Genomic DNA, 144,179 nt, shown 5'->3' with positions numbered 1-144,179 from the left:
CAATCTGTGTGCTTAAGTTTGTATTTAGCGTAGTTAGTCATGTAATAGTCATTCCTCCGCATTTATTGGCTGTTAAAAGTTCTTGATCATATAAAAAGAACATTCATATTTAATTTATTGATGAGATAGTCAAATGCTTCTCTGCTCATTCACGTGTATTCGAAGAACTTGTCTCGTGATCTTCGTAGTTGACAATACTTATGAAATTCTCCATGGAGATTCCTCACCTTATGCACAGCATTCCTTTTCGCTTTATTATCTTAAGTAAACCTAATTCTGTTGCCTTACTCTCGAGCTGCAGTATTCTACATGTTAGGGATGCCGTTTTATAGAAACAGCTGGTTGGCTCTAAGCAGCCATCTTGTAGCGCGACATGGTCGCTCTCACACAGGACAGCCAAGGTTTTCGCCTGATGTTGCTGCTTGTCGCTGGAGTATCGAGTATTCAGAAGTCGCTCGCTGTCACTCGCTTCTGTCGCTCGTGTAGGACACTGCCCAAGGGCCTGGGTTCACTTCCCGGCTGGGTCGGAGATTTTCTCCGCTCAGAGAATGGGCGTTATGTTGTCCTAATCATCATTGTTTCATCCCCATCGAGGCGCAAGTGGCGTCAAATCAAAAGACTTTCTACCTGACGGGAGTCCCTAGTCACACTACATTTACATTTCTTTTTATCATTCGTATGCCTCATGATAGTATTTTTAATTACTGAATATGGCTTCTTCCTCATCCAATATCCTCCTCCACCTACATTGTACTTCAAGGTTCAGCGCTGCGTGACTACAAACTCTTCAAGTTGCATTTTGGACGAGCTCCTGCGAGAGTGACTACTCTTCCTTTGTACTAATGGAACGTAAACCGCCGATTCCGGTGCAAATTCTTTGGCGATGAACTCGTCATTCCCCTCAACTCTCGTGCACTACAGAGTAAATTGTTTGATGTTTTTTTTTAAAACCACGTAAAGGTAAAACTTACTGTCTCATAGTCTTGCAGTTTGTTTGTTTCGTTACTCTATTAAATCATCCACAATGATGATTCGTCTTTCAGCGAACAGACATAATGCGCCGGAAATTGAATCTCCAATAGCACTAGCTTTCTCGGTATAAAGGATGCAAAGGATACAGTGCTTAATTTCTAAAATTTTAGGTGTCGAAACGCACCCATTCAAGCATACATTCCTCTCCCCTCCCCACAGCCATATAAATTACAACACTGTTCTGAAATTCAGGTTTTTAAAATATAATTATTTATAATCAAAACAATAAAGCCACAACATTTAATATAAACAACAGCTGCTACTGACTATCCCCATAGCAGTGTGACTTTTCTCCCTAATTCTGCTCGATATATATTTACACAAGCCGGTAGTCTTCGGGATGGTGACGTCATGTTTTCAATTGCTGCCAGCTGCAACGTTCAAACATTTGGATGTAGCTGCTCAGTAAGCGTTTGTCCAGTATTAATTGATAAAGCATTTAGCGATGAATGAGACTTATTCCTGGCACATTGGGGTCGAGTACAATTCTGACTTCCCTAGATTTAGGAAAAACTAAACGCCGATTGACATGAGACACGGAGTTAGATGATCAGTAAATGCTCTAAATGTCATTTGGCTCTACTCATTGTGTAGTACTATTATAACTGGATTGATTTAAGGTTATATTCATTACTAAAAATAAGCAATACATTTGGACATGAACGACCCTCTAATGCGTCTTCATGAAACGTTAATATTGCGTGTCATTTGTATCACCACAGTTGATAGGTACATGTATAATCGCTGAAGTTGCTGTCAGTTGGAAACAAAAACAGTCAACACCAAGGTTACTGATACGTACCGATCACAACTTTGGAATGTAGCTCAAATTATCTTGGGTCTACAGTACACCTACTCCCCACCCCCATCCCTCCTCCACACACACACACACACACACACACACACACACACACACACACACAGTACCTCACCCCATGTCTCTGCCCACCGCAACACGTTGATCATCTATTGTCACGTTTACTAGTGCTGGCGCAGCAGGAAATTGTAGTTACATTACTATTTAATACAAACCTTCAGTGCCGATTTGTTCGAGTTCAAAGAAATTCTATTGGGAAGCGCCGGAACGCCGTTCCGACCTAAACTAAGCTCCTATCCGATAGCGTTAGTGAGTTCGTCCTTCGACTGCACGTCACAATCCTTTACTTCTCATTAGCCCTCTTTTGGCTGTCCTTCTGTAGAAGCACTTGCTTCTTCAATTTCCTTGTACTTATTTACAAGCACTGCACTGACAGCGCGTTATGAACAACTGAAGCTGACGATAAATGCCAACTGCCAACCTGCAGGGCCTGGTAATCCCGTAACGGTCCCTGAGATAGAGGATATGACAAGAGCCGTGGTCACATGTAGGAAATACAAGCAGCAAACGTTATCCAAACATAAGGAATTTCAACTAGGAACCCCAAATAGAATTCACATTTGTAGAAAGTTTGCTATAATGAGTTATTTATTTGGGAAAAAGAAACACACAGAATAGAGGGCGTACCACCAGCATGGTATCCATATACCTCAGGCGCTGCGCTATGCTGACTGTGTTGAAATAAGTGGAACGCTGCGGGTATAGGAGCTACGCATAAAACTACAACACCGATTTTCTCGGAAAATGTGGGCGTCACATGAAAAGCTTCTAGGACAGTTCACTCTACGATGTACATAAGAGTCATCAGAATCTACTATTAACTGGTCTGAAGGGCCCCTCGTAAGTCTAAATGCAAACCGCAACTGATGAACATCAGAATGAAACATTGGCAGCTAGTTGCAAACACATTTAGACGGCCTTCCAGTGCCTCAGTATTCAAATGGACTGCAGTTCAAATCCCAGTCGAGCCATCTGAATTTAAGCTTCCCTTAACCGCTTAAGGTGCAAGACAGGACGATTCATTTCCAGATCCAGGCTTGTGCGATGTCCCTAATGGCATCATCGTCGAAATGATGTTAAATCTCAGATTTCTTTTTCCAGTGTCTCCTCCGCCATGAATAACGTTTCTTCCAAAGTGAAACCTCTAATGTCATTTTGTCTTGATTTCGCTGTTTATAATATTTTCCCCACAACCATGAAGCATTGACAACATTTGTATGGTATCGTACACCTCACACACATGCATTACTGTCACCCACACTGAACAAGTATGCCTTTGGCATGAGCAATGTTTCTTCCAAAGTGAAATCTTTACTGTTATTTTCTCATAATTTCACCTATTTATAATATTTTCGCCACAACCCAGAAGCATTAACAACATTTGTATAGTATGGTACAGTGCACACACACTCATTACGGTCACCTACATTGAACAAGTACACTTACGTATCATATTTCGCAAAGGAAAGTTACCTGCAAAAACGAAGGATAGGGAAAGTATTTCCAAATGGACAACTGAACCTGCCATACATTTTCACTTTAAATACGTTAAAGCATATAGTTCACATATAAAGTTGAAATATTTTTGGAATTGTATACGGTGTAATGAAACACGAAATTCTTTTTATTGTTTATTTTTAACACCAATATTAGAAGAAACCCAATATATTGTATGACTGTGACCCTTTTTGTACTTGTATAAGTGCGACAGGGTAATTGTGTGGACCATGATGTGAACTCTGCTGACAACTTAATAACACACCTGAGTCTAACTGTATCAAGAATGAATGTGAACGTTCAGCCTACTATTGTGAGTCACCAGAACATAGTGACTGAAACGAAATACTGGACACCAGGCATCAGACATTATAACCTAATAACAAATGTCCCTTTTACAAAATAAATTGAATAACCTACTGAAATTAACATAAAACTAAATGAATTTACATTTAGTTAACTAATTGCACGACTTTCATTAGAAATAACTTAATAGATGTATAAAATTTCTGTAAAAATGTTTCTAAATTCAAAGTCAATTTACTTACATACAGGTTGTGTGCTGGAACAGGATGTATTATTAAGTTTTAACTGGTCGAAATTTCACTAAAAATTGTTGCTTGCTGTGGCCATGTAAACGTTGGAAAATTACCTTGGTAGGTCCAGCAGTTTGACTGGTTACACCAGAATGTACTTACCACTGGCCCATCCCCAGAACTGTTCCATCTAGTGCTAATGCAAGCAGTTTATTTCATAACTGACTACCACAGAGCATGCAGAGCATAAATCAACTTAAGACCTTCAAGAGAAAACTGAAAGAACATTTCTTCTCTGGATGTTGATATAAAGTGAAGCAATACTTGCAGGAAAGTTCATAGAACAAAGGTAAATTAAAAACTGCAAACGGTATAAAACACTTCTTCTTCATGTAGAAACCAACTTCCTAGGGAGGGGAAAAAAGGAAGACCAACTACAGTGCTGAAATTACAGAAAGAGAGAATTTACAGCCTTTGTAAGTGGGAAACTGTGTTTTCGATGATGTTTATTTGTGTAAATATGATCTAAAAATAGTTTTTCAGTTTGTATAAATGTCTATATATTTTTATAATGTATGTCAAACTTACATAACTTGTCTCCTTACTTTATGCGTACAAGGTTGTGGGTAAATTAGTGTGGGATTATCATTGTTATGTATTACTAAATAATTTTATTTTCTTTTTGTTTATAGTTGTATCTACAAAACATGGTTTTCAGGGTGCAGCTTTATAGTCATGTTAGATGCCTGTGACCATTGTATGAAATTACGCGTTTTAAATAATAGCAGTGTTTAAAATTTATAATATGAATCTCTGGTTGTTACTGATAATTTACCATCGTTATTATTTGCAAAAATTGTTATCAATGGTAAATTTGTAACCAGTATAGAACTTGCAACCTGACTTGTCTGACATCATTGTAAAATATGACCTATGAACAAAATTATACATGTATGACTCTCGCCTATAATCCTACCATCGTTTAGAAGACACCACTGAAGTTCTGTGCATTATTCATTTTGCATCTCCATATTTGGAGTTGGGTTCGACCCACAATCCAGACTCCATTTTCCTGATATAACTCAAAGTAAGAAAAATGTATGGCGCAGATCAAAGCTAAGCAGCTACACAACAATGACAGTTGCCAATAACAGTACTACTACTACTACGTAACTCTGTTAGTAGTAACTTAGTAGTAGTAGTACTGTTAGTAGCAGTAGCAGTACTGGAGGTAGGATTGTGAGTAGTACTAGCATCTCTACTTTCCCAGGATTAAGTTCTTTTGACACCTCACTCTCCCTTCCTTACATACGATGGAGAAGTTATGACTGCGTTTTCTGGTATCATAGATTTGCAATTTTTCTTCAGCAATGGCAGAGCTCGTAATTTCTTCACAAGGATGTTTGCCCTCTCCCATCTTCATCTGTCATCCTTGGTGTCTTCATACTTTGTAAATACTCGTGTCCTCGAGCAGGTATTAATAAAGTACCGCTAATTTGTGCCCAGCCTCTTTCGCACAGACAAGGCACAGTATTCCATTACTGTCTGACGAACATTGGCTCTGTTTCAAGAGCTATGTAGGGCCTCCTGTAAAGGCCAGTTGCACTACCGCTAAATAAAGCCAATAAAGCCAAGAACAGCCATTTGTGGAACAGGTTAACAACGGTATAAATGAGAGTCGCGTTGCATGGCGCCAGCTTATACCCCGATTTGTTATTCCCAGAATAGCTTCCCTACTCAATTAGGTAGACGATGCAAATCGTATTTCCGGAGTATTTTCACGCGCTAAAATTATGGTATTTAATTCATTTTGCGTCGTTTGAAGAACAGTCAGTTGTAAACATGACTAAGAGCGCTCGAAAAGTCATAATTTCGCTGTTATGGGCGCTGAGACCAGTAGATATCGGTACGTGCTTCAAGCACTTTGTGGAGCGTCAAACCTAATGCAAACAGACATTAATGAGAAACACTTCATAAACCTTGAAAGCAACTTGTACATATAAAACAAAACTTTCCTCTTAAAGTCAGTTAAATAAAGAATCAGATGCATGCTCTTTCACCAGTAGGAAATATACTATCAGATCATAATCATCCAGACATCCCTTGTAACGCAGAATTGACCCCTAGATGTTACTTATAAGGGTTCGCCAGTAAAAAAGGACGCCAGTAGAGGAGCAGTAACAGCAAAGTGGTCGGTGAGGAGAGCTCAGTGACTTCGTATGTGGAATGGTCAGACGATGTTACCTGAGTAACAAATGCATCAGGGACAATTCAGACCATCTAAAGTTGCCCAAGTCGACTGTTAGTAACGTGATTATGAAGTGTAAACACGAAGGAACAACCAGAGCTAAACCGAGACCAGACACATGTTGAGACATGGCCATCGAGCATTGTGGAGAGTGATTGTGAAAAGTCGCTTGACATCAGTGGATGAAACCACTCTTGAGTTTCAAAGTGCTACCATCAGTCCTGACAGCACAATGGCTGTAGATAGAAAGTTAAAAAGAATGGGTTACAATGGCCGGCCGGTGTAGCTGTGCGGTTCTAGGCGCTTCAGTTCCAAAACTTTTGTATGCAGATCAGCGGAATAATTGTGGCAGAAACATGATGTTCTAAATAAAAAGCAAAAAAATATCATGTCTAAGAAAGGCGATAGATATTACAAACTGGTGATGTTTAGTGAATATTATATTTTTAATAGCTTTTACATTCATGAATTAATTATGTTGCCTACTTTTCTTTGTTCACCATATGTCCCAAATCCCTACATGCTAATACTTCGTGTTTGCTTCATAAAATCGTGCTCCATTCACTTTCTTTGCAGTTAATCTGGGAGGGGGGGGGGTGTAATGGAGCATAAACAAGTAGTGTACCGATATGCAGTTACCTTCAATAAGAATTTTACAGCACCACAGGTAAGACAACGTAATACAGTAGTCCATGAGCTGTGGTGGTGGAGATGATCTCATCGAAATTTATTTCTCCCACCACACCAGCTCATAGATTTCCACAGTCTTTATTGATATAGGTCACAAATGAAGAAGATACTTGTACTGCACCAATTGAACCCACAAGAGGCAATTTATTGTACTTGACACAGTATAGTGGAATGTTTACAATTAATGTTCTACTGTAATTTAAATTTCAGCTGTGTTACTTTCAATGAACCACCATTTCATGTTGCACTTTGAAAAACTTCTGCCTTCTCTGACATCCATCATAATTGTCAGATTGATATTAATGGGTCACGTTCAGTTGTCTGGAGGTAATATCATGATATAAACTGCTCTCATAATCTTGTACAAAGATACAGGTTCATCTGAAGGTTATGTTAGTGCTTTTATGAACGCTATAAAAAAAACATGAAACTCACAGGTTGTGTGTGACTATTTTGTTTAATGGCTAATTTCAAATTGTGCATCATCAGATTAATCCCACAATTAATACATAGTACATAATAGTAGTTAACTGACCACTAAGAACAACAGATAAAGAAATCATAGTACAATGTGAAAACATACCAAGGTTAAGGGGAACATGTCATACATAGGTATGGAGTCATTTATCTTATCTGTAAGACAATGTGAAACTGAAACTGCATCATTATGGCGGTTTCGCCATTCAGGAAGACAATTAGGATATTAAGTGGCAATACTGGTGAGTATTAGTAACGAAGACTTAAAGAAAATTATTACAGTCCCATGAAGAATGACAAAGATATGACTTTTAGGTCATGCATAATTACAAAACAAATTTACATCAAATCAAAAACCATATAATAACAACTGTCTTAAACACAAAGGGAAGCCAATAAGGGGTCGAGTTCTATAATTTTTTAAATCATTTGTCAGAAGCAATATGGGGTACACACAAGCAATAACTTTGCTATCATTTATCTATATTCAGATGGGACCAACTTTTTATATGGACATGATTAACCAAATGCGTCATGATCCAGAGTAAGTTTCGTGATTCTTTTCACTGTGAGTTACAGGCTGGTTCTGACAACTCAACGTTTACTAGTAAATGGTGAGTTTTGCTTTTATTGACAACAAGGTGCACCACATGATGAACAAGGTGCTGACTATTTGTTGTTATCATTGGTTTGAAAGGCAAACTAACAGATCTGGGTAAGATACAGACTACTACATCATATCAACCAACATGAAATTCACAGAATATCCACATGTTTGTTACTTATAAAAGGCAAAGTAACTGGCCATCTTGATGGCTCTTACATATTTTTTTAAATACACCTTAACGCATTTTGGCCACAGCCCCTACCAGAATCTGTCAGAACCAATTAGATGTAATATTTCTACAATAATGCTTTTTTGTATGGAAACAGAATGAAGTAATACCACACTTAAAATAGCGTGATACACTTATTTCGTCAGTTACACATACACTTGTACCATGACTAGTTCTGTTCCGTGAGGCAGCCTGCTTTAAAAAACGTTCTGTTGCCATTAGATGATGTTAAAAGCAATAGGACTTGTCAATATTGATTATAGATAAAGCATACAGTAATACCATAAAAGTAAAAAACTAATGATTTAAATTTAACACATTTAAATTCAAAATAATATCAGCAAACTGAGAATACAGCCTCTACATAAAAAATAGTCTACAAAAAATAATGAAAAGGACTTGACACATTAAAAATTCGAATTTTTGTCACATTTTCATCAAGCAGTCATTCCATAAAAATCAAAATGGACCATTATGTTGGTAAAACATATGGCTATAATATTATGCATGGCAGAGCTTAATGTGACTTTATCCATGCTGTAAGATATGTAAGGCTATATTTCAACCTCTTCTTATCTTTGTAAGTTGAGTATATAAAAAGTAATGTATTTATATTAAAAGACACAGCAAGGCGTTAACATATTAACATAGAAAGAACTATAGACTTTGGTACTATCACTGTCTCATGGTTGTCTTTACTTTTGGCACTGACACTGCAAAGATGGACACATCTCCCACGGCCACAGTCAACGCACACACAATGGACAACAGACAAGCAGACTCCTTGGCCCAGCCAGACCCACTCATTGCTCTGTTACACCAGCAGGTGATAGAAAATCTCAAATTATCAATTCAGTCTGAAACAATTTTAAATTGCAGCAACTGAACAAAAAATGCCTTTTGCATGCTGCACATTAAGTTTTATTTTTAGTTAACTTGTGCATCCAGACATGTTTCACGTTATTTATAAGGCAACTTCAGTGGTTACCCTGAAATATTGCACAATTTTTTCGTTTGCTTATATTGGTTTGCAGATTTTAAACACCTCATTGAGGATTTTTGTAATAAAATGGAAAGGTACTTACAAATCAGCGTCTAAGTCACGCCAAACAGCTTTCTCTCTTGTGGCAAACGGTTGGAAATTTTATAGTTTTCTTTGTGGTAACTATTTTCGAAATACAGCACTGTAAATGCCAGTTTCTTTGTCTAGAGTGTTGCGAGCTTTCTTTTTCTTGCTTTCAATAGTTTTTTGTTTGATTCTATTTATGTTGCTGTACGTTGCACGTGTATGTATGTATGTGTGAGTGTGTGTGTGTGTGTGTGTGTGTGTGTGTGTGTGTGTGTGTGTGTGTGTGTGTGTATACTGCTTTTATTTTTTATTTTATTGTTTATTATTACTATTATTATTATTATTATTATTATTATTATTATTATTATCTTCTTTCCTTTCTCAGACGTTATGTCTGGTTAAAAATGGAAAGTGACACGGACCTTGATCAAGCATGACTTCCTTTTAACTGTACGGTATATATTACATTGCATTTAGGCACTTTCGGGTTATTGAACATGTATCCGTAATTACACATTTCTGTAGTAGTATACATACGTTTGGATGTAGCTGTATTGCGTTGATGTACTGGTGGATATTGTGTGGTATGACTCCTGTAGTTGATAGTATAATTGGTATAATGTCAACTTTATCCTGATGCCACATGTCCTTGACTTCCTCAGCCAGTTGGATGTATTTTTCAATTTTTTCTCCTGTTTTCTTCTGTATATTTGTTGTATTTGGTATGGATATTTCGATTAGTTGTGTTAATTTCTTCTTTTTATTGGTGAGTATGATGTCAGGTTTGTTATGTGGTGTTGTTTTATCTGTTATAATGGTTCTGTTCCAGTATAATGTCTATTGATCATTCTCCAGTACATTTTGTGGTGCATACTTGTATGTGGGAATGTGTTGTTTTATTAGTTTATGTTGTAAGGCAAGTTGTTCATGTATTATTTTTGCTACATTCTCATGTCTTTTGGTGTATTCTGTATTTGCTAGTATTGTACGTCCTCTTGTGTTGTGATCTACTGTTTCTATTTGTTGTTTGCAAAGTCTGCATTTATCTGTTGTGGTATTGGGATCTTTAATAATATGCTTGCTGTACTATCTGGTGTTTATTGTTTGATCCTGTATTGCAATCATGAATCCTTCCATCTCACTGTATATATTGCCTTTTCTTTGCCATGTGTTGGATGCGTCTTGATCGATGTGTGGCTGTGTTAGATGATACGGGTGCATGCCATGTAGTGTTTTCTTTTTCCAAATTACTTTCTTCGTATCTGTTGATGTTATGTGATCTAAAGGGTTGTAGAAGTGGTTATGAAATTGCAATTATGTAGCCAATGTATTAATATGAGTGATTGCTTTGTGTATTTTGCTAGTTTCTGCTCGTTCTATAAAGAATTTTCTTAAATTGTCTACCTGTCCATAATGTAGGTTTTTTATGTCGGTAAATCCCCTTCCTCCTTTCTTTCTGCTTAATGTGAATCTTTCTGTTGCTGAATGTATGTGATGTATTCTATATTTGTGGCATTGTGATCGTGTAAGTGTATTGAGTGCTTATAGGTCTGTGTTACTCCATTTCACTACTCCAAATGAGTAGGTCAATATTGGTATAGCATAAGAATTTATAGCTTTTGTCTTGTTTCTTGCTGTCAATTCTGTTTTCAGTATTTTTGTCAGTCTTTGTCTATATTTTTCTTTTAGTTCTTCTTTAATATTTGTATTATCTAATCCTATTTTTTGTCTGTATCCTTGATATTTTTAGGCATCTGTTTTTTCCATCGCTTCTATGCAGTCACTGTGGTTATCCAATATGTAATCTTCTTGTTTAGAGTATTTTCCCTTGACTATGCTATTTTTCTTACATTTGTCTGTTCCGAAAGCCATATTTATATCATTGCTGATTACTTCTGTTATCTTTAGTAATTGGTTGAGTTGTTGATTTGTTGCTGCCAGTAGTTTTAGATCATCCATGTATAGCAAATGTGCGATTTTGTGTTGGTATGTTCCAGTAATATTATATCCATAATTTGTATTATTTAGCATGTTTGATAGTGGGTTCAGAGCAAGGCAGAACCAGAAAGGACTTAATGAGTCTCCTTGGTATATTCCACACTTAATCTGTATTGGCTGTGATGTGATATTTTTTGAATTTGTTTGGATATTAAGTGTGATTATCCAATTTTCATTACTATGTTTAGGAACTGTATCAATTTACGATCTACTTTGTATATTTCCAATATTTGTAGTAACAATGAGTGGGGTACATTATCAAAAGCTTTTTGGTAATCAATGTATGCATAGTGTAGCGACCTTTGTTTAGTTTCAGCTTGATATGTCACCTCTGCATCTATTATCAGTTGCTCTTTATATCCTCGTGCTCTTTTGCAGCAGCCTTTTTGTTCTTCATTTATAATTTTGTTCTGTGTTGTATGTGTCATTAATTTCTATGTAATGACTGAAGTTAATATTTTGTATATTGTGGGTAGGCATGTTATGCGGCGATATTTAGCTGGGTTATTTGTGTCTGCTTGATCTTTAGGTTTCAGATAAGTTATTCCTTCTGTAAGTGTATAAGGGGCTGTGTATGGGTCTGCAATGTAACTGTTAAATAATTTAGTCAGATGTGAATGTGTTGAGGTGAATTTCTTTAGCCAGAAATTTGCTATTTTACCTTTCCAGGGGCTTTCCAATTGTGCGTAGAATTAACTGCTCGGGTGACTTCATGTCGCAAAATTATCACTTCAGGCATTTGTGGTATCATCCTGTATGTGTCTGTTTCTGCTTGTATCCACCATGCATGTCTGTTATGTTGTACCGGGTTTGACCATATGTTGCTCCAGAAGTGTTCCATGTCTGTTATGTTTGGTGGATTCTCTATTTTAATGTGTGTGTTATCTATTGTCTGGTACAAATTCTTTTGGTTTGTGTTGAATGTTTGGTTTTGTTTCCTTCTATTTTCACTTTTTTTGTATCTTCTAAGTCGTTTGGCCAATGCTTGTAATTTCTGCTTCTTTTCATCTAATTGCTCTATCGCTTCTTGTTGTGAGATTTTACCTAACCTTTTTCGTTTTTTGTCTGATATTTCATTTATTATAAATTGTGTTAGCTGTCCGATGTCTTTTCTCAATTTTTCTATTCTGATCTGTAGCCTGTGTTGCCATGCTGGTTTTGTGGGTTTCTTCAGTGTGTTGGTTGGTTCTGATCTCTGCCTAGTGTGAATATTTAGTGTAGTGAGTGCTCCTATATAAACCAGTAGTTGTAACTCTTCCATAGTTGTGTTTTCATTTATTTTGTTGTGTATGATTGTGTTAATAGTTGTTATTGTTGTTTCGACTTGTGGGTTATTAGGTGGTCTATGTAAGAGTGGTCTAATCTCTGTATTTGTGTCTTTGTATTCTATATATGTCAGCTGAAATGTTTCTTCTATATCTAACATGTGTGTCACTTCGTGTTCTATTTGTGCTTGTTCTGGTGGCTGTCTTAAGATTTCGTTTCCTCTGATTGTTTAATTGATGCATGTTGTTCTTTGTTTGTTTGCTCTGGGATGCTTGAGTCCATTACTATATTTCCTTCTTCTTCTGATTGCACATTATTTTGTTCCAGTATTTGTTGTACTTGTTGTTTGATGTTTTCTAATTCTGACTGGGGTATCCTGTTATTTTTTATTGTTACACGAATCTGATCAGCTAGTGATTGTTGTGTTAAAAAATTTAATTCTGGGTATCTAGTAATAAATGTTGTATATACACTCCTGGAAATGGAAAAAAGAACACATTGACACCGGTGTGTCAGACCCACCATACTTGCTCCGGACACTGCGAGAGGGCTGTACAAGCAATGATCACACGCACGGCACAGCGGACACACCAGGAACCGCGGTGTTGGCCGTCGAATGGCGCTAGCTGCGCAGCATTTGTGCACCGCCGCCGTCAGTGTCAGCCAGTTTGCCGTGGCATACGGAGCTCCATCGCAGTCTTTAACACTGGTAGCATGCCGCGACAGCATGGACGTGAACCGTATGTGCAGTTGACGGACTTTGAGCGAGGGCGTATAGTGGGCATGCGGGAGGCCGGGTGGACGTACCGCCGAATTGCTCAACACGTGGGGCGTAAGGTCTCCACAGTACATCGATGTTGTCGCCAGTGGTCGGCGGAAGGTGCACGTGCCCGTCGACCTGGGACCGGACCGCAGCAATGCACGGATGCACGCCAAGACCGTAGGATCCTATGCAGTGCCGTAGGGGACCGCACCGCCACTTCCCAGCAAATTAGGGACACTGTTGCTCCTGGGGTATCGGCGAGGACCATTCGCAACCGTCTCCATGAAGCTGGGCTACGGTCCCGCACACCGTTAGGCCGTCTTCCGCTCACGCCCCAACATCGTGCAGCCCGCCTCCAGTGGTGTCGCGACAGGCGTGAATGGAGGGACGAATGGAGACGTGTCGTCTTCAGCGATGAGAGTCGCTTCTGCCTTGGTGCCAATGATGGTCGTATGCATGTTTGGCGCCGTGCAGGTGAGCGCCACAATCAGGACTGCATACGACCGAGGCACACAGGGCCAACACCCGGCATCATGGTGTGGGGAGCGATCTCCTACACTGGCCGTACACCACTGGTGATCGTCGAGGGGACACTGAATAGTGCACGGTACATAACCGTCATCGAACCCATCGTTCCACCATTCCTAGACCGGCAAGGGAACTTGCTGTTCCAACAGGACAATGCACGTCCGCATGTATCCCGTGCCACCCAACGTGCTCTATAAGGTGTAAGTCAACTACCCTGGCCAGCAAGATCTCCGGATCTGTCCCCCATTGAGCATGTTTGGGACTGGATGAAGCGTCGTCTCACGCGGTCTGCACGTCCAGCACGAACGCTGGTCCAACTGAGGCGCCAGGTGGAAATGGCATGGCAAGCCGTTCCACAGGACTACATCCAGCATCTCTACGATCGTCTCCATGGGAGAATAGCAGCCTGCATTGCTGCGAAAGGTGGATATACACTGTACTAGTGCCGACATTGTGCATGCTCTGTTGCCTGTGTCTATGTGCCTGTGGTTCTGTCAGTGTGATCATGTGATGTATCTGACCCCAGGAATGTGTCAATAAAGTTTCCCCTTCCTGGGACAATGAATTCACGGTGTTCTTATTTCAATTTCCAGGAGTGTATTTGTGATCTGTATCCAGTTGTGTTGGTTCTTAAGTTTGTTGGTTGGTAATAACAGAACATGAGGTGTCGGTTAACTTCATCTGACCATCTCATCCTCTGTCTTTGTTTTCCTTCTAGGGTGGTTGCAGGAAGCATATCCTGCAAAACACCTCTATTTGGATTTAAATCATTTTCCGTGTGGCTAGCAGTGTCGTTACCATTCTGGACGGGCATAGGGTTCAAGTGTCATCCCCGACCATGACAGCGCTTGTCCGAGGCTTCATTAGTTCTGTCCTGAACCAACTAATCACACTAAAAGGGGGGTTAGCCCTATTAGTGGTTTGTTCTTTTCGTCGCCTTTTACGACTGGCAGAACATACTGGAGGCCTATTCTTTTTCTGGGCCTCCATGGGGTTTATTATTATTATTGTTTTTGTTGTTGTTGCTGCTATTGTTGTTTTTCTTTTTCATTATTATATAGTTAGGAGATAAATGGAATTTGTGATCTTCTATTTGTAATTTCTGTCTATTATGTCATCAGTGACTGTAAACAGTTCGTGGTTAGTTGTACACATTGGGTCATTTAGTAGTAACTTCTTCTCAGCCTTTGCTTAGTATACATGATAATTTCCATGTAACATTAGAAGGTGTTTTTCATTATTTATTCTATTTACATGCCTTCCAGTCTTGTAGTAGGTTTGTGAATACTTTCTGTTGAATGTTGTGCAAAAATTGAATGGCTTGGCCTAGATTTACATTGTTTTTGTATTGGGTGTCGAATGTCCTGCTGGTTAGTGCTACATACCTTCCACTATATGTGCTGCATTGTAGTTGGTATATTCCTGCTCTCTGGAAGCTGACTATGGCTTTTGTTATTTTTGGAACGGTACTTTTGGACTCAAGTGTCTTTTTTGAATACATTGTTTATGCATTACCTTTTCAAAATGTTTGTTATTTTACTTGTGGATCTGCCTTTGCACTCCACTGTGTACTATCTTGAACTTCTTCTTTGTTTTCATGTAGTCTTTTGTTGTTGTTCTGTCTCTGTGTGTGCTAGTTTGTGATGTGCTTTGCGTGTTGTCGTTTCTGTCTGTATATCTATTGTGTTTATTGGCTATATTTATTACTTAACTTTTTTATTTAATTTTGTGATTAGACTGTTATTGTACACATTGTTTGTTGGTATTTTTGTGATAACATTTAGTTCTTTCTGGTCGTTTTCTGTGCTGAGTGGTACAGAGTTGAGTCTACAAAGTATGTATTTGATCAGGAAGTGCAAAATGGCTAAGCAGGATTGGCTAGAGGGCAAATGTAAGAATGTAGAAGCATATATCACTAGGAGTAAGGTAGATATAGCCTACAGGAAAATTTGAGAGACCTTAGGAGAAAACAGAACCACCTGCATGAATGTCAAGAGCTCAGATGGAAAAACAGTCCTAAGCAAAGAAGGGAAAGAAGGTGGAAGGAGTGTATAGAGGGTCTATACAATGGAGATGTACTTGAGGGCAATATTATGGTAATGGAAGAGGACATAGATGAAGATGAAATGGGAGATATGATACTGCGTGAAGAGTCCGACAGAGCACTGAAAAAGCTAAGCCAAAACAAGGCCCCAGGAGTAGATAATTTTCCATTAGAACTACTGATAGCCTTGGAAGAGCCAGCCCTGACAAAACTCTACCATCTGGTGAGCAAGATGTATGAGACAGGCGAAACACCCTCAGACTTAAAGAAGAATACACTAATTCCAATCCCAAAGAAAGCAGGTGTTGACATATGTGAAAATTACCGAACTATCAGTTTAATGAGCCACGGCTGCAAAATACTAACTCGAATTCTTCACAGAAGAATGGAGAAACTGGTAGAGGCCAGCCACAGAGAGGATCAGTTTGGATTCCGGAGAAATGTAGGAACATGGAAGGCAATACTGACCCTGCGACTTATATTAGAAGATAGGTTAAGGAAAGGCAAACCTACATTTCTAGCATTTGTATACTTAGAGAAAGCTTTTGACAATGTTGACTGGAATATTCTGTTTCGGATTCTGAAGGTGGCAGGGGTAAAATACAGGGAGTGAAAGGCTATTTACAATTTGTGTAGAAACCAGATGGCAGTTACAAGAGTTTAGGGGTACAAAAGGGAAGCATTGGTTGCGAAGGAAGTGAAATTGGGTTGTAACCTATCTCTGATGTTATTCAATCTGTATATTTAGCAAGCAGTAAAGGAAACAAAAGAAAAATTTGGAGTAAGAATTAAAATCCAAGGAGAAGAAAACTTTGAAGTTTGCCGATGTCATTGTAATTCTGTCGGAGAGAGCAAAGGACCTGGAAGAGCAGTTGAATGGAATGGACAGTGTCTTGAAAGGATATAAGATGAACACCAATAAAAGCAAAATGAGGATAATGGAATGTAGTCGAATTAAATAAGATGATGCTGAGGGAATTAGATTAGGAAATGCGGCACTTAGCAAAATAACTGCATATAGAATTGATCTAAGTGGCAGTAAGACCTTTCCTAAAGTATTTGTGTGGAATGTATGCATGTATGGAAGGGAAACATGGACGATAAACAGTTTAGACAAGGTGAGAATAGAAGCTTTTGAAATTTGGTGCTATAGAAGAATGCTAAAGATTAGATCGATAGGTCGCGTAACTAACGAGGAGATACTGAACTGAATTGGGGATAAGAAAAATTTGTTATACACCCTGAGTAAAAGAACATTAGCAGGACACATTCTGTGGCATCAAGGGATCACCAATTTAGTACTGACAGAAAGCGTGGGGAGGGGGAAAGGGGGCGGGGGTAAAAATCGTAGAGGGAGACCAAGAGAGGAATGCAGTAAGCATATTCTGAGGGATGTAGGTTGCAGTAGTTACTTAGAGATGAAGAGGCTTGCATAGGATAGAGTAGCATGGAGAGCTGCATAAGACCAGTCTTTGGGCTGAAGACCACAGCAACAACATATCAACGAATACAATAAGCTTCTAAAATCTTGAAAGAGTGGCGCGTATACAGATGATATTTATGTGCTAGCTGTTTGTTAGTTTGCCATTGCAAACAGCATTTTCGTCTCTGAGTGCTATTTCTTTTATAAATGTGTTTCTTTCCTTTGTTTTACCTATTTCCGGATCCAGCGTTTGGGTTTTATTTTCCTTGTATTTAACTCTTGTCACAGCTCTAAGGCCATAAGCTAAACTGTAACATTCATATCCACCCATATGATTTCTGTTGACACCATATTGAAAGCTGCACTACTTCGTAGAGTTTGTGGCATCCTGTGTGAACGATAAATCACGATGCCACTACAACAAGTCACAAGCTGTGGCGCCACTTCTGATGTGTGTCTGAACACGGCTGTAGCCTGTGTAAAACTAAATTTAAAACACAGAGGAGGATCTTTGGAATGAAATGCCAATCGCAAAAAGACTATCTTACGTGATGTAGATCTTTGCTTGGAACTGGAACTCGTGGCCACGCTTCAGTGTAATTGTTTATGTTTACATCTTGTTCAGTTGTTACTCAGTAGGATGTAGAGCGGGATACTTATTCAGTTTCATGGATTATATGCTTTACCATGGGATTTGAGCAGCATTTCACACTGATAAAACAAGGGGCAGAGGCCAAACTTTATAGAGGCTCATATCTAGGAAAGCCTACAATAGTGAAGGAACGATTCAAAAAGAGTTACCGCCACCCCGATCTGGATGATTACCTGACAAAGGAAAGAATAAAAGGCGAAGCTCGAGCTAATCTCCGGTGTAAGATGGCAGGTATACAGTTGTGCTTTAAGTTTTTTATATTAAAAAAGACGATTTGCATTCACCTCGTTAAAGCAGTTTCTTTAATTTCAGGTTTACGTACTCCTGCAATTTATTATGTGGATTTTGAAACCAGAAGAATATTCATGGAAGACCTCCATCAATGTGTGACTGCGAAAGATTTCATAACAAATCTACAAGAGAATGGTTCATCTGTCGAACATACTCGTACCGCGCTAGGAAAACGGTTGACTGATTTAGCACATGAGATTGGGAAAACTATAGGTATTATGCACGCCAATAACATAATACACGGCGACCTAACTACCTCGAATATTCTTTTAAATAACGAAGAGACTACTGTGAACAGTTTGGTTTTAATAGACTTTGGTCTTAGTTACATAGAGTCAAATGCAGAGGATAAAGGTGTTGACTTATACGTGCTTGAAAGAGCAATAATCAGCACGCATCAAAACGCAGATTTATTTTTTCAAGAAGTAGTGAATGCATATAAAAAGCAGAACAAGAAGCAATCTGCTGACGTTTTGAAGAAACTCGAAGATGTGCGAGCAAGAGGACGAAAACGGACAATGGTTGGATAAATTCTGATTGATGGTTACAGCAAATTACAGAACCTAAGAACAAGTAATGAGACTATGGTGGCCCTGTGTTGCGTTCCCAGTACTATACTAAGAAATACAACTTGACATTGATGTAGGCCTGTATGGAAAACTGTGCTTCAAATATAAAGAACTGCAGTTGCAATTTGAAGTATTGTAATATTTATGTGACTTATTACATTCCTCTGATTGAGTACCTGTAGCAGTTCCATTCCATATTCATATTCCATATCTATTGCCTGGACAAGCACCGTGATTAATCACTCCAACTAATGAAGTGACTCAGTGATTAAGACACTGAACTCACATTTAGAAGTCATTTAGAATTGAAAACTAAAAGCTTCAGGCAATCCAGATTTAGGAATTTTGTGGCTTTCTGAAATATTTTCAGGCAGCTGCTGTGATATTTATATTGAAAAAGGCATATCCAATTTCCTTTCTCATCAGTGTTCAGTCTAAGGTTGTGCACCATCTTTATTGACCTTTGCTGATACTTTCAATTGTAACCATTGAGCATTTCCACCTCCCCCCCCCCCCCCCCCCCCACACACAGTAGCTTTAAATTTGTTGCTATATAGTGCCTAAATTGCATTTAGGGCTGAATTTAAATGTATTATAACTTGTCATGGACCCATTCTCATTGTTGATTATCTACTGATGATATCTTAATGGTCTTCTCCTGTGCTGCTAAGTACTTCAACTTTATTTTATCTTATCATCACTCGTGTAAATGCAAACTATCTCACAAAAGCATACTTACAAAGTTTCACATTTCCAGCGTTAAGTATTCCAGGCTGCAATGTATTGTTCCTGTAGGGAGTGCAGAGACACAGGTACAGCATTTACAGAGGCTTTTCAACAGTCATTCTTCCCATGCTTCATATTCAGTTGAAATGGGAAAAAACATTAACATGTGGTACATTACTAAGACCCTCTTTTGAGCAGCTTACAGTTGTTTGCATGGTGTATATATGTAGGTATAGGTGTAAACTGCCACTACCTTGCTTGGGCCTTGTGAGCTGTTCTTAATCATGTTGTCTCATCATCCTCACTCGCCTGTTACTTCCATATTTTCTTTTCTGCAACTAACAATTCTGAGGCTACGACTTACAGCTGTCAAGCCACACTGACAAGAGAGAGAATAAGTGTGAAAGTGCTGCAAATGTGTGTGCTGATTATGTATTAGCGTTCAAAAGCTTAAAGTACAATATTCAACACTGTTTGCCTATCTTACACCTAACACTTCTTGTGTGTTATATATGGTCATTGACTCCTCACTCCATAGATTATCAAATGAATTTAATATACCAATAGCACATGTTTACAGGAAAATAAATTTGATGCTGAAATAATAATTTTGACAAACATAAAAAAATTGTATACAATTTTGTTGTCATACCATCCACTACTGAATGATATAGTTTGTTGGCTGATTTTATTGACATTATAATTATTGACCACCTCACAGACACCTTGCATAGCCCGTGAAATAGGGAGGTGAAATAATATGCAATTAAAATGATGTTGCAGATGAGCAAACATTGATGTCATCTTCCAGCCAATGCAGATGTAGGTTTGCATCCGAGAAGTTCTGGCTGTCACTGAAATAAAAAAGGTGTTTATATTTTATTTCCTTATTTTTTTATGGTGTCAGTTTGCGGGACTAGTGCAGCAGCAGATACAACCCGTCGGCTTTGGACAATGACGTCACAAGTGGCCAATCGAGAAGCGATTCTTCTTAGTGTTGTAGCTCCCTTCAGTGGCTGATAAGTGTTTTTTGGCTTTTTTAAAAAAAAAAATCTCACGAGATAGAATAAACAGATCCACTTTATTAAGCAATCAGTAAAAAAACGAAATTGAAACATAACAGCAAAAGCGAAAATGGTAAACTGCTCTCTGGCGGCTTGTGACGTCCTTGTCCAAAGCCGACGGGTTGTATCCCCTGCTGCACTAGACCCCAGTTTGCCTATCTCTTTAGCTGGCAGTTCTGTTTCTCCTCATTTTGTAACTATATTGTTCCTGCCATACTTAACATGTAGGTGGCAAAAAAAGTATGTAATGTGTATTTCTGAAGAAAAAAAAATAAAAAAAAAAATTATTGCCTGTGAACTCCTAAGGACAAGTTTAATCTAATACTGAAAATCATTTTGTTCGAGATATCCTCGGAAACATTCATCTACAAAGCTGGAAAAATGTGCAGTTTAAAACTCTCATGGCACAAAAATGGTGTATAAAAGCTAAATCAGACAAGTGCTTGGCATTTTTGTTGAGAATATTGTGAGACTGCACTTTTAAAGATAAACCAATGTTACAGGAAGGAACAGTATAACTGATCTGAAGCAAAGCAAAGTCAGTAAATGTTTTGCTTTTAGGGCAAGTAATACAAGAAAATATTGAAGAAGTGGAGGAAAAAAGTAAAATGAGGAGAGGATAAAGCCACTCGGGATCGAAAATAACAGAGGCACATACAATGTGAAGGAAGCAGCATTAATTTCTTCTTATTTCGGTACCACTAAAACTATTAATCAGGACTGATGTGTTGTTTCCTACATTATTTTCACCACCACCTCATTTTTTTTTCTTTTTTTCCCTTTGCACTGAAATTAGCTGTCACAAACTGGAATTAATGGTGTTTTAATTATTTTATTATTAATTTCATCTGTGCTGCAGCTGATTCTGATGGCCATAATGGAGGTAAAGCAGTCTGTGTTCATAACATTCTGTAAGCTATACATGCCTCTTGGTGGTGCTAAATGGCAAGTACCTTGGGGAGCTTGGTCTTTAGTGACTTAAGGTTTGCCAACCCTTGAGGGGCTGGTCAATGCTAGCAGTCATCTTTAACCCTAATCTCTGATAATGGAACATTGTGTACATCAAGGGCCAGGTGCGTTGGCATAGCCAACTAGGTGCTGAGAATGGCACAAACCTACACGAAAAATTAAAAAGAGTATAACTGAAGGTGGTTACAGAATGGTTGGCTAGTAAGCCAACATACACTAGTCATACTACCTTTGTGAAATACAGTGACTGCCTTTTAAAACATTTTATTATATATTTCAGCCTCAGGTCATACAAGACGTATCATTAACAGTTCTGAGTTATTACAAAGTCATTGTCATATGATATACTAAAAAGAATAAAAGCTTTCTTTTCAAATATCATCTTATAATTTGATAGTAAGTCAAAACAAATAATACCACTTGTGTGACCTGAGGCTGAAATATTTTGTAAAAAAGAGGCAAAATTATTATTGGCCAATCACTGGAGCATCTTCCCATACTTCAGTGTGTGTTAGACTTGACCAGATAGCACTTTCTGGGTTGACATTTATTTATCTATCTTCTCTGAATACAATGGTTTCCAGTTTCTCAAATAAAAACACTACAGATAAGATGAGTGTCTGTGTAGGAGCAACAACATCCACTCGACTAGGAGTCCTTTTGATATTCCACCAAGAGCTTCAGCTCGGAAAATAGTCTCTGGCTATAACAGAGCACAAAGTGTTTCAGAATTTTTGTTGTTGTTAGATGAGGGGTCATTTTAAAAAGTATGTGTGTGTTATAGTCTCCAGTGTGTTATAGGCATAAAATTATAAAATTGTCCTCAAAGTGGATCACTTGTAGTAGAAAGAGCTACCAATTTTCAAGCTAGGCAAATACAAAATGCTAAAATAATTGCCGAGTATCTCATAGCTACAATGTTTCACCAAACTCATAGCTGCAGTTAAAGTGAAAGTCATTGTACCGTGCAGAGAACTAATGCACATTGTCATCAAATAATATAAGATTCATATGGAATGAAAATAGTAATGAAGGTGTGGAACACACATAAGAGGATCAGCAGTGAGCTTGAGAATATCGTTGCATTCAATTCACCATCTTTGCCACACCACTTAATGGTTGGTTTCATACACCTTGGTTAGGCTTTATATTCCCATTCCCTTGTGCCGTTCCAAGTGTCAGCATAATGAACACATTACCAGTGCAGGCAGTGACAGGCTGCGTGTAGTAAGTGTGGCCAAGCTGCAGATGAGATAAGAAAGTTCTGCACTGTGCCAAGCAAGTGTGTAAACTTGGGGGTGGTTTAAGGCCCAAGGGATAAAACCTACTGCTTGGGGCACAAGGCTGAGAGGGCTGCAACGACTGTAAGATTTCTATACAAGGCAAAGCACAATTAGTAGCAGCCACTTGGGGCACCAAGCTGAGAAGGGTGCAAGCATCCCAGTGGGAGATTTGTATGTGGAGTGTATCAATATTAGTAGTGAAAACGCATATGAAAGTGTACAAGGAAAAAGGGAGCACCAAATCATAAGCTGCTTGTGGGGAAAAAATGTTAATGATTCGATGCTGGCTTTCATTGAAAGCTGAGAAGGGTGCAAGCATTCCAGTGGGAGATTTGTATGCGGAGTGTATCAATATTAGTAGTGAAAATGCATATGAAAGTGTATAAGGAAGAAGGGAGCACCAAATCATAAGCTGCTTGTGGGGAAAAATTTTAATGGATCAATGCTGGCTTTCATTGAAAGTGAATTTTAGACTGCAAAGCAATTTTAAAAAATGAAAATATTGTTGCTACAAAGGAATTTCGTATTTTGAGCTGAGGAATTTTATAAGGCATATATATAATACCTTTGTGTGCAGAAAAAAAATTGAAGAGTAAATTCCTTAACACAAGCCCCATCGACAAAAGCTGCTATGAATGCATCTGTATGCAAATTTTCATGCAAAGATGTGCCTCTAATCATCCCAGCACCATCAAAGAACCCAAGGGTAAAGTCTGCTCAAGGGAACCCAAAGTCTGTCTACCATCTTCCTAATCATTACAGTGTACTCAACTTAACAGGAAGATATTAGGGAGATGAATAACAAAAACTGTTGCTGGGAAAATAGGTCTCGCACTGCGGTTAAACTAAGGTATATTCAGGGTATATAGGAAGGAGCAGAAGCAACTAGCACAAAGTAAGCCTTTGTGTTTGATATTAAAAACAGTCATAGGCTACACAATGTTGTTTAATAACTCAAGAATGACGCATTTCGCCTGAGTAGGACATCATCAGGTTGTCTCCAGATAACCTGAGGTGAGAACCAGAAGTATTTTGTAAATAAAGCTTATAAATACATTCTTTTGAACCTAAATTTATTTTTAGAAGGAAGAGCATTTCTTCAGCTATTTTTCTGCGTACTTGTCCCATTGTTCAAACAGTTGTCATAGAGGGAAAACAACTTTCTGTACCTTTTTGATAGAAAGTTGTCAGTGAAAACAGCTACTGGTGAACACCGTTTTTTGTGTAATCATCACTGTCGAAGCACCTTCCTCCAAAATCATGCTTCTAGTTCAATAACAAGTGGCAGCCAGAAGATGCAACTTCAAGGATGTACGGTGGGTGATCGAACTACTTCAAACCGAAATGTAGAATAAGGTTTTGCATGACACCAGCAGAATGGGGGTGTGCATTGTCGTATTTTTTTCACTAAACTACATTCCGGAACATTAACTGCCCAAGATCAATGAACATGGCGTCAACTTGAGCACCATTTTTGACAGCGCTATGGTACTGATGGAGGAACTGAGTGAGTTGAGTTTCACAAGATCTCTGTTTGTGGAATTCTTTTTGATTTTTTGTAGAGAAGATTTTTGTTCTCCAAGAATGTCATAACACATGACCATTAGCATGTTCCATAATTCTACAATATATTGACATAATTGGTTATGCCTATAATTATATGCATGTGTCTGACAGTGATATATGCTTTTTTCACAATTTTAGGTATCGTGTTTGCTCCACCAACATACAATAAACCACTGCTAGAAAGGGTTTAAGTTCTTTCATGTAATCTATTTAGAATCTTATAAGTATCTCATCTGGTCCAGATGCCTTTTTTACTGTTAAGTGACTGCAGATGCTTTCTTCTTTTGTAATCATTTATCTCTATATCTTCTTTTTCTGTGTTTGTGCAATAACAAAGGAGGAACTGTATTAGGATCTTCTGTGGTAGAACAGTTTTGGGCTGAATTCAGTATTTCTGCCCTCCTACTGTCACCTTTTGTTTTGGTACCAGTATAATCACTGAGCAGCTGAATAGATGATTTTGATCTACTTACAGATTTTACACAAGACCGAAACTTGTTATGGGTTATTCAGATAAGTTATCAAAATTTTACTTTCAGATTCATTGAATACTTCTTCATTGTTACCATGTGCTCATTTTCACTTCATTTAGTCCGTGTTTGTCAGTTAGATTTTGACTTCACTAAAATCTGTGATGAAGCTCTATCTGCTTCAATAGCAACTATCTAACATTCCTATTAAACCATTATAGCTCTGTTCCAGACCTTAAAATCCCATGGAACATACTTGTCTATGGCATATTGAATTATGCTTTTGAATTTTATGCAACTGTGCTCCACATATTTGTCCTCAGAACTGAATATTGATGTTGACTACTCTGATACTGGAAAGTCTAGGTCAGAATATCAACAATATTATGAAAGAGATACATTGCTACTCACCACAAAGATGACATGTTGAGTTGCATATATGTAAATTAACAAAACTTCGAAATGCATTTGCAAAAAGTGATTAATGGAGTTTTGGATAAGAATGATACTGATCCAGATTATGAGATGGAAAGTGATGATGGCACAAACTTAGAACAGGAAGTGGATGATGATGATCATCATTATCATCATCATGGTGATGATGATGATGGTGTGGAGGACAGAGAAACAATTGAAGATGATATAAGTACAGAACAATTATATCAGCATATTCCTACTTTTAGGGTAGCAGAAACTGCTTCAAATGGAGAAAAGCACAACCACCAACTACTGTCTGAACAAGACAACATAACATTGTTCCATAAAATTTTGCATTAAGTGCTGGATGTCTGAACTTGTTGCCATGATATTTCAGCACAGAGTATTCTGGCCATCATTGGGTGAATACCTGCACATGGCCAGAAGTCTCTGCACCAAAACATTATGGCAGCAAGTTGCAGACATCCAGCAGTTGGGCCAAAATTTCGTGGAACAATCTTTTTGGCAGTGAAGTTTTAAATTTCACAATGTTACACTGTGTTGCAGATTCCCTGTTTGCATTGCAGGACTAATATCCTGGGTACAGATCCAGAGGTTCAACACATATAGGATCTACCTTTTGCTCAAGATATTTTAGATGAGATTTTACAATACTCTTGAAAGAACCTATCTTTCACACATGATACTGGTGTTCTTGAACTGAAAGCTTTTATAGGCTTACTTATGTTCCCAGTAATCTTCAGATTCCCCCACAAATTGATAGATAATCTTTTCTCAGTGGATGGAACTGGACATGACAGTTTTTGCAGTGCTATGACTAACAAAAAGTTTTTGTTTATATTGGCAGTTTCTCAGTTTGACAGCCAAGATGACACAAAAGAAAGGAAAAGAGAAGAAGCAACTGTCGTAATGTCAAACATGTTTTATCAGCTTTATTGAGAACTGACGCCAGTGTTATTCTTCAGGATGCACTGAGTTTGTTGTTGAAATGCTTATGCCTTTCTGTAGTTGCTGCGGATTTCAGACGTACATGCCAAGAAAATTTGTGAGGTATCAATTAAAGATTACGTACTTGACAGGTACTAGAACCCTGCACATTTATATTGCCTATGTTTCTTCAGGGAAAGACAGTGCGAACAAAATCTCTCCCAACAGTAACAGAGATTGAGTATCCCTGTACAATATGTTCTATGTTCTGAAGCTTTCCAGGCCAGTCCACAAGTTATGCCAAAATATCACTGCAGGTAATTGGTTCAGCTCCCTGAACTTGTCAACAAGCTTCAGAGAATAGATCTCACATATGCAGGTATTATTAGGAAAATAAAAGAGAGGTGCTGCCACTGTTTCAACCAAGAAAGATACATGCAGAAAAGTCTTATATTTATGGCTTCACAGGAAACATAACATTACTTTCTTGCATACAAAAGTAGTGATTTTGCATCTTCCATGCACCACTACACGACAGATGGTCCAAATACTTGTGAGTCAGGGATAATTTCTTTTTGTAATTCAACAAATGGTGGTGTTATCAGGTTAGATCTGAAGAGTGCAAGCTACACTTCCAGCAAAACAACTCCTAAATGGCTAAACACCATTTTTTTTACCATTGTTGATGTCAAACACAATGTAAGCACTTTCATTCTTTGTAAAGCCTACTTTCATGTTCAGAAGATGACAGGGCTCTATTTTATGAGAACGCTTGCAAAGTTGGTGGTGTATGCACAAAGGCATCTACACCTACATCAACAAGCCACTGTACGGTACGTGGTGGAGGGTACCATGTACCACTACTAGTCATTTCCTTTCCTGTTCCACTCGCAAACAGAATGAGGGAAAAACAACTGTGTTGTGACTCGCCAATCTTTCAAAGTGCCACCGCGCAGTTACGCACGTCCTCTACATGCGGTGCTGTCTGCCAGCCATGCAGCAGCAGCGCCACCTAAGTGGCCAGGCAGCCAGCGGCTGCTAGACTTAGACTCAGTTATTATTGGACTGTTAAAGTGTTCACACGTCTTACTCTGTTTACTTGATCTGTGACTCTCATGTATTGCGTCTTCCTTGAAACATATTTGTTCAACTTGAAGTTATTACAATTGGCGACGAAGTAGTGATTTTTCTTTTCCATCGTTGACCCACGTTTCCATGGCTACTTTGGAGCAACTATTGGAAGGTCTCATAGAACAGCAAACACTTCTCACAAATGCGATTCGTGATTTCGTCGCGGCATCAAATGCGGGGCGTCTCTCGTTGTTGTCTCTACCTACTTTTCCTCCTTATGACGAGACGGCGGAAGACTGGTCTGACTACGAAAACGTCTTCAACAGCACTTCTTGGCATTTCATGTCGCGGACGAACAAACATGTAAGTCTCTGTATCGGTTGTTGTCACAATTGGCTCCCTTGAAAGATCCTGCGTCTTTGTCCTTTGCTGAAATGTGCTCACTTCTGTCCGTCTATTTTCAAAAGCAAACGCGTGTGGTAGCCTTTCGTGTTGCCTTTTATCGTTGTCAAAAACAACCGAATCAATCCTATCGCGCTTGGGTTGCTGAACTTCACGGCCTCAGTAGAAAGTGTCAATTTGTTACTGATGTTCAGAAAGAATCCTACGCTGATTCCATGGTACTGGATGCTATTATCCGATCGGCGCCCGACAAAGAAGTTAGGCAACGTGCCCTTCAGTCGGCAAATCCGACTCTAGATGAAGTCCTATCCGTCGCTCAGTCTTTTGAAATTTCTCGCGCCGCTGGGGCAACGTCGGGGAAATACAACCTCTGTGCGATGTTGACGAAGCGTGTGGCGGGTCCCCGCTGGCCAACATGGCCGCAGTACGCTCCCAAGCGCAGCCTAGGCCTAACCGTAAACAAACCTCTAAGAAACTGCAGCAAAACCCACGGCAACTTCCTTCATGTCCGCGGTGTTTTACGAAACATTCACGAGAAGATTGTCCACAACAATGGGCCGTGTGTCACAAATGCAAAAAAAAAGGGTCATGTGTCATCCATTTGCAAATCCGACCGCATGCATGATGTTCATGAACATGACGCTGATTCTGATTCTGTGTTGTCTGTCAACTGTACTTCTTCCCTTTCAGGGAAGTTATTCCTCACTGTCCAAATACTTGGTCGAGATGTTCGCATGCAGGTGGATACTGGTTCTGTTGCCACTATCATCAATTCTCAGATGTATCTTCAGTTGGTTTCTCCAATCCTGTCACCTGTCACTAGGCAATTACGGACTTACAATAAACAGAAGATTTCTCTCTTGGGACAATTTGATGCTGAGGTATCTTACAAATCTGTTGTTCGCACTGTTCCCATATTTGTGGTCTACCATAGTAATGCGGAGAATCTTTTTGGTTTCGATGCCTTTCGCATTTTTGGGTTCTCCATAGATGACTCTGTCAATATCGTCTCTGATGCTATTCCTTATTCCTTGTCGACGACATTTTCGTCCCTTTTTCTCCTGAGTTATGCCATGCAAACGACTTTGAAGGTCATATCACACTCAAACCCACTGCTGGGCCTAAGTTTTTTCCGGCTTGGCCCATTCCTGTGGCCCTTCGTGATCAGGTCAAACGGGAGCTGGATCATCTCACTGCTTCAGGAGTCTTGCTTCCTGTCACTTCCAGTGAGTGGTCCTCTCCTGTCATTGTCGTTGCTAAGCCAAATGGTGATATTCGTCTCTGTGGCTATTTCAAAGCCACTGTAAATGCTCAATGCCTTATCGACACTTACCCTATGCCTCGACCTGAAGAATTGTTCACTAAATTTGCTGGAGGCCAGTATTTTTGTAAACTTGTCCTGTCAGACGCTTATCATAAACTTCCTCTCGACACTGCTTCCTGGCAGTTTCTGGTCCTTAACACGCCTTTTGGCCTCTATCAATACCAACGATTGGCATTCGGGATTGCCAGCACCCATGCTCTCTTTCAGCGATTCTTGGAACAATTATTGCTCACTGTCTCTGGGTGTATAAAGTACCAGGATGACATTGTTGTCACTGGCTCCACCACTGACGAACATCTTCAAAATCTCTGCACACTTTTTCATGTCTTACAGACTGCCAGTCTTAAGTGTAATCTTCAGAAATCAAAATTTTTTCAGGCATCTATCACGTACTTGGGGTTTCAACTCTCTTGGGATGGTATTCGTCCGCTTCAGCAAACTGTCGCTGCGATCAATGCCCTTCCTCGCCCTACATCTGTTAAGGAACTGCAGGCTTTCTTGGGGAAAATAGCATACTACCACAAGTTTTTACCGTCTGCTGCATCGCCTGTTGCATAAAAATGTGCCTTTTCACTGGTCCGCGTCATGCGATGCGGCTTTCCAGAAATTGAAGACTATGCTCAAACAGGCCCCGTGCCTGGTTACTTATCGACCTGGCCAACATCTTGTTCTTGCCACGAACGCTTCTCAATATGGGGTCAGTGCAGTCCTTGCGCACCGTTTTTCTGACGGTTCTGAACAACCCATTGCTTATGCCTCCAAAACGCTCACGGATGCCCAACAAATGTATTCTCAAATGGAAAAAGCTTTGGCCATTATTTATGCTCTTCATAAGTTTGCTGTTTTTCTCTATGGATCCAAATTTCATCTTGTTACGGATCACAAACCACTTGTTTCCTTGTTTCATCCATCAACGTCACTTCCTGACAAGGCTGCACACCGCCTCCAGCGTTGGGCTCTTTACTTGTCTCGTTTCAATTATGAGATTCATTTCCGGCCAACTGCTCAACATGCGAATGCTGATGCACTGTCTTGCCTTCCCATGGGTCCTGATCTGGCATTTGATAGGAACGAACTTTAGTGTTTCCACCTGGATGTTGCCGAGCAGCGGGTTGTGGGCGGGTTCCCCATCACCGGGGAACGGCTGGCGGCTGCTACGGGTTCTGACCCTACCCTCTCCCAGGTTTTACGCTGTATTCAGAAGGGTTGGCCAGATTGTCCGTCCGCTAAGACTTCTGATCCGTTGCGGAACTACTACACTTTGCATTACCGCCTCACGGCTAGGGATGGTGTTATCCTCCTTTCCACCGTGGCCAATGCCTGTATGAAATCCAGACTGACATGGGTGTTGCAGTGCATCATTCGGACCAGCTTTGGCCTCATGTGCCGTCAACGCAATGCCGCTACACCACCTTCGGCTCTACCTGACGCTCGCGATACTGGAATCTCTCATTACTCAGAGTGCAGTCTTCTCACCATCATATCGGTGCCAGCACAAGAACTGACACCACCAGGAGACATGCCCATGCAGGAACCAGACGACCATCATCTGTCGGAGCAACTCTACTTGCCTCCTTCTCCTACGGACGCGGCCACGTCATGCATGTCTCCTGTTATAACAACCGGATTTGCCGCAACGGGCAGTTTGGTGCACGGGGCCCCAGCAGATTCGACCCCCACGTCTCCTGTCATCTCAACCCATTATCATCGGGGACACTTCCGTCCGTACGGGAAGCCTCCTCCTCGAGACTTTACGGCCAGTCAAACAATACCTATGGACATTAGCAATCTACAGGCCACCTCCATCAAGACCTGTGCAAAAGATTCAAAGGGGGGAAAAATGTTGTGACTCCCTTATCTTTCAAAGTGCCGCCGCGCAGTTACGTGCGTCCTCTACATGCGGCACTGTCTGCCAGCCATGCAGCAGCAGCGCTACGTAAGCGGCCAGCCAGCCAGCGGCTGCTAGACTTGGACTCAGTTATGATTTGACTGTTAAAGTGTACACACATCTTACTCTGTTTACTTGATCTGTGACTTTCATGTATTGTGTCTTCCTTGAAATATATTTGTTCAACTTGAAGTTATGATAAACTGTTTATGTGTCTCCATATGAGCTCTAATTTCTTGTATCTTATCTTCTTGGCCCTTGTGTGCAGTGTGTGTTGGAGGCAATATAATTGTTTTGCAGTCAGCTTCAAATGCCAGTTCTCTAAATTTTCTCTATAATGTTCCTCAAAAAGAATGTTGCCTTTTCTCCAGGGATTCTGATTTGTTTTCCCGAAGGTTCTCCGTAACACTTGCATATTGTTTGAACCTACCAGTAATAGATCTAGCAGCTCTCCTCTGAATTGCTTCGATGTCTTCCTTTAATCCGACCTGGTACAGATCCTGAACACTCGAGCAGTACTAAGAATAGGTCGCACTAGTGTTCTATACGCAGTATCCTTTACAGATGAACTACACTTCCCTAGAATTCTCCCAAGAAACTGAAGTTGACAATTGGCCTGTCCTACCACAATCCTCACATGCTCATTCCATTCTCTATCACTTTGAAACGTTATGCCCAGGTATTTAAATGATATGACTGTGTTGAGCAGGACACTACTAATGCTGTATCCAAAAATCCTTATTAACTTACATTTTTCTACATTTAAAGCTAGCTGCTATTCTTCACACCAGCTAGAAATTTTGTGTAAGTCATCTTGTATCATCCTATAGTCACTCACCTTCGACACCTTACCATAGACCACAGCTTCATCAGCAAACAACCACAGACTGCTGCCCACACTGTCTACCAAATCATTTATGTATATAGAGAATAACAGCAGCCCTATCACATTTCCCTGGGGCACTCCTGAAAACACCCTTGTCTCTGACAAACATTCACCATTGAGGACAATATACTGGGTTCTATAACTTAAGAAGTCTCCAAACCATTCACATATCTGTGAACATATTCCATATGATCACACCTTTAACAGTTGTGTCAAATTCTTTCCAGACATCTAGATATATGGAATCTGCCTGTTGCCCTTCATCCATAGTTTGCAGTATACCATATGAGAAAAGGGCAAGCTGCATCTCGCACAAGTGATGCTTTCTAATAACATGCTGATATGTGGACATAAGCATATCAGTCTCAAGAAAATTTGTTATATTCACGTTAGAGACCTGAACATCCTGTGTTTTTTGAGAGTAGTAAAATGTGGTACTTTTGTGACCATTAACCAAAGAAAAGAACAAAGTACCCATGCCAAAACCAATCTGCTTAGAGTGCACAAAACAAATTTATGGAATGTGTTTTGCTAATAAATGACAAACATAATACATGTGTATTTCATAAATTTGTAATATGCATCACACATTATTGTATTTTGGAATCGTTGTTCCATTCAGCATTCAAGTACTTAAGGAAGAAACAATGGTATATTATGTAACAAGGAAAATTGCTGCCTCTAATGAACTTTTGAAAATTAACATCAATATGTGAATTTACCCTTGAATTTTTTCAACAATCTGGTTTCTATTTCTCATTCTTGGTTGTTTATGAATGAATTGCAAAGCATATGATAAGTAATTAAAAGTCTTATTTCTAGATTTTTCAGAAATGCAGTCAAGTCAAATTCTGCTGAACTTGTGTATTCTCTGTATTTTTTCTTAGTTATTAACATTTTACTCTGTGTGTATTCTTTTGGTATCATATGTTTGAAAATATAAGATGTAAATATCGAGTTCAGTAAACAACATAAAAGGTAAGACAATATTGTATAATTCAACAGTAAACTTATAGAGTCTGACAGATACCATGATACCGATTAAAGATTAAGAATCACTCTCCAGCCCAAATTCTGTCTCACCTTTGCTCATTATTTATACAGGGGTTAAAACCGATCAACACACCTTTTCCCCCATGTTAAATATGTTTTTAAAGTAATCTTTCTCAATGGGGTATAACAACATTTGTTGACAGATTTTATTTTCTCTCTCTGTACTTCTCCATTTATGGGAATGTTGCTGTTATGGCTAGGTGAGATCTACCTCTTCATCTACATTTACATCTATACTGTGCAAACCATCATGAGGTTCATGGCAGAGGGTACGTCCCATTGTATCCTGTTACATTCATGTATGAAGTGTGGAAAGAGTGATTGTTTGAATGCCTCTGTGTGTGCAGTAATTATCCTAATCTTATCCTCACAATCCCTATGTGACCTATACATAGGGGGTTGTAGTATATTCCTAGAGTAATCATTTAGAGCCGGTTCTTGAAACTTCGTTAACAGACTTCGTTGGGATAGTTTATGCCTACCTTCAAGAGTCTTCCAGTTCAGTTCCTTCAGTGTCACTGTGACATTCTCCCATGGGTTAAACAAACCTGTGACCACTCATGCTGCCCTTCTCTGTATACATTCAATATTCCCTGCTAGTCCTTTGTGGTACGGATCCCACATACTTGAGCGATATTCTAGAACTGGTCACACGAGCGATTTGTTAGCAATCTCCTTTGCAGATTGATTGCACTTCCCCAGTATTTCATCAATAAACCAAAGTCTGCCAGCCACTTTACCCATGACTGAACCTATGTGATTATTCCATTTCATATCCAAACAAAATGTTACACCCAGGTATTTGTATGAGTTGGTCAATTCCAACAGTGACTCACTGATGTTGTAGTCACAGGATAGTATGGTTTTTTTTTTTTTTTTTTTGTTTTTTTGGGAAAGTTCAAAGTTTTCCATTTTTGGACATTTAGTTCAAGTTGCCAATCTCTCAATCTCTGCACCACGTTGAAATCTTATCAAGATATGACTGAATATTTATGCAGCTTCTTTCAGATAGTACTTCATTATAGATAACTGAATCATCTGGAAAAAGCCTGATTTTACTATCAATATTGTATAGTTATGTCTACATCTGACGAGGACTCTCCATCCAAGATAACATGCTGTGTCCTCCCTGCCAAAAAGTCCTCAATCCAGTCACAAATTTCACTTGATACCCCATATGGTCATACAAGTGACAATAATCACAGGTTTGGTACTGAGTCAAATGCTTTTCTGAAATCAAGAAATCCTGCATCCAGTCACAAATTTCACTTGATACCCCATATGGTCATACAAGTGACAATAATCACAGGTTTGGTACTGAGTCAAATGCTTTTCTGAAATCAAGAAATCCTGCATCTAGACAGTTGCCTTCATCCAAAGCTTTCAGTATGTCGTGTGAGAAAAGTGCGAGTTGGGTTTCACTTGATCAACGTTATTGAAATCCATGCTGGTTGGCACTGAGAAGGTCATTCTGTTCAAGACATCTCATTATGTTTGAGCTCAGAATATGTTCTAAGATTCGACAACAAATTGATGTCAAGGATATTGGATGCTAGTTTTGTAGGTCACTTCTACTGCCCTTCCTATAGACAGATGTGACCTCTGTCTTTTTCCAGGAATTGGGCACAGTCTTTTGTTTGAGGGATCTACGACAGATTATAGTTAGAAGAGGGACTAACTCAATCACAAATTCAGTATAGGATCTGACAGGGATTCCATCGGGGCTTGGAGCTCTGTTCAATTTTAATAATTTCAAGTTTCCTCGCCATCACTGACACTAATTCTTATTTCATTCATTTTTCAGTGGTACTAGGATTAAATGGGGCATTTCTCCTGGGTTTTCCTTTGTAAATGAACATTTGAAAACAGTTAAGCATTTCATCTTTTGCTTTGCTACCCTCAATTTCAGTTCCTGTCTCATTCGCTAGGAACTGGACACTTACTTTGGTGCCACTAACAGCCTCTACATATAACCAGAATTTCTTTGGGTTCTACAAAAGTGCTACTACAGTAATCACTGACAACAGCATGCATCACTCTCTTGCATCTCTCTATCTATAGCCCTATGCTTTGTTTTATACCTATTATACAGTAATCTCTGCTTCCTTAAGGTTTCTTTACAGTGACTGTATACCATGGAAGGCCCCTCCCATTGTGAACTGTTCTACTATGTGCATATCTGTCCAGTGTATGGTGAGCTATTCTTTTAAACCTGAGCCAGAGTTCCTCTACATACTCCTGCCCTTTGCTGAAAATTTCAAGTTCCTCATTGAGAAATGACACTACTGATTTATTATCTAGTTTACCGAACATGTATATCTTTCTGCTCGTTTTACTTGTTCCTTGTACAGTCACATTCATTTCAGTTTTGGAGGAGAGTTTAATGAAAGCTGCATCTTCACACAGCAACTGAAAGCACGTCATTAGTTGGAGTTACATCTGGTGGCTCTTGTATTTCATGCAGCAATTAGTAAGGTAATGATGCGTGTAGGTAACTTAAAACACCTTTCTAGGATTTTTGTTTAGTTTTCTTTGATATTTACAGTTCTTCAAGATACTCTCTGCTCCAAACAGAGTACTTCCCTGTGAATTTCACTGAAACCTAAGATTAACAATTTTGTAACAGGCTAGCTGCATTGTCCACAAACACCAAGATTATTAAGAGCTTGTTCAGCTTGTTGTATAAAGTACACCTTGAGGAAATGAATCTTGATTTGAGATTGTCTGTTAACAATGATAAAAATAAATGTCTTTCTTATGGGAGATAGTTCTTGTTTGTGTTGTTGTTGTTGTTATTGTCATCATCAGTCTGACATCTGATTTGCTGCAGCTCTCCACTCTATTTTGTGTAACTTTTCTAGTCTGCGCAGCTACTGCACCCTACCTCCATTTCAACTTGCTTCCTATTTTCAAGTTTCAGTCTCCCTCTACAATTTTTATCTCCCTCCTCCTTCCACACTACCTTCAGCAACTAACAAACTATTCCTTGGTACCTCAGGATGTGTCCTATCAACTTACTTTTAGTTAAGTTGTGCCATAAAGCACTTTTCAGTTCAGTCCCTCTTCATTAGTCATTAGATTTACTCATAATATCTTCAACACTCTTCTGTAACAAAACATCTCAAAAGATTGTAAAAGTTTGTTGTCTATCCTGTTTGTCGCCCAAATTCACTTCAATATAAGCCACACTCATAACAAGTCCAATCCATATTGACCCACTATGTTTCCTTCTCTCCCTTTTCCTACTCTCAAATTCCAGTCACCCATGACTATTAAATTTTCGTCTCCCTTCACTACCTGAATAATTTCTTTTATCTCATCATACATTTCATCAATTTCTTCATCATCTGCAGAGCTATTTGGCATATAAACTTTTACTATTGTAGTAGGCAGAAGTCAGCATTTTAATAAATTACTGGGTACAGACAAACTGCTATGTACACAGTGTCTTTCTATTACAAATTGGTAAAAATATAGGATGATCACATTTTAATAATTAACATAAAAGACAAAAACAATAAAAGATACAATAGGCAGTGAAGCAAGTTCATTTAATTAAAAGCTGCGTAACTACAAACTGACAAAATAGAGAGTGAAGTTTTAATGAGGACAGGGATTCCTTAATGTCACTAGGAGTTTTCAAGAACTGGATGTCTTCCCATTGAATATTTAACAAACTAACAGGTTATTTAAACAGAAGTAAAAATTGTTTAAAACAGAAAAATCAGGGCTACAAAACTCACTTTAAAACTGGAATATTATGGAACACAAAAATGTTAAAAACAAATAACGTTTGAAATATTAAGGTTTCAACAAAAGTAATACATTTGCTTGAAGTAGCTGAATGAGAGTTTTCAAATAAGCTACTTCAATCTAGGAACAAAAAGTTTTCTGTGTTATTGAATCTTGACATTCACGCAGTTTGCATTTATAATTAACCATGAATATTTCTTTAAATAACATGCTTCTGTAATAACTAAATATACTATTGTCACCAGCAACTGAAAAATTATATTCTGAATCATAAAATTTCGTGAAATAGTGATTGAATAAGAAATTAGTTATTTCACATAACTATCATATTAATGATATAATATTATATATACGTAATGATACAATGTCTGCTTGTGTCTGTGTATGTGCGGATGGATATTTGTGTGTGTGCGAGTCCCTTTTTCCCCCTAAGGTAAGTCTTTCCGCTCCCGGGATTGGAATGACTCCTTACCCTCTCCCTTAAAACCCACATCCTTTCATCTTTTCCTCTCCTTCCCTCTTTCCTCATGAAGCAACCGTTGGTTGCAAAAGCTTGAATTTTGTGTGTATGTTTGTGTTTGTTTGTGTGTCTATCGACCTGCCAGCACTTTTGTTTGGTAAGTCACATCATCTTTTTAGATATAATGATATAATATTATATATGATATAACAATTAAATATACTATTATTGAAACCAGAAAAGAAAAAAGAAATATTGATATCAGGAGTAGAATAATTCCACCTTGCTCTATTACAAGCCATCTTATCTTCAGCAGTCTTCTGTAGCACCACATTTAAGGAGGTTCTGTTCTCATCTGTACTGTGTATCATCCATGTTTCACTGTCATAAGAGGTTATACTTTTAACAATAACTTCAGAAAAGACTTTGAGGGTGAAGTTCGGGTTGGTTACACCAAACAACACCCATTTAGCAGTAGTTCTTTTATTCACCTAAACATATGCAAGGCTCACAAAGAACTGAACATGGCGGAACAGCCCAAAGACAATGCTCAGAGTCCAAAGACGAACACATATCGATGCTGGTGTTGACCTCATCGGCACCACATAGAACCCCCCCCCCCCCCCCCCACAGTACGGAGTACTCTAGAGAGCCCAGGAGGGGGGGGGGGGGGGAGGGACTGAGGCGTCAGCAGGGGTGGTCGGCGGGGAGTCGGACCACGGTCAGCTCGACAGCGTCATTGGGGAGCTGTGTGGGTAGATGTCATGAAGGAAGGTTCAGCCACCGAACCTGGAAGTCGTTGAAGCGAGTTGGGCATCATACTGGGCATGCTGGTCGTTTGGCGACAGGTAGGCCGGCGGTTTGCAGGTGGAACGGAGCAACGACGACGACAATGTTTCTGGTGGGCGTAGCAAACACACGAAGCATGTCCAGGTCGACTTCAGGTGGGAGGGGAACGCATTTCACCACGTGGCAGAGAATGAAGGAGCTTGTGTCATGAGCACTGGATGAAGAGAAACACACTACGAACAGTGTATAATCGCACAGTATTATTGAGATGTCATGGATTATGTCCAGGGGGACAGGCACAAACACCTCGAGCGAGGGCATGTTCAAGATAGGGGGGCCGTGAGAAATCTCGACAGTGCGAGGCAGGAGACGGTGGAGAGGTTGAAGGGCCCACCGGTGAGGGCGTGATCGTAGGTAAGCTCGATGTGGGGAGCATGTGGCCACTCGACGTAGTGCATGAGACTGGAGTAGAGGGCGATGTCAGAGGAGAGCTCGACAATTGGAAGTGGAAGTCACTCGATGGAGTGTGTGAGACCAACGTAGAGGGTGAGGTCAGAGGAGAGCTCAACGACTGGAGCTGGAAGTCACTCAATCGAGTTCATAAGTCCGATGTGGAGGGAGTGGTCGGAGCGTCGTGAGCCACGACAGTGAGTGGCGTGGTCATGGCCTGAAGGGAGGTAGAAGAAGGCTCAACATGAGCGGGCTTAAGTCTATTGAGAGAGACTGTAACAGCTGAATCTTTCATCTGGATGTCATAGGTATTGGCTGAGCGCCGGAGAACTCGGTATGGGCCGGTATATGGGGGTTGGAGGGGAGCACGGACAGTGTCGTCTCGGAGCATGACGTACTCGCAACTGTCCAGAGATTTCGGGACGTGGACCTTAGGGAGGGAATGGCTGGCGGGTGGAGGGATATGGAGGTTGATGAAGTGGTGTCTAACGCGGTCAACGAAGGAAGGTAAGTCATATTGAGGGAGAGAAGCAGAAGGGCTCACAAGTTCACCAGGGAGAACAATGTTCTGGCCGTATACGAACTCGGCTATTGTGCCTTTGAGGTCTTCCTTATGGATCGTATGAATGCTGAGTAGCACAAATGGAATGGCCTCCGTCCATAGAGAGTCATGGCATTGAAGAGACACCTTGAGAGTGCGGTGCCAGCGCTCAACTAGCCCTTTACTTTGCGGATGATATGCTGTGGTATGGATGAACTGGATGCCGCAAATGTTACAAATCCCTTTGAACAGGGCCGACTCAAATTGTCTGCCCTGGTCAGTCGTGATATAGCTGGACATCCAAAACGCGATACCCATGACTCGACGAAAGCTCGAGCAACAATTTCTGCCTTAATATTGGGGAGGGGGACAGTCTCGATCCAGCAAGTTGTTTGGTCCATAGACGAGAGAACATAATGAAAGCCCTTAGAGGGGGAGAGAGGGCCGACAATGTCAATATGAATATGCTGGAAACGCCCAGGAGGGATCGAAAAGGAGCCGAGGAGGGGTGAAGTGTGCTTGTTTGTGTACTTTGCAGCGTTGGCACTTGAAGCAGGAACGTGCCCATTGCTGGCAGTCCTAGTTGACATTTCTCCACACAAAGTGCTGTGCTACAAGGTGGGCGGACGCACGAACACCGGGGTTGGCTAAAATATGTAATGCGTTGAAGACAGCTTGACAGAGCATGGTTGGGATGAGGGGGCATAACGTGCCCATACTGTCATCACACTAGATCTCACCAGAAATGCCAGGGAAGGTGGTGTGGATGAAGTGTAGTGAAGAAGTAGAGTCTGATATCAGGTTTTGTATTTCCTCATCGGCGGGTTGGAGGTTAGGCAGTTCAGAGAAGTCTAACAGCGAATGGACGGCATCGACTCATGAAAGGAAATCAGCAACTATATTGTCAGCACCCTTTATGTGTCTGACATCAGTGGTGAACTGAGATATGAAGTCCATGTATCTGAAGCGGCGAGGAGGCGGGTCAACTGGCGGGTTTGTAATGGCCCCAGCCAGGGGTTTGTGGTCCGTTAAAACATAGAAAGGATGTTCCTCAACGTCAGTCTTAAAATGCTTGATTGCTTTGTAGACCCCGAGCAACTCCCTATCAAATGTGGAATATTTCCGTTGTGCACTGGTGAGCATGCGTGAAAAGAACTACAGAGGCGAAGTTTGGCCGTCGATTGTCTGGCTGAGGACAGCTCCAATGGCAGTATCGCTCGCATCTGTGGTGATGAAAAGCTGCACATTGGGATGAGGATGCACGATGGTGCAGGCCTCGGCAAGAAGATTTTTGAGGGCACTGAAAGAGTCAGTCATAACAGGGGCCCGTGGAACGGGCCAAGATGCAGAAATGTTGGAGCCTGAATCTCTGCAGCCTGAGGTAGATGTCAGCGATAATAATTAACTGTCCCCAGAAAGCGCCAGATCTCTTTGAATGATGAAGGTCTGGGTAGGTTTAGTATTGTTTGTACTTTCTCAGGGGGCAGTGAAATGCCGTCGGCAGAGACCCGAAAACCAAGAAAAGTGACAGCGGGTTGATGTAGCTGCAATTTGTCCTGGTTGGTCTCGATGCCTGCTGCCACAAGAGTGTTCATAACAGTTGGCACATGTCGAATGTTGTCCTCAACGGAGGAGCTGAACACAAGAATGTCATCAAGATATGCAAAGCAGAATTTTAGTTCGAATAGCACTTCGTTGATGAAGTGTTGCCAGGTCTGGGTTGCGTTTTTCAGACCGAAGGGCATGAATCGAAACTGAAATAACCCAATCGGGGTGGTGATTGCTGTCTTCTCAATGTCTTCACGTGCCATGGGGATCTGGTGGTAGGCCCATTTGCAATCAATGACAGAGAACGTGATCGCACCTGTGAGGGAACTGGTAAACTCGGCAATGTTGGATATGGGGTACGTGTCCATAATTGTTCATGCGTTTAGTCGATGGCAGTTTCCGCACATGCGCCAGGACCCGTCTTTCGTGGGTGTCATATGTATGGGTGTAGACCAGCTACTGGCAGAGGGTTCAATGACGCCGGAGCTTAGTAGTTTAGAAATCTGATTTTTAATGTCGGAGAGGCACTCGGGACAAAGTTGACATGATTTACAGGAGATTTGGGGGGGCCTGGCATGAGGCAAAGCTTGTGAACCGTGCCACTGGTGTCAACGGAAATGTTGCCGGCGGCACGGGAGGCGGTTTGTTTACAATGTGTGGCGTGTGGGGCAGGTGAGGTGTGGTCGTGGTGTTCGGAGCCACTCGGTGGATCCGACGGGAGCCGAGGCGGCGAAGTGCCCCAGGAGTCAGCGTGACAAGATGGCTGCCAGCCCAAAGCAGTGGCACTGTGGTCGGGTGAGCTCGGTAGAGCTCGTGAGCCGTTAGTGAGTCCATTGTATGAGGGCGCGGCCTGTGGCAGCACGGTTGCAGGCGAAAAGCTTGGCGCGAGTGCACTGTTTATGTTGTCAGTGGCGGTCACACGGCGGCGGGCAGGAGCCGAAGTTGCATAGTTTGAGGTGCTGTCCATCAGGAGCGGGGTAGGAGCCGTAAGTTCGGGAACACGTGATGCTCGTCACGCATGCGTACTTGTGTCCGGCTGAGTGTCAAACACTGCCATGTTATGTGGCCCTGCGGAACTGTCAGTACACGTTATGGCAGTCTTGATAGCACAGTTGCGAGGGGTAGTGGGAGGTAAACACATGGACACTCGATTGCTGGGATTGCAAGCAGATTTGACGCACTTACTGATCTTGCTTTGTCCTTGTTGTAGTGTCTGTAATTCCTTTGCTGCATCGGAGAGCTGGAGCTGTGTTTCGTGGAGCAGGAGGGAAAGCTCGAAGTTTTCCTTGAGTAGGCGAGCGACGTGTTCAAGCTCGCCAAGGCACTTGTGCATGGTTTCTTGTAACGTTGTCGACAGAGACGAGCGTGTACCGATGAGATGAGCTTGGACCGATGTGTCACGGGGGGGGGGGGGGGGGGGGCATTGCTCGATGGAGCACAGAGGAAGTGAGTCTTGGATGGATGATGAAACACAGTGTTTGGCACTAGGTCCGGTGATAGTTCGTGGTCTCGCAAGAAGTCAATGCCTAGTATAGGTTTGTCAATTTCGCACACTAAAAAAGTCCACTCAAGAATGAAATTTTCACTCTGCAGCGGAAGCGGAGTGTGCGCTGATATGAAACTTCCTGGCAGATTAAAACTGTGTGCCCGACCGAGACTCAAACTCGGGACCTTTGCCTTTTGCTGTAAAGCTGTGAGGACCGGGCGTGAGTCGTGCTTCAGTAGCTCAGATGGTAGAGCACTTGCCTGCGAAAGGCAAAGGTCCCGAGTTCGAGTCTCGGTCGGGCACACAGTTTTAATCTGCCAGGAAGTTTCAAGTCCACTCAAGTTTGCAATTTGCGGAGAGTGAGACGACGTGGGATGTTGAGCCCAAGCATTGTAGTTTAGTTAAATTCACTGCTTGCAGTGAAGTATGATGAGGGCGGATGTTTTTTTTTTATCATCAGTCTACTGACTGGTTTGATGCGGCCCACCACAAATTCCTTTCCTGTGCTAACCTCTTCATCTCAGAGTAGCACTTGCAACCTACGTCCTCAATTATTTGCTAGACGTACTCCAATCTCTGTCTGCCTCTACAGTTTTTGCCCTCTACAGCTCCCTCTAGTACCATGGAAGTCATTCCCTCATGTCTTAGCAGATGCCCTATCATCCTGTCCCTTCTCCTTATCAGTGTTTTCCACATATTCCATTCCTCTCTGATTCTGCGTAGAACCTCCTCTTCCTTACCTTATCAGTCCACCTAATTTTCAACATTCGTCTATAGCACCACGTCTCAAATGCTTCGATTCTCTTCTGTTCCGGTTTTCCCACAGTCCATGTTTCACTACCATACAATGCTGTACTCCAGACATACATCCTCAGAAATTTCTTCCTCAAATTAAGGCCGGTATTTGATATTAGTAGACTTCTCTTGGCCAGAAATGCCTTTTTTGCCATAGCGAGTCTGCTTTTGATGTCCTCCTTCCTCCGTCCGTCATTGGTTATTTTACTGGCTAGGTAGCAGAATTCCTTAACTCCATTGACTTCGTGACCATCAATCCTGATGTTAAGTTTCTCGCTGTGCTCATTTCTACTACTTCTCATTACCTTCGTCTTTCTCCAATTTACTCTCAAACCATACTGTGTGCTCATTAGACTCTTCATTCCGTTCAGCAGATCATTTAATTCTTCTTCACTTTCACTCAGGATAGCAATGTCATCAGCGAATCGTATCATTGATATCCTTTCACCTTGTATTTTAATTCCACGCCTGAACCTTTCTTTTATTTCCATCATTGCTTCCTCGATGTACAGATTGAAGAGTAGGGGCGAAAGGCTACACCCTTGTCTTACACCCTTCTTAATATGAGCACTTCGTTCTTGATCATCCACTCTTATTATTCCCTCTTGGTTATTGTACATATTGTATATGACCCGTCTCTCCCTATAGCTTACCCCTACTTTTTTCAGAATCTCGAACAGCTTGCACCTTTTTATATTGGCGAACGCTTTTTCAAGGTTGACAAATCTATGAAAGTGTCTTGATTTTTCTTTAGCCTTGCTTCCATTATTAGCCGTAACGTCAGAATTGCCTCTCTCGTCCCTTTACTTTTCCTAAAGCCAAACTGATCGTCACCTAGCGCATTCTCAATTTTCTTTTCCATTCTTCTGTATATTATTCTTGTAAGCAGCTACGATGCATGAGCTGTTAAGCTGATTGTGCGATAATTCTCGCACTTGTCAGCTCTTGCCGTCTTCGGAATTGTGTGGATGATGCTTTTCCAAAAGTCAGATGGTATGTCACCAGACTCATATATTCTGCACACCAACGTAAATAGTCATTTTGTTGCCACTTCCCCCAATGATTTTAGAAATTCTGATGGAATGTTATCTATCCCTTCTGCCTTATTTGACTGTAAGTCCTCCAAAGCTCTTTCAAATTCCGATTCTAATACTGGATCCCCCATCTCTTCTAAATCGACTCCTGTTTCTTCTTCTATCACATCAGACAAATCTTCACCCTCATAGAGGCTTTCAATGTATTCACCGAGCGAGGTGGCGCAGTGGTTAGCACATTGGACTCGCATTCGGGAGGACGACGGTTCAATCCCGTCTCCGGCCATCCTGATTTAGGTTTTCCGTGATTTCCCTAAATCGCTTCAGGCAAATGCCGGGATGGTTCCTTTGAAAGGGCACGGCTGATTTCCTTCCCCATCCTTCCCTCACCCGAGCTTGCGCTCCGTCTCTAATGACCTCGTTGTCGACGGGACGTTAAACACTAATCTCCTCCTCCTCCTCCTCAATGTATTCTTTCCACCTATCTGCTCTCTCCTCTGCGTTTAACAGTGGAATTCCCATTGCACTCTTAATGTTACCACCGTTGCTTTTAATGTCACCAAAGGTTGTTTTGACTTTCCTGTATGCTGAGTCTGTCCTTCCGACAATCATATCTTTTTCGATGTCTTCACATTTTTCCTACAGCCATTTCGTCTTAGCTTCCCTGCACTTCCTATTTATTTCATTCCTCAGCGACTTGTATTTCTGTATTCCTGATTTTCCCAGAACATGTTTGTACTTCCTCCTTTCATCAATCAACTGAAGTATTTCTTCTGTTACCCATGGTTTCTTCGCAGCTACCTTCTTTGTACCTATGTTTTCCTTCCATGGGTCTTACAAGGGCGGATGTACAACGATGCTAAGGATGTTGGCAGCAGCGAAACATCGGCGCCTGTGTCCACTAGGAAAAGGTATACCGACGAAATGTCTTTAATGTAGAGTCATCCACAATTATCTGGCCGTTCCTGGACAGAATGGAGCACTGGGGGGTGCCTGTGATGTTGTGCGCAGGAGGCAGCACCCAGACCTACCTGCGATTGGCGTTTTGGAAGTAGCAGGGTGGTCTGCAGTTCCGTGCCGCCTCACCAAACCATGTGTGGAGGTAACAGTATGGGTAGTGCGGTTGTATTTCCTGCGGAAAGTTCATTGCCAGTGGTAGTGGCCAAGGTTCGGTGGCTGCAGCAGGCTTGGCTGCAGGAGGGGGCGTGACTGTGGGCAGAGCCGGTGACATCCCAGTTGCTTGTTTACTGCTTCCCAGAGTGAGTGGAACGGTTGGCACAGTGCTGCCCCAGCTGCGTCCGGCCACAGGGCAATGAGCCTGAACCTGAGACTTGTCAGGTAGGCAGTGGCTGGTGAAAAAGAGCAGTGATGCATCGTGTAGCTTATCAGCAATTGTCATTCTTTGCTCAACAGGTTCAGGAGACCTTTGAGCCAGAGCAAAGCGGATGTGGGGAGACAGTTTATCTGACCACATGGTGAGGAGAGCTGTGTCAGAGAATAGATCGGCACTGACCAGGGCATGTAGCCATCTCCAGAGCTGGGAAGGTTTGTTGTTGCCTAGTTGCTCAACGTGGAGCGCTTGCTGTATTGCTGCCTCAGTTGAGCGTGCAAGCTGACATAGAACTGTCTTTTTGGCTAGAGTGTACTAGGTAGATGAGTCCGGGGTGTCGATCAGGTTAGCAATCAAGTCCTCCTGGTCGTGCAGGTGAGTGATGAGGCTCAGAAACCTGGTTGACTCATCGAGTTTGTAATGGTCGAACACTTTGTCCACAATTTTGAACCAGGTTGTTGCTCTGTCGGGATTAAATGGTGACAGTGTCAGTAAGCATTGTAGAATGTTCAGGAGAACAGGTTGAGTTGAGTTCGTTGGGGCACTGCCTGAATTGAGCTGTTCTTGCTGTAGTGCCTCGAGGGGATGTGACAATGACAGCTGTTTGGGTGGCAGCGTGAAGGTGACACAATGTGGTTGAGCACGATCCTTCATGACGCGGAAGGCTGACGCGGGTGAGACATGTAATGTGTCGATTGCGGTTGAGGAAGCTCAACACATTGTGGGTGTGTTCGGATTGACACGTCGCAGAAGACCAAAGCGGATGAGGCACTGAGATATGCTGAGAACGGTAGCGGAAGCTCGGCTGGAGCCGGCACGGGGGCAACAGGTGAGAAAAAGTTCCAAGTTTGAGAACGCATGTTAGTCCGCGGAAAGCTCGACATATGATCAGAGCCAGGGCCACCTGTGTTGCAGGGAGGCTGCGGAGGTGCGGGCTGTCCAGAAGCACATTGTGGGAAATGATGTCGAATGTGGGACGGAATGTGTGAATGTTCACTGTTCGTAGTCACCCCACTCAAAACGGTGTGCAGATAAGGTGAATGTCGTGGCACAAAACACTGAGGCGTAGGAGTGGGACGGAGGTGGAGGTCAGGAACAGATAACAAGTTATTGTTCCTGTTGCAGGCCGAGGTATCAAAGTAGGAAGGCATGTGCTGATGCTGAACCGAGGCAGGCGCGGGCATGGTTGGACGAGGTAGACCTGTGAAAGAAGCAGTTCCGGCCACATGGCAGGTATCCGCGTGCTACTGCAGGGATTGCGGCGTGGCAAATCGTTGTCCTGGCGGTAGCAGGTTGTCCAACGAAGCATTTTCAGAAATCGGCATTGGTCCCACACTGCACAGCGTTTGATAGCCGGAGTCGTGCGCACTCCTAACCTCACTTATTGTTGCAAGCTCGAAATCAGCGGAATCATCGAGTGAGAGGCATTGTATTGCAGTCCTCGCGGGTGTACATCGCTCACAACGTGATGCATGTCAATCACAAAATCAGGTGCTGGGCCGAAGTCATTGTTCGAATGCTGTGTCGATGTAATACACGCAAAAATAACCGATGCGGAGGTCGCGGACACAGTTAAATGGTGAAAACGGAAGACGTTACAACTCGGGGTCACCAGTGAGGGAGAAGTTCGGGTTAGTTACACCAAACAACACCCATTTAGCAGTAGTTCATTTATTCACCCAAACACATGCAAGGCTCACAAAGAACAGCCCAAAGACAATGCTCAGAGTCCAAAGACGATGCTCAGAGCCCAAAGACGAATGCATATCGATGCTGGTGTCGACCTCATCGGCGCCACAACTTCATATCAAATTTATGTTTGATGTTTACAAATTTCTCTTCTTCAGAAACACTTTTCTTGCTGTTGCCGGTCTGAATTTTATATTGTCTCTACTTTGTCCAGTGTCATTTATGTTCCTGATCAAAAAGCTCATCTACTACTTTCTGTGCCTCATTTCCTAATCCAATAATCTTAGCATCTCTTAAACTAATTTGACTACATTCCGTTACCCTCATTTTGCCTTTGTTGATGTTCATCTTAGATCCTTCTTTCAAGAAACTGTTCAAGATGTTCAACTGCTCTTCTAAGTCCTTTCCTGTCTCTGACTGAATAACACTGTCGTCAGCAAACTTCATAGATTTATTTGTTCTTTCTTAACTTCAATTCCTTACCAAATTTCTTCTTAGCTTCCTTTAACATTTGCTCGAGGCACATATTGAACCTAATTGAGGATAAGCTACAAACCTGTCTCATTCCCTTCTTAACTATTACTTACGATTCATTTCAGTAACTCTTGTAGAAGCGGTTTAGTTTCTGTAGTTGTTGATAACCATTCAGTCCATTATTTCACCCCTTTTTATCTTTGGAATTTCAGATCATGTATTCCAATCACCATTGTCAGAAGCTTTCTCTAAATCTATAGATGTGAAAAATGTAGTTTTGCCCTTCTTCAACCTATGTTCTAGGATAAGTTTTACGGTCAGCATTGCCTTGCATCTTCCTACATTTCTCCAAAATCGAGACTGATCTTCCTCACAATCAGCTTCCACCAGTTTTCCATTCTTTTATAAATAATTCACACCAATATTTTATAACCATGACTAATCAAACTGATAGTTCAGTAATATTCACATTTCTTTTTTTTTTTTTAATTGCATTTATCACATGCTTCCTGAATTCTGGGGGTATTTTACCTGTAACATATACACTGCCTGAGAAGAAAAGTGAATCATCAGGAAGGGGAGGAGGGAATGAAATGAAACTTCATAGGGCAAGAGGGTATGTGAAGTTGTTTGAGCAATTACAAAATCAAGTCAAATTTACAAAGAACTTGGAAGAATGAGTCCACTTATCAGTATGGCATTGCATACTCTCTGATCTGGATGCAGGCTAACTCATTTGGGAAGCATGTCAAAACTGTTGCATCCTCTCATGAGGCAAAATGGCACACAACTATTGTAACAGGTATTGATATCCTGGAGACTGGTACTGGAATGGTCCCACACATGTTCTATCAGGGTAGATCTGTGGATCTTGTTGTCTACAAGAGTACCTCAACATGACAGGGGGAGTTCATACAGACACGTACCATTTGTGAACAATTCAACACACAACACTGTTAACAGCCTTTATATACCCTTTGACGCCTGATAACAACACCAAAAACTCAATGACTGTTCTATCTGTCAGAGAGAATTGCAGCTCTAATCATTTACATACCCATCAATGGTGTGCATTTGTACGAAGTTACATTGACATCTGATTATGTCTTCTTGGTGTTTCAGTTTTTTGTCAGTCATTGTATCTCCACATCAGGCAGAATAATTTTGTCATGGCTGGCTCTTCCAGGGATCTCAGTAATTCTGAGGGAATGTCATCTACTCCAGGATCCTTGTTTCCAATCTCTCTGTCAAATTCATCTCGTAGTGTAGTATCTTCCATTTCATTTTCACCTGCTTCCCCTTCTGTTTTTATAAACTTCTCTTCAAGTTTTTTGTTTATCTTACACAGACACACTATATATTCCTTTCAGCTTTCCCATCTTTGCTTAATACTGGCTTGCCATCTGAGCTCTTGATATTCATACAGCTCCTTTTCTTAACTCCAAGGGTCTCTTCAATTTTCCTAAAGGTGGCATTTATCTTTTCTGTAGTTATACAGGTTTCTACACCCTTGAGCCATTCCTGCTTAGCCATTTTCATTTCCTGTCAAACTCATTTTCTAGGAGTCTTTGTTCCCTTTCATCTGCTTGATTTGGTACATTTTTATTTTTTCTCCTTTCATCAATTAAATTCAATATCTCCTGTCTTATCCAGGGATTTCTATTAGACATTATCTTTTTGCCTATGTCATCATCTGATGCCCTTACTGTTTCATTTCTCAAACCCCCCTATTTTGGCCTCTATTGTAATCCATTCCACCATTTCAACAATTGCTACTTAATGCTCCCTCTGAAACTGCCTGCAACCTCTTGGTTCCTTCAATATATCCATGCCCCATCTCCTTTAATTCCCTACCTTTTTATAATTTCTTACGTTTTAAGCTGCAGTTCATAACCAATAAATTATGTTTGGAGTCCACATCTGCCCCTGGAAATGTTTTGCTGTTTAAATTCTGGTTTGAAAATCCCACTCTTATGATAACCAATCTGAAGCCTCCCAGTGTATTCCACATTTACAACCTCCTCTCAGAGTCTTAAGCCAGGTGCTACCACTGATTAAATTATGCTCTGTGCAAAAGTCTACCTGATGGTATCCATTTTCATTGCTTTCCCCAATTCATATTCTCCTACTATTTATCCTTCTCTCCCATTTCTTACTATCAAACTCCAACTGTCCATAGAATCAAGTTTTTCATCATCCTTAACTATCTAAATCATGCATTCTTTCAATGTCTTCATCATCTCTGGAGCTAGCTGACATATCAGTTTGCACTACTGTGGTGACTGTGGGCTTCTTATCTATCTTGGCTACAGTAATGCATTCACAATGCTGCTGAAAATACCATGTGCAGCTACTCGCGAAGGTCCAGTGTGGACTGCAATTACTGTATTGCAACAAAACTTGGTAGATGTGTTAATGCATTAATGAGGATTCGATTTACACTGGAAAAAACATCAGTTCTAATTGTGCCATGTGGAATTCTAGCACTGTATGCTATTTGATTAATGGAAAATCTCATATAAAGATGTGAAACAAATACTAACAAAGAGATAGAGGGGCTGGCCAGTACTTACCTCAGCTCAGTACAGCCGATAGATACACAAAAAACAGAACCAAAAATTTACGTTCCTAGCTTTCGGAACAAATGTTCCTTCATCAGGGAGGAGAGAGGGGAAAGAAAGGGAAGAAGGGAAAGTAGATTCAGTTACTCACAACCCAGGTTATGAAGTAACAGGGAAAGAAAAACGGGGGGGGGGGGGGGGGGGTAGCTAGGATGGAGGCATGGTTGTCAGAGGGAAGCCAAAGAAGATATTCTACTGTAAGTACTGTGCCAGCTTCAAACCAAAGAGGATGCATACAGAAGTAAAGAGGTATATAGTATAAAGATAAACACAACTATGTAGGATGAAAAGATGCGTCAATGGCTAAAGAGGAAAGGGAAAGAGGAGAAGACTGAAGAGTAAATGGGAGTGAGGTGGTTTAACGTAGGTTCAGTCCAGGGGGATGGCAGGATGAAAGGATGTGTTGGAGTGCAAGTTCCCATCTCCGCAGTTCAGAGGGACTGGTGTTGGGTGGGAGAAGCCAAATGGCACATACAGTGTAGCAGGTTCCTAGGTCCCTAGAATTATGCTGGAAGGCATGCTCCGCTACTGGGTATTGGACATCTCCTAGGCGGACAGTTTGTCTGTGTCCGTTCATGCGCTCAGCCAGTTTAGTTGTTGTCATACCGATGTAAAAGGCTGTGCAGTGCAGGCATGTCAGTTGATAAATGACATGTGTAGTTTCACATGTGGCCCTGCCTTGAATTGTGTATGTTTTACCAGTAGCGGGGCTGGAGTAGATGGTTGTGGGGGGATGCATGGGGCGGGTTTTGCAGCGGGGTCGGTTACATGGGTAGGAACCGCTGGGTAGAGAAGGTAGTCTGGGAATATTGTAGGGTTTAACAAGGATGTTACGGAGGTTAGGGGGGCAACGAAAGGCAACTCTGGGTGGTGTGGGGAGAATTTTGTCAAGGGATGATCTCATTTCAGGGGTTGACTTGAGAAAGTCATATCCCTGGCGGAGTAATTTGTTGATGTTTTCGAGGCCAGGGTAATATTGGGTGACAAGGGGGATGCTTCTGTGTGGTCTGGGGATAGGAACATTGTTGTTGGACAGGGAGGAATGTATTGTGGACAAGGTCTGCAGGATAGTTGCGGGAGAGGAAAGCACTGGTTAGGTTATTGGTGTAGTTGTTGAGGGATTCGTCACTGGAGCAGATACGTTTGCCACGAATACCTAGGCTGTAGGGAAGGGAGCGTTTGATGTGGAATGGATGGCAGCTATCAAAGTGAAGGTACTGTTGTTTGTTTGTGTGTTTGATATGGACAGAGGTGTGGATGTGAGCTTCAACAAGATGAAGGTCAACATCCAGGAAGGTGGCTTGGGTTTTGGAGAAGGACCAGGTGAAATTCAGATTCGAAAAGGAGTTGAGGTTATGGAGGAAATTAAGGAGTGTTTCTTCACCATGAGTCCAGACCACAAAGATGTCATCTATAAACCTATACCAGGCCAGGGGAAGCAGCTGTTGGGTCTTCAGGAAAGCCTCCTCTATGCGGCCCATGAAGAGGTTGGCATAGGACGGAGCCATCCTGGTTCCCATGGCCGTTCCCCTGATTTGTTTGTAGGTCTGGCCTTCAAAAATGAAATGAGATCATCCCTTGACAAAATTCTCTCCACACCACCCAGAGTTGCTTTTCGTCGCCCCCCTAACCTCCGTAACATCCTTGTTAAACCCTACAATATTCCCAGACTACCTTCTCTACCCAGCAGTTCCTACCCCTGTAACCGACCCCGCTGCAAAACCTGCCCCATGCATCCCCTCACAACCACCTACTCCAGCCCCGCTACTGGTAAAACATACACAATTCAAGGCAGGGCCACATGTGAAACTACACATGTCATTTATCAACTGACATGCCTGCACTGCACAGCCTTTTACATCGGTATGACAACAACTAAACTGGCTGAGCGCATGAACGGACACAGACGAACTGTCTGCCTAGGAGATGTCCAATACCCAGTAGCGGAGCATGCCTTCCGGCATAATTCTAGGGACCTAGGAACCTGCTACACTGTATGTGCCATTTGGCTTCTCCCACCCAACACCAGTCCCTCTGAACTGCGGAGATGGGAACTTGCACTCCAACACGTCCTTTCATCCTGCCATCCCCCTGGACTGAACCTACGTTAAACCACCTCACTCCCATTTACTCTTCAGTCTTCTCCTCTTTCCCTTTCCTCTTTAGCCATTGACGCATCTTTTCATCCTACATAGTTGTGTTTATCTTTATACTATATACCTCTTTACTTCTGTATGCATCCTCTTTGGTTTGAAGCTGGCACAGTACTTACAGTAGAATATCTTCTTTGGCTTCCCTCTGACAACCATGCCTCCATCCTTGCTACCCCCCCCCCCCCCCCCCCCCCCCCCCGTTTTTCTTTCCCTGTTACTTCATAACCTGGGTTGTGAGTAACTGAATCTACTTTCCCTTCTTCCCTTTCTTTCCCCTCTCTCCTCCCTGATGAAGGAACATTTGTTCCGAAAGCTAGGAACGTAAATTTTTGGTTCTGTTTTTTGTGTATCTATCGGCTGTACTGAGCTGAGGTAAGTACTGGCCAGCCCCTCTATCTCTTTGTTAGTAACTGTATGCTATTTGTATGACAGTGTGACATCCATGCTGTCATTTGACAAGTCATAATGATACTGAACATCATGGCTATCAAGAAGAGAGAGTATATGCTGTTAGTGAAACTGTCTTATGTGAATGAAGCAGTTACATTGCTGCACTGAAAGATTATCACCAACTGAAAGGTCTGAGGTGAGGCCTGATGTAATTAAATGTTTTACAGAAGGTGGTAATGAAGTTTGAAAACACAGGTGAGCTTGGTGTGGCACCTGGAAGAGGATCGCATCCTGTCCCAGTGGAAGTTATCAATGAGTTTGCTGTCGGTGTAACTGATCATGCAGCACATGCCCCAAGTGCAGCTAGAGCTTGTGCAGTGCAACAAGAATTGTTCATCCATGGCCAACAGTATGGCAAGATTTGCAGTCTATTTCACACTGGTACCAGTACAATGTCCAGATGCTGCAGCAATTGAAGCCTCACAATCTGCAGCAACATTGTGGTTTCTGGCACAGATCTAAGTGGATGACATGTGGCCTGGCAATATTCTATGGAGTGAAAAGGGGCATTTTACACTACAGGGTACAGTGAACATACAGAACTGCCAAATTTGGGGTACTGTTAAACTGCGTGTTGTGTATGACGAGCCATTGCACTTGCAATATTAGACTGTGTGATGTGGATTCACAACCACTTTTATTCTCAGTCCATTCTTCTTTGAAGAGAATATACCCAGAGGACCTGTCAGGTGAACTGTGATGTCTGCATGTTATTGAGGCCTCCTTGTACAGCAAGTGATATCTGCTTTGGAGTAGCACAACTGTGTGGAAACCACTGTTTTCATGCAAGATAGGGCAACTCCTTATGTTGCTCACCCAGTGAAACATCTGCTTAATGCAACCTTCCACTAATGTCTTATCTAGAGGTTTTCCAGGTGCAAGATAACCTGATACGAATCCATATGACTTTTGGTTCTGGGGATATCTAAAAGAACGCATTTACCAGGGACACATTAGGTCTCTAGCTGATCTGAAGGGCAGTATAAAAGAAGTTGCTCAACTTCCACTGGAATTGCTACAAGTAACTGTTGATCACATTGTTTTATGCATTTAGCTTCTTGTCAATATCTCCAGTGCTCATACTGAACAAATTGTATAAACTTCGCTGATACACGTCTCAAGCCAAAAGCATCCAAAAAAATCACATGACATGAGCCGACCGATATGGCAACATCCTCAGTAAATTCTCTTATGGTAATTTGATGATTTTCCAAACCAATTTTCTTCACAGCTTCAATGTTATCATCTGTTGTTGATGTGCTGGGGCGTTAAGAGCGAGGTTCATCATTGGCATCTTCTTAGCCGTCTTGGAAGAGCTTGCATCACTTGTAAACTTTTTTTTTTACTTACAGCAGAATCACCGTATGCCAATGTCACACAAAATTTTATGCAAATTCTTTGCTCCATTTCCTATAATAATCAGAAATCGCCGAGCACAGTAAAACACATCTAACCTTTCTATCTGTCAAAAATAAATGAAGTATGCTGTACACTTGAAACTGTGAACATATGTTCAGGACATGTGTACCAACATAGCAAAAGAAAGATCAATAACTGAATGTACATTTCCAGAATGAAATTTTCACTCTGCAGCAGAGTGTGCGCTGATATGAAACTTCCTGGCAAATTAAAACTGTGTGCTGGACTGAGACTCGAACTCGGGACCTTTACCTATTGCGAGCAAGTGCTCTACCAATGTACATTGCCCACGCATTTTGAAAAGTCACCTTACTTTTTGAACAGCCCTCGTACAAGTGAGCATCTGCTCTCAAAGGCATAAAAAACCAGAATGAGTGACTTAAAGATATCACATTCATCACTGTTCTTTTCTTTTACTATCCTAAATTGTCTACATTGATACTTTTAATTGTTCCATTGCCTCTTGCTGGATGGTAGTCCCCACAGAGACACCTCCCCCCCCCCCTTCCTGCAGGGCAGAGCATTGGGGAAGGTGTCACCAATGATAGGTATGCAAATAGCGTTAGGAAATGAGGTACCTTGCAAAAAGTACATATGCTAAACTAGAAAACACATAGCAAAATGATAACTGAAAAGGTGAAAATGTCCATAACGCATATAAGTAGTACAGTTCATACATATTGAAACAGAATTAAAAAAAATATATATACAGGGTGTCCCATTTATCTTGACTACCCTAAATAATTGTTTGTCCAGATGCAAATTACAAAATGTTTCAAGTAAATGTTCTTTAGCCATCAGGGTGACATCTATCAGCGTGATTGCCTTCGTTGTAGCTTTGTTTTTTATAAAGATATGATGAGTGGTATGACTTTTTTAAATGGCACCCTGAATTTTTATCTTGTAATTCATTTCCTTTCCTAAAAACCTATTCAGAAATGTATCACAGTGTACCATTCACTGAAACACAATGTTATTAATTACATAATACAACACTGACGTTGACACTCCCAGTGCTTAGTGCAGATACTCGGGGTAATGGATCACATCCACGTGCCGACACTGATAGAGGACAAATGTAAACATAAGTTGAATGCACACACATCATTCCTTCAACCATCATCAGTTGAACAGTTGCAGGAGTAGAATGCACACCAACGAAGAGAATGTAGAAATGCTACTCATCTATGGGGAATGTAAGTTAGCAGAACAGTAATTGCAATACTGTTTTCATATGTATGGGTACATTTAGTATAGTAGTTTAGTCCTTTTAAATACTGTTGTGTAGAGTAGGCATAAAGTAAAGGCTGTCCTTCCTACAAACTGCATTGATATAACATTTCTTTTATTGTTGTTGTTGTTGTTGAAAGTAGGCAAAATGCTACGCAGGCAGCGGAACTGTACAGAGAGCAATTTCCTGACAAGAACCCACCTACCCAGTGGATATTTTCTCATCTTGTTGTGATGCTTCAGGAAACGGGAAGTTTCAACCCACGACACAAGCAATCATCAAAGCACTCACACAGAAGAAACTGCATAAGTTACTGTTCTCACTTCCGTTGCTATGAATCCACATGTGAGCACACAACAGCTTGAACATGAGATTGGCATTCCTAAAACCAGTGTATATCATATTCTTACACGTTACCAGTTCCATCCTTACCATGTACACCTACATCAAGAATTGCATGGGAATGATTTCCATTATCATGTACAGTTCTGTCAGTGGGCACAGCAGCAAATCTTCACCAACCCAAACTTCTTCTCCAATGTTCTATTTACCAATGAATGTTCCTTCTCAAACAAAGGACAGGTAAATACAAGGAACCTGCATTATTGGTCCAGCAACAACCCACGATGGCCTAGGTGGAACATCAGCATCAGTGGACAGTTAACGTTTGGTGTGAGATGCTTGATACTACAGTTATTGCCCCTTATTTCATCAATGGTAGTCTAAGCAGCACAGTGTATGCCAACTTCCTCAGATGAATTCTAGCTCGTGTGCACATCGTGTCCTGAACCGAAGGTATCCTGCCAGATGGATTGGTCGAGGAGGAACAGTTACTTGGTCTGCTAGGTTTCCTGATTTAAATCCTCTGGACTTTTTTCTTTGGGGATGCATTAAAGACGTTGTCTTTCACGATACTCCAACAACTCCAGAGGACATGCAGGGATGTATTGTACTTGCTTGTAATTCTCTTCAGCAGGCAACACTGGAAGCAGTAAATAATTCTTTCATTCAGTGAGTGTATCAGTGTCCAGGCTTACGACTTTGAGCACCTTTGAATGTTCTACTTCTGGAGAGTCAAAGTCAATTTTGTGTTATGTTTTTACTTGGTTTTCATTTGTTTTGTGACAACTCCAGCAAGTTATTGAGTTTGTGATCCCGGGCTTGAAGTCAATGTTGTGTTATGAAATTAATAATGGTGTGTTTCACTGAATGGTACACTGTGATACATTTTTGACCGGGTCTTTAGAAGAGGGAATGAATTACCAAATAAAAATTACAGGGTACCATTTAAAAAAGTCATACCACTGTTCATATCTTTGTAAAAAACAAAGCTACAGTGAAGGCAATCATGCTGATTGACGTCCCCCTGACAGCTAAAGAAAATTTGTTTGAAACATTTTGTAATTTGCATCTGGACAAAGTTATTTAGGCTGGTTAAGGTAAATGGGATGCCCTGTATAGAATGCTGTAGGATATGTACGTAGTTCTCACAAGTACTAACTGCATATGTGGCAGCACACATGAGAAACGATTGGACTGTAAAGCAAATAATTAAGTTACATGTGAAAAAAGGAAGATTAACTGAAGAACAGGACCATCACATTTGGTAGGAAAGAACATTATATGTCTTAGACTCATCACAGGTGCTTATGCTAATCTGCATGAAAGAAATATTGTACGATGAGTAACATTAAACTGAACATTACAGTTAGTGGTCAAAATTTTAAGGATTGAAGTTAACCAGAAACCAATATGTTACAATTAACACTGGACAATCCACTGGAAAACCCACAATTACTTCTCCTCCGAAGGCATTACCTACAAACAAATCCGGGGTATGGCTATGCACACACACATGGGACCATCCTATGCCAACCTATTCATGGACCATCTAGAGGAATCTTTTCTGAACATCCAGAATTCTAATCCCCTCACTGGGTTCAAATTCGCAGATAAAATCTTTTGCGATCTAGATGAGGACACCCTATCCACATTCCTCCAGAACCTCAACAACTTCTCCGCTATTTGCTTCACCTGGTTCTACTCAATCCAACAAGCCACCTTCCTAGACGTTGATCTCCACCTCAAAGATGGCTACATCAGTACCTCCATTCATATCAGACCTGCTAACCACCAGCTATACCTCCACTTCGACAGCTGCCACCCGTCCCATACCAAGAAGACCCTTACATACAGCCTAGCCACCCGTGGTCATCACATATGCAGCGATGAGCGGGCCCTCTTGAAATATGACAAGAGTCTCACTGAAGCCTTTATAGACCATAATTATCCTCCCAACATTCTACAAAAACAAATCTCCTGTGCCTTATCTTTCCAGTCTCCCACCACCTCCCTAAGTCCCATTGTCTGGCCACAGAGGAGCATTTCTTCATACCGCAGTACCACCCAGGACTGGAGCAACTGAATTACATTCTCTGCCAGGGTTTCAACTACCTCTCATTGTGCCCTGAAATGAGAAATGTCCTGTCCACTATCCTCCCCACCCCTGCCACAGCAGTATTCCGCTGTCCACCGAATCTACACAATATACTCCTCCATCCCTATACGACCCTGCTTCCAACCTCTTAACTCATAGCTTATACCCTTGTAATAGACCTAGATGCAAGAATGTCCCATACATCCGCCCACCACCACCTACTCCAGTCCAGTCACAAACATCACCTATCCCATCAAAGGGAGGACTACCTGTGAAACCAGACATGTGATCTACAATCTAAGCTGCAACCACTGTGCTGCATTCTATGTGGGCATGACAATCAACAAGTTTCTTGTTCTCATGAATGGCCACTGACAAACTGTGGCCAAGAAACAGGTGGACCACCCTCTTGTGAGCATGCTGCCAAACATGACATCCTTCATTTCAATGACTGCTTCACAGCCTGTGCCATATGGATCCTTCCCACCAACACCAGCTTTTCTGAATTGCACAGGTGGGAACTTTCCCTGCAATACATCCTACGTTTCCATAACCCTCCTGGTCTCAGCCTTTGTTAGTTACAGTCCTCACCCATCCAGCCCCTTCCCTGTTCCCATTCCAGCACTACACAGCCCTCATTCCACCATCGCACGCAGTCTTTCTACTTCTCTCCTTTTCTGCTACTCCCCTCTCCCCACCTCTCCCCTGCCCTCCATCTAACCTGCAGCACTTCACTGTCCATTACCCCTACCCTACTATCCCTCTCCCTCCCCACCCCAGCCTCCATTTTACCCCCACTCAGTCGCCGCTCCCATCATACACTGAGTCTTTTTGTTGCGCCTATCTGCAACTCAGCACCTCTGCTATATGGAGAGTGGCAACTTTACTTTTCACAATTTTGTTACAGTTAACACTGTCATTATAAGAAAATAAAAACACTGCATATACTGTAAGCAATGCTAAAAAAATTATGTGAAAAATGCGGAAAACACTGCCTTATCTGTGAAGAAATCTTTGAGTTGTGGAAGTAAGCAAAGTGGCCAGCCGATATGCGACAGCGGGAATGTAGACAGGGAGTTGGCCTGGAAGAGGGTTGGGTGGCTGCCTCGGTTGTCTCCATATGTCGTGTCGGGCTGGAGCACAGGTTCAGCTGTGGATCAGCAGTGCTGCAAGGTAGGATATTGTTGAAACAGTTGAGCTCTAAATGCAACACTCCTGCAGGTTTGATTTTGTTTATTTAAGCTGTAGTGCATTTGTTGCGGAGAAGTATATCGAATGTACGTGGTTGAAGTGACCCTCTTATAGTGTTGTCTCGTAACATTACATACTTGCACATCAATAAGTCCTTGTGTACAAAATCTTTCAGTATTCCATGACACTGTGGAGGCAGCCTTTCAGTGCAACAGATGTGCTGTGTGACTTGTTGGGCCATTTCTGGAGTTCAGTTGTACAAGGTAAAGCCAAGGGTCAATAAAGACCAATGGAAGTGTCAATTTTTCAACATATAGGATCTCTGCCAGTGAAGCTTGCAGATCTTTCTTAAAGGCACTGTGGACACCAAGAAGTACCTATGGAAGGGCGTCTGACCTCTGTCCGCCATGACAAATCAGCGATGCTTTGAGTGTGCGGTGCCACTGCTCCACCAAACCATTGCTCTGTGGTTAGCAAGCGGTGGTGCGAAAGTGTTTAATTTCACAGAGGATGCACAATTCCTTGAATAGTGCTGCCCAAAGTTGCTTGCCTTAGTTCATCATTACTGTTGCAGGGCTACAGAATCGTGTGATCTGTAACTGCACAAAGGCCATAGCTTTTGTATCAGCTGTGGTGTCCAGTACTGGCATTATCTTAACCCTTCGTGTGACTCTGTCAACAATTGACAGAATGTAGTTGTAACTGCCAGAATCTGGACGGGGCTCTACTGATTCCAAATATACATGCTGCAACCTACCTGCCGGAACATTGTAATGGTTAATCTCCAGGCTAGCATGCTACCCAGTTTGCAGTGTTGGCATGCAGTCTATATGCAAGTTCAGCACTTAAACTAATGTTTAATGTCTATCCAAACAAAACATTCTGTTTGTTTATTTTAGTGGGGCGGGGGATACCCAGATGAGACAAACTGTGAGGATTATCAAATACAAGTCTTCTCATTTGAGGCAGAAAGAACAGCCAGACTTTTCCTGTTGATATGTTGCACCAAACTTCTTTGAGTGAACTGGAAAGGAGACGGTGCTCAGACTTCAGGTTTGTCAAGGAGACCTTTTAACGAAATTGTCGAAATGAATGGGATTGATTTGAAATTTCGTTAAAGAAGAATAATAAATTTTATCTTTTGCTTTTAAGTTAATTTTCCTTCGTGCGAACTTTGTTGTAGAACCACTCTCTTATTTTCGTGTGGTAATAAAAATTTTTACTTTCTTAAGAATTACGTACATTTAAAGAAAAAATAATATTTACGTGAACTCTAATGAACTGGTTAAGAATATTAGGTTGAGGATTGAGTCCTTTAAATCTTTTGGCCTTGGCATACACTTTCCAGATGCAGCGGGTTTTTTGTTAAATATTTTTACTGAATTTTATCCCGGCACTAGCCATAGAACACAAGATTACCTCTATTAGCAGAAAATGTTTTAATTATTGCCAAGCCGACATTTATCACTGATCAAACCTACTTCACTATGCACTTGAGTTATTTTAAAGAACCAAACTGTTTAAATTTCAATGTTAACTAACATTAACTATCCGCCTACGAATGCACAAACATATAATTAATTCAAATTTTATCAGCCACAGGATCACTGAAAAAGAAGAACAATTTCTTAATTCACTATTGATTTTTATGCATCTGTTCCCGATTTACGGGTTTGATAATTTTTTAAATGTGCCGCCTCTACTATTGTTGGTCGCGGCACAGCCCAGCAACACCGCTAAAAAATGCTGAAAAATTCTTAAAGAAATTTTATAGATGACGTGGGCAAGCTAATTTACATAAATAATTCACACTTTTGATAAACTCTAATATATTTAGATCAAACAACAATACAACTCACATTAATTCGTAACGCATCGTCTAATGGCGGCTAAGTCCAGACAGAGACAAAAGAAGTCTACACATTCGTAAAAAACTCTTTCACAGTGTCCTACCGCAATGACTTCTGAACAGAGAAGACCAAAGAATACATAATGCATTGTGCTTAAATAGTATTGCTGACTATTAACATTTCTTTGCAAATTGACGATATTATTCTCTTCTGGCAACATTTTATATCTCTGCTATCGCAAATACTGACACATTTTACAATCACATAATAAATACAGAAACATTCCTATCCTAAATACAGAGAAATATTACAACAAAAAATATAAGGAGAATAACAAATGTCTTTTACACCACATTCAGTAATATTTTTGTTCAATAATTACGACATATACAACTTGCCCAGAGCGGCGTATATGGTACAAATAAACTCTTGTTCTTTAATAACGTGAGTTTGCCAGGGAACGTTACATTGCCCCCTGGCAGCATTTGGCAAAGAGTTTTTAGACTTTGACACAATGGTTCCAGTAACGTTCTTTACACTTGTATATTTTACGGAATGGCTCTTTTATTTAGTCCCAGGGTTGTATAAGTTCATGGCTCCCCCATTTGGGCGTAGGCAAACAGGAAACCTGGGCAAAACTGTGCCGGAGCCCAGCCATCCCAGTTGGTTCATGGTCAATATTGTCTCTTTAGCAGTTATTCATTTGAATTAAATTAGCAGTTCGTCACAAACGGTTACACAATTACACAATATCACGGTCACATACAGTTCAACGGAAGTTTTTGTGCGTGATTCTATTATTCTTGTGATACACTACAAGGTCACTTGTCCTAGGATATATCACTTACAGACATACATAGTAAATGTTCAATGTTTATCGAAATGAAGTCATTGACATGTTATTCAGTTTATGTGAACATAAAAAAAATCAATAATGCTGTATTTGGTGAGCGGTGCGGAGTGATTGTTGAGCGGCGCTCGGCGCGGCGCGCTGACTCCGTGTAGGTCACCGCCCCCGGCGTTGACAGCTACGGCGCGGAGGGGCGTGGCTGTCTGTCTGGTCTGCTACGGGCCTGCTGCGGACGCTGCATTGCTGATGTAGCCGGATGCGCGTTGGATATCCGCTCGCCCGTGCGACGTCTTCTTGCAGTGCTCCAGGAAACATGCAACAAGTTCAGAAACAGTGTACTATCCTTATAGGCATTTTTCCTGCTGTGGGAAAGAACGCACACAGTTAGTGGCAGTTATTACTCAGTAGGCCTTCACTAGTCTGGTTTGCACAATGTTTCGTTGTCACAGTAACACGTTTTATGGGCATACAATATTTTTCACCATGTCATGACTTGTCATTAGTCACACGCAAGTTTTCACCTTTGGACAAAATGTATCTCTGTAGTCAATGCGCTTTCCTAGCGTCCCTTGACACACAAAGAGTTAAAGTTTGACATTAACTTGATCCACCGTCCGTTATCGGTTCACTGTTCGTGTCGTACTAGTTCCTTGTCCATTTGCACACACGGCGATGATACAGTTTTTTATCACTTATACACAACTACTCCGTGACGTATTGCTGCAGGTTTAACAGTCACTGTCTGTCTCTGCCGCACAATACTGCACTTTTGTTAAAGTTCCTTTATTTTTATTTTATTTACAATGTCCGCTGTGCAATTTTTTTTTTTGTAACAGCACATTCGTAACTCTTTACCAAGGTGTGATATTTGCGTACATGGTAACAAAATATTAAAATTTGGTATTAGTTTGCCCAAAAGTCATCTATATTCGTGTTCGAGTAGATTTTATTTGTGCATTCCAGCCGGATTCAGGCATATTGTTTTACTGTAGGAATGCTTTTACATCCTTACGCGGATACAGTCCCCGTACTCTCCCTGAGTGGGGATCTGCTAAGAGATAGCTACACTCATGTGGCACACTTACTACTCTAAAAGGTCCATTGTACACCAATTGCCACTTGCTATTCTGTTTCAAGGATGCCGAGGACTTAGGATGATTGCGTAAGAGTACCAAGTCCCCAACACTAAATTTTTGGTTATTCGTCACATGTCGATTATATTTTTCTTTCCTTTTCTGAGCGCACCTGGTAAGGTTGCACCCTGCTTTTCTTATCTTCTCTTCCTTAGGCTCAGGAATGACTGGGACCTTAGGCAAAGGTGCCAGCCACTCATTCAAAACTCTATTATTATTCATTATAATCTCGTTTGGTGGATACCCCGTAGAAGCATGCGGGGTTGCGTTGTGAACTTCTACAAACTTAGGTATCAGATCTGGCCATCTTGTGTGTTTATATGCAATGTATAACCTGAAAAATTTATTTAACTCTCCAAATGTTCTCTCTACTAAACTTGCTTGTGGGTGAAAACGGGAAATTAGTATATGCTTTATATCTTGTTCATGTAAATAGTTTTTCCAGGTATGGCCTGTAAAATAGGAAGCATTATCCGATATTATTGCTTCAGGCTTACCCACTTGTGTAAAATATTCCTTCCCTAACCATTTAACTATTCCACGAGCAGTGGCTGATTTAAGGCAGTATATTTTTAAATATTTAGAGAAAAGGTCATACACCGCTAAAATGTACTTCAATCCACCCCTGGCTCGTGGGTAGGGTCCTGCTATGTCTATAGATACTAACTGAAGTGGTCGATGAGGCACTATAGGATGCAGTTCAAACCTTGTGGACTTATTTTGAAACTTAGCTTTTTGGCACAGAGGACAAGTCCTGATAATGGTGCGAGTCTGCTGGCTTATCCCCTTAAAATAACAGAATTTGGACAAAATCCTTATTGTCTTGCCTATCCCAGCGTGACCCCATGCTAAATGCGTGTGCCACACTACAGCCGGGATAGCCTGTTGTGGTATACACACGACTCCATGGTCATTTGACACACCTGTTTTATAATACAGAATATTATCTACTATTTTGAAATTCTGAACACTTTTAAGATTGGTTCCTTCTTTAATTTTACTAATGATATCTCGCCAGATCGGATCAGTTTCCTGCAATATAGACATATTTTTACACATATGTAAAAAGTCCCTCCTATGTACCTTATCTTGTACTAATAGTATTCGATATTCCTCCGATTGTTCCAAAATATTTGACATTGAGGATTGCCCTAGTGGAAGCCTCGACAAGGCGTCTGCTACAACATTATCTTGTCCTTTTAGGTACATGATTTTAATTTTATATTCCTGTAATGCTAACCTCCATCTTAGCAAGCGGGTATGGTATAATTTGCAAGTCATTAAATAGCTCAGAGCCTGGTGGTCACTGAATACTTTGACTTCTTTACCATAGATGTAATAGTTAAATTTCTTTACCGCCCAAACCACTGCAAGAGCCTCTAATTCGGTAGCGGAATATGCTCTCTCGCAGCTGTTTAGTGTGCGGCTGGCAAATCCGTTTACATTGATTGTTGTGGGGTCGTTGCTCCTGTCCCACTGAAATAAACACGCGCCCAGACCGTATGAACACGAATCTGTCGCTATACAAAAATCTTTTGTCATGTCTGGGTGTCGCAGTATGTTTGCGTTCACCAAGGCATTTTAGATAGCGTCAAATGCGCGTTGACATTCTTCTGTCCACACCCAGTGCGCATTTCTACGCAACAGGCTCAATAAAGATTCGTTATTCATTAATTGGCTGGGAACAAACCGTCTAAAAAAAGATGCTAGACCTATAAATGCTTTGAGCTGTTTCTTAGTTCTCGGACTAGGAAACCCACGAATTACATCAAGTTTTTTGCTGTCAGGCTTGATGCCTTGTGGTGTTATTATGTGACCTAGAAATTTAATCTGATTACGTCCGAATTTGGATTTATCAAGATTCGCTGTTACTCCCGCTTGCTTAAACCTTTCTAAGACTTTACTCAGTAGTTCTACGTGCTCCTCCCAGGTGGCAGTGGCAATCACTAGATCGTCTACATACACTGTTACCCTTTGCAGCAAATCCGGACCTAAAACCGCGTCGAGGGCTGTTATGAAAACTCCTGCACTTACATTTAAGCCGAAAGGTAGGACCCTAAATTGGTAGCTCCTTCCCCCAAATATAAATGCAGTATATTTCCTCGACTCGGGTGTGAGCAGGATTTGCCAGAATGAACTTCTCATATCAACAGACGTCAAATATTGCACTCCATGAAATTTTTGAATTTGCTCATCAAGATTTTCCGGATGAGTCCTAACGGGTACAATAATTTCATTTATGTCTCTCGCATCTAGTACTAACCGTACCTGTCCGTCTGCTTTTGCTACCGCCACCAAAGGACTACTATAAGGGGACAAAGACGGTTCTATTATTCCCCACTCGATCAGTTTTCTTATTTCTTTAGCTACTATTTCCTTCTTGGACCAAGGAATGGAGTATGAGGCTCGACAGTAAGTTTTGTGAGGCTTCACCTCGATATTGTACTGATATCCCTTAACAATTCCTGGTCGTTCCGAAAATACGTCTGCATAATTAGATAATAACTGTACCAAATCCTGCTGTTGCATAGAGTTCAAATTTTCGGACTGTGATACTTTGTTCACAAGTGCGTCCACATTTGCTTTTAATTGATCACCTTGTACGTCAGGATAATAGAGATTCTGTCCTAGACCATGATTGTCTAAATGTAGTATCGACTGATTCCTACACTTTATGTTAATAGCATTACAATTAGGTACAGGTACCTCTTCAGATCTGAGCATGGACAATTCTATTCTCCTACCAGCATTCATCAAACTTAATTTTCCCCGAGAAAGGTCGATTATTGCGTCCCTTTCTCTCAAATAATCTACCCCCAAAATGCAGGCTACTTTTAAACCCTTTACTACCAGGAATGAGCACGCTATGGCTTCATCCCCTAAATACATCTCTACCCGCACTTGGAGTTTAATTATTTGTCGCTGTGCACTTATGGCTCCAGTGACTTTACAATTATTCACGCGAAAAGTCAGCATACGCCTTTCCTTCCCCAGTACTTTGAATAAGTCCATACTCATAACACTGACAGTAGCACCTGTATCTACGACCGCTTGCACATCAATATTGTTAATTTTGATCTCTATTATCGCTTGTACTTTGTCTTTGTGCTCCTTTACGAACGTGGATGGTTCAGTTATTAATTCATCTCCCATCTGTACCCCGTCATTATACCTAAGGATACAGATGTTGTTCGGTGTTTTGTTCTGTGCCGGGCTGCGCTCTCACTCCAAACCTCAGCCGACGATGGAGAGCGTATCTCGGCTGCATCTAGTTTGTTGAATTATTGCTAGTGGATGGGCGTGGCTGCTCTGTGTCACTGACCTCCACTATGTGCACGTTGTGTTGCGTCGGCCGCCACGGTTGCGCAATTGGCGCATTTTGTGGTGGCGGTCGGTTATTGTCATATCTATCACTGTTTTGCCGGTCCGGACTGGGCCTCTGGTTCTGTGGCCAAGTTCGGTTTGCATCATTATAAGTATTAGTATTGCTCGGCCCCCTGGCATTTTTCCATCTATTATTGCTTGGTGGGCCTGTCTCATACCGGTCATCGAACCTCCTTTTCCGGTCATTATTCACCGGCGGACTATTGCCGTTCCGGTCTCTACCTCTATTTCCGTTTTGTGCATAATCTTGTCTCCTATTATTACCTCCGCCGTTTCCATTACTTGGTGGAGGCGTGTTATTTCTACCATTTCTATAACCATTTCCGTTACTTCTAGCCTGTTCAGTAGCTGCCTTAACGTCCTCCTGAATCAGGTCAATTGAGTCCAGAACAGACAAGAAATGTTCCATATCATTTTCAGGCACGTGTATAAGCTTTTCCTTTACATGTATCGGCAAGTGTGATTTCAAAAGTCTGATCAAATCCCGGGATGAAATCTGTTCGTCCCAGTAACGGGTCTTATTAATGTACTTCTCGAAATATTTTCGCAAATTGCCTAGTCGTGGAGAATACGGCTCTGGATTATATACCTCCTTCCGTAATCTCTCCTGAATACATGTTGACCAATATTTGGCCAAGAATGCCTTCTCAAATTGCTCATATGTATCGCAACTATCAGCTGCTTCGGTTGCCCATAATGCAGCATCTCCTTGTATGTAAGACATAACGAACTGTATTTTCTGGGTATGACTCCAAACGCTAGGCAAAATGTTTCTAAATCCCTTGATAAACACTACAGGGTGAACAGATTTCTTCTCCGTTGTAAAGATCTGAAACTGTCGGTTAATCAAGATTTCTTCAATCACTACTTTGGAATGATATTTATTTGTTTCGCTTACATTGGTTGCCTGTTCTGTCTCGCAGTCGCAATTTTTTACTGCAGTATTTATATGCCTATCATTGTTGGACCTGGCTGGCGTGACATACGCCCGTGCCTCGTCATGCCGCAAGCTAAGCTCCATCTCGGCAAGACGACGGTCCACACTCCGCTGCCACAGCGAAATGTCTTTGTGCACTATCCTTTTTAGATCCTGCACATCCGCACTTGAGCCCACATTTCTGGCCTCAACTGCGGCGTGCACTTTCTGATCTATCTCTTTTATGACTTCATGTTCTACTTTGTGCACTTGTTCGATCACTTTGTCCTCAATTACTTGAGTGGTGTCAATTTCCACGATATTGGCGTTAGCCACTTGAATATTGTCTACTCTTTCGCTTAATTCATGCACTGTTTTGGGTATGGTTTCATATTTTTGTTTCAAACTAACAAGCTCACTTTGCATAACTTCTAAAGTTTGCATCAACTGCAAGTCCCTCTCATGCAGGCGTCGGTCACGCTCTGCTTGTTTAGCATCACGTTCTTTATCACGCTCTGCTTGTTTAGCATCACGTTCTTTATCGCGTTCTGCTTGTTTGCATGCAAATTCAGCTACCAATCTCTGGTCACGCTCTGCTTGCATATGTACAAATTCAGCTTGGAAATTGAGCATGCGCTCGAACATAACTCTTAATGATTGCACTTCGGACATCACACCACTCTCTGGTCCGTGTCCAGTGCTTGCGGATGGCACAGTATTTCCGCTATCAACTGAATCACTGGGTGGCAGTGGCAACATTTCTTGTCCTTCTGCCCCCAGATTCTCACATTGTACTTCCTGAACTACGTCACTAACATTACTTTGTGTCCCACTTTCCAACTCGGTATCACTACTTACTGACTGTTGCTCATTATCCATGTTGATATCTTTCTGACTACGCAATCTAACCATAGTAAACAAAAGAAATAAAATCTGAACTAAATATCCTAACACTCAGGTTTCACTGACATAATCACACAAGAAATGGACATTAACTAATACACACTTACTATATACTACAATGACTAACTACCTAAATGTCCTGTTATTTTAAAACAAAGTACTAACAACAAGCACACCACTAATGATCCGAGAACACTGCACTGAGGCTACTTTACTACCCACAGGACAATTACACTGTAGTGTAGTGTAGTGTTTGTGCTCAGACTTCAGGTTTGTCAAGGAGACCTGCAGAAGGTCTTTGATTTGAGCATCCATCTCCTGTGCTGAAGCAAGTTCACTGTAATCAATACACACTAAAAGAGAGTGGATTTTCAGGAAAAAGTCTGCCACTTTGTTGTTGGCCCCTTAAATATGGTGCACATCTGTTGTAAATTGACGTGCATAGTCAAAATTGAGAAAATCATGTGGTGGGCAGCCTTTCCCAGGATTCTGTATGGTCTCTGTTAGTGATCTGTGAAAATAATGAGGGGCCTACCTCCCACTTCCAATTTGAAATGATGTACTGCCTCATTCACTGCTAGCAGCTCTCTGTTAAATATGGACCATTTCTGCTGTGACTCTTCCAGTTTCTGAAAAGAAAACCATAATGATTGTTGGACCCTATCTGCTAGCTATTGCAACACCATGCCTATGACTGACTGACTCACTCACATCGGTGGTAATAGATAATGGGGCATCAGTTACAGGGTGCACTAAAGTCACAGCTTGTCGGAGGGACAGTTTGATGTTATTGAAGGGCTTAAGCATTTCCGAAGCCCGCATCAGCAGTTTCCTACCATGTTAGTTTCTCCCACCAGTGTGTCCGTCAGTGGTACTTTGATAGCTGCCTGCAACAAGTGTTGCCCATAGAAGCTGATGGTTCCCAAGAACCGACTCAATTCTTTGTACGTTTGTGGCTGGAGAAGAGATTGAAACAGTGCTGTTATCTCTGATGTTGGGCAAATCCCTGATGCAGTGACTGTGTGCCCTAGGAATATGATTTTGTCCTGGTGTAGCTGGCATTTGTCCATACTGATTTCCATGCTGTGGTGATCCAGGTTATCTAACATAGAAAGCAGGTGTACCTCGTGATCTGCTGGATTTGACAAAAAGCAAAACATCATCAAAGTATGAATAACAAAAAGCAAAAGTCTTAAAATTCTATCAATAAAACACAGCCATGTTTGTGTGTTTGTGCGGCAGTTTTGAGTCCATAGGGTGCGAAATAATAAGTATCTTAGGCACGTTCTCTGGTAAACCTTCTTGCAACTGATTATACTGAAGACACACGCTCCTGCCAATGCACTGAAAATTCAGGATGTTCAGAATAGGGTGCCTGTCTGAAACCATTTGTGCATTTAGTGAACAATAGTCCACACACATTCCATGAGATCTGTCCTTTTTAAGAACCAAACATATGGGCAAAGCCCATGTACCATTTGATGGTGTCACAATCTCTGCACTGGGTAATTTGTCGACAATTTTCTTTGCTTGCGTCAAGCCTTATAATGAACAGAATACTCAGCATCATAATGATGCACTGTCTCATCATTCACACTGCATTTGGTCAAATGTTCACACTTTTCAGTAGTGTCACTTGTCACATGACATGTACTAATTCAACCAAGTAGGCAACTTGTAGCTGGAGTGGAGCCTGATGTGCCTAGTGCAAGCTGCCTCCTCAGTCTGGTAATAACAAGGATGTGAGCAACTGCATGCATTATTTCCAAAGTGTGTGTGGTATATGCACGATTGGGGTTGTGTTGAAGCCATGTCACGTGAAGTGCTGCAGTCATCTTAGGGAGCAGCTGATTTAGGCTGAAGTTCAGTGTTCTGCTTTGTGTGTCCTTGGAAGTGTTTGTGGCTGTCTTGACAGCAGGTCCGTGTGGTGCTGCAGTAGCCCCCTCTTATCTGGGAGCAACAAGTGTTGAAACATTGTGCGAAATGAATGTAGCACTCTGGCTATACTGTGGTATTCTGCGTACCCTGCCAGCCAAAAATGACCTCTTCTCTGCATTTTCATTTTCTCACACAAGTAATGGTGATTGACTGAGTGGTGGAAGTTTAAGCCTCCAAATTGCCCACAAAGTGTTGTCCAACATACTGTCCCACAAGACAGATTCTCATAGTTGACGCCATAATTGTGAGGGCATGTTGGTATCGATTTTCTCACCAAATAAGACTTGTCAGATTGTTGTTCTGGTGTCTTTGTTAAGTGTTGTAGCAGTGCAATCTTTGCTGTTTGAAATTTTCCGGTAGTCAGATGGTGTCTGTAGAATGTTATTGATGATGTGAGCATGACTGGAGAGGTTACACAGCAAGATTACAAATTTCTGCACATTGTCTTCAATAGCATAACACTACATTGTGAGTTCAACTGTCTGAAACCAAGCCCATGGGTGACCTGATTGAAAATCAGGAGGTTTAACAGTATGACCCAGATGGAACAATGAGCACAGAAACTGCACCCATTCTGTATGTGTAAAGTCTGTCCAGCCATGATGGTTAATTCATTGACACATTCACAGCACAGAAGGGAGCCAGGCGTATGCAACACGGGGTTTAGCCAGGCTTGTGGCATGAACAGGTCCATCTGCAATGACACTGACACGGAGATACACTTACGCAATAGTTGTACAGATCATGATATGTTGGCGGAGTAAAACTCCGATGGTCCACAGCACTCACTCCAGTGTACTAGCGGTTGTTGGGTGAGGTTTTCTGAGCATGTATAGTTCTCACACACAACTGCCATTATTGGCATAGTCTGTACCTTGCATTGTGATGCCACTATTGTGTTTTAGTTCCATTTGATTGTGATCGCCAGGCAGGAGAATGTCCAGCAACGCAATAGTCAGTCCATATTTTTACATAAGTTGCTGAAAAAATGGGTGGTCAGGAATGGTCACCATTGTTGCGGTAGCACTTGAGTGGTGTACAACTCCAAATGGGAAGAACAAATTGCTGCACTAAGGGGTCACAACTGTACATAACCCATTATAGGGCTTGTATTGAATGAAGTGCTAGCTGTTATAAACAGTAAATAATGATTTTATTGCACTTATGTCTAGCCAATATACACATGAGCATCTGCTCTCAAAGTCATACAAAACCAGAACGAATGACTATTAAAGATATCACGTCATCACTGTTCTTTCGTTTTATTACCCTAAACTATATTGTTCTGTTGCTTCTTGCTGGAGGGGGGGGGGGGGGGGGGGAGGGAGGGTAGTGGAAGACCCACATTAGTATGGTACTCTTGTGTTTATCACATACAACTAGACTACTTTAAAGGCGGCATAAAAAATTATTCCACACATTAAGTTTGCACTAAACATATATTGCTACACAGCAAAATTCCATTGATATTGTGGGAAGTGCTGATTTTGGACAGTGATCAAGAATGCATATATTATTCTTTAATGACTGGCTGGGTTTGTCTTGTTACATTCACTCTTATTTCCAGTTTAACAGTTCTCTATTTGCTGTTGGTTGTTCAGCTGCATTCTGATTAATCAAGTGAATAAATCTTGTTAACTGGAGTTAATGCATGTCTCTGTATATTTATGGCTGAAATTAAGGAAGCTACCTACATATTAGTGGCCCAAAAATTACAAGAAGAAGCAGAAGCCTCAAGCTACACACAGAGTGAAACACTGACTTAAGGACAGCTTGTACACCTAAAAGAGACCTACAAAAGCAGACAAGGGATCTGCAATATCGAATTTCGACATGAGACAACATGAGTTTATACCAACATATGTTGAATATGACAGACAGTTTGCTCACTTTGAGTCTAACATGGTTTCCACTTCAGAGAAAAAAAAAACACACACACACACAAATACCCAAGTTCCAGCTGGAGAAGCCTGAAATGTGGTTCATAATGCTAGATTCGGCATTTATGCAAAACAGTATTACTAGTAATTATACTGAGTTATCTGTGGGACTTAACAGCTTAGGTGCCTAGGTCCTCAAAACTGTGGGACTTTACTTTGAAACCACCCTCATAACAATGGTTCCTACAATTGAAGGACACTATGGCGAAACAGATATGTAAATCGTAGGAACGGTGAATGCAACCAGTGCTTCATTTGGGCAGATCGGTGACAGAATGCCATACGAATTCTGGTGACATCTGAGGAGCATTGTGGAAGAGGAAGCAATGTTAGATGAAACACCACAGCAAGTATGGCTGACACAACTTTTGCTTTCAGTGAAAATGATGGTGTTGATGTGTGGGGAGACCGAGATTAATTCTGTGCTTGCTAAAGGAGACAAAATGTACTCTATAATAAGCCAGGAAATAACTCGGCAGTGAGAGGTAGTTAGCAACTTCAACACTGGGGAGGCCGCAGCTACATGGCGGGAGCAACAGATGGACATCAATGAGTAGATCCGAAGTATGAAATACCAAATGGATGCAATTCAGAAACAGTTGTTGGCACTGGCAATAAATAAGGGGATGTGCACAAGAAAAGGTAAAGAAGAGGGGTATGCATCTGGTCAGCAGAATCAGACAGCCACATTGTACAAGGAGGACAAAATCACCAGATTTGTTGGTATCACAAGTGTTTTGGTGTTTTGGCGATCAGGCCACAAGATGCACATCATGCTGCACATTCTTGAACGGTCTCAGTGGCCTGCAGTAGATCTCACAATTCTACGACAGCACCAAAATGTATATGCCAGAGTTGCCACTGCTTTCGCATACACAGTTGGTGATTTAATCAGAAGTAGCCAAGACCCAGCACTCAAGATTGGTCCCAGTTATTCGTGACAAACTGACTGCATCCACACAAACAGTGAAGAAAGCACACTTTCTCACATTATCACATCATTTGTATGGGAAAGACAGGGAGGCACACTGTTGCTACTTTATTGATTCGGGTTGAGGTGTAAGTGTGCTGCCATTGAGTAAAGTAAGTCCACAGAGACAGGTGCATGTTGTTAAATCCTGCCTAGTCATCAAATGTGTGGTGTCTAGGAAACCTGGTTTCTCGGATTGCTAGACAACATTCAAACAAATTGTATTAATGAGTTTTATTATAAAATGAAAAAAATACAATACTTAAATCTGTGTTACACAGCTGTCTCACAGGCAAAGAGCAACAGAAAAAATATGAAATCTCTTCAGTATAACAATTCCCTAAGCCCGTGTTACATAGACACTACAAGCGAGTGGTTACAGTTGATGCATCTGTCCAAGTTGCTAGTCTTGAAGCTGCTGTAGAACTGGGCCGCAAGCAGTTAGGCGTGGCACTTACGTCCTCTTTGCATAGGGGCCGCTACTGTCGTGTTGTCATCTTGGAGAGGGGTCGGTCAGCGTGCAATTGGCTGACGTCTTCTCACAGCCCTCGCTGCTCTATCGGTCCTGACTGGTGTGCCGGCACTTGACTTTGTGCCAAAACACAACTCTCAGCCTTATGGCAGTCCTCAAACTTATGGTGAGTGTGAAGCAAAAGTGGACATTGGCTTGAGTAAAATGTTCAAGTGGAGGTTCATACTGGCAGATCTTAGTGAACCAATATTAGATGCATACTTCATACACCACCAGGGACTGGAAATAAAGCTAAGTATGGCATGAACTAAGATGGATAATGAACTGGTAACAAGTACTATATGCAGAAGTGCTAACAATGCTATCATCTCACCCTAGTTTGATTAGTCCAGAAGCTAGACATGAGGTTGACGGCCAAGTACAGGAAGTATTGCATATCACAGTGCTTCCTTCACCTTAAGGTGACACGTAGGCAACTGGTCTCTCGAGAGCTATGGAGCCTAGCACCCAACCATTTCTTCAGCAAGATGGACTGCAACAAAGCCTGTAAAACCAGGTTCCGATCACAGAAGAAGATATTCCCAAAACTGATATGCTAATGCCTTTTGATCTCTTCAAATATCTATGCATGCCATTTGGTTTAAGGAACACAGCTCAGACATGGCAGAGTTTGCAGACAAAGTACTAAGGGGCTTGGACGTCTGCTTTGCCCACCTTGGCGATGTATTCATACACTCCTGGAAATTGAAATAAGAACACCGTGAATTCATTGTCCCAGGAAGGGGAAACTTTATTGACACATTCCTGGGGTCAGATACATCACATGATCACACTGACAGAACCACAGGCACATAGACACAGGCAACAGAGCATGCACAATGTCGGCACTAGTACAGTGTATATCCACCTTTCGCAGCAATGCAGGCTGCTATTCTCCCATGGAGACGATCGTAGAGATGCTGGATGTAGTCCTGTGGAACGGCTTGCCATGCCATTTCCACCTGGCGCCTCAGTTGGACCAGCGTTCGTGCTGGACGTGCAGACCGCGTGAGACGACGCTTCATCCAGTCCCAAACATGCTCAATGGGGGACAGATCCGGAGATCTTGCTGGCCAGGGTAGTTGACTTACACCTTCTAGAGCACGTTGGGTGGCACGGGATACATGCGGACGTGCATTGTCCTGTTGGAACAGCAAGTTCCCTTGCCGGTCTAGGAATGGTAGAACGATGGGTTCGATGACGGTTTGGATGTACCGTGCACTATTTAGTGTCCCCTCGACGATCACCAGTGGTGTACGGCCAGTGTAGGAGATCGCTCCCCACACCATGATGCCGGGTGTTGGCCCTGTGTGCCTCGGTCGTATGCAGTCCTGATTGTGGCGCTCGCCTGCACGGCGCCAAACACGCATACGACCATCATTGGCACCAAGGCAGAAGCGACTCTCATCGCTGAAGACGACACGTCTCCATTCGTCCCTCCATTCACGCCTGTCGCGACACCACTGGAGGCGGGCTGCACGATGTTGGGGCGTGAGCGGAAGACGGCCTAACGGTGTGCGGGACCGTAGCCCAGCTTCATGGAGACGGTTGCGAATGGTCCTCCCCGATACCCCAGGAGCAACAGTGTCCCTAATTTGCTGGGAAGTGGCGGTGCGGTCCCCTACGGCACTGCGTAGGATCCTACGGTCTTGGCGTGCATCCGTGCGTCGCTGCGGTCCGGTCCCAGGTCGACGGGCACGTGCACCTTCCGCCGACCACTGGCGACAACATCGATGTACTGTGGAGACCTCACGCCCCACGTGTTGAGCAATTCGGCGGTACGTCCACCCGGCCTCCCGCATGCCCACTATACGCCCTCGCTCAAAGTCCGTCAACTGCACATACGGTTCACGTCCACGCTGTCGCGGCATGCTACCTGTGCTAAAGACTGCGATGGAGCTCTGTATGCCACGGCAAACTGGCTGACACTGACGGCGGCGGTGCACAAATGCTGCGCAGCTAGCGCCATTTGACGGCCAACACCGCGGTTCCTGGTGTGTCCGCTGTGCCGTGCGTGTGATCATTGCTTGTACAGCCCTCTCGCAGTGTCCGGAGCAAGTATGGTGGGCCTGACACACCGGTGTCAATGTGTTCTTTTTTCCATTTCCAGGAGTGTATTTTCAGCAACAACTGAATTACACGAGAAACACCTTAAGGCAGTGTCCAACAGGATACATAAATATGGTATGGTGATAAATGAGGCAAAACATGTTCTGCATCAGAAACAGGTGACAGTTCTCAATCATACAGTCTCACCTGCCTGTATTTATCCCCTTAAAGAAAAGGTAGAGCTCATTATGAATATTCCTTGGCTGACAGATTCTCAGCAATTAAGAAGATTCTTAGGAATGGTCAACTCTTACTGATGGTATCTACCCGGAGCAGCAAAGATGCAGGTGCCGCTGGCAGAAACACTGGCAGATAACGACTGCCATGATGACTACAACGCAACACGGCTTTGAAAAGGTAAGGCTTAGTTTGTGAAAACAATCCTCTTACCCCCACCCAGTCCATAATGCACCATTACAAACAATGGTAAATCCCAGGCAACAGGCTTTTGGGGCAGCTCTCCATGAGTACGTCACAAATAGTTGATTTAGGGGTAGTGTTTCTGACTATCAATCAAAATATCCTCGGTTCCAGGTTCGAACCCATCCACTGCTTAAATTTTGAATAAAAGTAATCAGCAATGGATACTGAAGACTTCCAGCTAAGAAGTCACTCTCATTCTGGTAACAGCTTGTGACGACGTCACATGCTTTGTTTCTTCGTTTGTTGTTCTCGGTGTCGACTTACTGGCTGAAAAAATAGGGGGGGGTTAGTAGTAGTGCAGTACTGTCTACTGTAAATGATGTAGCCGATACATGCACATTTGTGTTTCACAGTCTTTTACTTCCACTTTTCACGACCCCTCATATACACATTTAATGTGGGCACTGCACTACTGTTTAACTTTTGATTAGCCTCTTTAATAGTTTTCAGGTGAACATCCACATACTGCTACAATAGTTTCCTGTTGAATATCCATGAGCAGTAAAAATAAACCACATAATTTAGAGTTCTTTCAGAATAATCAGGTATGTATGGAGCAGACACTGTCATTGTCTTCACACATGGACTAATTGTGTAACACTTATTTCACAGTTAAGGCGAAGCATTGTTGTTGTTCTATCCAACACAGGTTTCTCATCTGAAACTCGGGTGTGGACTGACTATCTTGTGACCAAAAATTGGGCCCTGATATATCCTCACAATAATAGGTACTGAAACTACACATCGTTTGAAGTTAAATTTACAGAAATTACAATTAAAACTTAACTCAAATGATTAACTGTATACATTGAAAAAGTGGTTCTTAATAATAGTTTCTTCTACTGCAAGAGTTAGGCCAAATTATTTGTTTAAATCATGAAATTAACAAATTTCATTATGCAAACAATATTTTTTACAAAACTGTTACCTACTTCGGAATTAATTAAGAACTGGCTTTGCTAACATGTTTTTGAACAGAGCCAAATAGATCCTTTAAGAATACTATTAGTTGTTCCTCCAAATGTTTATATTTAGTACAGAATTTACATTTGTTTATAAGTCAACAATAGAATTTAAGTTATGAAACAATTACCGATTTCACCCTATAATGGCAGATACTAACGAGGAACAGTCAAAATAAATTGGAAAATCGATTACATACATAAAACTGAGCACAAATCAGATCTGGTGTTATATTCTTTAAAACTGAGAGCCAACCTCTCTCTTTTCTGAAAATCCAGATTATACTCATATATGTTAATGCTAATTAGTTAAAAGTGAAAAAAATGAAATTTAGGGGGGCAGATGGCAAAACAAGAGGGAAAGTAAAATTATCCCAGCTTGCTTCATCACAAGCTTTGTCAAAGAGGAACTGACAGAGCTTCAGGGCACTCTCTTGCCACTAGGGTTGGAAACTGCCCCTAAAAGGCAAAAGAATCAGCAATGATCAATGGTGTGAGGATGCAGAAGGCAATGGAAACCACTGCATTACAGACACACAACTTGTATCCACAGGACATGCAGCCTGTAATTGAAAAAGTGTCATAATGATCTTTCCATTGGCAAGAGATTCCAGATTAGCCCCTACTTGGATCTCTGAGAAGTGAATGCCAAGGTGGAGGTGACCATGAGAAAAAGATTGAATAACCAATGATGGGCATAACATTCTATGATTTAGAGTACAGAATGTCAGAACTCTGAACATAGTAGAAATAGCAAAAGCTCAATATAGATGTAGTGGGGGTTGGTGAAGTGAAATGGAATGAAGATAAGAATTTACGACCAGACAAATATATGACAATATCAACATCAGCAGAAAATGATGCGATGGGAGTAGGACTTGTTATGAATACGAAAGTAGGGCAGAGAGTGAGCCACTGTGAACATTTCATTGAGCAACAATGACAATAATAGTTAAGTTGTACATATCAGTGTCACAGCAGCATGTAAAAGACTACAGAGATTATATAAGAGTATAGAACACTTAATTCAGAATGTAAAGGGAAATGAAAACTTAATAGTCATGGAGGGCTGCAAGGCAGTTGTAGGGGAAAGAATGGGAGAAAGAGTTACTGGAGAATATTGGTTTGGCAGTAGGAATGAGTAAGGTGAAAGACTAATTGAGTTCTGCAATAAATTTCATGTGGTAATAGTGAATATTCTGTTCATGAATAACAAGAAAAGGAGATATACTTCCAAAAGACGGGGTGATACGGGAAGGTTCCAACTGGATTACATCATTGTCACACAAAGATTCCAAAATCAGATATTGGGTCGTAAGGCATACCCAGGGGCAGGTACAGATTCAGATACGATTTAGTAATGATGAAGAGTAGACTGAAGTTCAATAGAATTGTCTGAAACAATTAGTGTGGAAGGAAGTGGGATACTGAAGTATTGAGGAATGACAAAACATAGTCGAAATTCACTGTGGATGTGGATAATGCGATACAGAACAATAGAGTAGAGAGCTCAGTTGAAGATGATTGGACAGTTCTAAAGAGGCCAATCACAGATGTTGGATAGACACACATGGGTACAAGGAAGGTAAATCTGAGGAAACCTTGGGTAACAGATGAAACACATCATGTAATCAACAAAAGAAGGAAATACAAAAATGTTAAGGAAAAAACAGGAATAAAGCAATGTGAATCCCTTAGGAATGAAATAAATAGCAAACTCTGTTCAGCCAAGGCAAAATGGCTGCGGGAAAGTGTGAAGTAATCAAAAAGGAAATGATCCTCAGGAGACTGACTCAGCATATAGAAAGCTCAAAACAAGTTTCAGTGAAATTAACAGCAAGGCTGGTAACATTAAGAGTTCCAAAGGAATTCCACAGTTAAACACAGTTAGGTGGAAAGAGTAGACTGAAGACCTCTATTAGTGGGAGGATTTCTCTGATGATGTATTCAAAGAATAAATTGGAGATGGTGGGGATGACATTGGGAATCAAGTATTAGAGTCAGAATTTAAAAGAGCTCTGGATGACTTGAGTTCAAATGAGGCAAAAAGGATAGATAAGATAACATTCCACTGGAAGATCTAAAATCATTGCTGAAAGTAGCAACCAAACAACGGTTCAGGTTGGTGTGCAGAACCTATGAGACTGGCGATGTACCGTCAGACTTTTGGAAAAGTATCATCTACACAATTCCAAAGATAGCAAGGCAGAAAAGAGTGAAAACTATCACACAATCAAGTTAACAGCTCTTGTATCCAAGCTGCTGACAACAATAATTTAGAGAAGAATGGGAGAGAAAATTGAGGATTTGTTAGATGACAGTCAGTTTGGCTTTATGAAAGGTAAAGGCACCAGAGAGACAGTTCTCACATGGTGCTTCATAATAAAAGCAAGGTTGAAGAAAAATCAAGACGGGCTATGTACAAGAACCAAGAGGCAACAATAAGATTGGAGGACAAACAATGAAGTGCTCAGATTGAAAAGGGTGTAAGACAGAGATGCAGTCTTTCACCCCTACTGTTCAATTTATACACCAAAGAAGCAATGACGGAAATAAATGAGAGGTACAAGAGTGGGATTAAAATTCAGGATGAAAGGATTTCAAAAGTAAGATTCGCTGATGACATTGCTATCCTCAGATAATGTGAAGAAGAATTACAGGATCTGTTGGATGGAAGGAACAATCTAATGAGTACAAAATATGGATTGAGAGTAAACTGCAAAAGTCAAAGTTGATAATATGTAGCAGATACGAGAATAGTGAGAAGCTTAACATCAAAAAGTCTACTGATCTCAAACATTAAATAATAATTTGAGAATGGAGTTTCTGAGAATGTGCAGTTGGAGCACAGCATTGCATGGTAGTGGATCAGGAGAACGTTAAATATCAGATGGACAGGTTCTCTGCAGAATTTGCAAAGGAAGAAGCATAGGGAAAACACTGACAAGAAGAAGGGGCAGTATGATCGCACAGGTTGTGAGGCATCAGGGAATAACCTCCATGGTACTACAGGGAGACTTTCAGAAGGTAAAAGGAGGTGGAGGGTAAAAATGTAGGGAAAGGCAGAGATTTCAATACATTCAGCAAATAATTGAGGACATAAGGTGCTAGTGCTACTCTGACATGAAGAGGTTAGTAGTGCAGGAGAGTAATTCGTGGTGGACCACATCAAATCAATCAGACGACTAAAGACAAAAGACAGAAGCTGACAGAGGCCGAGACTAATTGGTGTGCACATGATCAAGGGCTACTGCTGATTTATGAAGTTGTAAGAAACTTTCACCCTTATCTTGAAGCTATACCATTTACAGTCTACAAAGTTCATAAACCAATCACTTTCCCTTCACCCCAGCAGTTCTGCCATCTACAGTTTATTGGCCAATTCACAACAAACATAAGACAATTAAGAGGGACAGAAAATGTAGTGGCCAATTTTTATTTATTTTTTATTTATTCCCTCCCCCCCCCCCCCCCCAAAAAAAAAGGTCAGTGCAATTTCTTTACTTATAAATTACAATCAACTTACAGGTGATATTTGGGACACTTCAACAGCTCTTTAGTTCAAACAAATGTGGTTGCTAAGCATGGACCTGGTTTGGTGCGACATGTCTGGACCCCCACCTAGACCATTCATGCCCAAAACACTATAAACAGCAATCTTTCACATGGTTCACAATTTCTCCCATCCCAGAGCAAAAGCCACTATTAAACTGATGACACAGAAAAATGTGTGGCCTGCTATTTAAAAAGATGGCTGCCAGTGGTCAACAGTGCAAAGTTGGCTGACAAGTCAACAAGCCAGAGAGTGAATTATTATCCTTTTGTTGGTCTGCATATCGTGGTTATAGGAGGGCCTCTGACTACTACTCGCATATGCTGCATTCTGGTGACTACACCAACAGAGGGAGCTAGTGACTTACTTTTGTTTATTTATTTGGCCACTTTCCACAGTTATTTTATCAATCCTGTTATTTGGTTAACTTGTTCTTGTCTGCATTATATTTTTTATCTAAAATCACTGCAAAAGTATCTCAGAACCATAGTGTCACTTTTCCATTATAACAATTTTAAAATTTAATTTATTCATGTTTTAATTTTTTACATTTTATCATGGTAGGAACCTCATGAGCCCACTTCAGATTTAACCTATTGTATTTTTATTTTATAGCATTTTGCACAATTTAAAATTAACAAATATGAATAAGCTTATAATAGTGACATCTAACATGCCTATGACACAAATGTATTTTGTGGTTACTGTACCTCAGTTTAATTTCAACAGTAGCACTGTTAACAGAATAACTCTGCTGGCACTGTGGCCTAGTTCACTCCACATTTTAAATATGTGTGATGAAGCTCACATGATTTTGCATTTATTTCATGATGATGTCACTATGACTTATTCATATTAGAACACGTTACCTTATCATACTTTAAGCAAGTTTCCAGTCTATGAAAATAACACATTTCATTATGGCATATTTTATTATTTTGAGATATAAACTGTCCACTAGTTGTATTTCTTTTCTCATGTTTTGCTGCAAATCTGAAGACGGTCACTGCTGACTGAACCCAATAGTCTGAGGACCAAAAAGTTTTGTGATCATCGGAAATCAAAGAAATTTATTCTACATCTCCTCTGTGTGGTGAGTACCAATCTATCTTTTTTATATTACATCCTGGATTTTCCACTATTTTAAGTCCACTTTTCTTTTACATAAGGTAAGAAAATAGATCCCTGGAAGAGCAAAAAAAGACTAAAACTTTTTGATATCAAGAAGAAATACAGATGTATGTACATACCAAATAAAATTACAGGACCTCATAGGTAATTCATTACATTCAGATCTCATGTGTGTGTCAATTTTCCACCAGTTTTCAAGTTAAGGATAGTACTGCCATAAATGTTTTAGTTGAAAATTAGTCTTTAATACAATTATAATGGCAAGATCTGTTTATTTAATTCAATGTTTCACTATACTGTCATGGTTACATATATACATTACCAATACATATATCCAATTCCATACACCCAGTTTCTAAAATTTACAAAATAATCACTGCTTCACATACACCCACAATTTAAAAAAAATATTGCACTGAGACATTTTTATAAACATTAACCCTGACTGACACAAACTCCTTTATATCCTCAAAAAATGGAGATTTTAATGTACCATTCACCCTCAATAATATCATATAGTTGTAAAGTACAGTCTTTCACATTGTATGTTATAATCTTGATGGCATTCCACCAGAAGCAATTATAGTTTCTCCTGTTATGTAAGAGGCATCCTCAGAGCACAGAAATGATACAATTCCAGATATCTCATCAGGATGTGCAAGTCTGAAACAAAAGATCAAAATGTTTTGTAATTTATTTTTAAAAACAGTGTTACAAAGGTGAATATGGCTTAATGATTTTTTCCAGTGAATGCAATACAGTTCACTGTGTAGTGCCCTTGCAAATAACAATTCCCGGTTCTTGTTATGACTGTTGTCTCAATAATGCAGCAATTGGGATGTTTTAAATGACTCCATTATCCACTGATTGCACTCAGCTGTTTTATAAATAATTTTGTATGACAAACTTGCACATTTAAAAATAGGGATGAGTCAAAACAGATGCCAGGTTAGGTGATGTTCAGAAGCAAACTGAATAATTTACATTTAATAAAGTTCTGTGTTATTTTTCCTTAGCACTGTTCTATTATTTATTTTGTGCTTGACAAAAACTCTGTTTCTATAATTAAAAAAAAGATAAATATTAAATTAGTACATCTGTAGTTCTAATTTTTTTGTATGTAAAATGAAGAATAAGTTGTTGTCAAGTTTGTCACATTGTTTACTTTCTCAGACATTCATGAAATTTCAAGGTCTACAATTCCCTATTGGTGGTCCTAAACACACACTAAAAGTGTTGCATTCAACAATAATAACCAAATTAAGAATGGTTCCCAGTTTGGTTCAGCCCTAACATTGGTTGCCACATTGGCAGCTTTAGTATAAATTTTGACACTTATTTTCTCGAGCTGCTCCTAAACTAATGACATGTCCCTTGTTGAACAACACAATTTCCCATGCTTTCATTACTGGGAACCAAATCTAGTCTCTGAATAATTAATGACAATAGCTATCACCTATGGAAGTATTCATTCTATTGAGTACAATTCTTTCATCTTCATATCAGCTGAATGATCAATTTTTTGTCCCTTATGTGTTGTCTAGTTGACATTCTAACAGCTAGCAAACAGAAAGCTAAACCAACTCCCTATGACCATCAACATCTCCAGATCTGTCCCCAATAGCACATACAGGGGACCAGATCAAATGTCAACTCTGCCCCAGTGCAAATATCAAGGGTATCAAGAGACAGTTACAACCAGTTGTGGGCCAGCTTTCCTCACAAAAACATACTGCAGCTTCACGACACCCTACCCACCCAAATCAATCCATGTGTTCTGGCCAGAGAGGGTGCAACGTCACATTGATAAAGTGAGCTTATACTGCCAAATTGTTTGTAAATTTGACTTGATTTTGTAATTGCTGGAATAACTCGAATTCTCTCCACCCATGAAGTATCATTCCATTTCCTCCTACCCTACTGGGTACATATTTCTTGTCAGGCATTATATATTAATATATCTAGATTCCAAAATTGTAGTATTGTCAAACATACCTCCTCATTGGGATCTGTGAAAGTGTAATTTCATTGGTTTCTTCACTTTCATAAAGCTGCAACAAATTCACAAAACAATTGTCAAAGTCATCGTTCTTGTTACATTACATAAATTCTAGAATATGATACAAAGCAATGAAAGTAAATACAACCAAGAACATATAAAACATACATTTAAAATACACTAGTACACTTGTGTGCAAAATTTAAGGTCAAAAGTAACTTTTGAATGATGTTTCACTGCCAAGTAACATACCTTGAGGAAAATTGGACCATACATAAAAAGAATTGCTACAGTATAGTACAAAAGGTAACTGAAAGCAGTACACAAAAGATGAACAGAAATGACATTTATATTGAAAGACAATAATTACGCTGAAGTCACGGTGGTCCATGATGGTGGGGCATCACTCTCAATAGGGTGCTTGATCACCGCATACTGCAGTGCATGCTCTGCAATGTGCTTCCATGTTTACCATAAGGTTGGTAAAGTTCTTGTGATGGGGCATTCCACTCCTCCAACAGCATGTCTGAGAACTTATTGATGGTTATTGTCATATGTGTACATGCTGCAATACATCTCCCCAACACATACCACACAAGTGACATGGGATTTAAGTTGAGGAATGGGTGGCAGGCAGTCCAGTCCATTCGCTAAACATCCTCTACTTCTAAGAGATCCTCCATCTATGCTGTTTGATATGGTCATGCATTGTCATCCATAAAAATTAAGTTAGGGACAAACGCACTCCTGCAAAGATGCACATAGGGAAAGAGTACAGTGTCACAATAAAGTTGATCAATCAACGTACCATGGGGGTCAATATTCTCAAGCAACATTATGCCTTAAACTTTCTGGCAGATTACAACTGTGTGCCAGCCCGAGACTTGAAATTGGGACCTTTGCCTTTTGTGGGCAAGTGCTCTACAGAAGAGCTTCTGTGGAGTTTGGAAGGTAGGTGACGAGGTACTGGTGGAAATAAAGCTGTGAGGCCGGGTCAGGAGTCATGCTTGGGTAGCTCAGTCGGTAGAGCACTTGCCCACGAAAGGCAAAGGTCCCGAGTTCGAGTCTCGGTCCAGCAGACAGTTTTAATCAGCCAGGAAGTTTTGTATCAGTGCATACTTCACTGTAGAGTGAAAATCTCATTCTGGAAACATTATGCCTTCTCATATCGTAACACCTGGGCCACGAAACTGCTCATGTTTGACAATGCTGAATGTACTTTCATTTGGCGAAAGCACATCCACATGTAGCAATGACCATCTAGCAGTTGTCAACCACACTGGTGGAGGAATGGAACACCCTACCACAAGAACTCGTCGACCTTGTGACCAGCATGGGAGCGTGTTGCAGGGCATACACTGTAGTCTGTGGTGATCATACACCCTATTACAAGTTATGTCCCATCTTTTGTAATGTCCAGGGGACCTCCATGAATCGCGGTGAGTGCTATGTAATTATCATTTTTTAATAAAAGTGTCATTTCTGTTCATCTCACTGCATGTTTCTTCCAATCACCTTCTGCAGTATGCTGCAGCAAGTGTCATCAAGGTATGTGAAGATGTGTGTACACTAGCAAGAAACTTCTGCAAGCAGCTGGTGATGTGTTTACATTAGAACAAAAACTTACTCAAGTTTACTTCTGCAAGTTGCTTCGGCAAGTTAGTTACAGGAACTTGCTGCAAGTACAACCAGAAGTGTTTCCAGTAGAGTTGCATTGCGAGCTTGCAAGTAGAAGTCTACAGCGTTGAGGTCAAAAACAAAGCAGCTGCCCCCATTGTTGTTTATTATTATTATTATTATTATTGGAGAAAAATCATTATGAAAAACATAATTAAGAAACAAAATAAATATTTGGGTAAAGAAATTTATACAGAGGCATACATATTTAATTTATCAAGAAACACTGTCGAATGAAATAAAATCAGATGACTTTGCTCAGATTATCAACTTTCTGAGAATGTCGTACGCTAGTTTCGGGCATCTCTTGTCTACTTTACAATTAAATATTTGAAAGCTGGCTACAAAAATGTGGCAAGCTGTACAACCAAGAGATGGCCTTTTAATTACTCTTTTCTCAAACATTATTTATTAATTTTATTACGAATGTAATGTATTTATGTTTAAGGTACTATAAAACAAAGTCTTTAAATTTTAGCTATCTGAGCTGCTATTCTACATCTCCTTCTGGCGAAACAAAGTAATCTGTAAATTAATTTCGTACTTGTTGGCTGTGGTGGCCAATTATATATGTTTAGGGGTTTCCAAGGGTACATTTGTTTTGGATCATCTGTCTTTGCGCCATTATCCTTCCCAGCACTGATATTTTAAGTTTCATCAACTTGCAGAGGTCGACTTGCTGGTGGTATTTTTCGTGTCAAACAAATTTCAGAAGTAGCTTCTGCAAGTGACTTGCAAAAAGTTTACTTATATTGGACACAAGCCTTTACTCAGCAGTGACAAATCAGTGTACATTTTTAAACATTTAACTGTCTTGCTATATATGAATGTTTAAGTACCACTACATCTACTTCTAGGTTTGAAGAAAACACTAAGATTCAGTTCACTTGAGTGTAATGTCAACATAATGGTAGTTGTGTGGTGAGTGGATAGAATGCTATGGTGCATGGACTAAATTAAGCAGTTTCTACCAAGAACAAAGTTTAAAGTCATGAAAAGTTACTTTTTTTTCATCTGTAACGCCCTTAGTGTAACGGAAATTGCAAAGCGACACCTGCAGTTATACAGGCAATGTGAAAGCTCATAATATGCAGTTTCAACTGAAAGTGTGGCATTTGTGTAGCAAATATCAGGTGACAGCAGTTACTGCTCTGCTTGCAGTTGTTTGGAGCAGAATACACTTTCTCCCGGGTGAGGACACACTCTTTCTGTGTTAAGTGACAGTATAATCTTAATCGGCACTGTAAAACTCATCAATCCTTTGAATGTTTATGGTTTTATATATTGGAGTAGAATTTCCTGGCACTTTAGAAAACGAAACTCAGAGGGGAGAAACACGTTTTGAAACACCTTTGATGTGCAGCAACATGTACGCTACATTTTTTCGTATTACGAAGGTATAAATTCGAATTCACCAAACACTGCATGTCACTTTCCGAAGCATTGAAATCGAGATTGCGATGCGCTTTTGTAAGCCCATCATAGCTAATGTCACATGTTCTCGCCAGCTGATGACAGCATAGGACACGTGATGTAGTCAGCAAATAGCAAGATCACTCTTAAGTAGCGCGAACACACAAATAAGAAAAGTTAATGATTTAAATTAATATACATAGCATTCACATACAATATTGGTCTCTAAGATTAATAAGCTGGAAGAGAAGCTAAGTTTCTACATATAATGTCGATCTTTTTTGCGCTTGTTACACTTTAAGATACATCACACAAATGTGCCACTAAAATTTTTAATAACGACATAAATGTCTGATCTTCTGGGCTCGAAATTCTTCTAAATGGTCTTCCTCAAAGAGTTGATTTTTAAATGAGAGTCAAACGCTTTGTGATTTAAGAAATTCATCGTACATTTTCACACATAGCTCATCTTAAGTAAAAGGAAATCTGCTTTGAATGTAACGCTTTTCAAACGATCATTCGTAATATTTTCCCGCGACTTGTTAGAAATAGGTTCATTTCTGCAGTTGCAAGAGAGCGCCAGATAACAAGCATCACCGCGCTTGCGCACCTACGATGACACAGGAAGCCCATATGTTCGTACGTGTAAAACATTAAAAGATCTTACATTATGTCATAAAAGAAACAAGACACCAGAGGATACTTCAAGAGTGTCGGAATTTCGTGAACCATACTACAACACATACGCCAGCTTAAAATGCACATTCGTATGTAAATTTTCTTGGAGTACCAGTACTGCATTATCTCATTTTGGTTCTTTATTATGGCATAATGCCATACGTGCACTTGACATGCAGTGAACAGTTGAAACTAGCCAATAGTGTGAAATTAAAAACTTAGTTTCAAATAAATAGACTGCCTCAACAGAAAAGATTAATAAAAGCCAAATCTCTTTAGCAAACCGGCAAAAATAACTTCATTGTTCTGTAAGGCGATTAATGTTTGACTGTCAGAAAGGTGGAAATAAAATCTAAAACTAATAACATATTTTAGTCTTCCGTAATAACGCGAACGTATTTTAATTCAGTTGATTGCTCCCAGCCACAAAAATCCGTTTTGTTATCATTTAACGTGAGAGCAATAAACAAATACAAAACAACAAAATCACTAAATGTAAACACAGGTCATGTAGAGACGACCCATCTCCCCACCACAAGTCAGACTGCTCTGTGCATCAGCCCCAGATTTACTAATTTCCGAACTGGGGCAATATTAAGTAGTGGCGCTCAGCCACACTTCTGTAACCAGAAGCGGGAGAAGGTACTACTCATACGCGACTCAACTACGCATGCGGAAGAACCCGGTCGCAACTGCTGAAACGAATCTAATTTAAACAGCTGTCACGCCACGCTCATTGGAGGCAATTTCCATGTTTTGTTGCTGCAGTATTATTCTGCAGTAGTGGGATACAGTGATATCCTTTGTTAGAGTATTGGTTATTACCAGTCAAAATCACAAAAATTTAACTGAAAACTAAAACGATGAAAACTCCCTGGAATTTTAAACAATTCCCGGGTTTTTCCCGGTTTTCTCCCGGATCTCCCGGTTCGTGTACACCCTGTAATAGCATACTGTGAAGACATGTAATTGTGTTGTAGTCACTTGGTAGTGAATTAATGAATGTCCAGAAAGTTACTGCACTTTGCTCACCATTAATTTCGTTACATGCGTTTTGCTCATCATTAATTCTGTTATTCACAGATTGTAAAAACCTCTTCCACTCAGGAATTGCTGGCACTTGTAGAGTGGGTTGCAATGTCAATGAGTGGATCCACTTTCAATGGCAGTGGTGGGGCGGATACACTGGTTCCCATTAAGTCATAGAAGTTAAGAACCACTGGGCATGGCCAGTCCTTGGATGGTGACAGTCAAGGTATGCTACACAATGCTGGTCATTTTCCCTTCGCCTTTACAGAAGAAGGGACAGGATGTGGTGGCCGAAAGTCCTGGATCTACAGTCTTTGTATCAATGTCTTGGATTTTATTCCAAACCTCTCTGCAGTATCTCATGAAGTGAGGGCATGCAACACTACTGATGGTGATAAATCTGTTGGACGGTGACATCAAAACTCGGTAAGCCCCTTGGTGCTCCAATACGAACATGACATTTCACTACACAACACCATTACAGTCATCTACACTTAACAGACATACTTATCACACACAGCTCTCATACATCACAAAGGAAAGGTAGGTGTGGGTGCGAAGATAGGAAAAACCTTTCCAGTTAGGTGGCTGAACCTGCCTTTTTGGGGGTCTCCTGATCAGTCATACTATAAGACTTAATTTTAGTGGTGCCACTGTAGTAACCTGCTGGTTACTACACCTAACACCCACAGCAGACCTAAGTTGGATGACTACAAGTGTAGCGCATGCCGACATTCAAATGGTGCACCCACAACTACCAAGGCGACCGCCAGATGCAGCCTGGTCACCCACCACTGCCACAAGGTCTGCTGTGCATGTGCTGCACCACACCAGTGACATCTAACGTGGATAGTGTCCTCATAAGGACATTCACTGGCTCCGGGGCCCTTGGTTGTTAAATGTGTTTGAGACATGTAAACTACTTTCACTGTTAGCTAACTAGTTGTTATTTAGTTAGTTACCTGGTCCACAGATCATTTGAACAATTATTTTATTGAAATGATGTGGAATGAATCAGCATTCTTGTTGATATTGCTCTGTGAACAAATAAATTGTACCTCTGTGGGTTTCCTTGTGTTACCAGTTAGAACACAGGTGGTGACAATGCACATCAAATTTTCACGTATTTCAGCTTTTGTGGTTTCTCTGCCACTTGTCTCTCATTGGAGGCTTTACACTGGTCATTTCTGCAACAATGACATGCACATACAGCTGTGGTGGAATGATTGTTGACTATGTTCACCCAGGTTCAGCTGTACCCCCAATAATGAATCCACAGAAGATTGGAACACTTACAACAAGCAGTGTTACCAACATTCCATGGCATTCCAGGTGGTGGACACAAAGACCTGTAAGGCTCTTTCTTCATCGTGGAGACCACTTAGTATGTATCACTTACTGTGCAAGTTAGTTCCTCTGCAAGAACCAGAGTCACTTTCTTTTGATGATATGTGTCACTTGCTGTCCTCCTGTCAACACAAGCATATGCACATGGCCACTGAACATGTTGAATTCTACCAATGTCGCTAACAGCTGCAACAGCTTGGGCTGCCAAGCTTCATGGTCTCAGTCTTACGGGACATGGCTAAGTCTCAGGAATCTTATGCAGAACCTACGGTCAGACATGCAATTATTTGTTCAGCCCCAGATAAGTAGGTGTGCCAACATGTCTTTCAGTTTAAAGACCTTACGTTGAATCAGGTTTCAAATATTCCACTTTTGTTACATGTCCCCATGCCGCACGTCACCAATTGGAGGCATTTTTCGGTAATGGGAACAGCGAATGCCACTTCCTTTGTGGCCCTCTTGTTTCGTATAGCACAAGCGGAGGGTCCACCACAAGCACTGGGCATCTTGCCATGAATGTAAAAGGAGAGGTCACATAGCAGCATTATTTCAATCTTAACCCCCCCCCCCCCCCCCTCCTTTCCCACTGCAAGAATCTATGGACATCGACACTCAGCTGTTTCGCCATAATGTTCATTGTTGTCTGCAGACCAGAACAAACTTTTCACTCAAATGAGAGTGATGGATAAGCCACTAATCCTACAAGGCAACATGGGGGCCACTGTGTCCCTGTTCAACTCATAGACGTAAGCCAGCCCCCCCCCCCTCCCCTCTTCCCATCATTGGTATACCTCAAGCAACACTTGGTAAGCTATAACAAACAGCAGATTCCTAATCTTCACTGACTCACATGCACACTGTTTCATCAACGTGTTCATTGTTGTCTGCAGGCCAGAACAATTTTTCACTGAAATGCTGGGGATGGATAAGCCATTAATCCTACAAGCCATCAATGGCTAATATCATAGGGAGTGATCAGACTGATTTCCTTAACTGATCATAAAGAAGCTGTTCTGTAAGCTTCAGTTCTGTTATGACTTCAATATCTCTATTAATTCATGATTTACGGTTGACTTACTTTAAAAATCAGTTGTCCATTCTGTTACATATCAGGTGGTTAATGATGCAAGTACTGAAAATTAATTTGGGTCAGATGCCTTTGCATATTTTGGTTTCTTATTGTGGACGCAGCACATCTGATGTCACATCAAGTGCCTTATCATGAAATGGATTCCTTACATGCTGAGTTTTCGGATCTGTTTTCCCCAGGGCTAGGCTGTGCAAACAATTTCACAACAGCATACATCATCCTCAAGCCCACGACCCATCCTCACTTTCTCTCCCCCCCCCCCCCCACCCCTCCAGCTGGTGACCAGTAGCTATTGCTTCATATCATTTGGAGTGATCAGACCAATTTCCTCAAGTGAGTGGCCACGCCTTAGTGATCATAAACAAGCTAAGCTGGCTGGGGGTCAATTCTTTTCAAAAATCGACATGGCCAAAAACCTCATTCAGATTCCGTTGGATGAAGCATCAAAACAGTTGCTTGTGGCTAACATGCCTTTCAGCCTCCATCAGTATCAATGGCTAATGTTTGGGGTCCCTAGTGTGCCTGCCATATTCTACATTTTTTTAGAACAAGGGATGACAATTGTCCTTTATTGCATCATCTATATTCAAGGTATGGTTGTGACAGATGCTACCATGGATGATCACCTACGTAACCTCCATTCTCTGTTTACTGTTCAGCTAACATGCTGGATCAAGTACACAACCTCCGTTCTTTGTTTACTATTCTACAGGCCATGTGCCTTAAATGCAATCTCACTGTCACACTTTTTCCAGCCTTCCTGCATTTTTCTGGATCATGAAATTTCCCAGCAGGGCACGTGACTAATAGAGCATGTCATTGCCATTATAGGTTTGCCCGATCTGTCTAATCTATGAGAATCTCAGCAAAGTGGTGTGCTATTGCAAGTTTAATTCCAGAGTGCCTACTATCATCTATCCCTTGTATCTGTTGCTTCAGAAAGTGCTCCTTTTGTTTGGTCTGCAGCCTGTGAGCATGCTTTTATGTGGCTTAATGATAGCCTTTGCTCCGTGTCATGTCTTGCAACATTTCAACCCGGCAAGCATCTGCTTCTCACTATGTATGTGTCACAGTATTCAGTGGGGGCAGCCTTATGCCTTTGTATCAAAAACACTCATCTTGGCTTGGAAACCTTATTCTCCAGAGGAAAAACAAACTCTTGCTATTGTCGATGCCTTAAAAAATTTTACGTGTTCTTGTATGGTGCAAAATTTTATTTGATCACCCACCGTAAGAGATCATGCACATGATAAAACACAGTAGGCCCGATCATCCGTCAGGCCTGGCATCAGACCCACTAGGAATTTTTACGCAATGGGCCACTGCCCTCTGCCTCTTGGATGGCATCATTCTCCTACCAACAGACAGGTTTACTCACCGCATTATATTTACAGCAGCTTTGCAGCAGGAGGTCCTCCACTTACATCAGGGTCACTGGAGGATCTCTTGCACAAAACTGTTGGGTGTGCAGCCATGTGCTTTGGCCGGGCATCAATCGGGAGGTGAAACACAAGTGTTCAGGCCAGCAGGAAGCACCGTGCACTGATTTTTTGCCATGGCCAGCCCCTACACACTCTTGAGAAAGAGTCCACACTGATTTCACTGATCCTTTTTTAGACTTGTTGGCAACTGATGATCTTTCTAATTTTCGTTATGTCATTTGTTGTCCGTCTGCGACAGCTGACATGACTGTCAAGGCCCTGTCAAAGAAATTCTCCATAGAAGGCTTGCCTTGCGCTCTGGTTTTGGACAAATGGTCCTCAGTCTGTGGCACAATTTTTTAAGGACTTCTCTGCAGACAATGGCATTCACCATATCACGATGCCTACTTACATCCACAATTGAACAGCAAGGTGGACTGGCTTGTTCAAATGTTTGAAACACAAATGTGCAAGTATGTAAATTTCCTGGCCGAGGAGGCTCTCACATTTTTTTTAAGCTGTTACAGAATGCTGCCAACTGGGGCCAAGAGTCCCACTGAGCTCCTGCACACCATTAGCTGTGGATGCTGCTCAACTTCTTGCTGCCAGGCATGTGCCACCAACAGTGCCGGTTTTGTCAACATTCAGGCCCAGCACGGCAGGCTGAGCCAGGGCACTTGGATGGCACTGTCACTGGATTCCAAATATAGTCTGCAGCCAGTGTGATCCCCTGGTGGCCACGTCTTCATGGTTCACACCAAAGCTCAACTAGTGGCACTTCACCAAAACCAGTTGCATCCCAGAATGAGTGCAGAGCTCCTCCATTACGCTCTGGGTCCAATGTCTCATTTTTCATTGGCCCTGACCACTCTGAGGGGTCAAGCAGGCCTGATTGTGCCCACCTACCCAGTGGTTAGGGTTCTGTCAACACCAATGGTAAGTTTGCTTCCTGCAGCCGGTGCTGGCACCTCCTACTGTGCTCAGCAGGTGCTGCTGTCAGCGGGGACGGGGACGGAATCAGATCTTCATCGCCAGAGCTCCTCTCCAGTCTGGTGTAATCTGCCCGTATCAATGCTCCTTGTCATGGACTCTGTTGTCCGGATAGCTCTCACCTGCCAGTGGCCCTGTCCACCAGACACCCTGGGGTCTGCATGCGTGGCCTTGATCCACTCAATTTTGCCTGTATGCAGCAGTCCAGTCTCATACTTTTGGTTGCCTCTCCTGGCACCGTCAAGGATGTTACAGACATCTCTCCAGTCACAGTATTGTGTACAGCAATGCATAGTCTTTCCCCCTGCAAGAAAGGAGTATAGTAACCCATTGGTTACTGCCTGCAGCAGACATAAATCATGTGACTATGTCAAGCACAGTGCATGACAAGATTAAAACTGCAAAGGTGTCTGCTCACCAACTGCTGTTGTCAGCTTTTCAATGCACAAGCAGCAGCACACCAGTGACACCTGATGTGGATAGTGCCTTTTATAAGAGCATCCTCAGGCCTCCAGACCCTCAGTTGTTAAATGGGTTTGAGATGTGCAAAATACTTTCACTGGATTCTTGTTGATGCTGTGTTTCATTGTGTTCCTTGTTAGCACACATATCACACATCAAAAATGTATCTCTCACTGTGGTTGAGTAAATATGTCTGATGAACAGTAATTTGCTGTAATGATTTTCTTGACTGATGTTGAAATATTTGAAGGCCCATAACTCCTACTTGATATTCTTATGCTGCAATGGGAGACAATTCAAGCCTCTGGACCTCTTCAGAGGTCGGGTGAGCTAAGGCATTTGAGCCATCTCATGCTGTGAAACGTATTCCAGTCAGTGTTACTTTTGGGACAGGCTCCACAGTGTGGTAAGCAGTTGACAGCTCCAGATGCTGAACATTTTTACATAAAGCTCACACAACAGCTTCAAATAAGTACTCACTTAATAAACTGAAAATAACTCCAATGTATAAACATGAGCTCAATGAAGTAATTTGGTCTGCTCACATAAGAGAACAGGGCAGGAAATGCTGGGAAGGTATAGTCTGTCTGTAACCTGAAAAGCAAGCAGCACTCATGCTGGAGAAGGTAGCCTTTCCCTGAAGAACACTACAGATGCCAACAGGATGACTAGGAATCAGTTTCCCCTATAGCAGGGCTTCCCAACGTGTGGTCCGCGGACCCCCTATGGGTCCGCCGGCTCTTTCTAGGGGGTCTGCGGCCACCCTTCACCAAATCGTGTAAAATAATGAGTAAAATTATTGAATAAAAATGTGAAAATGAAATTCATCACTTTTTTTTCCATGTGAAAAAAATGTGTACTTTTACTTCAGGTCGTATTCCCAAGCAGCCTTTGTGGCTCCTTAGTGAGAACGCATGCACAGTTAAGTGCTGGTGAATGCGGCTTCTCTGATCGACTGTTTCGCAACAATACGGGGGTCGTTTGTGCGCCGGCTCACAGCGGTAGATGTGCTGAAACCTTTCACGCATGCGCGGAGCGAGCTTTGTCAACCAATCACATCACTCGCTGGCACGTATGCGACCCCAGGCATCTCTAAATGTTAAACTTGCTTTGTCAGTGCACTACCTATTTAATAAGTTGATTTTAGACCTTCAAGTTGTTTTCATTTGTCTCTAAACCAAAGACTATTGATACTTCGGGGGGGGGGGGGGGGGGTCATTGGGAACAGACTAATGGTCCGCCATGGATTTTAGAGATTTACTTAGCTTCTATGCATGTGCGTTTCTTGCAATATTAATTCATAATTGTATTAAATGTAGTGTTAATCCTTTTTGTGGAAAGTAAACACCCCCCTGGATTGCCTGTGCACTGCGTCGCCAGTGATTCATAAGGCACAATGCGGAGAGTTGGTGGAAGTTTATGAAAACCCTGCAGTTGCTTCTTGTGATGTGGTAGAATGTAATGAGGGGGGAATCATCTGTTCTCTCTCCAGTCAGCAGACCTATGAAGGCGGGAACTGCATGACCACATTCATATGGACTGCCTTCCCCTGCACTCCTACCCTCCACCCTTTTCACCTGAAGATGACAATTTAAGGGATTTGGCTCACAGCACTTAGATGTGGTAATACATTTGATATTTGTTCTTAAACCACTTCATTTAATAATAAACATTAATTTTATATAATTAAGACACTATTTTTAATAATCTGTGATTTTTCTATCCCCTGCAACGCAGAAACTATTAGTCCTAGACAAAAAACGAACAGGACCTTTTTTTTGTAGGAAACTTCATGTAGTTTAATTCTGTACTGGGAAACATTTTTGCTAGAAACTTTGGTCTTTGAGTTATTTGGGACGAATATATAAAAGTGCCTTTAAATGCAACCTCTCCCACCCCAACACCCACACCCCAAAGGAGGGGATTTTTAGTATTTTGTTCATAACACCCTCCCCCCTACCACTGTACAAAAACTTGCAATTACATGAATTTTTTGCTGATTTTCCTTCCTTGGCTGCACTGTAGTATATCACATGTTTGTGCTTTTCCAACAATACAGCAAAATAATTTATCCAACTTTTATCTTGAAAACATAATAATTCTGTTGTCGTTCCAATGGAATTTGTAACCCAGTGCACTGTTAAACAAACTAATCATGACAAAACAGATTAAAACTTGTGAATATAGTTCTTGTTGGTATAAAAATAAGTATGTAATTTCTTCCTGATACTACAGTTTTCATACACTGAAAAAATAATGCTATAGTGGTACCCTATATTGTTTGAAAAATCTCTGCCAGTGACAAGTGTGTATTTGTTGCTTAGTTTTGTATTATTTCCTATTCTGTAATTAAACTATAAACTAAACTACTTTAAAGTAAATGATGTCAATACAAGAAGTTACAAATGGCTTCTGTTTTTCAGTATCAAAAAAGAAAGAAAATTCAGCTTGTTCACGCCTTTATTTAAGTTTTAGCAATAGCTGTATGACGGCTGTTTAAAAAATTCCGGTACATTGTCCACAAAAATTTTCTACGCTTACCTTTTACTTATTGTGCATGGTTCCCTTTGCAATACTTTCCTCCACAATTGATACACTGCTCCCAACACTGTTTCCACTTAAGGAAGCAGTCTTGGTACGTCTCCTCCTGGATCGCGGGAAGTGCCATCTGCGAATTTTGTTTTATTTCGTCTAACGTTGCAAATCTTTGTCCTTTCAACGGGGTTTACAACTTTTTTTATTTACAAAGTCCACAGGGACCAATCAGAAGAGTATGGAGGATGAGGCTGCACAGTGATTTCATGGCTTGTGCAATAGTCTCACACCAACTAGGATGAATGTGCAGGTGCATTATTGTGATGCAAGAGCCATGAATTGTATCGCCACATTTCAGGTCATTTCCTTCTCACATTTTCTCATAGGCATCACAAACATGTCCCGTTAGTACCACCAATTAATAGTTTGTCCCTGTGGCACAAATTCATGAAGAACTAATCCTTCAAAGTCAAAGAAAACTATCAGCATGGTTTTGACATTTGACCTGACCCAATGAGCTTCTTTTTGGTCTTGTAGAACCTTTCCCAGGCCATTGTGACGATTGAACCTTGGTCTCAACATCCTAACCATAGACCCACCTCTTATCACCAGTTAGGATTCTCTTAAGGAACATCTCATATTCATTTGTATGATCCAAAAGCTCTTCACAGATTGCAAGGTGAAGGCCTTTCTGGTCTTGACTCATGAGCCATGGGGCAAAACTGGCAGCAACAAGATACATTTCAAGACATTGTGTCAGGATTTCATGACATGATCCAACTGAAATGTCACATTATTGTGCAATCTTCCAGTCAGTCAGTCTTTGATTGGCACGCACAATTTCACTGGCATTCCTGATGCAAGTGTCGAAGGGCGTCCTGAACTACAGTCATCCGTCCAGCCATTTCTAAACCTTTTGAACCATTCGTAATGCCAAGTACACCTTAAGCACTCGTCACCGCAGGCTTCCTGCATCATTTGGTGTGTCTCTGTAAAGGTTTTCTTGAGTTTCATGGCAAATTTAATGCAGATGCATTAGATTAGATCTCTGCCATCTCGAAATTCGCAAACTGTACGACACAACATTCTACTCAATACCACACTGGACAATAACTAACAGACATACAACAATGAGGTTTCCGGTAGTTACACATTAAACACAGGCGTGTGTAGGGGTGCCAACTGCATTTCGCTCCAAAACACCATTGGCTCTACATTACAAATACTCCAGAATTTTTTGATCAGACCTCATATTCAAATTTATTAAATTAGCTTTTCTGCCTAGGAGTTAACACAATTTTAACAGTAACAAAATTAGACTGTCGATGACAGACTCCTAAATAAAATAAATACAACTATTAATGTGATGCAAACTTAAACTGTGAATGTAACTGACTTTATATACTGTAACTGAAAGAGTAGTGCAAGACGCAGTAATAACCTCACATTGGAACATGGTATGCACATTCTAAGGACATTAGGCAGAGGTTGTGGCAGAGGGCATTGAGGCACACTACAGCAGGTAGTGACACCCAATAGTGTGTGTTAGGGTTTTGATGCACCTTGTATGCAAAAATAATTTGAGAAGTTGGATGATTAGGAAATTGCTTGGTGAGTGCGTAAGTGAACAAAAGTTGGTACTATTGGAAATGAAGAAGGAAGATCCCTACTTTGACAAGGAGACCATCTATGGGCCTAGTCCAGAAAGTGCTAGTGGGCAGCCTTACTCTATGACGACTGATTGAGTCCAACAATTTCAAAGCTGAAGATTTCACTGAGCAATAAGCTTGGCTAACTACGTACAATCAGGATGAGACCAGTGCCTTGTAAATATGAAGAAGAGTTGCATGAAACAGAGAGTGGTAAGCCTTCACATACAGTTAGTCCTTAGATGATGAACAGGCAGCATCCACAGCAGCTTTTCATCAGAGAGGTGTTGCAAAAATCAAGACAGTTCAACAGTATCTAACCACTGGGTACCCAAGTAAGTCCTGGGTCAGGATGGACTGTGGTATGACAAAAGTAATGCATGAATTATGTTTTTGTGAGGAAGAACTGAAAGCCATGGTAATGGTTCCAAGGGAAAGCCCTTAGGTGGTCCCTTGGAGCTGGTGTTAAGCCAAGGCTACAGAGTGAAAGCTATATTAAATACAAAAGTCATTGACACATAGAGCGGGTGTGACCAGCGGTCCTATGGTTGTCACTAGCCCATTAATGACAATGAGGAAGAGTGTGACACATACCATGGCACTGTACATGATGCTTTTGTCTCGGGCCCATGGGGAGCTGAGTGATGTACCAACTCTAACCTGAAACAACTGGTGGGATAAAGGCTGATGAATAAAAATCAGTATGGAGCCTTGAAAGCTCATCATGAAGGGTAAGTAAAATTTGATAGTGCCAGGCAACATAGTATGCCTCATGTACATTAAAGACGACAGCAACTTGGTGCTTAGAAAGAGCATCTCAGAGCGATGTCTCCAACCTAATCAAACGGCCAACTGTACATCGTCCCTTCCTGAAACCAAAATGCCCCTGTTATTTGAAAAACAGCCTAACCATCCTTTCAAGCACTTTGCAGAATACAATGGTGAGGTTAAGCGGTTGGAAGCTGTCAATGAACATAGGGTTTTTTACTGGTTTATGGACTGGGACGAGTACTATTTCACTATTGTGAATGGAAAGCACTTTTTATGCTAATACAGTAGAAGATCACGAGTAGATGACTTTGAATAATACACAGTTGTTGGATCATCTGATTATAAATTGTACCAGAGCCTGATGCCCTATAGTATGACAGGTCAAGAGCCTGAAGCAGGTCCAATTTCAGTGAGAAGTTCATTATATAATTTTGCATAACGGGGGTGAAGGATAGAGAGATTTCTTCAACTGTGTTTGAAAGGTAGACAGGTAACCAAAGGGACACTGACATTGTCACAAAGTGTGTTGCTGAGTGTTCAGCAAGAATCGATGCATTGGTTCAAATACTACCATGAAGAAAGAGATCCAGAACAGTTGTTGATCTTTGGTGGCCCAAAATACTATGGAGTTTGGCCCTTACTTGGGATGAAGAGGCATATGTTTCCTTGGAGGAAACATAGGACTCCCAGAATTGCTTCTTACCATGTATAATTAGACAGCAAGCCTTACAAGAAGCCAAGAAGTGAGGAGGAGGTTGTGCATAGAGGCCATTTGACAATCCTTAATACCTGTGGTAATGTTTTTAGTCCACCATGGCACCAGCCAGTGGTCGAGCAGACCTGTAGAAAGAGGAACAGCTGTTCCAGCACCACAGATGATCACATCATAGATATATCCCACTACCTTACTGGTGCAATCTGACACAGAGAGAGTGCAGGTGACAGCAGGGATATACAACTGCCAATTGTTTCTCAAAGATCCCAACATGGCAAATGGTCCAGTGTGCACTGACAAGGAAGTGATATAATCACCAGAAAGTGATCACAGTCACAAGGATCACCACTGTAGCAAAGCAATGAGATTTGGGGGATAAGATCGTAAAGCTACAAAGTGGGTAGTATGTACACTTGAAAGACAAATGCCTGAAATGCTGTCATTTAAGATACAGATTGGGGGTAAGAAATACTGCTTCACATTGCAGCAGTCACACATGATTTTGACATTTCCTGGAAGCAAATTCCACTCAAAAGTGAAGGTCAATGTGTCGGTGTTTACCCTGTTATCTGTCGGACCTTGAAGTGGGTCCCTCACTTCTCCAAGTGTTTCATAGTTGTTTTGCCGATCTGCAGCATTAGATCTTGGAGGAAAGTTAATCCCTGTATTGTGTTGAGGTTCTTTTGGGGCATTATGGGAACAGGTGTGTCACCAAGTTGTTAACAACTGTATGACACTGACCCCCCCCCCCCCCCCCCCCCCCCGGACAGGCTGCCTTGATGGGTATTAGGTGATGTTTTCTGTTTTCTGCACAGCCCACATGGTAATCAAAATATGTGGTATAAAATAAGAGAACACAGCGGGAGAAGTCACAATCAATGTCCTATGAGCAAGCTAGGTTGTCATCAGAATACGTATCCTAAACAGTAAGTATGAGAAAATAAATAGTGAGAGAGTAAAGGACGATGCACTGCAATGGCTTGCGGTCCATAATCATCACACACATACTCTTCAACAGTTGCGAGCCCCACAATTATTGGAAAGCCCATGACTGTATGAATATGTTTATTTTTCATGATGGCTCCACATTTTCCACTACCAGTCAATTTTAACCGCTGTTTTGTTGTGCTAAGCATAACGCATTTTAAGACTTACTTTGTTTCCAAGCTTTTAATACTTATATTTTCATATTAAGCTGGTAACGTATGTGTTTCTCATGATCAAAATACTCTATTATCATTATGCTTAGCCTTTGTTTCAAACATATCAGATTTTTGGACTTCAAGAATTCACTCACTCACACCATCAGCAAGCAACGTAAGTAAAATGTCTACTCAGAACAAATGTATACACTGTAGATGAAACAATAAAAAAAAAAAAGATAAAAATGAATCCCTCGAAAAAAAGTGCAATTTCACACACTCTCCATCCAGCCACAAAAAGAATTTTGCTTTGTTAGATGCATTTAGTATGCAGTGAAGAATAACCTTAAATTCAACAATATAAGTACGCAATAATTACAATTTTCACCACATACTTCTAGAAAGGTTACTTAATATTGAAGCATCACAAAAAAGTATGCCCAATGTTGAGAAAACAGCATATCATTATCAAGATGGGGTGTCAGACTGTAAGATACGGGGGAAAAAAGTTAAAATCACATATTATGGATCTTAAAAAATCTCATACTGCAAAACATAACTTTTCCTTTTTCTTATTGTATGCTTATACATGTTTCACCCACTGTGTGTTGTCTTCGGTGGGTCTCAATTGTATATCTGAAAAGTTTGGATTTTACATGGTCACCTGCTGTTATGCACTTTATGAATTGACAACATATGTTTTTTCTCATACTGTGCAACCTTTGCTTTCTTCGTGGAATTTATTTTTTGCCTCTTCATTGTTACCTCATATCACAAATTAAATACATTAATGATGGCACATTAACAAAAAAAACCACTTTTGGAAACTGATATAACTTTGCTTCACTGACATACAATTATTTTCATAGAGGTACAGCACATAACATAAAAATCCTTAGTACTTAGCTTTCTCCCACCACACAGCTACCACAACACCTAGCGAATGCATGAATTCCAGTTTGCAGGCTATTGTGGTATTGGGAATGTACAGAAATGCATCACAGATGGCTGTAGCTGAAAACAGCTATTATAAAGGAATGCCTTCCACTTCTCGGGCTCTTATTATATTATATTTATCTGAAACTTCCCCTCTCTGTTAGTTTATCCTAACCTGATTTTATTTGACTATATTTACAGCATTAGAGTCATAAAATAATTTGAAACTTCCAACATCCTGGATACATAAACATGACATTTATTTGTTCAGCTACTGATAATACTTTGTGTAAGACCTACAATATTATAAACAAGAAACAGACCAATCATATCAATGTTAAAGTAGAGAGAGGACATGATATGAATGGAGTAAGAAAGCATGAACATTACACATATAAGAAAAATCAAACAATGGAAAACCCAGGATGGAATAACGACAATGTTATGAAAAGGATATGAGGGAATATGGTATAGTTGTAGGTAAACAACTAGAATTCTCTCATATACAGATTTATTCACACTTAGCGTCTACACAGATAAAAGTCCGGAGGCTAACTGCCGTTAGCGTCCAACATGCTCTCCAAAGCCCCTCTCCTCAAAGATAGCACACTTACGCACAGAACAAATATCGATTTTTATGGCGCTCTACGCCACATAGCCCAGCCCCCCACCCCCCACCCCCCCGCGCGCAGTATGGAGTACGTCCCTGTGAATGGGGGGGGGGGGGGGGGGGTGAGAAGTTAGGAAGGTAACGCACAGTTCTTCTGCGTCAGGCGGAAGCGGTCGACTGGTAGGAGACCGGGGGGTGAAGCCCGGTACGTCAACGGTCAAGTCAGCAAGCGCAGCAAGCGACACCGGCGGCTGAAGACGACGTCCCGTCCTGGAGTGAAGGTGTAGCACTTCGTCAGCCGGCAGGCGGAGAATCACCTTGTCAGAAGGCCTAGCAAAGGCACGCAAATTGCCACACGCAGCACTTCTGCTCAATTTAAAGCGGCGCACCACACGAGATTCTGCACTTCCTCCCTCAATATTGTCACACGCGAGCACCACACACACTGTATCGCCGTCTACGACAACAGATAATTTATGTATGTCATCAGGGTGCACATGTGTTGTGAATTCTTGGATGGCACCTGTACGAGCAATGGTAGGGAGGCAGGGAGGTGTGGGAAAGCCATGGCAGGGGGAAGCATCTGCTAAGAGGGGGGTGGCAGGTGCACTAGACTGTGCAGGAAACAACCTCGGGCGATCAGCTGACAGACGAGGGAGCGTGACCGAAGGCAACGAGGAGCCAGCGTGGGTTGAACGGCGTGACAAAGAGCTGTCACACGAAGATGGTAACACAATGGTAGAATCCGAGTGGTTGGCAGTTCGACTGCGAGGGCTGTGAGGAGTGAAGCCCCGAAAAGATTGGCCACTCGAATTAGATGAACGTGGAGAAGGAGCAGTGCTCGGCAGAGAAACATGCTGTGGAAAATCAATACCCAAATGCATGGTGTGGGAAGATGGATGGCCGCTCGAAGCAGGAGTGGGAGAAATAGGGGCAGAATCAGGGAGGTTCACCTGACGCTCAATGAAAGCTGGTTTCACTCGGTTGAGTGAGACCGTGGTTACAGAGTCTTTTATGAGGAGATCCATGTTATTCTCAGAGCGTTTGACGACCTTGTAAGGACCTGTGTAGGGTGACTGAAGCGGGGGGCTTTGACTGACTCGTCTCTGAGAAACACGTACTCACAAGAGTCTAGCGTGCGTGCTACGTACACGCGCGGAGGTGTATGAGCAGCCGGAGGTGGCGGCTGAATTTTGCTGCAGTGCAAGCGCACCCGCTCGAGAAGTGAAGGGAGTTCAGAGGGCTGTGGAAGTGGGGTCGGAGTGACTAACTCTCCAGGCAAAACCAGAGGTTGGCCATATACAAACTCGGCTACGAACCCCTTGACGTCTTCCTTGAAAGTCGCACGAAGGCCAAGAAGCACGAAGGGCAGTGCCTCTGTCCATAGTGAGTCATGGCAACGCAGGGCGGACTTCAGGGTGCGGTGCCATCGCTCGACAAGCCCATTGCTTTGGGGGTGGTATGCAGAAGTATGAATTTTGACAATACCTCACATTTTACATAAGTCAGAGAAAACTGAAGATTCAAATTGTCGCCCCTGGTCAGTGGTGAGGTAAACAGGTGAGCCAAATCTAGAGATCCACGAATCTAAGAATGCTCGACTTACTGTCTCAGAGGTAATGTTCGGAATAGGCACATCCTCAGCCCACCGAGTCATCCTGTCAATAGCTGTAAACAAGTAACGGAAACCCTCGGAGGGGGGCAAAGGGCCTACGAGGTCGACATGAACATGGTGAAACCGGCCTGGAGGTTGGGCAAAACAGCCAAGGGGTGGAGAAGTGTGCCTGGAAACTTTGTTCTGTTGACACACCATGCATGCCCTTGCCCAAGACTGACAGTCACGGCGCATGTTTCTCCAGACAAACCGTTCAGCTACCAGACGGGTGGAGGCTTTGACACCGGGGTGTGCTAATGTGTGTAGTTTGTCAAAGACCTGGTGTTGAAGGGGCTTAGGAATGAATGGCCGCAACGTACCAGTCGATTCATCACACCACACTAAGTCAGATATGCCAGGGAAAGTAGAACGTACCGGTTGGAGAGAGGAGCTGTGGTCTGAAATTAACTGCATGGTATCGGGGTCTGCCGATTGCAACCGAGGTAGGTCCGTTAAGTCAATTAAGGTTGTGACCGCACCAACATGCGAGAGAAAATCAGCGACCACATTGTCCGCTCCTCGGATGTAGCGAATGTCATTTGTAAATTGCAAGATGTAATCGATGTGACGAAAGCGTCGTGGGGGCGGATCAGCCGCAGGATTTTTTATGGCAGGAACCAACGGCTTGTGATCAGTGAGCACATAGAAATCTCGTCCCTCAACATCAGTTCTGAAGTGTCTTATGGCCTCGTAAACTGCAAGTAGTTCTCTGTGGAATGCTGAGTATTTCTTCTGCGCGTTGTTTAGCTTTTTTGAGAAAAACTGCAGGGGGGTCGTAACATCGTTGTATGTCTGACTCAGTACTGCACCGATAGCATTGTCACTAGCGTCAGTAGTGATAAACATTGTGGCGTCCGCCCGTGGGTAGTGACAGCGGAGACCAACAGCTGTTTGAGTTTATTAAATGCCTTGTCCATGTCTGGTGTCCATGGTACCTGGCGGGTGCCAGAAGCTTGTGGGCCAGCGAGAGCATCTGTGAGAGGAGCCTGCACCGCAGAAGCGGCTGGCAAATGTTTCCGGTAATAATTAACTGTTCCGATGAACCTGCGTAATTCCCTGTAGGTCTGAGGGCGTAGCATCTCGAGAACAGGCTTGATCTTGTTCTGTGGTGGTGTCAGACCGTCCGATGACACAACATAACTTAGGAATGTGACGGATGACTGGTGCAATTGTCTTTTTATTGTTCAGTTCAATACCAGCGGCTGCTAAAATATCTGTCACGACTTGAACACGCTCCTCACTCTGTTCTAAAGTAGAAGCAAAAACCAATATGTCGTCCATATATACGAAACAAAAGTCTAGATGGGATAAAGTTTGATTGATGAAACGCTGCCACGTTTGGGGTGCATTTTTCAACTCAAAAGGCAAAAATTTGTATTGGAACAGCCCGAAGGGAGTGGTTATGGCAGTCTTTTCAATGTCCTCCGGAGCCATAGGAATCTGATGAAATGCGTGCTTACAGCCCAAAAGAGAGAAGTACTTTGCACCTGCAAGCCCATGATTGAAGTCTGCGATTTGTGGGACCGGATATTTATCAATGATGGTGCGGGCATTTAAACGCCTATAGTCTCCGACTATACGCCAAGTACCATCTTTCTTTTGGTCAAACAGGATAGGACTAGCCCAGCAACCGGAAGAAGGTTCAATTATTCCCTTTTGTAACAGATCGTCCAATTGTTCTTTTGCAATTTTCATAAATTCCGGCTTGAGGCGGCGTGGACGTTGCGATATGGGCGGCCCGTCGGTTAGACGTAACCGATGAACTGTGCCGTTAGTGACTACTGCAATACATGGCGCGGCACGATAGTCAGATGTCCGTGAAGCGGAGTAGGCAGTGGCAGACGGGCCAAGCTGTGGCGCTGAGGGCACGGAAGTACATGTGTGCCACCCGCTCGTAGGCTGCGTAAATGCCGCACACGTGTTAACATGGGCTAGGTTGGTACACTGGTTCTTGGTAGCGGGCCGTGCCACTACGAGCGCTGTAGGCACGAGTGGGCGTGGCCGGACAGCAGATGGCCGTAGTTCATTGCCACAAGCTTGGCAAGTTAATTTTCCATTCGGAACGCAAGGAGCATGAGCACTCGGGCATACCCTATCATTACAAAAGGGGGTGCTGACACAGTTTACAGAGTTCACAACATTGTCGTTAACATGCGCGGGCACGGGAACACCAGATTGGCACGGACTGACCTTGTCTGTAGCCGACGAGTCGTCTGCTTGTAGTGCCGTGAGGCGTTGTTGTGTGGAGGCCAACTCGTGGTATATGTCGCGGAGATGCAGCAGCATTTCCATACGTTCCATCCGCAACTTAGAAGACTTGGCGCACTCCACTAGCCACTTGTTTGTCCAAGATTGCAGCTCCAAGGATAGGTTTACACACTTCTTAACACAGCACACATGTTTGGTGTTAGCCGAACTGTCACTCGGCGAAGCGAAAGGAATATGTTTGTTAAGGGAAGGGTAAAACACAGTATTTTGCACAAAATCTAGTGACAACTGATAGTGCTTGAGGAAATCAATTCCGAGAATAGGTTCTTCAATTGTTGACACTAGAAACGTCCACTCCAGCTTGCACTCGGGCGAAAGTTTCACTGTATACAAAGTGGAACCCGAACACTGTAGGGTAGACAAGTTCACTGCACGAAGTACTGTTTTGTGTGGTTGCACTTTATTGGTTGCTAGGCGAACCGGCAGCAAAGAGACGTCTGCGCCACTGTCTACCAGAAAACATACACCTGATCATAAATCGCGAACATAGACTCGACCACACTTACTGTTATTGTCCGAAACGGAGTGCAACGTGGAATGGTGCCCGTTGTTTACATCGCAGGAGGTGGCACCATAGCCTACCTGCGGTCGGAGTTTGGGTAAGAACACGGTGACTGGCATTTGCGAGCTTGCTCCCAGAATCTCGCGTGGAAGAAACAGTAAGTTTGGGCAGGCCTGTGCCCTTGTGGGTAGTTGCTAGGTGACTGAGTATGTGCCCCAGAGTCTTCCACAGAGGCCGATGCACTGTCGTTGCGAGGAGTTGAAGGTGCAGGCAGGGCGGCTAGTTTAAAAAACTTGTTATCAGCAGCACCAGACAAGGGCATGGCGTCAGAAAGCGTCTTAGTGCGGTCACGTCCAAAATGCAGTGCACGGAGCTCATGTTGCCTGGCGGAGTATGCTCTGTTGGCGGCACGTAAATTTCATTTACTGGCCTATCTTCATACGCAGAGATTGCAATCTGGACAGGCAAAGGCAGCTTTTCAGTCCAGATTTCTGCGAGCGTGTCATCAGGCACAACTTGCTCATCGACGAGAAGATGGATGCACCGCCACAGCTGGGACGGAGACCTGTCGCCGAGACGCTCTTCGTAGATGAGCTGTCGCACATTTTCTCTCCTGGTTTTAGAGACGCGCTCCAGTATCGTTTGTTTCGCCACAGCATACTTCCCTGCTAGGGGGGGTGCTTTGACCAGATCATAAATTAAATCGACGCGGTCGTGAAGATGGTTCATGAGGCAGGCGAAGCGTGCGTCATCGTCCAAAGCACAGACATTGAATGTTTGCTCAACCAGGTTAAACCAGAACTCCGGGTGAGCGGGTTTGAAGTCTGGTAATTTCGGCAGATTCGGCACTGCAGTCACTGCGGAGGTGCGCCTATTACTTCGGACGGAAGTAGAGCATGCAGAAGATTGCGAGTCCGGATTATTGGCGTCCCGTAATGCGGGAATCGCAAAACTCACTTGACGCCGGGGGGGGGGCGGGGGGGGGGGGGCTGAGAAGCGACGGACGCTCGAACGGTGTGAGGATCGTAGTCAAAATGTGCATTCTCATTGACGTGGTAGCTCGGAGAGAAGCCACAAGTGCTTAAGTACGCCGGTGAATGTCCGTTATGCACACAGTATTCACTCGACCGTGAGTGGTGGGGCTGGTTGTAGATGTCGGAGTAATTACTATCCAGCACAGAATTGTTGACCTGATTAGAAGTAACACAAGGATCCCACACACGTCCACTAGGATGCACACTCGGTGTGATATTTGCTGTTTGGCGAGCATTGAACACCTGTTGACTAGCCGGCGCGGAAGGATACACACGTGGCGGGAACTGATTCGAGTTTGAATTTACTACTGGATTTTCCAAAGTAGCAAAACCTCGCTCGACGCCACGAACTGTATTGAATTGTGTGTTCGACACAGGAGTAGAAATGTTCCGACCAACACTCTGTGGAGAACACGTGGGAAAGTCCAGGCTAACAAAGCCAGAGTCCGCGACCGTTGGTGGTTGGAAGAAACTGGCGGCACTCGATGAATTCCATTGCACGTTCTGGCTGAAGGATTCCGAAGATTCTTGCGGCATGTCCACTACGATGGCAGGAGTGCTGGAGAAATGTTGCTGGAATCCGGGCGGCGGTGAATGCTGAAAGGCCATTGTCTGGAGCTGAACAAAGGCCCTTGCGATCGCGGAGAAACCCGACGCGGTAGGCGCGTAAATAACCTTCAGGCGGTAACTCGGACGCGTATTACACAAAAACGGGGTCACCAGTGAGGGAATATGGTATAGTTGTAGGTAAACAACTAAAATTCTCTCATATACAGATTTATTCACACTTAGCGTCTACACAGATACAAGTCCGGAGGCTAACTGCCGTTAGCGTCCAACATGCTCTCCAAAGCCCCTCTCCTCAAAGATAGCACACTTACGCACAGAACAAATATCGATTTTTATGGCGCTCTATGCCACAGATACATTGCTATTCACCGTATAGAGGAGACACTGAGCTGCAGGCAGGCACAACAAAAAGGCCTTCTCCTAATGCAGAAAAAACACACACACATACACACACACACACACACACACACACACACACACACACACACACAAACCACTGTTACTGGACACTGGGGCTGGACTGCATATACCAACTCTGCCTCGTGGAAAAGCAATTAGTGGGTTGTGGGGGTAAGGAGGATGCTGGGGCACAGTGAGGAAGGGATAGCAGAAATGGGGTGGGGGAAGTTTTAGTGCTGCAATATATCCTATTTTCCTGTAACCCTCTCTGGCTCCAACCTTCATCAGATCCTGTCCTTCATCCACCTATCCCCTTCCCTGCCCCCCCTCCAGCCCCACACAGTTTTCTATTCCAACAATGCACCCACCAGTCTTTTTTTTTCCCCTCCTCTCCTCTCTCTGTCTGCTCTTCTGCCCCCCCCCCCCCTCCCCCGTCCACACCCACCTGAAAACTCCCAACTGCACCGAGCAGCTGTATCATGTCTCTACCATGTCCCTACATGTTCCCATAAGCAGCAGTACACCTTCTCCCATGCTTACTCTGCTATCCTTCCCCCCTCTCTGTCGGACTCTCCTCCTTACCCCTACCACCCACAGATTGTTTTCCATCAGGTAAAACTGTATATGGCCAAAGACAATGTGTGTGTGTGTGTGTGTGTGTGTGTGTGTGTGTGTGTGTGTGTGCGCGCGCGCATGCGTGCGCGCTTGTGCATGTGTGTTTTCTACTTTTAGAGGAAGACCTTTCGGCTGAATGCTCAAATGTACAGCGGTCTTCTTTTTGTGCCTGTTTGTAACTCAACTTCTGTTCTATATGGTGAGTAGCAGACATTCTTTTCATAATATTGCACTTATATGGAATTTTTATATTATTAAGAGATGTATATATAAGGAATCTTTATATTATTAAGATACATAACTTAAAAAAAGATGCATTTTCAGATAATGACAACTATCATATTTGCACATAGACCTTTCGCAAATACTTACAGCACTTGAAAATCTTGTTTTAACAATTCCTGGTGCAACACAATTCACTCTGATATTATCTTTTGCCAAATCTACTGAAGCAGCCTTTGTCAGACCCAGAAGAGCAGTTTTGCTAACGGAGTATGCTCCCAGCAACTGAAATGAAATGCAATTCGTAACCCGACACAAGCCACATTTATCACTTTATAATTTCAAACAAAATTAAAACAGTTCAAAATTTTTCAGTCTTAAATGTTTCTCCATTCCTTCCCCAAAATTTAAATTTTCCTATATTTTACACAGTTCATATTCTGTATCTACTAAAGTCAACCTCAAACCTGAAGTCAATTTTATTGTTCAAGGGTATACACAGAGCTTAAAAAACAGGTTGAGTTTTTGCGTTATTATAATTATTTGGTATTAACTGTTTTGGCTTGTCTGCAAAAGACTGAACATAACTTTAACATGAGTATTATACAGCAAATACGAAGCATGATGAAGTGAGACTGTGAACTTGTAAATATACAGACCTTAACAATCACTATTCAGTTACTGAACTACTTTTACTTACACCTAAAGGTTGATATCCAGCAATGGATGATATATAAATTATTGATCCTCCACCTCTCTTTCTTAAGTAAGGTAATGCTTCTTTTGATAGTAGAAATGCAGCTTTCACATTAACCTCAAATATTTTGTCCCATACTTCCTCAGGGCACTGAAATAATGGTAGAGAATTTTTAAATAACAGTTACATAAAACCATAACAGTATAAAGTCATATACACATTACTATGCATGGAAGCTGTGAAGGAAAAAAAAAACATTACACACAAATAATAATTTGAATAATCATCATAATACTTATGCTATAGGATCAGCAAGTGAAAGAAAAAAAAACTGAAAATTCTTACATTAAGTCATACCCATTTTTTCCCTCAGACTGATAACTGGGCCATGGTCTGTGCTTTCTAAAAAAAACTGTTTTTTTCTAATTCCTTCAGAGAGAACAATTGATTAAGATGATTATTGTCTTGGTTTTTCTTCACTTTCTGTGGTGCTTCAGGAATAGCAATTTGTACCAGGCAGATTTCAATGAATTCTGCATCTTTATTTGGGCATTAATAGTTAATACTGTGACTTTCCTCGAACCACCTTATCTTATCCCAAATATTATTTTGTGGGCTAGCCTTGTTGATGGAGATGCAGAATTCTCTCCATTTCTCTCTCTTCTTCCCTTCAGCACTTTTTTCATCCTTGTTTGTGCCTTCATGAGGAGGACATAATCTGTGGTCATGTTTTATATATCCATAATGCTTCTTTACACTGCTGTACAACTTCTGCACATTCATTGTCACGCTACTTCTGTGACATTTTCATAGGCTGGTGGAATGTCTTATGTCAGTGAACATTATTTTCTGCAGCTTCATTTACACAATTCATCAAGTTACCATAGCCTTTTACAGTGTCACTATTTGTCTAAGTTGTTCACTTTCTGTGTAATTTCTCATTTAGTCTTTTACCCATCTGTCTTCTCTGTATTCCATCTTTGCCTTGGAATTATCATTTGTATCTAAGGTATTCCTAAAGTATTTAATGCAGGCATGTAATCCAAGCCTGGGGTACGACAATTTCTTTCTGTCTTGCTTCAATACAATTAGTTGGTTAGCCATCATTATGTCTATTACTGACAATGTTTTTGTCATTCTTTGTACATTTGGTGGACAACCACCATCATGTATAATCATTGTTTGTTTTTCCAATAATGTTTTGATAACTTTGGCTACCCTGTCTTCCTTTCTATAACTGCATATTGTAAAGATGACTATAAAAATGACAGCTTCCTCTACTACAATCATGAGGTGATACTTATTTAGTAGTGTCAACTCTTTTCGTTGTGTTTTGTTGGTATTTACACCATCTGTATGTTAATGACCACAAACAAGAGATGGACATTATGCCCAGATATAACTAATAATCAACGCAAATATCTTATATTATGTTGATGCATATGTTCATGGCACTTTCGCTTCACATGTCGGTATTCCAGTTACTATGGGTTTATTTACTGATTGTCATTTTTTGTTTGTAGTTCACTGTTGTTATGTGAGTTCATATACTGTCATTTGTGCATAGTGAATGGAGCTACGGTTGCTAAAAAATGGAGTGCCAAGTGAAGAAATTGGAGCATTTCTGACATATTCTTCTGTTTGATTTCAATAGAGGGGTGACAGCAGTGGAGGCAGCCAGAAACATTTTCCCTGCATATGGGGATAATGCCATTAGACAGAGCAAATCAAGAAAATGATATTCTCATTTTAAGGAGGATTGTTTTCCCTTAATAACTCTCCACATCCAGGAAGACCTTCAGGGTTTGATGAAGATTGTTTAAACGCATTAATCCACAACAATCTACAACATTGTACTCAAAAACTGGCAAATGTGATGAACTGTGATCATTCCACTATCATTGGCACGCAATGGGGAAGGCTCAAAAATCAAGTGTATGGATACCGCATGCTCTAAGTAAAAAATCACGGAAATCGGCATGTGCACCTCTGCTTGTTTTTCACCAACTGGCTTGTGAACAACACTGACCATTCCTATCCTGTATTTTACTGGTGATGAGAAATGGTGTCTTTAACCTAAAATAAGGAAAAGAAAGGAATGGTGAAGCCATAATAAAGCAGTTAACTCCCTGTACAAAGACCAGCACACATCCACAAAAGATAATGTTATGCATCTGTTGGAACAGTACCATAAATTACTTGTAACCATCACTGCTGACATTTGTCGTTAACAATGCAGATGTCTTGCACAAGCAATCCAAGAACAATGACCGGATTTGGGGTTGGGAAGTCATTCTGCATCCACCTTATTTGCCTCATCCCTGCCTCAGATTTTCACCTTTTCCGCCCTCTATTGAACAACCTTCAAAGAACTTTCTTCACAGACAAAAATGCACTCCAAACATGGCTCGACAAGTTCTTCATCTAAAAACAATGTGATTTCGGAAAGTTAACCCACTGTTGGCAGCCTGCTGCAAATTGTGAAGGAAAATATGTACTTTCTGTTACGGGTATCTGTGGTGTTTATTAAATTTAGGGAAAAACACTACAAACTTAAGCAACAAACTAATACAAAGAAAAAAGAGGTCCAAAAAATTCCCTACCTCAATAGTAATACTTAAGTTCGTGCACACATGTTTTAAGAAACATCTACACAGGGTAAATTTGTAACCCACTGCAGTGTGCCAATAAAGTGAAAAAGAAAAAACTGTGAATCAATCATTCCTCCATCATCCAGGGCAAAAATTGTTAAAGAGTCAATGAAAAGTTATTAACACCTACTTATAAGAGCTCTATAGAAGAGCATGTAGAAGAACTGTGGCTCAACTTTAAACGAGTAGTTTACCAGGCACTTCAAAGACATGTACGAGAAGTTCATGCTACGGGGGACCCTCCATGTCATACAACCACCATAAAGAAATAGGGACCAGTATATCCGCAGCTCGTGGTCTCGCGGTAGCGTTCTCGCTTCCCGAGCACGGGGTCCCGGGTTCGATTCCCGGCGGGGTCAGGGATTTTCACCTGCCTCCAGATGACTGGGTGTTGTGTCTTCAACATCATCATTCATCCCCATTACGGTCGGAGGAAGGCAATGGCAAACCACCTCCACTAGGACCTTGCCTAGTACGGCGGTGCAGGTCTCCTGCATCGTCCCCTACGCTCTGTTACGGAGTATGGGACTTCGTCATCATCATCATCATACAATAGGTGTAGAACAAAGCATAGATCTATAGATAAGAGATGCTAAATGAGACTAGTTTGGTATCAAGTGGGCAATGGGTGAAGCCTTCAATGACTACCACAGCAGAATGCTATCAAAAGAACTCTCACAAAGCCTGGAGGAATTCTGTTAATATGCAAATAGTGTCAGTGGCACAAAAATTAGGGTCCAACAACTCATTGACAAGATGGGAAGTGAAATTGTAGGTAGCATATCAAAATCACAAATGCTGAACTCCATTTTTAAATGTCCCTTTGCAAAGGAAAAGCCAAGAATATTGCCCTTGTTTAACTCTCTCAGAACTGTGAAGCTGGGTGAACTAGACATCAGTGTCACAGGCATTGAGAAACAGCTGAAACTGCTAAAATTAAACAAAACTCCAGGGCATGATGGAATCCCTATCTGATTCTATACTGAATTTATGGCTGAGTTAGCCCCTCTTTTAACCACAAATAAGGAAGATTGGAGCAGGCTGTTACACAGGTTGGGTTCACCTGTCTCAGTTGCTGCTGCTTCCTAGCAGTCTAAACTCAAATCACACTACGATCACAATATTTTGGGCAGAGAATACACAGTTTCTAGTTTCTGCTGACGGTTTCCTGGATTTTATTGGTGTTTTTCTGTTGTTGAAACTATAGATATTCTTTTTTTATATAATTAAGTCTCATTATTCCCTATTTATACAATGAAGTATACAGGGTGTTACAAAAAGGTACAGCCAAACTTTCAGGAAACATTCCTCACACGCAAAGAAAGAAAATATGTTATGTGGACATGTGTCGGGAAACGCTTACTTTCCATGTTAGAGCTCATTTTATTACATCTCTTCAAATCACATTTATCATGGAATGGAAACACACAGCAACAGAACGTACCAGTGTGACTTCAAACACTTTGTTACAGGAAATGTTCAAAATGTCCTCCGTTAGCGAGGATACATGCATCCACCCTCCGTCGCATGGAATCCCTGATGTGCTGATGCAGCCCTGGAGAATGGCGTATTGTATCACAGCCGTCCACAATACGAGCACGAAGAGTCTCTACATTTTGTACCGGGGTTGCGTAGACGAGAGCTTTCAAATGCCTCCATAAATGAAAGTCAAGAGGATTGAGGTCAGGAGAGCGTGGAGGCCATGGAATTGGTCTGCCTCTACCAATCCATCGGTCACAGAATCTAATGTTGAGAAGCGTACGAACACTTCAACTGAAATGTGCAGGAGCTCCATCATGCATGAACCACATGTTGTGTCATACTTGTAAAGGCACATGTTCTAGCAGCACAGGTAGAGTATCCCATATGAAATCATGATAACGTGCTCCATTGAGTGTATGTGGAAGAACATGGGGCCCAATCAAGACATCACCAACAATGCCTGCCCAAACGTTCACATAAAATCTGTGTTGATGACGTGATTGCACAATTGCGTGCGGATTCTTGTCAGCCCACACATGTTGATTGTGAAAATTTACAATTTGATCACGTTGTAATGAAGCCTCATCCGTAAAGAGAACATTTACATTGAATTGAGGATTGACATATTGTTGGATGAACCATTCGCAGAAGTGTACCCGTGGAGGCCAATCAGCTGCTGATAGTGCCTGCACACGCTGTACATGGTACGGAAACAACTGGTTCTCCCGTAGCACTCTCCATACAGTGACGTGGTCAACGTTACCTTGTACAGCAGTAACTTCTCTGATACTGACATTAGGGTTATCGTCAACTGCACGAAGAATTGCCTTGTCCATTGCAGGTGTCCTCGTCGTTCTAGGTCTTCCCCAGTAGGGAGTCACAGGCTGGAATGTTCCGTGCTCCCTAAGACACCGATCAATTGCTTCAAATGTCTTCCTGTTGGGACACCTTCGTTCTGGAAATCTGTCTCGATACAAACGTACCATGCCACGGCTACTGCCCCGTGCTAATCCATACATCAAAAGTGTATCTGTCAACTCCACATTTGTAAACATTGCACTGACTGCAAAACCACGTTCGTGATGAACACTAACCTGATGATGCTACGTACTGATGTGGTTGATGCTAGTACTGTAGAGCAATGAGTCGCATGTCAACACAAGCACCGAAGTCAACATTACCTTCCTTCAATTGGGCCAACTGGCAGTGAATCGAGGAAGTACAGTACATACTGACGAAATTAAAATGAGCTCTAACTTGGAAATTAAGCGTTTCCGGACACATGTCCACATAACATCTTTTCTTTATTTGTGTGTGAGGAATGTTTCCTGAAAGTTTGGCCGTACCTTTTTGGAACACCCTGTATATACAAATTATATTCCATTATTGTACAAAGGTTGCACAACATTATTCTGTATTAACATTGAGGCCTGTTTTCTCAGCTCATTTTTTGTCTGAATTGTCTGTTCACGTTTAGTTGTTAAAAAAGTTTCTGGTTGGCTGCCACGTGTGACAATCCAGGCAGGCTTTTTTATTACTTTTTTCAGTTGTTTCAGGTTAAGATATTGAAAATCAATAAAAAAAGGACAGACTAAGGAGAATTTCTTCCATACATCATACTTGCAACAGTGACAAAGGTAAAAAGGGAGGGATTATCAACTTATAAAGCTGCAGCTAATCAAATCAATTATCAAAATTTAACAAGAACTGCAAGACAATTCCTCAAAATGAGATTGTCAATGAAAAGATAGGTCAGCCTTGAATCACCATTTGCTAATTTCCAAACAGAGAAAGTTTTTTTCCGATGCTAATGAGAAAGAACCAACATGTTTTTCAACCAGCCAATGTTTACTACAGATTAACTCCAAAATAAATAAAAACTCTGGATTATGATCTGTCCGCGGCAAATTCTATTAAACTTCCTAAATCTTGGTAGGATAATGGGTGGGCTGGAGATCCATAGTTCACTGACTTTTGGACATGGCTCCCCACTAAAGATTACTAGCTCAACAGGAGCTTCTGGCTTCAGCTGAACAAATTTCAAACATTTTTTTCAGTAATTTGACAACAGTTCTTAGGCAACATAGTTTCAATCTCACAAAATTTACGACATGGACAAAGTGAGTGTCACATCAGTGTAGAGGCCAGTTAGAGCAGTTGCTAATGGCAAAGCTAAGGATAAATGATTCCATTGTATAGAATGCAAAATGTGGGTTTATGAGTTATGTACCCCATGACCAGACATCTTTAATACAAGTGAAAATAATGGGGATGCACTTGAAAGTGACTAGACTTACCATGTAGGTTATTTTCTTAAGTATTTACTTAAATTACTATTTTGGTGTCTACACTGGTCTCAATTATGTATTAGTGCTTTATGACTATCATTGTTTGATTTTTCTATTCTTCATATAATTTTTCTTAAATAAATACTTTGGTTTTGCGCATCTAAATAACACATGGCAACCAAATGCAACATTTGTGGCAAGCAACTTTGAGTCTGGGCAGGCTGTCACAAAAATTTACTCCAAGAGAACTGTTTTTTTGTGAAATACTACATGTTGCTATAGCCTCGAGTAAGAAATTACAGCCAAGGATACACTAATGATACAAAATAAACTATAAACACTCCCCCTTCAAAAACTGAAAATCATGAATTGTGAGACCTTGCTCTGTGCTCCCGTTCCAATGATCCTTCAAACAAGAAGCTACGTCCAGTTGTTGGAAGAAAGCACAGGTCACACTTGTCTATAAAAAGGTTTGCATGAGTGATCCACCAAATTACCATTCAGTACACTTGACACCTATAACATAACCTGAGCTCTACTGGAATGAGTTACCTCAAACAGAATGACCATCCATGACAACCAGTATGGATTACTTGCAATGAATTACCACCTGAAAAAAGTTCCACAAACATTCTATCGGATTTCAATACAATTTCAAAGTGATGCAAAGAGTGGAACTTTGCTTTCAGTGTTCAAAAATGTAAAATTGTGCACTTCACAAAATGAAAAATAAAATATTATTCTATGACTACAACATAAATGAGTCACATTGGAATTGATCAATTCATAAGAATATTTGATTGTAGCAATTTTTAGGGATATGAAATGAACAATCACATAGACTCAGTCACAGATAAAACAGGTGGCAAAAGTTGATTCATTGGTAGAATACTATTGCAATGTAATCAGTTTACAAAGGAGATTGCTTACAAAATACTCTCACAACACATCCTATAGTACTGCTAAAGTGTGTGTAACACATACCACACAGGACTAACAGGGGACTGAACATATACAAAGAAAGACAGCACGAATGGTCATGGGTTTGTTTGACCCACCAAAGGGTCTCATGGAGATCCTGAAAAACCTGAACTGGCAGGTGCTTTAAGACAGATGCAAACCATCCCGTAAAAACCTGACCTGCATACAAAGCTTCAAGAATCAACTTTAAGTGATTAATCCAGGAATATACTACAAACCCCTATGTATTGCTCTCATAGGGATATGAAAGAAAAGTTTAGATTATTGGTGTGTGTGTGTGTGTGTGTGTGTGTGTGTGTGTGTGTGTTTGTTGCACACAGTAAGGAGGAAATCTATAAAATGACACTCGTGCACTCACTCCCACCTCACTCAAATTGACCACACAATTACTCTATTTCAAATGTGCTAAGACAACAGAGAAAAAGTAAAAGGTGCTATACATGAGATTAAAACACAAATACGACGACAAAGGAGTCGAAAGAAAGGCACAGGGAAATATCACTCGTTGACCACTTACAAAAAAACAAGAGTGAGCCAGTCACCATGTTAACACATTAAAACCATCTCCCTAAAATCTTGGGAAAAATGTTGGACAATTCACAAAACTTTAAAATGCTAACCACATTTGTTTCAACGTTATCTAAAATAGAGGGCAGATCTGTCGGCATATCTTCCATGGAATATAAAACAATCCAATCTAGGACTAATTAAAGTTTGTATAAGAGGTGCTTCAGCACTCATTCTCCTAGAATGACTTTTTCACTCTGTAGCAGAGTGTGTGCTGACCTTTAACTTCCTGCCATATTAAAACTGTAGAGCACTTGTCCACCAAAGGTGATGTTCCCAGGTTCAAGTCCCAGTCCGTCACACAGATTTAATATCTCAGGAAGTTTCAGTCATCCTTTATGTGCTCCATATGAGAACAGAATGAGAAGCTGCTCTAACAACTCATACAATACCTGGCATCCCCTGGTAACAGTGTCATTAGTCTGGCCGAGCTTCTCACTACAATGACAACCAGTAAGGTAGGTCATTGACATGCTAAGATGAAGACTGGTACAATGGGCAGTACCCTCTGCCATACACTTCTTAATTGTTTGCAAAGTATGGGTGTAGTTGTACAGTCACAACAGGGATATTTGGAACAAAACTACTGTACAAATTTCTCAGGGAAACAGAAATATCTTACCATCCTCAAATTGCTTTTTCATGTAGAACAGAATAAGTTTCCTTTAATCACTGAAGTACAATTATTGTATGTATAATTTTGCATTGTGGTAGTGAGGTCTAGCTAAAACATAATGTCCTAAAAACCAGAGATTCTGTACTTAAACCTTCAAAGATGATTTAATAAATGTTGTTGCCATTGTCATCACAGAATGCAACTCACAAATGATGAAAGTAATATTATTATATGGTGGTAATAGTCATAAATTTTAACTGACATACTGGTAGTTTAGGTAGCATTACAAATGATCATATCCGAAAGAGCAGAGTTATTATACTAAGCATTAGCTGTATGTATTGGCGTTATTTTTAAATGCAATCATTTCAAAGATAGACAGTTTTTTCTTCATGTGCCTTCTTGTGATTAACAAATCAAGTGAGATATGCAAACTTGTACTGACCTATACAAACTGGGCTACAACCTCTGTGGATAGAGCTGCTAATGTCCTTGTGCTTTCTGCCAATATGCAAGACAGAAACGAAGAAAGGTAGTTCACAAATGTATGTATAAAAAAAAAATTGTATGTGGCTGTCTTGGTACACTCCCCATGTTAATAAACAAATATTTGTTGGTGTGAGTGGCCAATGTCATCTAATGGTATTACATGAATTTATGGCACTGACACTGTTGCTGCAGATGGTTTGATTATTGTCAAAGCATCAAGATTGTTCCTGAATTCAATCACTGCAATTTTTTTTGAGAATGCTTTCTTCTTGTGAACATTATTCATCTGAGTAACTGGCATTAGATCAGATCAAAGCCTGTTGCGAGTGCCTTGACTTTTACTTTTACCATCCAAACCCCCTTCTTAACATCTGCCCAGTATCATTTTGGATGAAGAACCAGATATGAAAATAGCTCACTCTTTCAGGTGTACCCATGATATCCCTCCCAATTTTATTACATTGGCTTTTAACTTTTGTGATTATAATTACTACTAGCTTTACATTTTAAGATAACTGTAATCAGAATGGAAAATGAGCATACAGAAACAATTGTGTGTCATAGCATTCCTTTTTTTAATGACAATCTCAGACAGCTCTCACAGATATAACAAGTATGAGTCATACATAATTAAATCTGAAATAAAAGTAATATGGTAGTCAAGTGGTAGGGTCTACTATACACAGTTCGATTTGGCATATTATATGTGAATCATTATAGCAACAGTGTTTTCAGTGTCAGCTCTAGAAGTACTCTCTTACTGCAAACACAAAAACTGAAAAAGAACATTGTTCATTTATTTACTTTTTAACATATATGTGTAGCAAACCATACTTGTATATTACACAATGTCTAAAATTCCTTTACCTCTAGGACTTGGCTCACAGTTGGATTTACAGCTGCATTTGAGACGATTATATCAATTCCACCAAAATTTGAATCTGCCACTTTCAGCAAGTTCTGCCTGTCACTTGCTTTCGAGACATGACAAGTAACACCTGTAACTGTATGTCCCTCAGCTTTGAGTTTTGCAACTGCATTATCAACATTGTTTTGCTTTCTACTGCTTACAACCACTTTGGCTCCCTCTCTTGCCAGACGCTTGGCGATGGCAAATCCAATGCTAAACACGATAAAGAAATTGTCAGATGCTGAATGAACGAAGAAATTGGGTACCTATGACATCGTGTAATTAAATGATGGATTTCGTAACAAACAAAATTTTATGAGTGATTTTTCGTGACAAACGGCTCTCACTGTATGTGAACCGAAAGAAACAGATAGTTCCTTGTAATGGTATTAAATTTCTTACCCGTCTGTCGAAGCCGTAACAACTGCAACTTTTCCCTTTAATTTACCATCAGAATGGCCCATTGCTGCGGTACGGTTGAAATGTACAGTCGGACTGTATACGTTTCGGAGGGAATTACAGCTACGAAATGCCGACCTCCACATTACTTCACACTTTCATTCAGATTAGGTTACCTACGCGACAATTACGTGCAGGGTCCATGGATCAACTTTACGTCTATCAGCAATTTGTTAGTACTGCTGCAGACAGATAAAGCAGAGAACTTAGCTACCCATGATGTGTTTTGAAGCCGGGAGCTAAAATTTGTTTACATATACCGAGAAACAGTAGTTCATGTGCTTATTACGTCACAATACGGTGTCTGAACTCTGAAGAGAGGTGTTAATTCCGCGAACATGAAAGCAATGACCATCGATGAAGAACAAAGTAGTGGTTCTAAAACAAATGGAAAAGGAAATGGACTTTTGTTGTACTATCACCATTACTCATTTTATTCCCAAAAGGTATGTTCTTATCTTCCGTTGATGTTTTGATATTGATGTTTTAATGAGACAGGTTTCTGTAGGTTGTTTGCCTACCATGCACCATACATAAAAGTTATCTGATTTCTGTGTCTCGGTTTTTTAATGTTACTATGAATATAGGTTCTAATGGCACTGTATGAGAAGAAATTACCGTTCAAATCCAGCATCGTCAACATTACCAAAGGAGAACAGTTCGAGCCATGGTTTTTGCACATTAATCCAAGAGGGGAAATACCAGTATTGCAAGACGGCGTGAAAATAATTCCTGATTCAGGAAGAATATTAGACTATTTGGAGGACAACTTTAGTAACGGCAAGTTTGTACGACAAGAAAACTACAACGAACACAAAATCACCAGTTTTCGTAACGCTTATTTTCATTTCTAGGTGATACACGACGACTTATACCATTGGATCAAGGACCCGAAGTTCGTCAGAAGGTTATTCATTTTAGGTCAGTTATAGACCAATTACCATCAGGGGCAATTACCTTGGGATCATTTTTTCATCCTCAGTATTCTCAGAAACCAAAACTACCATTCATACAGCCAGTAAGAAGAATGTTACAATGTAAGATAGTCATTAAGTTAAATTGAAACAAGACAAGTGAGAAGAACAACAGTAATTGTCATTGTATTACTGCTATTTCAGCTGCAGAGAAGAACAGCTGTATGACTCTTAGATATCATGCAGAGAAGAATCCTGAGTCTCGTGATGTCCTATTGCAGAAAGCAAAGGCTCAAGAAATTAAACACGAGAAATTACTTGTCCAGGATGAGTATCAGAAGCTCCTCGATCAAGTAGACTCAGTGTTGTCTGAAGTGGAAAACGAACTCGCATCACATGCAGATAGTAAGTGTTTCACTTTATTTACATATACTTCACCATGTTCTGCTCTCTGACAGACTGCTTCTTTATGGGATATAAGAACACACAGCGTTCGTAGAATACTTTAGCATTATGAGTGCTTTGTACCCACTTAGACAAAGTAGTAATATTTGTGGCTGTCACAGCATGTCATCACTCTAAAACATACATATTTTTGTGCATTATTCTAATTGATAATGGAAATGAGTTTGCACAAAAAGTTACATTACTTTAAATCCTACAGAATATATTAAATAGTTTATATTTGCTTATACTTGCAAGAAAGCTGTGTGCTTTTTGTGCAGTGCTTACAGTGGCAATATTGGTTATGCCCTCCCTCATCTCATGAAATCATGGTTATGATGACAGACTGATCTGTATAACAGCTCAAGGTGTAGGTTAGGTTGGAAGTTGACAATTTGGTTAAGAGTTGACAAAGCCAATGAATGTGAAAGCAGAAAATCTTGTTGAGGTAAAAAATTGACTGGTAGCTACGCTTAATGTTTACACACGCACCACATTGAAAATTGTGATGTAGGTCCAATATGTAATTTTTACCAAGCACAGCTGTGTGTGTTGCAGCAACTCGTCTGATTGCAACAGTACTTTGTTGACTTCATACTCAGTTGAAATTGTCTTCATATAATCACACTTCACTTGTAAAGAAAATCCTCACCACATGGTAATCATTCTCTGCAGACCAAAGTTTATGGAATACCTTGCAATCATAAGAAAGTCATCTCACCTGTGTCTTGTCATTAATAAGTGCTTAATAGGCTACTCATGGTAGAGAATATAAATTTCTGTTTTAGAATCTTTTGTGCAGTAGCCACAACTGTTATGTAAATCCCAAGTTGTTTGATTTAGAAACTTCTGCACTAGTAGTTTGTTTTCATACCGTTTTTGTATATTAAAGCTACATTCAATTGTGAATAAGTTAATTAACAGATACTGTAGTTAAGATAGTGCTTAGTTCTTGTTGTAAGTGGAAATTATTAACTTTTTACATTATATCATAACCTGAAGTGCTAATCGCTAGGCCTAATTTTTGTGGCTGGCAAATAACGAAAGTTCATGTAATGTGTGTTAAGTGATTTAATTCTGTGTTCAAGTGTGTAAAAGGTGTTACAATGCATGGCTGTTGCCACAGGACAGTCAGAGAGGGAACAATGTGGGTTGACTGTGGGTTGGGATTTCACTTGGGTGACTGTAATGGGGAACTTAATGGGGCTCTCCCATGGAAATGTAGGCTCCACAAACAAGAGAGTCACTGAACGGAAGGCAAAGATTTGTGCCCTTCACGCTGAATTAGAATGTTAAAATTTGATCTAGATAGGGAAAAAGATTGTGGAAACTGGGTAAAGGTAACAAGCAATGAGCGAAAGGGGAATGGCTCTTCAGCTTCTTCATTTACATCTGAGCTTACTGTATCAAATAAATTTAATGTGTTACCTGAAGTAGGAGGGGAAGAGCATCATTCATCTGTAGGACACATTAGGGTGCAGCACACTTCTAGCAAATAAACTAAGTGCATGTCAGTACCAAAAGAGAGTAGGAAGAAACGAGTCATGCTAATAGGTAGCAGCCATGGGAGGGGTGTAACCAAGATGGTACAGGACAAATTAGGAAAAGGGTACCAGTTCACAAGTATTGTGAGGCCAAGTGCTAGTCTTAGCTAGGTGACAGAGGAAATGAGGAATTTGTACAGATATTTTGGCAAAGAGTATCAGATTATTTTAGGACATTATGATTACGTGGACGTAATAGTGTCATGACTGACCATGAGTTAACATTGCTGTGAACTGTGTGAACACAGAGTTTAGCAGTCTGATTCTGACCGAAATGAAATACCACAAGAGTGCAGTGCCTGTTGCTACAATTTGGAAATGGACATACATGGCCTACACCTGAATAGGAAAGGGAAAGATATGCTGGCTGAGCTTTTTGCAGATAACATACGGAGTGGCGGGGCACACCATCACACAAAGCAAGCTCCACATATATTTCGAGTCAAGAATGACAGTGGTTGAGTTTGGGCTTGTTCTGCGCGCCTACGTCACTTACTCTCCAACAGCCAACAAATGTTCAGTGGTGTTCTAAGTGCTCTGCTGTGCATGTAATAGCTAATACAGCATTAAATGTGATCATAGTGAGTTGTGTAGTGAATTTTGACTCCACTTGCAAATTGTCATCACTGAGTGTGGTGGTAAGTGATAAATTCTGCATAACCATGTGAGAGACATAATTTGCAGGATATACACTTTCTTCCAGTAGAAAGAACATGTATGCGTGTACCACAACTGTCACTTGGAATTGTCAACAATCCAATTCTCGTTGTGCTCTGATATATGTGAACCGCCGCTTTCATGGATCGGACTATAGTCTCAGAGAGGAAGCTTTTTTAGGTCAGAATCAGGATTCAAGCAGTCTGTTGTGAAAGAAGTCAGAATAACAGAAGAGCCCCACAAAATGTTTAAGAATGCGCGGAAAAGTAAGCTTAGCTTATTTCATCAAAATATTAGAGGACTGAGTAATAAGGTAGAAGAGCTCCTTGTCAGTTTGGAAAATTTAGAGAGCTCTGAAAAAGACATCCTGTGCCCATCTGAGCACCACATAATCACCACAGGGATAAAGTTACACATAAAAGATTACACTCTAGCATCTTACTCATGCAAAACTGATATGGGAAAAGGAGGAGTAGTTACATGTATTAAGACAAAATACAAGTTCAGAAACATAGAGACAAGTAGATTTTGTAGTGATCAGCATGTAGACATGTGTACTTGTGAATTAATACTGAAAATTAGTTCTTATAATTTAACTGTATGTCCTGTAGATACTCAGTAGGAAATTGTGAACTGTACATGAGGAATCTGGATGCATTACTGTGCTATCTGTCAGATAGCAGCAAGCAGTTAATAGACTGCGGCGACTTCAGTGTAGATTTTCTAAAGGATTCTGATAGGAAAAAGTCATCTGGAAACCTTATTTGGATCCTACAATTTGATCTCAGTAATTAACTTTCCATCATGGGTGGATAAAGGCAGCAGATCCTAGTAGATAATGTTTTCTTTGGTGACACTGAAAGCAAAAAAATAACTGTCTGCCCAGTAATAAAGAAATAAATAAATTAAATAAATAGACAAATTCTCTCTTTGATCATGATGAACAGTTAGGTATAGTAAATATGATAGTGCCTTACCGTATGGATACTCCTCATTGTAAATCATTAGAATATTTAATGACCCCAGGGCAATGCTTTTAAGAATAGTTTACAAGAGATAACCTGGGAGGAGATTTATAATGAACCAAATGCTAACATAAAATTTACTCTGTTCCATGGTAAATTCACAACATTATTTGAAGACAGCTTTCTGCATAAGCTAACCAGAAACCACAGCAAATGGTCATGTAGTAAAAAAAAAATTGTGGGTGACTAGGGAGATTAAAGTATCATGTGAAATAAAAAGGAAAATGTACCTGTTCGCAAGAACTAGTAGAGATCCTGCAGTAGTAGCACACTATAAAAACTACTCAGACTTATTAGGAAAAATTATTTTAAAAATATCAGGGAACTTGGAAATAATGCCAGAAATCAATAATTCCAAAAGCAGTTTAAGGCTGCATTGAATGTAGTGAAATGAGAGACAGGACAACGAGCCACAGAACAGGATGACATCGCTATTGAACTGAAAGGAAGGGCTATAAATGATGAGTCACAGGTAGCAAAAATACTTAATAATCATTTCTTAAATATAGTAGAAAGATACAGTATATTGGTTTAAGAATCATGAAAGAAGGTTGTATACGTGGAAGAGGCCTGGAGACAGTGGAAGGTTTCAGATAGATTATATAATGGTAAGACAGATTTAGGAACCAGGTTTTAAATTGTAAGACATTTCCAGGGGCGGATGTGGACTCTGACCACAATCTATTGGTTATGGACTGTAGATAAAACTGAAGAAACTGCAAAAAGGCAGGAATTTAAGGAGATGGGACCTGAATAATCTGACAGAACCAGAGGTTTTAGAGAGTTTCAGGGAGAGCATTAGGGAACGATTGACAGGAATGGGCGAAAGAAATACAGTAGAGGAAGAATGGGTAGCTTTGAGAGATGATACAATGAAGGCAGCAGAGAATCAAGTTGGTAAAAAGATGAGGGCTGATAGAAATCCTTGGGTAACAGAAGAAATATTAAATTTAATTGATGAAAGGAGAAAATATAAAAATGCAGTAATTGAAAGAGGCAAAAAGGAATACAAACGTCTCAAAAATGAGATCGTCAGGAAGTGTAAAACGGCTAAGCAGGGATGGCTAGAGGAGAAATGTAAGGATGTAGAGGCATATTTCACTAGGGGTAAGATAGATACTGCCTACAGGAAACTTAAAAAGACATTTGGAAAAAAGAGAGCCACTTGTATGGCAAGAGCTCAGATGGAAAACCAGTTCTAAGCCAAGTAGGGAAGACAGAAAGGTGGAAAGAGTATATAGAGGGTCTATAAAAGGGCGATTTACTTGAGAGCAATATTATGGAGATGGAAGAGGATGTAGATGAAGATGAAATCGGAGATACGATACTGTATGAAGAGTTTGACAGAACACTGAGATACCTAAGTTGAAAAATGGCCATGATAAAACTCTACCGTCTGGTGAGCAAGATGTATGAGACAGGCGAAATACCATCAGACTTCAAGAAGAATATAATAATTCCAATCCCAAAGAAAGCAGGTGTTGACAGGTGTGAAAATGATGGAACTATCAGTCTGATAAGTAACGGCTGCGAAATACTAACATGAATTCTTTACAGACAAATGGAAAAACTGGTAGAAGCTGACCTCAGTGAAGATCAGTTTGGTTTCTGTATAAATGTTGGAATATGTGAGGCAATACTGACCCTACGACTTATCTTAGAAGATAGGTTAAGGAAAGGCAGACGTACATTTCTAGCATTTGTAGACTTAGATAAAGCTTTTGATAATGTTGACTGGCATACACTCTTTCAAAATCTGATGGTGGCAGGGGTCAAATACAGGGAGCGAAAGGCTATTTACAATTTGTACAGAAACCAGATGGCAGTTATAAGAGTCGAGGGGCATGAAAGGGAAGCAGTGGTTGGGAAGGGAATGAGACAGGATTGTAGCCCATCCCCAATCTTATTCAATCTGTATAATGAGCAAGCAGTAAAGGATATAAAAGAAAATTTTGGAGTAGGAATTAAAATCAATGGAGAAGAAATAAAAATTTTGAGGTTTGCCGATGACATTGTAATTCTGTCAGAGACAGCAAAGGACCTGGAAAAGCAGTTGAACGGAATGGACAGTGACTTGAAAGGAGGATATAAGATGAACATCAACAAAAGCAAAATGAGGCTAATGGAATGTAGTCGAATTAGATCAAGTGATGCTGAGGGAATTAGGTGAGGAAATGAGACACTTAAAGAAGTAGATGAGTTTTGTTATTTGGGGAGAAAAATAACTGATGATGGTCAGAGTAGAGGGGACATAAAATGTAGACTGGCAATGGCAAGGAAAGTGTTTCTGAAGAAGAGAAGTTTGTTAACATCAAGTATAGATTTAAGTGTCAGGAAGTCATTTCTGAAAGTATTTGTATGGAGTGTAGCCATGTATGGAAGTGAAACATGGACAATAAACAGTTTAGACAAGAAGAGAATAGAAGCTTTCAGAATGTGATGCTACAGAAGAATGCTGAAGATTAGATGGGTAGATCACGCAACTAATGAGGAGGTACTGAATAGGATTGGGGAGAAGAGGAATTTGTGGCACAACTTGCTTAGAAGAAGGGATCAATTGGTAGGACGTCTTCTGAGGCATAAAGGGATCACCAGTTTAGTATTTGTGGGTAAAAATCATAGAGGGAGACTAACAGATGAATACACTAAGCAGATTCAGAAGGATGTCGGTTGCAATAGGTACTGGGAGATGAAGAGGCTCACACAGGATAGAGTATCATGGAGAGTTGCATCAAACCAGTCTCAGGACTGAAGACCACAACAACGACAACAACAACAACGACAACAACAACAACAACAACAACATTATTCCTATTATTATTATTAATTATACAGATGTGAGTTAGTAGCTCCTACCTGCCACTTTTTACACATCTCGCCAGCTGATGACAGCATAGGACACGTGATGTAGTCAGCCAACAGCAGGATCACTCTTAAGTAGTGCGGACACACAAATAAGAAAGTTGATGGTTTAAATTAATATACATAGTGTTGCTACAAGAAAAACAGAGGTTTCACATATAATCGTAGTCTCGAAGATTAATAAACTGCAAGAGAAGCTAAGCTTCCACATATAATGTTGATCTTTTTTGCACGTGTTATACTTTAAGATATATCACACAAATGTGCCAGTAAAATTTTTAATAACGACGTAAGTGTCTGATCTTCTGGGCTCAAAATTCTTCTACATGGTCGTCCTCAAAGAGTTGATTTTTAATTGTGAGTCAAACGCTCTGTGATTTAAGAAATTCAACATACATTCTCGCATATAGTTCATCTTGTGTAAAAGAAAATTTACTTGGAAAGTAACGCTTTTGAAACTACTATCCACAATGTTTTCACGTGACCTGTTAGAAACTGATTCGTTTCAGCAGTTGCCAGAAAGCGCCAGATAACAGGCGCCACCGCTCTTGCACAGTTACGATGACACAGGAAGCCTGTATGTTCATACATGTAAAACATTAAAAGATCTTGCACTATGTCACAAAAGAAACAAGACATCAGAGGACACTTCAGGTTCATCGGAATTTCGTGAACCATGCTAAAATGCATAATGGGGCTTAGAGTGCACATTCGTATATCCAGATTCGGATGTAAATTTTCTTGAGTACCAGTACTGTATTATCTCGTGCTTGGTTCTTTATTACGGCATAATGCCATGTGAGCTAGGAGATGGAAAACGTGCACTTGAAATGCAGCAAACAGTTGAAACTAGCCAACAATGTGAAATTAAACACTTCGTTTCAAATAAATTGACTGCCTCAGCGCAAAAGATTAATAAAAGCCAAATCTCTTTAGCAAAGTGACAAAAATAACTTCATTGTTCTGCAAGGTGATTAATGCTTGACTGTCAGAAAGGTGGAAATAAAACCTGAAAATAAATAACAACATATTTTATCCTTCTGTAATTATGTGAACGTATTTTAATTCATTTGATAGCTACTGGCTACAGAAATCCGTTTTGTTTTCATTTGATGTGAGAGTAATAAATGAAGAGGAAACAGCAAAATCACTAAACGTAAATATAGGTCACGTGGAGACTACCTACCTCCCCAACACAACTCAGACTGCTCTGTGCATCAGCCGCGGATCTATATTTCCAAACCGGGGCGATACTAGATAGTGGTGCCCAGCCACATCCGTAGCCACAAGCAGGAGAAGGCACTACCCATATGCTACTCAACGGTGCATGCACAAGAGCCTGCCCACAACTGCTCAAACGAATCTAATGTCAACAGCTGTCACGTCACACTCATCGGAGGCAATTTGTCGTTATGAATCATTTCATAGTCTTTCTAAAGCCTTTGACACACTTTGCTGTTGGCAGACTCTTGTATGAGCACTATGTTTTGTTGTTGTATATGGCGGATTTCGTTTTTTCTTCCTCTTGTTAATGTTTTGTTGCTGCAGTATTATTCTGCAGATGCGGGATACAGTAATATCCTTTGTTGGAGTATTGGTTCTTACCAGTCAAAATCTCAAAAATTTAACTGAAAACTAAAACAATGAAACATTCCCGGAATTGTAAAAAATTCCCGGGTTTTTCCCAGTTTTCTCCTGGGATGAAAAAATTCGCGGGTTTTTCCCGGATCTCCCTTTTGTCCTGGGTCGTATACACCCTGTACATGGAACTTACTTAAACCACCATACTGAGGGTCTTTGTGGACCCCAAGTTGTCTTTCATATCGTCCATTATTTTGTCCTCTGAAAATGGTGCACTACAGGAAGAAACACTGCCAATGTCATGTGGTTTGCAAATAATTTTGATCACCTTGTGCTCCTCAGCCGTTTCATGTTAATATTAATAAGAACCACCACAGCTGTATTAAGGCATGTTTATTTTGTCACAATTAGTTTTGTTCAATGAATATCATCAGATGAAGCTGCCAACATTCTTCTTAATTAGTTCTCATACATGACTCTAAAAGTCATTTTGGAGCGTGACAAACACAAAACACTCTTGATGACCACCTGGTAGAAGTTAACTGTTCATTGTGCTTCTGTTGGGCAATTGACGGAGCATTTGTGTGCTTGTCATATTACAGAATGTGCTTTCAATGTTAATGTAGACAATTAGACTTATTGAGTCATGATAATGCATGCAATTCTGTGAGAATTCATTAAGAAGACTGTTGGTAGTGGCACCTGATGATGATCATTGAATGAGATTGGTTATCATGTAATAAATCTACATTAGTATAGTTACAATGGTTCTTAATGATATCATCATGCTGTTTGATGTATATTACATTTTAATGTGGGACTTAGGAGTGAGGCAGCAACAAGTTATTTACTTCACCTTCTAGCTCTAATTCTGACAAAAGATTTAGTCAAAATAATCATACTTAGGCTTCTGATGGTCTAAGATGGCATAGATGTATGTAAAGTAAGTTATAGGCCTGGTTTCTGTCTGTTTTTGAAGACACAGACTCTCTCATTACTAGATTTCTTGTCTAAACGCATTTTGACTTGTATAGGCCATCAATAAAGGATACTTACATTACTGAAATCCGAAAACTAGTTGATTAGGTATTGCAGAACTATCATTGACTAATTATATAGCTTGTCATAATTCATAAGTCACCTTCCTAGAAGTTGAAATCTGTATCCAGAATTCGTAGTATCCTTGTCAAAACATACGACATTCCCAAACCACCATCCCTACCCCGAGGTTCCTGTAACTGTTCCCACTGTTAAACCTGCCCCAAGCATTCACACTCTACCACTTGTTTTAGCCCCATCACTAACAAATACTGGAACATTAAAGGCAGACCAACAAATGAAACTATTCATGTTTTGTGATCTGATGTGTTTTCTCAGTACTTTTTATACACAGATGACCAGCTTCAAACTTGCAGAATACAGGAATAATTCTCAAAATAACTGTCTGAGGATATCCAGTATAAGTGTGCTCTGCAGTATAATTCAAGAGCCTGAATGCCTACTATACCATGTGGGCTGTTTTATCCTGCCACCACCAGTAGTCTTCTCATATCTTGACAGTTCCTCAAAGTCTCTGCAATATATTGTCTCACCTTCAGCCTCCTTGGCCCACTGTCCACTAACCTAACACCAATAGTCCTTTCCTATATTACTGTTTGTTAGAACTCTCTCTAATTTTTGTTATTTACTAATTTAATCCTCCCCCCTCGTGCAACCCCTACTTTTTAATTTTTTTCTTTAACTTCATTTTGCTTTTCACCTTTCTATTTTTCTTTATAATTTAATCAACCTTTGCTTTTTACCCTTTCACTTTTGTAGTCATCAAACTGAATTCACCTGCTTACTTGTGAACATATCTTTGACGTCTGCCCATTTTTTCCTGTACCTTTGCTTCCTTTTGTCGTCATAAATGGTTGGTTCCTCATAGCCTGAGGTCAGAGTGACGTGCAATCCCCTCCTTACCTCCCCCTCCTCCATTTTCATTCCCATAAAATTTCTTCCCCCTCCCCCCAGTGAAACAACCTATTGTTCCGTAAGCTGTGAGTGCTGTGACCCCCGTATCGTTGCCTCTGTGTGTGTGTGTGTGTGTGTGTGTGTGTGTGTGTGTGTGTGTGTGTTTTCAGTTGGCTCATATAAATTACATCTAGCCCTGACTACTGTCAAATGGTTGACAGCTACTGCAAATAGGTATGTTGGAATAGCTCCTGAGAGCTGTGTACCTGTAGTACCTATAGCAGTGGTACCTCAAGTACTGTCCTCTCCCATGGATCCTGCCTCCTCTGCAGAAAGTACAGGATCTGTCATTACCTGTCCACTTGACTGTAGGTCGCATGTCAATGGCAGATACAGGCGTTCTGTACAAGGCGTACAGCGACCAGGCAGGATTCAGGGTGTTGTACCAATCCCCCTAACCAACAAGTTTTAGATGTTGTCTGTCACTGAAACTGAGTTAGTGGGGCTCACTTCACCTGCTTTGGGGAAACCTGCCTTGTTTGGTGTCAGGAGGAGCCAAACACAAAAGGGTAGGGGTCTAACAGACATTTGGCAAATGATGGTACCTCTTAGGGAAATGGCAACAAGGGATAGGAAAGGGCACCAGTTGCACTCATTATGTATGCCTGGGGGCTTCACTCAGCATGATGAAGAGGCTATTCCGGCAGCCATTGAGGGAACATGGTACAACCAACTGCAGATTGTGGCGCACGTTGGAGTAAATGATGCATATCATCTAAACTACGAGGTCATTCTTGGGTCATTCCAGTGACTGGCAGAGAAGGTTGAGAAGACCAGCCATGCATGTCGGAGTTTCCACGCACCTTTCAATTTGCAGCATTGTCCCTAGAACTGATTGTGGCCCTTTGGTTCTGAGTCAAGTTTAAGGACTGATCCAGAGATTTCGAAGGTTCTGTGACGAGCTAGGCTGTAACTTCCTGGACTTGTGCCATAGGGTTGAGAACTGTAGGGTCCCCTTAAATAAGTCAGGTGTGCGCTACACATCAGGGGCTGTTACTCAGGCAGCTGACAGTGTGTGGTGTGCACACAAGGTTTTTTTTTTAAATCCGGTGACACTCCATCCAATCCAGATAACGATAGCTGTAGGAAACCCAGAAGTATCAGTTTAAGATAGAAAGAAATGCCTCTCACAAATGAGAGCATTAAAATCCTAATGGTAAGCTTCTGAAGCATTCACAACGAAGTGCCAGAGTACATAATACTAGGTACAGAAAGCTGGTTGAAACCTGAAATTGATAGCAGTGAGATCTTAGGGGAAAATTTAAATGTATATGGGCTGGGCATAAAATGATAACTGGGTCCTTCTATCATCCACCAGACTCCTCTCCTGATGTAGCTGAAAACTTGAGAGAAAACCTCAGTTCACTTGTACCTAAGTTCCCCAATCATTATATAATCATCAGTGGAAACTTTAATCATCCAACAATTAATTGGGAAAATTACAGTTTTGTTAGTGGTGGGCATGATAAGACAACGTATGAAACTTTACTAAATGCCTTGTCTGAAAACTACCTAGAACATATTAGTTGGAACCCTGCTCACGAGGGTAATATATTGGATCTAATGCCAACAAATAGACCTGACCTCTTTGAGGATGTCTACATCAAAACTAGTATCAGTGACTATGACACAATTGTGAAAAATGAATGAAATAAGTGTCAGTGGCATTGAGAAACATCTGAAATTGTTAAAACTGAACAAAGCTCCAGGCCTCAATGGAATCCCTGTCAGAATTTATACTGAATTTGTAGCTCAGTTAGCCCCTCTTCTAACTTAATCCATTGTAGATTTCTGAAACAAAAAACTTTGCCAAGTTCTTCGAAAAAGGTGCAGGTCACACCCGTCTACAAGAAGGGTAGTAGAAGTGATCCACAAAACTACTATCCAATATCCTTGACACCAAATTGTTGAATCTTAGAACATATTCTGAGCTCAAACATAATGAGTTATCTTGAACAGAATGACCTCCTCAATGCCAACCAGCATGGATTTAAAAAGCATCAACCATGTGATACTCTACTCTCACTTTTTTCACATGATATACTGAAAGCTTTGGGCCAAAAAATCATTTGACTCAGTACCACACCTACCCTTATTGTCAAAAGTACAATCATGTAGGGTATCGAGTGAAATTTGTGACTGGAATGAAAACTTTTTAGTGGGAAGGACACAGCATGTTATCTTGGGTGGAGAGTCATCATCAGATTTAGACGTAACTTTGGGTGTTCCATAGGGCAGTGTGTTTGAATCCTTGCTGCGCATATTGTACAGGTTGATTATAATTAAAGTTAAACTTTCAAAATGCTGTAGAAACAACAACACTGGTCAGAATAAGGCCAAATTGAAACGCATATTAGCGGAGAAGGGGGAAAACGTATGGCAGAAGAGAAAAAATAGTGTGAAAATTGATCAGTAGATGGCACTGTATGTGTCAGAATACGTAACTGAAAACACCTGTTATGCGCACAACCCATTGAAGTTGGTATAAACATGCCGGGTACACAACTGTTTCTTCTTTCACGTCTGCAATGTTTGCCATGGCTGTCTCAATGCAGGATTGCGCTCTGCTTGTAAAGCTGTATTACAAGAATGATGACTGTGCACACATCGCTCTGCAGAAGTTCCGCACACTGAAGGGTTTGAAAAAAGCCATTGGTACAATGACTGCCGTGGGTCTGGAGAAATTGATTCAGAAATTCGAAAAGACGGTTTCTTTTGGTGTGCAACCTGGTAGAGGGAAGAAACGAATTGATTTGACTTCAGTGGAAGCAGTGGCTACAGCAATGCAGGAGGAGGCAAGTGGTGGTGTGCAAACATGTAGTGCACGAAGAATTGCCCGAACATTGGACACACCCGTGAATACGGTGCATAAAATCCTACGAAACATCCTTCTTTGCTATCCATTCAAAATTACCCATGTGCACGAGTTGCTTCCTGTTGACCTGCCAGCAAGAGAGATCTCTGCTTCAGAATTTTCTCTGCTTTAGAATTTCTTGCTCACATGGAAGTGGACAATGATTGGCCATGGAAGATTTTGTGGTCAGACGAAGCCCACTTCCATGTGACAGGATACGTCACAGAATTGTCGGATATGGGCAACAGAAAATCCACACGCAAATAAACTCTTCATCCTAAAAGGGTCACTGTGTGGTGCGTGTTTACGGCATCGTTTATCATAGGGCCATATTTTTTTTAAGAGACGGGTTCTTCCAGTCCTGTTACCTGGACCGTCACTGGTAAGCGCTATGAGTATCTTTTGTGCAACCATGTTGTTCCAGCTCTTCAACAGCGTGGATGGGATCATTTTTATGCAAGATGGCGCACCTCCGCACATCGCAAATCCAGTTACGCAGCTGCTGAAGCACTATTTCGAAAATGCTAGAATTATCAGCTGCCATTTCTCTACAGCCTGGCCGTCCCAGTCACCTGATCTTAATCCGTGTGACTTCTGGCTGTGGGGCTATGCAAAAGATGGTGTGTTCAGTGTTCCGGTTGCGAATGTAGCAGCACTGAAGGCACAAATTGCACAACACATTCTGAATGTGACCCGGGAAACACTTCAATCAGTTATGGAACATGCTGTTTCTCGATTTCAACCTGTTGCAGAAAACGGTAGACAGCATATTGAACGTGTTTTCCACCATTCACATGGAAATTAATAATCTGATTTGATTTCGATTGATGCTTTTTATGCAGTTTTTGCCTCAGGACAATTAAAAATCGATTTTTGCCATCCGATGTGATATGACCTTAGTGGTGGATAGGTTAACGTAACTAACAGTATAACACCTGTACACCCATGCACACTGAGTAGTACAGTTTGTTTAACAGCAAATGTAGACCTTAGGCATTGTTGTATGATTCATTTGTCATTTGTAGTCGACCACTTTTAAATTATGATGCTCACAGCACCATCTATTGCTACATTTTGTAACTGTTCATTTTTCTTCTGTCATACGTTTTCCCCCTTCTCCAAAAATATTCCATTGCAATTTCATGTCAATCTGGCCAATTGTATTATTTCTACAGCAGTTTGAAAGTTCAATGTAATTATAATCACCCTGTATAGTAATGATCTTGCAGACAATATTAATAGTAAAATCAGACTTTTTGCAGCTGGAGCGGTTATCTATAATGAAGTACTATCAGAGAGAAGCTGCATAAATATTTAGTCAGATTGTGATAAGGTTTCAACATGGTACAGAGATTGGCAACTTGCTCTAAATGTTCAGAAATGTAAAATTTTGCACTTCACAAAATGAAAAAACATAGTATCCTATGAATATAACGTCAGTTAGTCACAGTTGGAATCAGTCAACTCCTACAGATACCTGAATGTAACACTTTGTAGGTATATGAAATGGAATGATCCCTTAGGTTCAGTCATGGGTAAAGCAGGTTTGTAGACTGTGGTTTATTGGTAGAATACTGGGAAAGTGCAATCAGTCCACTAAAGAAATTGCTTACAAATCACTCATGCGACCCATTCTAGAATATTGCTCAAGTGTTTGGGATCCGTACCAGGTATGACTATCAGAGGATATTGAATTTATACTGAGAAGGGGAGCATGAATGGTCACAGGTTTGTTTAATCCATGGAAGAATGTCAGAGGTACTGAAGGAACTGAAGCGGCAGACTCTTGAAGAGAAATATAAACAATCCCGCAATATCCTTTCTTTCAGGAGTGCTAGTTCTGCAAGGTTCGCAGGAGAGCTTCTGTAAAGTTTGGAAGGTAGGAGACAAGGTACTGGCAGAAGTAAAGCTGTGAGTACCGGGCGTGAGTCATGCTTCGGTAGCTCAGTTGGTAGAGCACTTGCCCGCGAAAGGCAAAGGTCCCGAGTTCGAGTCTCGGTCGGGCACACAGTTTTAATCTGCCAGGAAGTTTCAATCCCGAGAAAATCTGTTAACGAAGTTTCAAGAACCAGCTTTAAATGATTACTCTTGCGATATACGGGGTGTTCAAAAAGTCTCTCCGCAGTGCCGTATGATTGTTAGCCGCACATGCCGTATGATTGTTTGCCTGCCTGGGTTACTTCTCTTCAAGTGGACTCTCCCAAAATTCCACTGTTTTGTTTATCTCAGCCAGCGTCAGTAGTATTGTTGGTGTGTGTTGTTACGTGTTGATGTGAACATTTAAGTTTAGTTCCTATGCTCATTTGTTTCATTTCTGTCACTGTTAAAATGCTAACCATTGAAGAACGTGCATTTTTAGTCAAACAAGTGTTCAAAGCACTGAGAAGTGGTCATCCTAGCGTTTTGTCTGAGAGGATAAGCTACTCTATATTGCTGATAAAATTTCCATGAGTCCGAACAAGTCAGTAAGGAAACGCGCCCAGGAAATCGATGTTAGTGTCGGAACAGCCCACACAGCTGTAAGGAAAAAACTAGAACTTTTCCCACACAAAGTGACAGTCATGCAAGAACTGAAAAATACTGATCATGGCAAGAGACTACATTACTGTCAATAGTTCAAAAATTTCGTTCAACAAAATGAAAGGGATATTCTTAATGAAACATTTTTCACTGATTAGGTGTGGTTTCACTTATCCAGGTACATGAACTCGCAAAATTCTCATATGTGGAATACTGCAAATCCATTGTGTATTCATGAGGAACCACTTCATTCTGTGAAAATAGTAGTTTGGTTTGCAATTTCTAGATGTCGGATTGTGGGTCCCATATTTTTCAATGAAACAATAAACGCAATGATACTGCAGTGATATTCTGTACTCATTCATCGGAGAACTTGTGTTAAGTGAAATACTGAATGGTTATTTTCAACAAGATGGTGCAACCGCACATACAGCTCGTGTTTCAATGTCACTGCTTGCTGATGTTATTGGCGATCGCATAATTTCACAGTGACTTTGGCCTCCACGAGCGCCTGACCTAACACCACCTGACTTTTTCTTCTGGGGTACAGTGAAAGCAACTTTGTATAACAACCGTCCAAAATCCATCGATGAATTGAAAATTGCAATATCCACTTTCACTGCTTCTGTTACAGAAGAAATGTTACAGCTTGTGTTTGGAAACATGATTAGATGAATTGAATTGTATATTCAACAACAGGGGGGACACTTTCAACATTTAATGTGAAAATTTGTAAGTAAAAATGAATATTCAATAAATTAATAACTTGCATTTCACTGAGTTTCATTTCGGTATATTCATTGTGGCACACGGCACGTGTGGCTAACAATCATATGGCACTGTGGAGAGACTTATTGAACACCCCGTACTACAACTCTCTACTTATCACTCACACAGGGATTGTGAGGATAAGATTATAATAATTACTGTACACACAGAGGCACTCAAACAATCATTATTCCCATGCTCCATACATGAATGGAACAGGAAGAAACCCTAATGGTATAATGAGATGTACCCTCCACCATGCACCTCACGATGGATGTGGATGGAAGGACATCTGCATCTCCTGAAGATTAAAACCGGCCAGTTTGATGTGATAAACAAATTTAAAAAAAACTTTGAACTGAACTTTCCATTTTATTCATATAACTAACTCTTGAACTGTTAATAGCCACATTAAAATCATAGTTAACCCAGAACGTAGTTTTGGTAATGCATTTCAAAATGGAAAAAACTCGATTGGAATGTTTTTACTTGTTTGCCGAATTGCTTGGTAACTATGCAGTGTAACACCTGCCAGAATTGGAACAACACAAATAGTTTACAGAAGATCGGGAAAGGGATGATAAACGTCCTACTTGAGTTTTGGCAGCAGGAAGTTACAAAATAAACCAGAAACTCATAAACCTTGTGCATGGTTGACATTTGAGCATAGAATGATCATAGACTTGGTGAACATTAATAGTGTGTCAGTAAACAACTTTTGCATGATGTCTTGAATGTGATAAAACGATGTGGAAACAATGTTCCCAGAAGAATAGAAACAACAGAAAAAGTCTGCTCTGGCACCTTGGAATGAATAACTGAAAACGTAGACACCCAGTCAAATGATTGGAAGATACTGAATTGATCAGTTGGATTACTCGCCCCCTCTTTTCCCCTTTTCTCTCCACACCCCATGCATTGTCAATGTTGCATACATTTGCTATTTTGTTGTTAATCTATTACTTTGTAAGCAGTCATTCAACACAATGAGTATACAAAATACAATTTATGAATGCGTAATTTGTTTTGTCTGTAGATCCAATAATTTCCACTTCATTGACAGTGTTGGATGATCCATTGTTCTCATCTCTTTCTTACCCCATTTTCTTCAAGAAAGTGAAACTTATTGTTGAGAGTATCAGTTAGCAACAGCATTGTTTCTGTATGAAATCAGCACACATCATCTTCACAATTGTAGACTTTTCGAAGTTGTTTGACATGGATCACATTGTTAGCTAAGAAAGATATGAGTATAAATAATGGTAGAGCTAAAGGTAACAACACTCTGTATAGTTGAGGCATTGAGTACTCAACAGGCATATAAATAAGACTGGAAATATTACTAAGCCTTCAGACAGTGTCCTTCGGAGTGCCTTCAGAAAGTGTCCTGCGGAGCCAACTAATACAAAATAATATCCTCACACAAAAACACACATTACATCCTAACTACATTGTCTTGGCTGACTACACTGCTCCACTGCTATAGCTCAATCAGGTAAGGGGTTGCAATGGGAGGACAGTGAAGAGGAAGGTGTTAGTGTAAAATGAGTGAAGCATGGGACATGGTTGGAGATAGCCACCAGCAGAGAATGAGACCAGGAGGATTGTGGGGGTGGAGGACATCTTGTACGGACAGTTTTCATCTATATAGTTCAGAGAAGCTGGCTTTGGGAGGGAGGACCCATATGACACAGGCTTTGAAGCATCCAGAGAATCGAACGTGTTGGACTTGGCAACATATTCTGCAACTGTACGGTGAACTTTTGGTCGCAGCTGCAGCTTCACAGTGTTCATTCATTTTGATGAGGATGGAGGGGCAGAGAGGGGGTCAGTTGGTTGACAGTCATGCCCACATAAAAGGCTGCGCCAGTTACAGAAGAGTTCCCTATCATACTTCCCTGGAGCACTTCTGACAATATCCTTGTCTCTGATAAACACTCACAGTCCAAGACAACAGACTGGGTTCTATTACTTAACAAGTCTTTGAGCCACTCACATATCTGGGAAGCTATTACGTAGCACAGACCTTTGTTAACAGTCTGCAGTGGTGCACTGTGTCGAATGCTTTCCACAAATCTAAGAATATGTAATCTGCCTGTTGCCTTTCACCCATGGTTTTGCAAGATATCCTGCAAGAAAAGGGCAAGCTGAGTTGCATATGAGTGATGCTTTCTCTGCAAATAGAAACTTTTCTGTCTGAAGGAAATTTGTTTTTTCTCTACTACATTGTATGATCATCTGCATCTTTGTTATCACAGCTACATTTTTTTACCTGTCAGTATCTATGAAGAGCAACATATCATGTATTGGTGGAATTTGTTGTCTTCTAAGGATGTGGTTTGCAGTAATTTTACATAGATAAGAAGTCCATTTTTTTTGTCACAGGTAAGGAAGAATGGTGGTTGTGCTGTGCTCAGTTTACTGTGGCGGATATCACACTTTCAGTATTACTGGAACGACTGTATAGGCTTGGCCTGGAGGAGTATTTCTGGGCAAATGGTAAAAAGTCGCACATTTCTAAGTATTATGAACGTGTACAAAAGCGAGAATCATTTAGGAAAACAGTGCCTTCATTGTTGTTTCATTTGAAGATGTTATTGACAATGCAAGCACCAACTTTCATTGGTATTGGTGTTGTTACAGCTGTGGCCATTGTCATTGGTGGTATTTTATTTTTCAGGAAGACTGCATAGTGTATAAATTTTCTAGTAATTTCAGACGGGATATATATATATATTTTGTATGTCTTTACGTGTATGTTACAGATCATTCCTGATTCAGAAATGTTAAAGTTGAATGTTAGTATTGTAGAAGTCGGGTGGTTACTTAATTAAATTTGTGTGTCGGTCTTACTAGTTATGGTGTACTTGTCGTGTGTTAATGTCTTCCACAGAGAATGCAGAGCAGTGACACATGAATAACCTAGAATTGTTTGTGTATATACATATTGTGAGATTAGATGTGGCTGTGGTTATTTATAGCACATAAAGCAAAAATTCAATTTCACCTGAAGAAAAGTACTGAAATGTCTGCCAGAGGTGCTTTTAATGCATCATTGGAGCTGAATGAAAGTAGGTATTGCAGAAAGATACTTAGTACCCAACTACACTTTTTATCTACATTCTTTAATGTTGGGTGTCTTCGTTTCTCCATTTTGTTTGTATGAATATTTTTAAAACTCAAGACAGTCATTCTTAAGATATTTTGATCAACTACATTCAAAGTTTGTACCAAGAAGATCATTGTCTTGCAATTTTCAGAAAAGGTTGTGTTCATTAATTATTTAATGTGGGTGTTTTGCAAGGAGTAATGATACAGAGGTAAATGTGCACATCGTTGACAAGACTTTTCAATACTACCAAATTGTGCAGTTGTAGAGTGGAATATGTTATTCACTCAAAGTTTCAACACACTCTGAGCACTTGCAGGTGACCAGTTAATTCAGTGATATCAACTTGTGATAATACTTACTTTGAAGAGATTAATATTATGATGGCAGTTAGTTTGTGCTTTTCTCATTATTCAAACATGATCTGTTTCCTCTAATGGATAATGTACAAGAAACAAGCAAGCCCATGTACATAAAGCAGCATATAACTCCTCCATAAACAAATACACCTGTTCTGTGATTTTGGCAGAAATGCACCACAAATTTGTATTGATTTGAATATTATGTAACAAAATCTAAATAATTTGCAAGATTCTAACAAGGCTAGTCTGCATTTGACTCTATTTAGCATTCTGTGTCGAGCTTGTGCCTTGAATTTGCAATTTATTTCCTTGAAAATTGTATGTGTTACATTATTACAATTAATTATTGGCCCCCGTAGATATTGTGATTAACTTCCCATGATGATATTGTGGACTTTAACATTTATTCTAACTTGTTGCTGGAAACAGAAACATAAAAAATTTGCAAGTCACTCCTCATTATTTATAATACATAAAGTTTAATCATAATCAGTTCTGAAATAAGATAGATATGTATTCCAAGACCAGCCATCAAATTGTCAAAACTGATGTGCCAAACAAGCGTGCCATGTCATATTTTAATGAGTGTAAATCTGTTCAGTAGTTACATATGGATGCATCCTGATGATAAACATAAAATTTTAAGTCGAGCAGTGTCTCATAAACAAGAGAATGGAAATGCTTTAATAACTGTCATTGGTAATATTTAAAAGATGGCTTAAAACAGACTTTATGTGCATTTCTGCATCATGTTGAAATTTGTCATTTTATTGTAATCCATCTTCTGGTATTAATATAGATTAAAATTTTGGTTTCAATGGATTGCTGCTTAGAATGACATGTGGCACAATTTTAGGCAGATCTCAAACTTCAGCTGGTGACAGACCATGTAAATATAATTCAACAGAAAATACACATTCCATTAATGTGATTGTGTAGCTATTTTCATAATGTGCCTTTGCTCAAATGTGAATCTCATAAGATTTTCTTGTAAAAGTGCCTTAATGTTTGTTAATAAAATGTTTCAGTAAATGTTTGCTGAGTCTGTTTTTTTTGTTTTTAAGTGACAGGTGAAGTATGCATCATGAAGGCAAATTGCATAGTAGTAGGTTCTCCTTTTTTCCCAACAAATGAAAATGATTAAGCAGAGCAAAAGTCCTTGATGGGCACCAGAATGGGGGCAGAGCAGTGAGCGTTGAAACTGAGAAAGTGCCAGTTTCAGTAGATCTGAGTACTGCTGATGAAACTGAAATAGAATTAATCATGTCATTGTTCTGTGTACAAATTGTACCTCACTATTCAGCAGTCAAATTTTGAAACAATTTCCCCACCAATAATAGTTTGCCTTTGCAGCACTATGGATCATTTCACACCAGTGCCATAAACGTAAACTTCATTCACTGGTCCTGGCGGGCCTATCAATATAGACTGACTCCCACATCATCCTTTTCCAGTGCTGTCATTGGATGCGCTATGGAGGGACATGGGATCAGTGCACCCCTTCTGGGCTTGTCAGCTTTTGTGATCTGGAGCCGCTACTACTTAGTCAAGTAGTTCCTCAATTGGTATCATGAGGGTGAGTGCACCACATTTCAGTCCTCCCTCCAAGGGAAAATCACTGGCTGTACCGGGAACTGAACCCTGGTTCTCTGCATATTAGTCAGCTCCATTGATTCCTCAGCTATGGAGGCAGACACACCATTGCTTTCATAAGAATATATCGGAAGTTAATGAAGTCCAAGTTTATGTTCAGTCAGTCTCATAGAATAGACCCACAAATTATCTCGGGGTGTAAAGAGACCACTGACCAGACAGCAGAAGCATCAAATCAACAGGCACATATGAAAGAAAATGAAAACTTGCTAGATTTTGGAAAAAGATCCTTTGGAAAAGCTAGAGTACAAATATGCACACAGTCACATCTGTGGTGGCTAGATACACAATGCCAGGATTGCAGTTCAGCAGGTGGACTAGGATGGAGTGAGGTTCGTAGGGTAGGATAGGTAGAGGGGGGGGGGAGGCGGCAAGTAAGAAGATGGGCTGGGGAAGAGTAGTTGGCAGCTGAGAGGGAGGCAGCAGTAGTTGTGCTGGCTAGGAAAGCAGGAGGGAGGGGTGGCATGTGCAAGAGCTAAGCATGTGATACTCGGTACCTGAGCCATTGAGGTGCAGCACACAATGAAAATAACTCTGAAATGCTTTTGAAGGTGTGACAGGTCAGAGATAGGGGAAATCATTGGATAGAGGGCTTGGGGACAGCTGGTTAGTGGAGATTGGGCCAGGATGGTTATACGGGTGTGAAGCATGTGTTACAAGGATAACTCTCATCTACATAGTTCACAAAAGCTGGTGCTTGAGAGAAGGATCCAGATGGCACAGGTTGTGAAGCACTCACTGAACTTGAGCATGTTGTGCCTCTGGGTGGCCCACAGCAGTCGAGTTCATAAATGGCATGGCTACTTTCGCAGATGGTGCCACCCATGCTGCTTAACACATGCCTACACTCTCCCACAGGCACTACAGCATCTTTCCCAACACCTACTGTAATGTACCTCACCACCCTGCAGATATGGAAACAGTTGGGCTCCAGCACCCAGAGACAATGGCCATGCGAGAGTTGTACTTGTTCGAATGTGTGCGTTTTCTGTTTTGGAAGGAGGGCCTTGTCCAAAAGCTTAATATTTTTGCAGTCCCAATCTGCCACTCAGTGCCAGCTCTACGTGGCGAGTAGCAATCTATCTTTTTCATACTGTTGTTTATCAACTAATTTGTAGAGCAGCCAGTAAGACACACTATTAAGTTTCTTCCGATTTGGTAGAATTCCTCAACATCTTATCTTGTAACTGCAGAAAACTCGTTTTTGCACCAGAATGCTAAACCCCTGCGGAACCCTCAAAGAAGAGGTGAAGTTGAGAAGCAAATCGCTTTTTTCCTTATGTCATTAGTCACATACACAGGTTTGACAACTCCTCCCCCCCCCCCCCCCCCCCTTTCTCTCACTTGTATACTTTGCACGACTTATGATACACCCTGTGTAGAAATTTTGCACTTGGGCTGTTCTGGTGCCTCTCTGAGCTAGGTGCCTGGCTGTTAGTGCTTTAAACCAGCCCTGAATACAGTATATTTATTGGGAATTAAATGAGACTTCCATGTTGAAAAATGTTTCTGCAGTATGCCCAGTTATCTACTAGGCGTAACATTTTTACTGCTTGCTTTTGCAAAATAAATATGTTACCGATTTATCTTAGAAGATAAATTCGCAGGAAAATATGGACAGAAAGTGCGTGAAATAAGTTACATATGCAATTTGTTCAAAAGTGTGTAATATGACTATTGTTAGAGAAATGTGAGGATTGTCCAATAAGCAAGTGAGG

At 41.0% G+C, this 144,179-nt stretch overlaps 3 protein-coding genes and 1 non-coding gene across 4 annotated transcripts; 3 read left to right on the top strand and 1 right to left on the bottom strand.

Annotated features, from left to right (window-relative positions):
- The first annotated feature begins 17,820 nt into the window (after positions 1-17,820).
- LOC124605715 (EKC/KEOPS complex subunit TP53RK) lies at positions 17,821-18,926 on the top strand. Its single transcript, XM_047137588.1, has 2 exons — positions 17,821-18,167; positions 18,249-18,926. Exons 1-2 carry the CDS (start codon positions 17,972-17,974, stop codon positions 18,755-18,757), a joined length of 705 nt encoding a protein of 234 aa, XP_046993544.1. The 5' UTR covers positions 17,821-17,971; the 3' UTR covers positions 18,758-18,926.
- A 62,608-nt stretch (positions 18,927-81,534) lies between these two features.
- LOC124605315 (dehydrogenase/reductase SDR family member 4) lies at positions 81,535-120,468 on the bottom strand. Its single transcript, XM_047136901.1, has 6 exons — positions 120,099-120,468; positions 119,654-119,909; positions 109,716-109,862; positions 109,166-109,300; positions 83,283-83,338; positions 81,535-81,950 (listed from the first exon to the last, which is right to left on the bottom strand). The coding sequence occupies exons 1-6, from the start codon at positions 120,239-120,241 to the stop codon at positions 81,836-81,838; spliced, it is 852 nt and encodes a 283-aa protein (XP_046992857.1). The 5' UTR covers positions 120,242-120,468; the 3' UTR covers positions 81,535-81,835.
- On the top strand, positions 84,291-84,365 carry Trnas-cga. The gene has a single exon. It is a non-coding gene; the product is annotated as a tRNA-Ser (tRNA).
- Positions 120,252-141,840, top strand: LOC124605314 (ganglioside-induced differentiation-associated protein 1). Its single transcript, XM_047136900.1, has 5 exons — positions 120,252-120,601; positions 120,743-120,935; positions 121,010-121,192; positions 121,274-121,474; positions 139,723-141,840. Exons 1-5 carry the CDS (start codon positions 120,494-120,496, stop codon positions 140,028-140,030), a joined length of 993 nt encoding a protein of 330 aa, XP_046992856.1. The 5' UTR covers positions 120,252-120,493; the 3' UTR covers positions 140,031-141,840.
- Positions 141,841-144,179: the final 2,339 nt, after the last annotated feature.

Source organism: Schistocerca americana, chromosome 3, assembly GCF_021461395.2.
Source record: "Schistocerca americana isolate TAMUIC-IGC-003095 chromosome 3, iqSchAmer2.1, whole genome shotgun sequence".
Taxonomy (NCBI): domain Eukaryota; kingdom Metazoa; phylum Arthropoda; class Insecta; order Orthoptera; family Acrididae; genus Schistocerca; species Schistocerca americana.
This window is presented reverse-complemented; position numbering and strand designations above follow the sequence as displayed.

What these genes read in the sequence shown, in the direction of transcription:
- LOC124605715 (XM_047137588.1), top strand. Translation starts at nt 17,972, where the DNA reads ATGGGATTTGAGCAGCATTTCACACTGATAAAACAAGGGGCAGAGGCC. An exon ending in TCTCCGGTGTAAGATGGCAG is followed by an intron (nt 18,168 to 18,248) that starts GTATACAGTTGT and finishes CTTTAATTTCAG; the next exon opens with GTTTACGTACTCCTGCAATT.
- LOC124605315 (XM_047136901.1), bottom strand. Translation starts at nt 120,241, where the DNA reads ATGTGGAGGTCGGCATTTCGTAGCTGTAATTCCCTCCGAAACGTATAC. An exon ending in CTGGATATCAACCTTTAGGT is followed by an intron (nt 109,301 to 109,715) that starts GTAAGTAAAAGT and finishes ATTTCATTTCAG; the next exon opens with TTGCTGGGAGCATACTCCGT. An exon ending in AAACAAGATTTTCAAGTGCT is followed by an intron (nt 83,339 to 109,165) that starts GTAAGTATTTGC and finishes AATTTGTTGCAG; the next exon opens with CTTTATGAAAGTGAAGAAAC.
- LOC124605314 (XM_047136900.1), top strand. Translation starts at nt 120,494, where the DNA reads ATGAAAGCAATGACCATCGATGAAGAACAAAGTAGTGGTTCTAAAACA. An exon ending in AGTAAGAAGAATGTTACAAT is followed by an intron (nt 121,193 to 121,273) that starts GTAAGATAGTCA and finishes CTGCTATTTCAG; the next exon opens with CTGCAGAGAAGAACAGCTGT. An exon ending in ACTCGCATCACATGCAGATA is followed by an intron (nt 121,475 to 139,722) that starts GTAAGTGTTTCA and finishes TTTTTGTCACAG; the next exon opens with GTAAGGAAGAATGGTGGTTG.